This window comes from Opisthocomus hoazin, chromosome 1 (genome assembly GCF_030867145.1).
Source record: "Opisthocomus hoazin isolate bOpiHoa1 chromosome 1, bOpiHoa1.hap1, whole genome shotgun sequence".
Lineage (NCBI taxonomy): Eukaryota > Metazoa > Chordata > Aves > Opisthocomiformes > Opisthocomidae > Opisthocomus > Opisthocomus hoazin.
The window spans coordinates 77,872,854-78,017,032 of NC_134414.1; the positions used below are offsets into that span (position 1 = coordinate 77,872,854).

General features: G+C 41.8%; 2 protein-coding genes and 1 long non-coding RNA gene across 6 annotated transcripts; 2 read left to right on the forward strand and 1 right to left on the reverse strand.

Annotated features, from left to right (window-relative positions):
- Window positions 1-298: 298 nt before the first annotated feature.
- On the forward strand, window positions 299-77,535 carry VWA3B (von Willebrand factor A domain containing 3B). Its single transcript, XM_009943900.2, has 29 exons — window positions 299-377; window positions 1,792-1,876; window positions 3,499-3,717; window positions 5,619-5,713; window positions 8,091-8,341; window positions 10,446-10,605; window positions 15,706-15,875; window positions 17,779-17,903; window positions 25,340-25,456; window positions 28,365-28,561; window positions 29,185-29,339; window positions 31,196-31,334; window positions 32,709-32,840; window positions 36,088-36,186; window positions 38,432-38,614; window positions 40,066-40,193; window positions 41,568-41,743; window positions 42,417-42,581; window positions 43,666-43,705; window positions 43,826-43,982; window positions 50,435-50,553; window positions 54,002-54,052; window positions 56,928-57,147; window positions 64,005-64,125; window positions 64,911-65,035; window positions 66,199-66,336; window positions 66,871-66,968; window positions 71,851-72,065; window positions 77,285-77,535. The coding sequence occupies exons 2-29, from the start codon at window positions 1,837-1,839 to the stop codon at window positions 77,521-77,523; spliced, it is 4,074 nt and encodes a 1,357-aa protein (XP_009942202.2). The 5' UTR covers window positions 299-377; window positions 1,792-1,836; the 3' UTR covers window positions 77,524-77,535.
- Window positions 77,536-100,297: 22,762 nt separating this feature from the next.
- CNGA3 (cyclic nucleotide gated channel subunit alpha 3) lies at window positions 100,298-135,983 on the forward strand. Of its 4 annotated transcripts, none has more exons than XM_075427126.1 (9): window positions 100,298-100,468; window positions 112,325-112,456; window positions 119,440-119,556; window positions 122,240-122,419; window positions 124,047-124,100; window positions 128,577-128,696; window positions 130,834-130,941; window positions 131,991-132,097; window positions 134,476-135,983. In XM_075427126.1, exons 2-9 carry the CDS (start codon window positions 112,356-112,358, stop codon window positions 135,882-135,884), a joined length of 2,196 nt encoding a protein of 731 aa, XP_075283241.1. In that variant the 5' UTR covers window positions 100,298-100,468; window positions 112,325-112,355; the 3' UTR covers window positions 135,885-135,983. The 4 variants fall into 4 exon arrangements, with proteins under 4 accessions (XP_075283241.1, XP_075283235.1, XP_075283247.1 ...); XM_075427120.1 differs by lacking the exon at window positions 100,298-100,468 and adding an exon at window positions 100,913-101,052; XM_075427132.1 differs by lacking the exons at window positions 100,298-100,468; window positions 124,047-124,100 and adding an exon at window positions 100,913-101,052.
- A 1,241-nt stretch (window positions 135,984-137,224) lies between these two features.
- LOC142362042 (uncharacterized) lies at window positions 137,225-140,392 on the reverse strand. Its single transcript, XR_012764604.1, has 3 exons — window positions 138,115-140,392; window positions 137,853-138,022; window positions 137,225-137,307 (listed from the first exon to the last, which is right to left on the reverse strand). It is a non-coding gene; the product is annotated as an uncharacterized LOC142362042 (long non-coding RNA).
- Window positions 140,393-144,179: the final 3,787 nt, after the last annotated feature.

The following is a 144,179-nucleotide window of genomic DNA, read 5'->3' on the forward strand; positions in this document are numbered from 1 at the left end:
TCTGTGCACCTTTTCTGCAGCAGGCGGCCGCCCACCTCTGCCCTCCACGCACCTTTCCTCAGGGGCTCGGCGCCTCAGTTGGCGTGGGGCGGCAGCTCGGGCTGTGAGGCACGTGGGCTTGGCCGCGGTGTTGCCGTGTGTGGGGACAGGCTGGTCGCGGGGCCTTGGCAAACACTGCCGCGGCTGTTAAGAACTCTAAGCGCTTGGGGGGTGAAGGTTTTAGCAGATTGTTTGCACTGGCCGGAGTGGAAGGGTAGAGGTGCCCAGATGAACTCTCGTTCACCTTTTGAAAATAACCTGTTTTCATCCAAACTTTGGGCTGAAGGTTGTCCTGGCTGTCGTCGTTTTTGAACTCTCTTGCCTTTCCAAGACTTGAGGTAAACTCACTGTTTCAATTGGAAATTTCGTTTTTGCATTCTTTTTGTTTCCTTTCATATGCTCCTTTCCATACGGCACCAGCATTTCATCTCCGGCTGCTGCTCAAGCGGCTGGGGGTGGTGCGGGAGGCTAACGCAAGGGAAATCCTGTTGCCGCACCCCTGGGCATCTGGAACATGAGAGGGCACCTGGGATTTGTTCCCTGGTGCTGGCTGCTGCTTGAAATGTGTCTCAGCTATTACTGTGAGAGCATGTGGCACTCTTCTGCAGCCTGAGAGACAAAGGGCACGAGTCTGGGGGCTTGCTATGGCCGTTCACTACAGGCTCTGTCTGCCATGGCTCCCCTCTGGCAAGGGCTCCTTTTTACTCCGCTGACACCAAATCCAGGCTAGTCAGGGGTTGTGCTGCTGGGGGGCATCTTCTGCACAATGCCTCGGGTGTCAGGGTGTGGAACAGAGTCCTGTTTTGTTAAAGTCCTCCCTGCCCTTCACACTGTTCATGTCTTTCTTCGTGAGCAGGACAAAGACTGGAATGGCTTATATGTTTCCATATAGGTATTTAAACCCATATAAGAGGAATAAATAACATGTTCAGTTCTGCAGTGAAGAAAGAGGGAGGAGGCTAAGTCTTTGGGTTATTATTTTATCCCATTTTTGCTTTTCCCATAGGAAATTCTGCTTGATGACAATAGCTAGCAGCTGGCCTGCTAGTGATTCATAAATATCCCTCATTCATTCATCTTATTTATTAAAAGAAGTACCAGGTAAATGTCAAAACATGGTGTCTCAAAGCAATACACTCAGCCAATATATGCTACCTTGCTTCGTCTGGCGTTTTGTTTTCTATTCATATGCTGTGTCTTATTCACAATTGGGCCTTATACCACATACACTTACATGTATACATGCATAATTCTTTTTCTTTGTGAATCATCTTGTAGTCTAAGAGGCAAAGTTATGAATCTCTTCACAAAATTGCATGTCAGATACTCCCAGGTTTAGTCATAAATTGGATTATAGGAAAGCTAAGGTATAATGCAAAGCAGTAATAGAATATAATACAACTGACTGACAGCAGGCCAAAACACAGCACTGGTTTTTCTAGCATATCTGTGTGGAAACTTCCACACTGGCTCTTTTTTATGAAAATTTAGAGGGAAGGAAGGGAAACTGTATTACCAATTTCCCACTTTCCTATTGCTGAGTATGGGGCTCCTTGTCGAATCTGACTTCAGCCTTTCTTGACATGGGCAGTAGCTGTCCTTTTTCATTTATAATATTTTTTCCCTTGAGGAAAATCTTGATCTTAACGTTCTGCAGTATATTATTGCCTGGGCCTGTGGAGCTGGTCTCCAGTTCATATTGACCTGTGCATGGGAATTTTTAAATTTTTTTTAAACATAATAATTCCTCAGGTTTTTAAGAAGAAGTCAAAGAGGAGCTGCCAATCAAAATCTGCCATGACCGGCAATCTATCTAAGAGACTTGCCTGGAGCGACTGTGAGTATTTCAGGACTATTTTTTCATAGATTCCGTATTTTCCTGAATAACTTCCAGTTTTGTTTGCAGCATTGTGGTGTGCATGCTGCTAGCTGTGTGCAAGCCATCCTGAAGCAGTGCTTGTTTGACGTGTGCTGTATGTGGGGTGCTGTGCTGGACTTTCTGCGTTTTCGGAGGAAGAAACTGGGAATGACTGTTCAAGTGACTATAAACAGTACCTGACTACATACAAAGCTCAAACAGCTGCAAACCTTTACCTGCGCCTCTCTCTAGTTGACATCTGTCACTGTTGCTTCTGTACGGAACAGAGGAGGAGGACTGGTAAAATGCCAACCTTCTACAGGCATGCCAGCCTAGCACCCTGCTTGTAGGGCTGGTGGAGGAGCTAGTACCAGCCTGCACCAGGTAGAAGCCTACTTATCACTGAAAGATGACTTCTGAAGATAAAGTCTTCCTTTATGTATTACTGAGGAACAGTCTATCTAATGAACCTTTGTAACCAGGTCAGGTGTTGTAACATTTGATCTTAGCAGAGAGTTCTGATCATATTCCATATTAGACTGAAGGTTATTTTTTAGTCTATTATTTTTAGTCTACCTAGACTGTTTAGATAGAAGTACCCTTCTTGGTATTTTGGACCAGTTTGATCCGTGTGGTACATTTACAGCCAGCTTACAGTATATGAGCAATGGGGAACAGGGATACTCCAGATAATGTTGGTGCTGAGGAAAATGGACAGAAACATCAAAAGACCACAGAAAATAAACTTAGATACAGCTAGGGTATTTAATCAACTAGAGCCAGCTTAGCTCATGCAGAGTATTTTGGGAATGGACAGGAAATACCAAAGTCCTCCTAGAAACTCTATGCTGAGGAACAGAGGCATTGCTGTTGTCATCACTTCCATTTCTGCCTCAACCACTCTAGGCTCTGGGCTGTCTCTGCTACTAGCCCAGCCAACTATACATCGTTGCTGAGATATGTTCGTTGTTCTGTAGAACTTATTAAACTGGACTTTCGTGTGCATGGTTTCCTGTGCATGCACATAATCCATCACAGCCTCGACTAGGTACTGCCAGAACCATTGTTTACACTTCAGATAAATGATGTGAGGAGAGCGGGTTTCACCAGCCTTGCAATAAAGTCAGGATCTGCTGCTGATGCTGCTATTGCTTATGGTGGGAGTTCAACATATAATTGTTAAGAAATCTTTGATTTTTTGCGTAATGCTTCTAATATGTATGTAATGCTGGTCTGACAATCTCTGAGTGCCTATTATGAATTCTGATTCCGAAGATTTAGGAGGGATGTCTTAGGAGCTGGAAGAATTGCCATTTGGCAAACTGGACTTAGTTTTCAGGGCTTGGATTTCAGCATACAAGAGATATTACCTTTAACAAATTGAAGGTGTATGTATATGGATGAATAAAAGACGTAACAGTAGTAGATGTGTAGGACTGAGAGGAACTTTCTGGATTATGAACATTGTTCAGTACAACAAAAGAAAACAAGAGGCAAGCCCTATGTGTACAGAGCACCACGGAGTACAGGTAAAGAAAGGAGATAATTCAAGTGAATTGTTTGGTTAAAGTGTTTGTTTCCCTCATTTCTCTTTACAACAGCTGCCTTTGATTCAAAGCACAGACAAGATCCTGAAGATTGCCATGAGGCCCACAAGAGGAAATCAAACGAGAAGCAAAGGAGGCTGGCAGTCAGTCAGTGGGACACGGATATACAACCCCTCGTTTCATCTTCTAAATGGCTTGAAGTTCATGGGCTCAAAAGAAACAAATTGTCCCTATCCCAGATTTTGTCACAGATTGGATTCCAGCACAGGAAAGGTATAAGACAAATTAATAATAGAATAATTAAAAAACTCCAACTTTGAATTGAGGTCTGTAGTGTCACGCTGATTTTACACCCCAGCGTACACAGAGTTTTTCACATTGTCTCTTATCTTATGATAATGGCAGAAAGGGAAGCTCTATCTACAGTTGCTAACATTGCCAGTTCAGAGAACTGAGAAACTCCATCTCCTTTTGATCTGAGAAGGATTTAGGATCTGAGAAGGGCTTTCCTTACTCAACTGTACTGTTGCTTTACCCGAGGCTCCAGTTCAAATCCTCTCCAATTTAGCTATAGCTAACTATATAAATAATATAACTCATGCTGCTGAGGCTGTTAGTCTTTTTCCTGCAAACAGCATAGCATAAGATCTCTGTCTGTTTTTAGACAGCAAATATAATTTATGCTGTGCCATAATCTGCAATCTATTAGTTGATCATCAGGGTTAGCCAGCCTTCTTGGGAATAGTATATTATTTCCAGGGATCCAGCTTTAAGGAAGCAGTTAGATTTGATTAGAATTCAGGCTACTTTTCGTGCAAAGTCAGGCTATAGAAAAATGTTCCTTTGCGGTTATCTGACAGCTGGAGGGGAAGAGTTTGCTAATAATTATTAATCACTGCCATAATAATACTTTGCAGAGCATGGTAAAATATTCATTTCTTTGAAGAGCTTGCTGCCTGAGAAGCAGGAATTGTAATGTATTGCAATTGTTCTAGGTTGCATAATTTAAGATTTTGGCTGGCTTGTGTCCACGGGTCATTCAAAGATCAACAGCGCAGATCGTGAAATCCCGTATGCTGTAGATGAAGAAGAAGCTGTTAAGCAAGCTTAACGTTGTTACAGTGTAATTTTAGGAGCAGAATGTACTAGCTTAGCAGGGCAGCATGCTGTACAGAATAACTGCTTTGTGATGTTAAATATTCCCACCCCTGATGTTTTCTTGTCAATGGAGATCCTGTAGAAGTTTTCCAGCTACTGAAAGAGCACAGTGCAACCTTTTCCTTAGTTGCACCCACTTCTGCACGCATTTGGTTGTGTAAGAGAACAGCATTATCTGTACCAGATTTTGTATTTGGTTTGATGGACAAATATTTGCGAGTCCTGTTGTGAGGTAAATGGGTAATACCGAAGTTTAATTGCCTAAACCTTTCATTTATTAAAGTCCCATGTAGCTTTTTGGCCTAGAAATAATTAAATGTAGGGGTTTTCCCCACTTCTGGCTAAACTGGCAGGGAGCTGCAAGAGCGGGGCTGCTCCGTGGAAGAAAAATGAGCCAGGAGCCAAAGGGGACCACAGCCCAGGCAGAGCCCTCACTGCCCAGGTGCAGTCCTGCAGCGTCTACGCACCGCAAGCAGAGCAGGGTGCTGTTAACAGTGCCCACCGTCCGCCCCAGGGAAGGCGAGGTGATGAACCAGGTCTAGGGTCCAGCCAGGGAGTGCAGCCAGCAGCAGTGGGAGATGGAGCCAGAGACGAGACTGGAGACAAGGCCACAACACAGGTCGAAAAGCTACATCCAGGAGACAGAACTGGAGACAAGGCTGTGACATAGGGCTGAAGGTCTGTCCAGGAGAGAGGTCCACTGGCAGAACTTGAGACAGGTACACCTACAACACAGCTAAAGCAAAGACTGGGTGCGCAGGCCTGAGCGCCCTGGGTGGAAACCCCAGGTGAGGCAATCAAGGCCTGTTGGTGCCCTCAGGGCCCCAACATAAATACAGCCAGAAAAAAATGTAAAACAAAAATGTGATTAGAATTTCACTCAAGTTTCTTAACATCAAGAGTTCAATACAGATGTACGTGCCTCATGCTTGGATGGTGTTGACAACAACCTGAAAAACATCTGTTTGAAGTAATCCTTATGATTACCAACTTGATCTTTGTAACTTTTACTGTAGATTATGTGACGACCTTGGGGAAACTTGTGGCTTCTCGGTATGCAGATGGTCTGTTTCCTCAATACAAGAGAGCACACGATGGCAGCGTGTATAACGTAAGTGTGCCTGACCTGTGGTGACTTCCCTGTGCGCTTAGAAATTATTATCACTGTAGCATAATGATGTGACTAAAATGGCTACCTATGGCATGAAATACTTATAGTCTTTGTGTGAGAACTTTATCTCTTGATCTTTTTTTTCTCTGATTTGTGAAACTGTTAGTGACAATAATCAACAGTGGGGAAGCTAGATACCTTTTTCTTTTTTTTCCTTGCAAAGTCTTATGGTCTTGCCTTGGTGCGGCATTGCAGTAAATCTTTCCAGACAAGACTGCAGTTTCTAAGCAACATTTACCCTTTCTTGAAAGAAGGAACACTTAAAAAGAAGATGCTCAGCTGAGTTAAAAAAAATAAAATCGTAGTCAATAAAACAAATGGGGATGCTGAAATAAGAAGACATAATGTGCTGTCATTGCCGATGCAAAGTGCTGCTTTACTTAGTGCCAACGGGTCACAAAAGGCTCAGCCTACTCTATAGAGACAGCTAGCTGGATCTCTGCCCAGGCTTATGTTCTAAGGAATGTCTTAGCAACAGCTGCTGGCGGCCCCATTGTGAAGAGGATGGATTCTGATTGAAGAGATACGCGTGCGAGTGAGGAGGGGAGAGAGTTAATTCATACAGGATTTTACAGAAGCGAGTGGCTTGTCATTTTTGTCTGATAACCGAGTCACTTCTGAAGCACAAGGCCTAAAAATGAGAAAAGAACCATTTCAGGGGGCCTTTTCCCCTCATTTTTTTTTCCCCATTAGTTCCATATGAAATATCTACATACGGTGTTTTAATCTTAGAACGTGTTGGGAGCAGTAGGAAAGATATTTCTGGTAGCATTAAGGTAGCAATGCCACTATACAAGACCTGATGAAATCTCATTTAGAGTATTGTGTACAGTTAGCACAAGCTGAGAAGAAACAATTCAAATCAGAACAGGTACTGGGAAGAGCTAGTAGGATGAACTATGAAGTGCTGATCTTATAAGAGGGCTTGGTTGATGCTGACATGTGTAAGACATAAGAGAAGACTGACAAAGGGTAGCATTATTGCCTTTGAATGCCTACAGAAAGGCAAGTTGCAGGGATAGGGCAAAGCTATAGTTTTCCATGCTAAAAGGCATACTAGTCCAAGAATAAATGGGTATGAACTGCCATGAGTAAATTTAGGCTGGACAGTTAGAAGTTTTCCAGCCCTCAGAGAAATGGGAATCTGGACTGGCCAGCTACAAGTGAAGGGGTGGTGCAAGAAAACTACTTTATTCTAAGATGGAATTGGCTCAGTGTAGTGCAATAAGCTTCTTTGTGTGATTCTGACCATCATAGGAGGAAACTGGATTTTCTAAGTGCTCCTTCGCAGGCCTGCATTCCTTTGGCAGACAGCCTGAGACTCTGTATCTGGGAGGCACATTACAGGGCTCTAGCTGACATTAAAGAACAGAGAAAAATACAAATGAGAGGAAGAAGTGCGCAGACTGACACACGAAGTATGTTGCCCCTGAGAGATGTTCTTGTTTGAAAACATTCATATCTCCAAGATTTTGTACTTGGTCCTGAAAAAGTAGTTGGAGTTAGAAGGTAGCCAGTAAATTAGCTTACATGGGTCAGAGATACTGGGGGAATGTCTTTATTGGAACTTGCGTTGAATTTTTAAACCTACAAATCATTTTACATGGTGAACGTGTATACGTATATTCATAGGGAGGGGCTGCTTTTTTTAATACTGAATCTAATTTTTTCTTATTTTACTGATATAGCGTGGGAAGTTTTAGTTGTTGATTGCAGTTGCCTAAACTAAATTTGCCTAAGCACCTACCCACAAATAGTTAAGCTGTAATACTGGCCATTGTTAGTGAAATAATAGTACAAACAGGAAGCATTTTACATTTTCCTTTCAAATGCTGAAGACAAGGTGGAGATTGAAGTGGCCCGGAACCAAACTGTACGGTCTCTTGTATCGCTGTGCAAAATTTTAAGAGCCAGTCAAAATTCTGGTCTAAGAAGGTACAAAGTTTCTGTGTCGTTGTTTGTTCACCCATCTGCTCTGCAGCGCTTTCTACATCCTAGCCTGTGTTCAGCTCATTCTAATTGCTCCAGTCTTGAGACAGACAAGTCAGACAACCCACTGGCACTGTCCCATGCTTGTATAAAAAGATTGTGAAAAGCAATTAGGACAAAATGCAGTGTCTTTTCTTTTATAGCTTAGATGCATTTGTCAAGTATTTGCTCTTGAAATAGTGGAAAAAAAATGGGTTGTTTTCACTGCTACCTTGGCTGGCATATCTGGCACTTGGAAACCAGCTACTGCAGCTGTGCTAAGCTTGGGGCTGCATTTGTATTGTTTGTTTTGACGTTCAATTTCTTTTTCTCCCTTATTCAAATAAAGCTGACAGCCAAAAAAGAACTGATTCTTCATTTTGTGGATGGTCTAATGAGAGCTATTGAGCTATACAAGCAGCGAATGGAATGGCTAACCAGTGAGAGCCGGCAGATATTTGGAGTGATTCAAGAACGGTGCATTGTCATTGTTTTGGATTTTGGCAGTGTGGCTCCAGCTGAATTTGATCTGTGTCGGGATGCACTTTCTGTGGTACTTGTGGAACAAGTGACCCAAATTGCCAAATTCAACCTCATTCGGTAAGCAGAAAGAATCACAGAATCATGGAATCACAGAATGCTTTGGGTTGGAAGCGACCTTTAGAGGTCATCTAGCCCAACCCCCCTGCAGTGAGCAGGGACATCTGCAGTTAGATCAGGTTGCTCAGAGCCCCATCCAGCCTGGCCTCGAATGTTTCCAGGGATGGGGCCTCCACTGCCTCTCTGGGCAACCTGTTCCAGTGTTTCACCACCCTCAATGTGAAAAATTTCTTCCTTATATCTAGTCTGAATCTACCCTCTTTTAGTTCAAAACCATTACCCCTTATCCTATTGCTACAGGCCCAACTAAAAAGTCTGTCTCCATCTTTCTTGTAAGCCCTGTTTAAGTAGCGAAAGGCTGCAATAAGGTCTCCCTGGAACCTTCTCTGCTCCAGGCTGAACAAAGAAGTCCATGTCTGCCCATTGCTGGAGAATAAAAAGGAGCCTCATATTGTATAGACATGTGTTTGGCTAATATACTTTCTGTAGTGGAGATTGTCATGATTCATGTCATGGTAATATCTATAGATCTTCCACCACTTTTCACCCACAGTCATGCTGAGCTTGCTACTTCCAGTTAACAGAAGACCATTGTTACCCTGAGGAACAGAAAAAGATTAAGAGAACACAAATACTGGTATATGCCTTCTACAAATGTATCACAGAAAAACAGAAAGAGAAGATTACTTTGCAATAGCAGTAATGCTCTTCAGGCATCTTAAGTATTACAGAGTGAAACAGTGAGGTCCCATCTGACTGCCTAGGCATTCTTGTGTCTTTAGGCATTACAGATTTCTGCTTTACAGCTAAATGTACACTCCCCCAGGTGCCATAGGCACAGGCATAGTCATTTGTATTTCTATAGATTTCCATGGTCACAGAAATCAATAGCAGAACTAGGAAACAATACTAGATTTCCATAACAAAAGACAAGTGCTTGTTCGCTAACATGAGTAAATGAATTTGGGTTTAGTTTCAAATAGAAGAATAGAAGCAGCTCTTCATATTTATGTATGTCTGCACAAATTCTCATATATGCATAAAGGTTTGAATGGTAAAGCTTGGGTTTGGATAGATTAATGGCATTTTGTGAATATGAAAAAAATGATGCACAAATCAGGTCATATAATTTTAAAATTTGTTCCACAACGATAACGTACAACTACACTGTGATTCTTAAAGTTATTTTGCCTAAGCTTTATCCTACAGATTTTATTCTGATGCCTTTTCTTAATTCTCTATCTTGTGATACAACCGATATTTGAAAAGTAGAAGATAACTTCCATAGCTTTTGAGAAGCACAGAAAACCTTTTCTTTAAAAATGATCTGCAAAGCCAAGTCAAAATCGAGGTGCAATAACTGTATTCATCGATTTGTTTGTTTGTGCCGGAGGGAGACAAAGGACAATATGGCATATAAATCATTGCTTTAAAACAGTCTTGGAAAACATACTTGTCTTTCAGATTTGCAGGAAGCTCTTCAAATAGTGCTTGATGGAATGTCACAGATACTGGAGCCAGTTGTTTTGTTTTAATTTGCTTGCTGTCTTTTTATGTACAAATGCAAAGGCATATATGCTTATATACTTTGTGCTTCTGTACTGCCATTAAGACTAAGGCCTTTGATCAATTAAAATATCAGAAAGGTTAGCATCACAAATTTTGTTTTGATGGGTAGATAACGATCAGCCCTACCACAAAAAAAGCATCTCAGTTAACATTGTCTGACACAAAGGTCATGCAGCAAGTTGTGGAAAGAGACCTGTGGATGGCTGATTTTTTTTTCATACAGTTATTTTAAAAAAACTGATTGTGTTTTTGTGTTAAGGGGAGATATGCATTAGGTACTGTTTTTAAAGTACTTTAGCTCTCTTGACCTTACTTTGGAAACAGTTGTCTCAAAAAAATTCTTATAAATAACTATTTTTCTAAGGGTTTTGTTTTTGCTGTACTTCTTTTATTGCAAGTCTAGATTTAGTATCTGCAGTTTATTGTATTTATTACTTAAGAGTATAAAGGCATAGTAACAATAGCAGAGCTCGACTCTTTTGCTCTGCCAGCATTATTCTCACTACTTCTGATTTATCGTTAATGGCATTTTCAGGGCTGCTCAGGATCTTACGAAGTGGCAACAGAAATCTGCTCCTGTGTCTGAGCGTACTGTAAAGTCTGCTGTTACGTGGCTCTGGAAGCTGGACTATATGACAGCTGCCAGCCATACCAGCTCTGCTGAAGCCCTGCTGGAAGCCATGAGTGATGAGGCGGTAAGCTCATACATCTTTTCAGAAGCCTCGAGTAAATCCAAGAATACTCAGTGCCAGAGCCAGACTGGCTATTGTGATTTGCCCTGATGAATATTGCAAAGATAAATATTAATGACAGCATTTGGAAAGTATTTTTTTCCCCAAGTGTAGCTGCATACTATGTTTACTGATGGCTTGTTTATGTAAATATACTGTATTTTGAATGCAGAGACTTGTTTATTTTCTTTTCTAGAGTACACAGAACACATAACATATTCAGTCATTAAAGGAAAGAGAAAACATCTTCCCTTCCACTTTCTTTGCCATTTATGTTTTTCAGGGCTTCAACTTTATGAGAAAATTGCTAGTATCAGCATTTTTGAAAACAGGGAAACCATTTTTATTTTGTTATGTATTTAAAGTGTTCATGAAAAATGATATTTAAAATCCAAAATAGTATGTACACAGATTTATTTAAGCATTAACTCATGGTAGGGGTATGCAAGTCCTTTTTCAGCAGAGTCTCTTCCAGGACAAAAAGGCAAAGTATGCACAGGTTACCCTGCAATTAAATTCTCTCTGTTCCTAAAAGTACCATATTACTTTATTCGTTACAGCAGAGTCACAAGACATAAAACATATATGCCATCATTTGAGCTAGTCACTTAAAACTTGTGTTAGAGATATTTTATGAAATCTTATGATTGTATGAAAATTGCTTACAATCTACATTGTTTCAGTTCCCTAGCACCCAAATTTAATGGAAAATTTGGCCTACTCTGTGTGGACTAGAATAATTGGTTTTCACTGCCATTAAGATCCATCCCTGTGCACAGATCCAATCCTAACTCCTTTGTAAATCTCATTCTGGGACATTGTTTGAAGGAGAAGATAAGTTTGGCTTGAGTTTCCTTCTGGTTCCCTGTGCTGGTGAATTCTCATCCAGATGCACCTTGATGTTTGGAAACTGATATTAAAAATGAACTGGGTGAGGAACATATTGTGCAACAGTGAGATTTTTTATGACTGCTTTTTTAAATGCCTCCATAATTTTTATTAACATTTTCAATTTGCAGTATATTACTGATTTGCTGGTGGGAATCGAAAAAGATTGAATTTAGATTTCAGTGTTGTCTGGATGAATAAAAGGCTTGTTGGACCTGGTGGGTCTGCGTACGAATAAACAGAAATTAAAATCCATCCAACAGTGAGACATCCATTATTTTTTTCTGGGCATCGGTGGGCTAATGGGTAATCTGGCAGAATCAGTTGTGGCAGGTGCTCAGCGTAAAACTTCAATTACTCCTAAATACAGTCATTATCATTCATAACTGACAGTTCACTTGAGTGCAAGCTTCACTGTACTGCAGGCTGGGGCAGACCCCATTCAGTCCTAGGCAAAAGCTGCACAGTCACTGAACAGTCGTAAATGACTCATTCCTCAGAACTGGCTTCATCTACAGAAGTTGCTCCAAAACAATACCTATTTTTTTCCCTAGGCTTGGCTCTTCTTGTCATTCCTTTAGCTGAGCTTTTCTTTCCACGTGTAGTGACTCCCTAGATTTCCTTTCCTCATAACCTGTCAGGCCGAAGCTCAAGATCTCTCTCCTGTAAGGTTGCAGTCCTTTGAGTTCTACCTGCCACAGATGCAACCACAGTGTTTAACTTGCGGTTCTGTACAGGTGCCACTCCATAAAGTGTGGGTCACCCGTCCAAAACACACCTCCCCATCAAGGTAAAGACTGTGAGAAACTGTTCACGTTGTTCTCCTTCCTGTTCCTGTATGAAGTCTGCTTGCTTGTTTAGATGGCTGTATAAATTATAATTTTCAAAATACGAAGGACTAAATGGAAAGGTTTTAACCTTCCCCACTAATCTGTAAGAAACATTTCCTCTGTGGTATCGTATTGCTGGGTTTGTAGTTAAGTACAGTGAAACATCTGTGGTTAGCATTTTTTTAATTTTCTTGTGAGGAGTTGGTTTTGCATCAGCTATACTCAAGAAATGTCAGCATTTTGAAAGTTGCAGAGGCAGGCAGTAAATCCTTTGGAGGAAGTGTAAAAATTGATATCCTTATTGAATATCAAGTTTACCAATTATTGGCAGTCTCAGGAGGTACGGGGAGAAGATGTAAATCTGAAGGAACACAGGGAAAAGTGATTGTGCAATATTCATGCATTCTGCTAGGCCAGGAGCCTCTTCAGCAAAAGGAATAGGAATGAGGTGTTGTCCAAGGACTGGGTCTCAGCTGGGAGAGCTATGTGCATGCTTGGAGAGCTTTTTAGCTGGATGAAACAGAGAGGCAACCTTGTAAAACTGAAGTAAAGCACAGATAGGTGCAACAGTTTTTTCTCTGTGCACCATTTTCTAAAGCTAATAAGCATTTTGTTAATCTTGCACTTTAATGAAAAACATTCATTCTTCCCTTCAACCATGGTATTTGTCTAGCATTAACAGTGATACCAGGACAGCTGGCTGACCACAGACCTGGTTGCTCCCAAGCAAGTGTGGTCTGTAACTACGGGCTCTGCCACCCACATGGAGTGTCTCAACCCCTCTACAAGATCCAAGGGAAGCCCGAGATGGCAAGGTGCTGCTTCGTTAATTTGCTTGGTCTTAGCCTGAGATTGGGTTGCTGCTTGGGAGAGATGTCTTCCAGTGCTGAGGATTAGCCCAAGTATTTGTGGCAGAAGGTAGAGCAGGGAGAGAGCTTGAGATCCAGAAGTCTGTGTCAGTTTTTATCAGCATGTTTACGATGTGGGACAGTATAGGCATTCTACAGCCTGGAAGCTTTGAGTACAAACTGGACAAAAGATGTGCATGTGTCAGTGCATTGGCTCAGGGAGCTAAAATATAAATCAGTATCAAAGGCAGTGGTGGAAACGCATGAACACACTTACAAGTGATACTGAATTTGATTTGCTACTGCATGAAATTATGTGGGTGTAGAAATATTTCCTCAGTGCCATCCCAGACTGAAATAGTTATCTTCTCTTCTGTGGTGCGTGTCCGGGGATTCTTAATCATACTCGAGCATAGTTTTTCAGTTAATCAACTATTTATCAGGTATTTACCAGTTGGTATGTACTGTGCCGTAGGACTGATATGCTATACCTATTGTCTTGAACATCATCTTGTGATAGCTGTTGTTACATTTGTTTTTAATGACAGTGAAAATTCAAGAATCATAATTACTATGATGATTGTTAGCATGAATAAGTGCAGGTAACATAAAATCTCTCATAAGGTAATACTCAAGCAATAACTAAAGGACATTTCTTCAGCTTCCCTCTCTTCTTGCAATAACATTTTCAGAATATGAGTGTGTGTGGTCATAATAAACCTGCCAAGCTCCCTCTGCCTTTGGAAGTATAAAAAATATGAATTACCTATAAATACCAGCACTAGTATTCAAAAGAACGATGCATCTTTCCTACCCTCACTATACATGCTGCCGGTAAAAGCATGTCTAGTATTTAAGTTCCTACTGATTTTCAGCCCTGGCAAGGCACGAACATAGCATCTCTCTTCATAGAAGTGGAATGCGGTACAGAGCCTTCTTCTAACTGATAATACAGTTGTCCTTCCTTATACCTCTCTTTCATTTCAGTTCTGTGGAAAGGGACTTGCACTGGGCAGAATCAGACCTAGGGGCTGTGGGCCAGGTTCTCTTCTCACTTCAGCAATTTCTATGTGGACTTCATTTGAATTACTAACTGTCCTGGTTTGGGCTGGGACAGAGTTAATTTTCCTCCCAGGAGCTGCTGTGTTTCGGATTTAGTATGAGACGAATTTTGGTAATACACTGAAGTTTGTAGTTGTTGCTAAGAAATCAAGGACTTTTCCCAGTTTCCCATATTTGGCTAATGAGCAGGTGTACAGGAGCTGGGAGGGAGCAGAGCCAGGCAGCAAGCCCAAGCTGGCCAACAGAAATATTCCATATCATGGACGTCATGCTCAGTTTGTAAATGGGGGTTGGCGGGGGGCAGGAACACTATTATCCAGGAATTTGAACTTTTCTGTGTGTTTGAACTTTTCCATGAGTTCAGTCTTTTTTCCATGAGTTCGGTGAGTTTGGTAAAATCCATGAGTTCCATGAAAACTGTGAGCTCCGGCAAATCCGCGAGCTCTGGGAAATCCACAGGTTCATTACTCCAGGACTGGCTGCACAACTGGTCGTCAGGTGGTGAGAAAAAATTATATTGTGTATAGCTTGTTTTGCATATTCTTTATTATAATTATCATTATCATTATCATCACTATTATTACTATTTCCTTTGTTGTCTTATTAAACTGTCTTTATCTCAAAGCACAAGTTTTACTTGTTGTCCATTCTCCTCCCCACCCCACTGGGAGGAGGAGTGAATAAGTGGCTGCGTGATCCTAGTTGCCGGCTGCCGGCTTAAACCACAATAGTTCTTTTTGGCACCCTAAGTAGGGTGCATAAAGAATATGCAAAACAAGCTATACACAATACAATTTTTTCCTCATTGCCAGATGACCAATGGCACAGCCAGTCCCCGAGCAGCGATCACAGAACCCATGGATTTCCCGGAGCTTACAGTTTTTGCAGAACTCACAGATTTCACCAAACTTGCCAAACTCATGGAAAATCCAAGACCGAACATGGGAAAGTTTGAACTCAGGAAAAGATCAGACTCCCGGAAAAGAGCGTTCCTGCTCCCCGCCAGCCTTCATTTATAAATTGAACAAGATGTCCATGGCATGGAATATTTCCGTTGGCCAGCTTGGGCTCGCTGCCTGGCTCTGCTCCCTCCCACCTCTTGTACACCTGCTCATTAGTCAAACATTGGAAAACAGAAAAACTCCTTGATTTCTTAGCAATGACTAAAAACATCAGTGTATTATCAACATTCTTCTCATACTAAATCCGAAACACAGCAGCTCCTGGGAGGAAAATTAAATCTATCCCAGCCAAAGCCAGGACATTAGTATGAATGAGTGAGAACCAGAGATCTGAAAATCTCACAGCCCAAGCAGTGCATCAGTTCTACCAAATTTTCCTACCAGTACTCAGCACAGGATAGCGCTTGAATAACTACCAGGCATCTGTGTAAACAACGTGTTCCAATTCCCAATTTTTCTTCTGTTTAATAACAGGTTGAAGCTGTTTATTACTTTGCTGTGGGTGATGTTCCAGTGGACGCAAAGCAGCTGCTCCTTGAGAAGGTTTCTCATGGTCCCTGTCCAGTCAACACTGTATCTTTCAATGCTAGGGAAGATGAAACTATTATTTTTCTGAAAGAGTTGAGCCGTTTGGCCTCTGGCAGGTATGACAAAGAATAACAGTAATGATTTGAATACTTGTGAAGTGCTTTGCTGCTAGGTATGGTATCTGAAGATATCTGAATATAATCGCTGTTTTACTCACAAGGAAAATGAGACAAAGCAGTTCAGTAAGTGATCTGGGGAAATGGGGGAAGTAGTATACGAGATATGACTAAAATTTGGAACCTACTCGAACAGACCAGCATCAGTCCATATATGTACTCATTGGCTTGCAGAAAGGCCATTGCTTTTTTATACTCTAAATCATCTGTCATCTGCTCCTCTTTTGAAGTCTGAAATATTGTTCAGGGGCAAGGGTCACAACATAAACTGGAACAAGTTTTTATTGTATTGATTTGTACAGTGGTAATATCCACAGGCACCAGCAAAGGATCTAGAGTTGTGTTGGATCAAGTGCCATATAGACATGTATTGAAAAGGTAATGCCTGCCTTAAATGGGCAGTTCCTGGAACATCAGAAAATTGATGTGATGTTATCCATCAGGCCTGGCTGTGTGGAAAAGCGGTTCTGTACCATGTTCTCTAGCATCTATTTGGTGTACTTGGTGGAAACTGATATATTCCACATGGTTTGTTGGCTACTTTATCCTGGGAATCAGCCATGTGGTGAGAATCAGCCTTCAGTAGAAAGGGATAATAAAACTTTAATCTTGATTCTGATATCAAAATAAGAAAAACAAATGAACAAATGCAAAACCCCACAATACCAAACTTGTGCTGAACAGCAGGAGGGCAGTAGGAGTCAGTAGGTGTTTGTCTGCTTAGCGGAAGTCACCATACAATTACAGAGCTGTGAAATGGCTACTAGCTCTTTATGTTTCACCATTGTTGGTACAAGAGCGGGAAGACGTCCAACAGCAGAAATCTCCCAAATGACAACAGAGCAATTGGTAAGATGGCAGCTGCTTAGCTCTTTTATAGCCATCTGTGTTTAGAAGTAGCTTTTAAGAGATGGAGCATCTGCCAAAAAAAAAAAAAAGACTGGGAAAGTGTTATATTTGCTCTGGTCTGATTTGTTTCTAAAATGATTGCGGTCATTTAAAACTGGGGTACCTCCATGATACCAGGTACATTGTCAGTCACCATCCTTCATTTTCTTTTGGCAGTGTTTTTGCCTTCTTTATAATAGGAAAGTGAATGTTTCTTATGTGGTACAGAAAGAGACAAAAAGGGTTGTGGCAGGGAGCTGAGAGGAATTATTTTGTTTCACATGATTCGCACTGTCTTCTTTTTGCACAAGTCTGGCTTTGGCACAGAGACTTAGTGGGCCGATTGATATCTTGTTGGTGGGTATTTGCCCATTAACTGTCTATAAGTTTAGTCAACTTTCCCAGAGGAGTGGCCAAGTTCATGGACTTTTCATGGCTTGAGCCATGAGTGTATTTCTGTTTTAGAAATTTCTTGCTCTGAGAGCTTTTCAGTTTTGACAATGGGGGTAAATGAAATCTGCTTGGCTTCCTAATTTGTATGTTGATAATGAAATAAATGTTCCTGTTGGGCTTTCAACTGTGAGGATAATCTGATAAAAACGTGTTAGTGTCATCTCAGACATCTCAAATGACATGCTTGCTCAGCATGTTAAAAGCATTAATTAAGATTAGATTTCCAGGAAGTCTGAAAAGTAAGGTGCCTTGGAGTAAATGATACCAAGATGAAAGGATGTTCTTCATGAAAAGACTTCAGAATGTATAAAAATATACATATACACAGTTTGATACTATTCATAGTGTTACTGTAGTTGAAGGTTTGGGTATCTTGAATAGATAAGCAAATAATTCTGAAGCTGTACACCACTATGATCTTGCATGTGTGACATACATCTTGTTAAAATTAGCGAAGTAGTTGTGTAGTTTACGTACTGGTGAAAACTCATTTGTGTTACAGATTCCATGCTTTTGCTGAGAAGAATGACTATAGAGATGCTACTGGACCTGCACTGAAATGTGAAGAGGATGAAAAAGGTCTAATTGCCCTGAATTCCAGAAAAGTGAAAGGGCGAATGCCACTAGGTAGACAATATAAAACCCCATATGTTACTGATTTTCTCAGCAAGGTTTCAGAATAGAAATGTAATACAGGAACTTGCTAACGGTGGCAGAGAGGAACCTCATGAGGTTCAACAAAGGCAAATGCAGGGTCCTGCACCTGGGGAGGAACAACCCCATGCATCAGTACAGATTTGGAGTGGACCTGCTGGAGTGCAGCTCTGCAGAGAGGGACCTGGGTGTCCTGGTGGATGACAGGTTAACCATGAGCCAGCAGTGTGCCCCGGCTGCCAAGAAAGCCAATGGGATCCTGGGGTGCATCAAGAAGAGTGTGGCCAGCAGGACGAGGGAGGTTCTCCTTCCCCTCTACACTGCCCTAGTGAGGCCTCATCTGGAGTACTGTGTCCAGTTCTGGGCTCCCCAGTTCAAGAAAGATGAGGAACTACTGGAGAGAGTCCAGCGGAGGGCTACAAGGATGGTGAGGGGACTGGAACATCTCTCCTACGAGGAGAGGCTGAGGGAGCTGGGCTTGTTCAGCCTGAAGAAGAGAAGGCTGCGAGGGGACCTAATATATGCTTACAAGTATCTGAAGGGTGGGTGTCAGGAGGATGGGGCCAAGCTCTTTTCAGTAGTGCCCAGTGACAGGACAAGGGGCAATGGGCACAAAGTGAAGCACAGGAAGTTCCATCTGAACATGAGGAAGAACTTCTTCCCTCTGAGGGTGACGGAGCCCTGGAACAGGCTGCCCAGGGAGGTTGTGGAGTCTCCTTCTCTGGAGATATTCAAGACCCGCCTGGACAAGGTCCTGTGCAGCCTACTGTAGGTGACCCTGCTTCGGCAGGGGGGTTGGACTAGATGACCCACAGAGGTCCCTTCCAACGCCTACCATTCTGTGATTCTGTGAAGTGTAAAATCAAAAGAAGCCTTCTGTAGGCATGGGTGGGGTGAGAACAGGACTGGTCAAATGGAAATTCTCTGAGTGGGAAGGAGAGGGAAAGTAAAAGAGAGAAGTGAAGAGAATAGAGGATATGCATGTGAGAATGAGAGAGAAGTGAATAAAGGGAGAATAACATTTATTTACACAGATGAAGAATAGTACTGGTGTGGTTATGCCAGTGACCTTGTGGAAATGTATAGAGAAATGGCAGATAGGAAGAGGAACAGTGTGGAAAACTATCTGATACAACAGCCACATCAACACAGGCGAAGTTCATACATAACATAAGGGGATTAAATCCGCATGAGGTTGACTTGCTTCTCTCAAGATCTGAATATGTCATAAAGACAGGTAACAAGCGCAGTAAAATAACCGTAGACAAGAAGGTGCAAAGAGGAGGGGTAAACACTGATGAAAAAACCCCAAGAGTACATAAATAACAGAAAGAATGTTTTACTTGGGGGGTGGAGCTGGGCAGAAAGCTCTCAGTGTGTTTCTTATTAGTCACAGTGCTACTTCCTCTGCGATGTCAGCCTTCCTTTTCAGTGGGACTGGACTGGGGTTTCAGCCAGGTTGGGAGGAGACCGGTTTGTGATGTGAAGTGAGGCTCTGTATGTCAAGTCTGATGTCTTTATCAGCAGGAAATTAAATAAGTAAGAAATATTTCTTTTAAATATCTGGAGGCAGAAGACATCTTTATTCTCATGGCTCACATCCTCGTTATGCTGAGGGGCATTAGTGTTGCCCCAAAGGTAGAACAGCGTTATCCTCTTCTTACTGCTAGGGAATGTATGGCATAAGGTGGATTTAGTGAGTCACCTAAGGTCGTTTGCCAGTCTTGGACAAACTGGCCCATATTTCCTGGATTGTAGTCTAGTTCCATGTGTACTAGCCTATCCTTCCTGAGGACTGTGATTATAACAGCACGAGAGAACCATAGTGGGGGGGCCAGAATTAGCAGAGTGAGGTATCACCTGTTTTTTTGCTTTGTGAAGAGACACTCAAGCCTCACCCATGCAGGGTTTAGAAACCAAGAGCAGAGTATGCTTCAAAACCCTGTCTCTCATTCCGTACTCATTCAGAGCAGTATAATGATCGCCTTCACACTGCTACGAGTGCTTCCTTGCTGGACGCCATTTGGGGGTGTGCGTGGAGGAAGCTGGCTTCCTATTCCTCCTGGCAGCCAGCCTGTTTCAATAGATGGGCCTAGAGCTCCTGTATGACTGAAATTACTTCCTCACCACTGTTTCTAAAGCTGAAAGCTGAATAGTTTTAATCGCTCAAAAGGGCAGTAATCTCCTTGAAGTGCATTGTCTGTTGTGTCTTATTGCTATTATGGAGTAGGATTTACACATTAAAAAGGAACACAATTAGCTTTCTGCATTTATGGGGTATTATAAGCCCAGTCATGACATCACTGGCAGCCAATCGGAGCGTTTCAGTCATATGCAGAATCTGAAGTCCTTTCAGAAAAGAAAACACATTGGAGACATTATTCTGGTCTGTGTCTGATGTCTCTTATTTCAGAGACTTCTTCAAGGGTGTAGAAGGCAATAATAATAAAAGTGTCGACTACTCACTAATGGGCTCTGAAACTGGTTCTTGGATGTGTGGCACAAACTGTACAAGGAAATAAATAGAGAATGAACCAGAGATTCAATCTTCCAAATGTGGTGTTTCTTGAAAATAAGGGGAAGCACAGGAATATTTTGATTATGTTTCTTTTTGCACCATGAACACAACAGCTTTAAACTGAAACTCATCATTATGTTTTATGGACTGGAAAAACTGTTTTAAGGGCATCTGATAGTTTTCTGGGTATCCACTGAATAACAGCATTTTGCAAATACAAGATATCTTCATGTTCACTCTTTTTCAGCTGCTTAACCAAAACAAGTCGGAAGTGAACTATTTAAAACTTTAGATAAGAGCTCCATTCTCCCCTGTTTTGCATCTTGAGCAGTCATTTAGAAAATGAGCGTGAGAAACTGCCAAATTTGAATTTTTTTTTTACACTCATTTTGAATGGGTGCTTGAGATCAAAACAGGTGTAAGCTAGTGAAGAATTAAGATCCTTATTTTGGCAGACTCAAATTTACTTAAGGCAGAGAAATGCTTTTACATAAAGCCTAATTTCACCAATGCAGTGATATCTCCTCATCCAGCACAGATTTTCTTGTTATCACTTCTGCCTACATTCTTTGTGTAGCTTCTTAATCTGCAAAAAAGCTGCAGAATTAAGCAATCCTGTTATGTAGTTAAAATTACAAGTGGAAGGGAGGCGAAATTTAAGTTGGTACTCGAAGGCATAGAGGGCAAGAGATGGTGGAAGTTGTGGATAAGAAGGTTCTTGCTGAAAAGCAGCACAGTTGTGTCATCTGCTTGGAATGACAGCGAGATTAGTGCTAAACAGGGTTTGAAAAGCAATGGTGTTTTGAACTAGATCCTGAAATGAACAGTGGGTCCTCGCTGGCTGAAACGGAAACAACAGCAAATCTCTGTGCAATGTTTTTCTGTGTGGTGGAATAGATGAGCCGATATGTGTAAAGAAAATGCAAATGGACTGACAGGATTTGACTAGTGACAAATCCAAAGCGGGTCATGTCTGACCTTGGGAACAGTGTGAGGCTGTATTCTTAGGTGTGCTAGATTTTCCACATGTACCTGATAGTCCCAGGGAAAATTTCAGGTTGCTGTGTCTGAATGGGAAGCATAAGAGCTCCAGGCTCCTGTATGACACTGAAGTCAATGAACTCTGCACTGTTTATGTACACAGACATGGGAGAGACCGAAACCTCCCTTTGGAGAGCCAGAATCATGACTTAAGAGAAGCCACTTTGCCTACAAGCTGCAGCAAAGATTGTTGCCTCTGCTTTTTCCTTGCATGCGCTTTGTCGAATCTTAGCAGCCTAACCTTGGCCTGGCAAATCTCTTTGCTAATGTGTAGAGTGATGCAGATAGCCCCTCTATGATACCACATGGAATACAAAGTTCATTTGCTTTGTCCATTTGCCCAGTGGGAAAGGGACAGGACTGGGCTACAGTGAGCTTCAGCACTGCTTGACATGGCAGGCACGCAGGTAGAGCTGCGTACTCCCCCCCCTGCGCTCCTTTGTACCTCCATTCATCCCCCTCTAAGTGGGGATTCTAAAAATCAACGCTTGAGGGAATATTGCTATGTTCTGCTGCCACGTAGAGGCTGCGGAAGGGACCAGCAGTGAAAAAAGGAAATTGCCCGTCTTGCCTTGCAGGCAAATGAAGTTTAAAATAGATACTATTCCATTGTATTTGGATTTGCTTGCTTCCGCGGTCTAGGTCGGATAATGAGAGAAGTAAGAAATGCTTCTGTTTTCCATGAGTTGCTTTTGTGTTGGTATTTGCTTGATGTTTTACAGATACTGTAAATTTTCCAGGCTTTTTTTTTTTTTTTGTATGGGCTTTTTTTCTCAGCAGGTTTTATATCTTGAGTATGAAACCAAATGGGTTACAGTGACTTGTCAAACTGGATGAGTTTGTCTGCTGGGAGGTAGGTGTGGAAAAGCTGCTGCTTTTAAGATTGCCTGACAGTGTTAAATACCTGGGAAATGGAAATGAGGGCAGTTATGAATTTCCGTGTACATGTGCAAGTGTGTTTGTGTTTTTGCTTAGACCTACCATCTTGCCTCTCAATGTGCTGGTGTCAGCAAAACACTTCGGCCCCTCGCCGCAGGCTCTCCCCGCACCCTTCCCCATCCTCTTTCTCTTTCTCAGGGCCTCCCTCCTCCAGAGCAGAAATGGTGTTCAACCAAGGGCAGGGCACGGCTGAAACATTACCCAGCATGAGGTGCTCTGCAGGGTCGCGATGGCTGCAGAGAGAGCCCGGACCAACCGATGGCCCTTGGCACAAGCTGGGGGAAGGCAGAAGGGCGTGGAGGCCGGTTCTGTCGTGCATGTCCGGTGGCCGCCCTCTTTCCGTTGCCCTGTGGTGGTTTTTGAATCGGAACTGGGGGGTCCCCAGGGGTCTGGCCGTTAAACCGCCAGCCAGGGCGGCTGCGAGGAGCGCTTCACGGCGGGGGGATGGGGAGGGCCCTTTCCCTTGCGGGATAAAGTGATATTTTTAAGCCGAGGTCTTTCTTGGGACACGGGCGCCTGGAGGTGTGCAAGGGCCAGTGGGCCTGCAACAGTTGGGGACTGCACTCCCGGGGGGTGGCTTCCAGCTGCTTCTCGGTTGGTGGCCCCCAGAAATGTCACGGCTGAGTTGCGAGCGTGGGGAATTTAAACCGAAGAGAGGTTCATGCTTCCTTGGTCGTTTTTCCCTGATGTGCTTTGAGGGGCAGGCCGCAGGCTGAGAACCACACCTGGAAGATGGTGTGCATTGTATGTGTATGTGTCTTTTGAGTCTGGGGGCTCAGCATCGAAGGGCACAGCTTTTCCTTCCCACTCTTAGCTGCAGAGGAAGAGAGGCCAAGGTGGAGGTGGAGGTGAGCCTCCGCTGCAGAGAGAGAAACTTGCTTTGGTTGTGACTGCTTGCAACCTGCTCTCCCAGTGAATCAGAGAAAAACTCTTGCCAGATAAGAGGTTTTCTAAGCAACCTGACCTTCATAATGTGCAGTTGTTGATGCCTGCATTTGTCTTGTATTATAAGTGTCATCAAACACACTGGCTTTGAAAGTGCATGCAGTTTTTACTGTACTGTGCTGCAGCATAAATAAGGAAAAATTACCTTCTTGTGTAATACCAGTTCAACACACATAACTTACTGGGGACAGTACCAGTAATCCTGTACATCTGATGAGTCCACAGCATCAAATTAAAGGGAAATGAAGCAACACAATGCTATCATCAGTATGTTGTTAGTATATTGTTTTAAAGGTAGTTGAAACATGCATACTTCTTTCAGTATTTTTAAACATAACATTAAAAATGTTCATAAAATTATATCTGGATCCCAGCAGTTGATTGTTTATGGATGATACCCAGATTTAGCTGGAGACAGCTCCACTGGAATTGCATTCTCAACAGTCTTAAACTTAGAAATATGTGCATGTGTGGTATGAATGCATGTATCTTGTGGTTTTAACTGACAACCGATGTGTGTACATATATTCAATGGCTGACTACTCATCAAAAAATGTCTGGCTCTCTAATTGCTGGAATTTTGCCAGTGCTCAGATTTTGCATGTTCTGTGTTTCTGGGGAGGGGTTGTTTATAAAACAAAAGTCGACTTCTTTCTGAAGTGTTTGAACAGAATACTTTTCTTAAACTTCAGAGGTAATGATAACAGACTGGGGGTTTTTTCCCCTTTTGTGTTTGATGTTGTGGAATGATCTGCTTTATTAAAGCCTTTTGTGATTTAGGAGATGTTGATCTTTGTCCCAATAGCTTAAACAGATGTTTTTGAAATACAGGAAGGTCCCAGGAGATGGCAGTGTACAATAGCACATTTCAAAATATTTCTTGGAAACTAAAAGCATTTCACAATTAGAATTGAATTGTTATTTTGCAAAACTTTTGTATCATTATTTCAGGGAAGTTTATCAAAGAACAAAATGATCAGGTTTGTTTCTTTACTGATAGCCTACTTCAGTGGATAATTTTTCATGTCTTATCTTTTATACAGTGAACCACCACTGTATGTTAACTGAACCACTAGATAAGATATAGTTTGCCTTGTTCAGCATATTTATGTGCAATTCAGTAATAGGTTGTAGTCTGCATTTGTGGGTAGGATAGCTCATGATTCAACTTCTTTTATATTTTTACTGTAACACTACACACAGATTTTCTGTATTGTCCTATATTGTGATTTAAACTCTGAGACCAACCTAATTTCACACATTTTTTAGTAGTATTCATGCTGCTTGGGTATACATGGTGCCTCAATTTTAATAATTGTACATTACTAGATAAATACATATTAGTTTTTTTAATCAAGACAAATATATATCTAATATTAAGAAAACTTTGTATCAGCTCTAGCTTTGGATTTTTCCATTTTTTTTTGAGAATATAGCCTGATAGTAAAACTTTTTTTTTTTAGCATTTATTTATGACTGTTGAGAATTATTAGGATGAAGATTAACTTATCTTAGCAAAATTTTATCACATACTCTTTAGGAAGAGAAGATTTAAGTATAGATAATGGTATTTATGTACTTTAACGGAACTGAAAGAGTTGAAAATATCTTTGAGTCTAATATTTGGAGCCAGCTTTTACAAGGAAGTCCAGGGGAGAATATGTGAATTTCTTTGTGGAGTTTCCTTATTATTATCTAAGAGTGTTAAAAAGGATTTGCTTCTGTTGTGGGAACAATCTGTGGCCAACTCTGGAGGTTACTTCCACCATGCTAAGCACCTCTCATGTCCTGGTGCCAGCTTAGAGCCCTTTTTTTGAAGTCTATCAAAGAACAGCAATGGGACCTCAAGAAAACAAGGCTATATGGCAACATCTCACTAAACGCAATGACTTTGTGGTAATTGAGGACTTAAAAAAAGCAGAAATTGCCTGAAAATGTCAAGTTCTTTTTATGATTTCATTTGCAGTAGCTGGTGTCCGTGAAGATGTCTTTTTGATCTGGAAGGAGTTGGAGGAAGCCAGGAGTACAGTGAGGCAAATTCAGAAGATTTTATCAGAATCTGACCAGCCTGCTTCTCGAGATGGTATCATCTATGTTTCTTTCAACAGTTACCGTTATATTCATATCAAGATTTTATTTGTGAACAGTTTTGATTACACATCAATTTGGGGATGATTTTCTCAGAAATGTCTGTATACAGGTAACACCTATACTTGACGTGTAAACTTGGGGTTTCTTAAAACTTTCCATTACAAATCTCTGTTTACTATTGTTTAAACTTGCTGGATTTTAACAGCTCAGACTGAAATACACCATTTTTAGTTCACCAGTGACTAGGTTTAGAAACTGCCTTGATTTCAAGACATTGGAATTTTTTGTGATCTCTACCTCTCTGCCTGCGCCAGTAAATATTTGATTTTATTCTACACAGTGCTGTGGAAGTACCTCATCTCTCTCCATCACGGTCTTCTCAGGATAGCCTCCAACCTGGTAGCTAGTTCATTCCTCTAAAAAGGAAGAAGTGTGGGTTTGACTTAGTCAAAGGTAGAGGCTTGAAACCAATCTGGAAGAGTGCTCTGACAACTCATGTATTAAGAAACATGGAAGAGCACCCACATTTGTTCATTAAACTAATAATTCCCACCATTATGTTTGGCCTAGAACGTGATCCATTTGTTGTTCTGTGTATATTGATTGGATTGAGCCCTCCTGGAGACAGAAGCATAGCTGGTTTCTGAAGCTTTGGAAGGTTTAAACAGGGAATGGCAAGAAGCTACTCAGCCCTGCTAAGATGGAGGTGCTCTGGGCATGCTCCGAAGCAGAATGATCACACTGACAAGACTTAAATACTGAAAACTTAGAGTCTAGGCAGTTTCAGTGTTGGACTGCAAGTGAAGGGGTGGATTTTCAGGATCGTAGCTGTCATTGTCAGTGCTGATATTCTGGTTTTAAAATACTTACATGTTATTTGGTGGTATTTTTTTCATAAGTTGATGCAAGATTCAGGCTGAGTTAGCACAAGTCATCAGTGATTTTGTGTAGCTCCAGTATTGGTTTCGCAGTGCAATTGCTTTCTCTTTGGTTAGATGGAGGCTGGGGCTAGACGCGCTATTCTGGATCACCTGCTGAGGAATGCTTTGTACAGTCAGATGGTCAGTCACTTGAACTCTTGGTGTTGTGTTGAGATGTGTGACTAGGGTGGTGATGGTGAAGATTTGAATCTGGGAACTCTCTTTGCCTGCACTGGGTTTGAACATCTGTCAATAACATCACTCTGCAGGACTTAAACTTGAGTTTTTTCTTCTGTGAAGGCATAATATAGCTCTTTTATACTAATAATAGCATTTTCTGAGTTAGCAGGACTTCCCATATGAAGTTAAACAGGTATACTGTAATGCATAGGAACAAAAAGACCACAATAAACCTTCAAGGGCAGACCTAATTTGTATTCACTTATGTGTTCCTGACTATGCAGCTTTAATGTTCTTTTAGTGTTTGCCTTCATGCATAATCACTTCATAAATAAATTAAAAGAAATGAAATTAGTGTGATTTATTTTGTCAGTTCTTCAGCATTATTTCACTGTTGCGCATTGATCCAAATAGCTGCAGTCTTTCTGTTTGTCTGCATTTCTTGCCTTTTTTGCCTTCCTGATCTGTTTGAAATGCTCTACTGCAAAACGTAGTTTGTTCTAAAGATTGAAATGTTCTGCGGGACTAGAAACAGAGAAACAGGCACAATTTTGCTGCTGACTCTCCAGATAATGCACTAGTCACCTGAACTGAGAGATAGATTTTTACATAACACATGCGGAAGAAAGAAAACGACAAGTTTTCTTTTTAAAATTATGTGCGTGCATTTGTGACACTTGTCACACTGGCTGTCATAAGGACCGCAAGCAGTCAGAAAGCAAATCTTTCCACACGAACAGGCTCCAACCCTGCACCTGCCCTGATGCTGGCCGATCTCTGGTTGTTAAGGCAGTAGATGTCTCCACAGGCTTGTTTACATGCTCAGGATCCTAATATCATTTTCACTGTAGCTGCATCTAAACAGAGTAGACATTTATACCACCTAGGTCCACTGAAATTGAAGTGTGACAAAATAAATTCACCTTGCTATGAGACGCACCGCTGGTTTAGGTGTGGTTTATTCAGATGGTGATGAGTGAGTGTAGAGCCCTGTGTCCTATTACCAGTATCCAGAGATGTGCAGTACCCAAACTTAAGATGGTCCTTAGAAGATTTCTAAGACGATATGACATAAAAGGGTAAATATGAGAACAGTCATACCAGATCAGACAAAAAAAAAGAATCCTGTTTCTTTCAGTATCAGGTAAAAATTCTAGAAGGAGGGTGTAGAACTAGAGAAAATGTTAAGATGGTACACAAGTGATTTGTGGCTTGGGATACATGGTGCTATAATCAGCCTATAAAAAGGCAATATTGCAGAGAAACACAGTAAAATATCTTCCAAAGACATTGCAGTTTGCCTTTTACTTTAAATGGCCTTTAAAATACCAACGGCAACGTTAACCAATGTTCTTGACTGTATTTTCAATTATATCTTTTGTTATTTCATTTTCTCAAATGTTTCTCCTTGAAGAATACATGTTGTACAGTAATCTTTTCTGGCATTTTGTAATTCAACCAGTATGAAGATGAAGTCAACCTTCGTACTGCTAAGAATATTCCTTTAATATGTTGATCCTGCAGCTATTTATCGTCTTCACTTTCTGTCTTCTGATGGGTTTGTTCCAGTTACAAAGGAATTTGTTGCAAAGAATTGTCTGATAAGAAAAAAAAAACCCACTACTGAAGCAGAGAATATTAAAAATCAGTCAGAAATATCCACTCACTCCAGTGCTGTCAGTGCAAGCAGAACAAGTTTGAAAATTTTGACTCCAGAATCACAGCCTGTTTTTGAAAATAGTTCATCCAAAATCAACCGTGTTATACAGGAGATTTTGTTTGTTTTATTTTCTTTATTAGCAATCAAAACTGATCATCCATTAGAAAAGCATACATCTGACAAATATTTGAGTTCTGAGAAGTGGTTGCAGAAGTACGGCTTGAAAGCTCAGAAGCTCACACTGTACGATGCACTTGCCGATTGTACTTTTCGCCATGCAGATGGAATTGTTGGCATAAAAACTAAACCAAAGGATGAATCTTCACGAACTGATGCTGTGAGTGTTGTTAATTTTCCCTTACATCCTGTGAGTTGTTTGATTTTTCTTTTAAAGCTTGAAAACTTGACTGATAGATTACTCTAAAGTGTATGGTCTGTTGTTTTGTAGTTTTTGTTAAAATCAGCTTATTAGTGGAATGGGACGAAGATGGTCATAAATAAGATTGTTTCAAAGGGCAATTTGAAAATTACTATTTCAAGGACTCCTTCCTGGTCCACTTCTAATCTGCAAGAAAGAATCAGGACTGGCTTAAGCAATGCCTTGGTTTTCTATGTCTTTGTGTGGGGCAGGGTGAAGCTTGCTTGTCATCTTTATTTTTTCTTAGAAGAAGTGTTGGTCTCAGCTGCTCCAGTGTTTGCAGGTCCTTAAAGAAATTTAGATTCATTTGCCTTCTGTTTGTTTTTCTCAAACTCTACTCTTACGCTGTTTGGTAAGCTTCTGTTCTTGCTAGGTACAAGAATACAACCAGTTTCTATTGACTTCAGCTAGGAGCAAATTCTGTGACCACCCTATCCCATGTATATTTCTGCACCTGCTCATGTGCAACAAGCATGTACCTTTGAAGTTTGTTCGCCAAATATTAAAGGTGCTGCAAAATAATGTGTTTTTCTTGGCTGTAGGAGACAAAGAGGAAGGTAATTAATGCAAAATACTGTGACAAGTTTGTACATACCTTCTGGAAAGATGGATCTGTAGTTCACCTATATGTTAGTACAGAAAAGTATAAACAGTACGAAGAGAAAATGAGGACAGCTCTCAGACAAGTGGAAGGAAGGTTAGTGTTCTGTCACGTAAAATCAGTTTGTATTATTTTACATTGGCATAGAAATGTTTGACATTTACTGTCATAATAAGCTGAAGTGGTTGGTAAACTGACAGTAGCAGTACTAAGGTAGAAATCTATTTTAGATCAGAATCTTGTGTGTAGGATTTCTTAGTAGCCATGTAAGAAAACCGATGCATGGTTTTGTCCTTTGTTCTCCTTCTGGAACACAAATGTGAAAATCATTCTGCACATTATTGAAATATGTCTGAAAGTGCCAGAAAGCAGCAGGACATAAGGCAGCAGATAGCTATTCTAGAAAAAAGAGTACCATGTTCGTGGTAAACATTCATCCTGTGTGCCTAGGATCTCTTGTGATACTTCTGACACCAAGTAGCACAGCTTGACTTGTGCCCATACTGATACTAGTTATTTGCCCTTTTTGCAATATTATGTTGAAGACAAGTTTGAATAGTCTAGATCAGAGTCAGGCCATGAGCTATTAAGTAAAGTGTATGATCAGAAGTTCAGTGCTCAAGCTAGCTCCGTAGTTTGCTTTTCTGGAGCCATATAGATGCACTCTTAAATTTTGTAGTACATCTACAAAAAAATAAGCAATCTGAGGGTCTGATTAATCTGTCCTAAAGAAGCCCTAAAGCAAATTGGCTTTCATATCTACATTAGGAGAAGAAGGAAACTTTTAAAATGGATATTGTAGAATCAAGAGAAAGAATAAACGTTGCCCTGTGTTTTGTGTATTAGGACAGTGAGATGTCTCACTGAAAAAAGGATGTGAACTTTCATTTTATTGCTGCTTCTCTATCAAAAGTATAACAGCCTGCATATGTTTAGCAAGGTCAATCAGAGTTTTGTTATTCCTTTTAGTTTATCTTCAACTTACTGTATTTAGGGTAACATTAATGTACTGTGAAAGGAAAATTTGAGTTTAAAGGGTTTTTGGTGAGTTTATATGTTTGAAATCCAAGCCAAGATTACGGATTTGCTGTTTTGAATAGTTCATCTTTTCTTAAAAAAGTCTTGGTGAACCTCATCAGACACTTTGAGGGGAATAACTAATGGCAAAATAGCTATCAGTAGCAAATGTAATAGGATCCTTCCAGTTTCCATGATACCATTTTTTTAAAGCTCTGTGGAGATGAGTAATATTTTTCCCAGGGCCATTATATTCCGTCTGTTAAATGTCTCTGTTTCAGAGTAGACAAGTAGTTTATGACTTTCAAGGGAAATCAGATTTGGGCCTGCTGCAGCCATTACTGAAGAAATGTTCTTGTACACAGCAGTATGTATGCACGTATTTAACTGACAGGCATGCTTAAATCCTGTTTAAAATGTAAAACTAAATCTGTACGTAAGGCTCAAGGTCAGCAAAGCATAGAAGCATCTGTATTATATTAAGACTCTTCAAAGTGCTCAAGTTCCTTGCAGAATAGGTTCTCAAGTGGTTTCCTGAAAAGGGAGGCATATTAGCATATGCTGAAATGATTTCTTGAGTTCAGGCTGGACAACAGTTACAAGGGCAATAGTTATAATTACTTCCACATGAAATTTCCCAGCTCAAACTACCTGATAAATGACTTCATAAAGTGCTGTATTGCTTTGTCTGTTTTGTCTGTCTCCAGATTCCTACTGAAACTAGAAAATAAAAATGCCTTGTGTTGTTAGGTAGTGACAGAGGACTGGCTCATCAAGGCCAATATACCGCTTCTGACAGTGACTAGTAACAGGTGCTTGGGGAAAAAGAGAATGAGAAGTGCAGCAATGATAAAGAGGTCCTTCCTATTAGATTCTGATAGGCAAAGTCCCAAAGATCTTACAGACCAGGTTTGGATTTTTTTTTCCTCCCCCAGGATCAAGTGGCTTCAACAAGGAAGCAGAGGGCTCTTTGGGAATGTGTTTGAAGATGATGTCTATATTCTTATTGATACATCCCTGTCTATGAAGGACAAGCTACCACGGGTGAAGGAGAAAGTATTTCAGCTCATACAGGTAGGATAAAGTGATGATTCTGAAGACTGAGGAGCATTTTAAAGTAGGCTGACCTTTTGTAGATGGTTGTTACTCTAATTTTCATTTTTATGTTTTTAATGATTTTTAAAAAAATAACAGCTTTATTAAAAAATTTTTATTTTCCTTGGTGTGATCATTTTTCAGTTAAAAATTTATTTTTTTCCTCATGTGTACAAATATTTGAAAAAAAATTGGAGAAAATGTTAAAAAGTAAAAAGGCTTCAGTAGTTCTTCTTTCCCTGAAGCCACTTCCTTTCTAAAAAACAGAAAAGAAAAAAAAAGAAAAACCAAAAAAACCTATGCAATGAAACACCTTTTCGCATTTTCATTTTTATTTTTAAACAGTGTCATGCAGTTCCACTGGCATGTTGTGATGTGTAACGTGTGTTCTAGATTCACTTTCATACTTTTGCAATAGAGGGTGTAGAATGTTTTGAATTTGCTTGCATCTACAGTGACTTAGAACTTTGCAAAGGGACTTGCAAAGTGAAGAAGTACCTCAAAAGCAGTGAGTACTGGGAGAAACACCTAAGATAGGATTTGTCTCACCTGTTTTAGAAATCTACAATGAGGTCACCTAAGCTTACCTTACTGTCTGAGAGAAACAGGCACTGTTAAAGAATGATTAATCTGAACTTTTTTAGACCTGGGAGGAGTAGTTAACAAAAATTCCGTCAGTCTGGGTTTGACAGCAATCGTTAGTCGGGCTAGAAAATGTAAAACTGTAACAGGTTTTTGAGCTAAGTGCAGAAGTGATAGGATGTAGTATGATGTGGTTGTCTAGGCAGATCAGCCCTAGAAAATTATTAGATACTGTGCCAGAAGGTTTCACAGGCAGCTGCACAGAAATGGTGATGAAAGGGAGGCAAAGATTCCAGGCTCTGAAAGTTTGTACTAGCTTGCAGAAATCTTTCCTTCCTTCTAACTTCTGTCCAAAAGCAATTTCAGCAAATTCTTAACTTAATTCTCTCTTGCTGTCCTAGTTCCCCTTTCCAGTGCTCTACATTTGACTCTTGTTCTCATCCTCTAAATGATGTCTGTCTTTTTGACTTTGATTTAAATTTCCTTAGGTAAGCAGTCATAATCTCTTCCTTGTACCACTGTTCATACCCAGTTTCATCTCTCACTTTCTTGCCCTCCTAGACATTTGCTGTTCAAGTAGTTTTAGAAATATGAGTAAATGGACAGTTACATTGAGAGGTTCAAATAATCTCAATAATTGCAGGCAATAATTGTCTCTGTATGTCTCACTGTATACCATAACTGAATATTATCATAATTTATTGTAACCATTCAGGATACAAGTATTCTTTCTTTTAACACCAAGTAAAATTCTGATGCTGTCTCTTGCAGGAACAACTCAGACACAAAAAGAGGTTTAACTTTGTGAAATTTAGTGCCCAAGCAGTGGCGTGGCAAGAGAAACTTGCTGAAGTTAATGAGGAAAATTTGCAAGATGCTTGGCTTTGGATAAAAGGGCTTGAGGTAACATGGAAACTAATTACCATGAAGCATGTTTGTACAAAGTTAGATTTGTGTCTTCTCTTTCTGATGCTGTATAGACTTTAGTAAATCTCAGTGTAACGTATTAACTGAGTCAGGTATAATAATCTTTTAACGGTGGACCTGTTTATAAGACCGTATTAATTCAACTTGCAGCCTGCTATGTTTAGTAGCCACAATGAAAACATTGGCCTATTTGACTTCTGTAGGAACCATGTCAGTGCTCAGACCCTGTGTCTAAATTTCACTTAAAATGTCACTCTTGCTGCAGGGATGCTGCACGGATGAGGGCTGTTGCTGGCAGCCTTACAGCTCAGACATGACACGGGAAACTGGTGCCCGTGAGCTGGAGCAGCGTTTCTAGCCCCTTTTGGTGCATAGGTAGACAGCTGACTTTAGCCGTCGTAAGAACATGAGAGTAACCATACTCAGACCAAACATCTATCTATCTATCTACCCAATATCCTTTCTCTGACAGTGGCCAAAATCCAAGGATTTTTGCCTGAAACAGAGTAGAAATGCTTGTAGTCAGCCACAGGCAGCCACCAGACTGTAACTGTCATCAGCTTCAGGACCAGTTCATGTGTCAAACGTGGACAGCAATGTTATGTGCACAGGACTGAAAATCAGTCATACAGTCAGTATGTCGTCAGTCAGTACAGATATATGCCATGTTCTGTTTTCTAATACAAAAAATGTATAATAAAACTCCTCAGCATTATGACAGCTCTTCCTCACATTTAATCATGAAATTCTTGGGGATGAGGGAACTGGGGAAGCTACATAATACTTCTGAGACTACAAATCAAGATAAATAACTTGGTATTCTCAGAAAATCCTAACAGACAAACACACGGAGAAAGAAAGTATTAGTGTGGCCTGGTGAGTAGTCGATGAATAATTACAACTGGGGTTAGTAAACTTAATTTTACTGCGTTTCTTGAGACTTGAGAAGTTGGCTCTGTTTAAGCTGTATATGTGGTACAGCATCATGTGGATTTGATAATACTTGGAACTACTATGATTTTATATCATCTTGTATATGCATTTGGCCTTTTTCATCATTATTCATGAAGTTATAAATTGTTGATTAGAAATTTCCTTATAAGTACAGATCTAGATGTCTGAAATGGTACAGAGAACGGTAGGAGAACAGTCTACTTTTTTTTTGCGGATGACATCTGCTACTGACCTTTTAGTCTGTGTTTAAAGTAGTCACAAGCCTGAGATCAGAACACTGGCTTCACATGGAAGCTGAAATGAACAGAAGGTTGCTCTGGAATATTAATCAGAGTAGAGCCTTTGATCTCATTTTACATATTTTGGTCCCAGGATGTTGAATAAGGAAGCTGAGCTATAAACAGTAACTGTTTCTTAAAAATTGTTTAGAGGTGATAACATTTAAAATTTTGGGGATGATTATGCCATGCAGTTGAAGCATTTCAACTTTGTCTAAACACTGATAAAAACAGTGTTCCTTTTGTAACAGTAGCAACTGAGAAACCTAAAATTAACAGATTTTACCATAAGGTACATAGTTATCTCCCTCACATCATCAGCATCCACCATGATATAGTGGAAAAAGTTGTTTTGTTTCAAAGCAGATCAAAACCGTATACCACTATTGAAAAGAGCCAGCATGGCCAATTTACACATAAAAATGAGTAATATGTGCCTAAAACTTTGTAATGCCTACTAAAACATTAGAAAGATATATTTAATACAAAGAAAATGGCTTAGGCTAGTTATTTCTTATGAGTGGGTACTGGTAAGGATTGTTTGTGAATTAGAAGGTAGGATTATAAAGTATCTGAACTATCTTGTTGTCTGGCCCTCTTTCGGTTTAAAGCCATTATCCCTTGTCCTATCACTCCAGGCCCTTGTAAAAAGTCCCTTTCCACCTCTCTTGTAGGCCACCTTCAGGTACTGGAGGGCTGCAATAAGGTCTCTCTGCAGCCTTCTCTTCTCCAGGCTGAAAAGCCCCCACTCTCTCAGCCTTTCCTCACAAGAGAGGTGCTCCAGCCCTCAGATCATTTTTGTGGCCCTCCTCTGGACCCGCTCCAACAGCTCCATGTCTTTCCTGTGCTGAGGGCTCCAGAGCTGGACGCAGGACTCCAGGTGGGGTCTGACCAGAGTGGAGCAGAGGGGCAGAATCCCCTCCCTTGCCCTGCTGGCCATGCTGCTTGTGATGCAGCCCAGGATACGATTTATATTTACCTTCTGTAATGCATTACATACGTGGATCCTGCTCACTTACATCACTGCAATCCTCACTGCCATCCAGAGCAATACTCAGATGTTATACTAGCATAAAACAAACTCATCTTTTCAGGGATTTTGCTTTGGCCCCATTAAAAGATTAAGACTAAGACTTGACAAAACACTTTTCCATACTGATAAAACGTTACTTTTCCCTTAAGTTTGGAAGATTTTTTACACTGAATGTTTGAAAAGTGGAAATCTGAACATCTAAACTGTATTTCTTACATTCCTATAAGCCATGAAATGTATTTCATTGAGTTTAGAATTGCATGTAGTCTAAAACCAAAAAAGACAGATCATGATCACTAAGTATGTTAATGACACAGGTAAAGTGCTAGTATTACTCAAATGTGAATTTTTAGGGGGCACAGTATTACTTTACTGTGTATGTTTTGTTGTTATAACTAACTTTTCTACTAAAAATGAAATGATGTTCACACTGATATGCTGAGGAGAAAAATGGGAGATAGTCTGGAAAAAATATTGTTCAGGAAAACAGGAAGTCCCTTACCTATTTTTGAGAAATACATTTGTGCAACTCTTTTGTGGAGCATTTGAATTATTTGGATAAGTAAAATATATATTTCAAGGGAGTGTGATGAGTAGGCAATCAGGAGCAGCAGTGGGAAAATATCGTAGTTATGTATCTTTTATCTTACATCTTCCTATCTGTTTATAGTATTTTAGTGACTGTTTTTGCTTCTACAGCTCATATTTCTGTTGCCAACATTTTGCTTATGTGTGTTTGCATAAGTAGTGAATACCAATTTGGTGCAAATTTATGCTACTTTGACACTTGCTTTGATTTTTTTAGCTATTTGACATAAATATTTCACCAATTTATTACTCATTTCAGTTCCGTAGTATACCTTGAATCAGTACACTGTCATTATGAATTTAAGAACAGAGGCAAAGAACTGTTAGTATTTATAGCTGTTTCTTTGTCTTTTTCTTTTTGGTTTCTTAGGCTGGAAGTTCCACAAATACACTCAAAGCTCTCCAGATTGCTCTTGCTGATACTGACACTCAGGCTATTTATCTCTTGACTGATGGGAGACCTGACCAGGTCTGCAATGAGATAACAGAAAATGCAGTAGTGTGGTGTCAGAAGGCTGAAATATGAGACAAATATCATACCTGCAGAGCTCAGCCTCTTGGATGTTGTCATACTATTGAAAAATTGTATCTGAGAAATGTGCTGTTTGTGAAGGAGTTTTGATTAGAACTCTCTGTTCACAGTCCAGTCTTTGGTGCGTGATAACTCATGACATTTCTCATGAGTTGTTTTAAGGATCTGCTTTGGATTAAACATTAAAGCTGTATGTTATAGTCAAGGTTAGGATTTGCGTTAAATAAAATGTTTTCCTAACTTAGTACAAATATCTCATGAATTAAAAATCATAAAATAATTATGGACCTATGATGTGGTTGGATTTAAACATTAAAACCCTGCAGTCTTGCATGTTGGCTTGAAAACCTAAAAAGAAAATGATTGCTAGCAAAATAAAAAAACCCCCAAATTGGTGTTCAACATTTTTCCCCAAAGAACACATCAAATATACAAGTAAGTACCCGCTTACATTCTGTTGCAGAACTTACATAAAGACTATGCCATGTCTGAGGAGTAAGGGCCTAATTATTAATTTACATTATTTTCATATAAAGAAGTTATCGTTAATATTGTTCTGTTAGGTCTCCATATGATTCTATTTTTATCCCACTGAGTCAAATTTGATCTCATGTAGGTGCAGTTCTGGAGTAGCAGCAGTCTGGACTTTCTTTAAGTCTCATTTTAAGTGGATAACAAAATCAACAGTATGCTTTTATTTATTAATGTGTTGTTACTGTGACTTAAAATTATGCTACTTCATGTTATATCACATTATATAACACCAACTAAAAACTGGAAAACAAACCACTTTGCAGCTGCAATGCATAGTGAAAACGAGTCCATATGCTGAGAATGGCATTTTAAAAATACTTTATTTGCTCTTGAAAATTTAGCTTGATTGTAATGGCAGATATGCAGCAAAATCCTGACTTTACATAGCTAAATAGCTGGGCTGAAAGCCACATGAAATTAATTACTGAAGCATATTCAATAAATCTAGGATTTAGAAAGCATCATAGACTTGCAGAAATAATTTTTTTATAACTTGATAAGGAAGAAAAATGCTAAAGGCCTACTTTTCTTTTTGTTCTGTTTTCCTTGATAAAAGGAAAGTGGCCCAGAAGGAAAGGCTGCTTTTATATGCTTCAAAATTATTTGAATATCAAAATGTAAACCTGGTTTTAAATTAGCAGATGAGAAACTTTGAATCACATCTTTTAATGTTGTTTTTAATTTTAGTTTTAATCGATGATATTTTCTAAAGACAAGTTGATTTTTATTGCCTGTCACTCCTTAAAACTCAATTTAAAACTGATTAAAATCTTTGCATTGTTTCACAATTTTGCTAGCTAGGACATCTGTTAATATTTTATTAAAGAATAATTTGGCTTAATGTGCACTTATTCAGATTCTTTAATATTTTTATGAAGTTATAAATTGATGAATACTTTGTTTCTTTTTACCTAGTTAATAATGGCTTTGATGATTTATATTGTACTTTTATAGATGGAAAAGGGGAAATGACCAAGATTGCTTTTAACTGTTAAATTGCAACAAACAATTATATTGCAAATACCAGGAGAAAGCTAAATTTATCAAGATTTATGACATTATTCTGAACAACTGAAATGTTATCAGAAGTTAGAGAACTGAGTCAATAATTTTTTTCTACAAGATCCTTCAACATTTTTAGACATGGTAGATCTACTTCCTCACCTAATTTTTATTTCTTTATTGGAGGAGGAATACTAGCTGTCCTATTTTCTCAGCCTCTATTTTGTTTCCTGGTATTGAATCAACTTGTCATTGAGCTAATTTAGCTTAATAAAAATATCAACAATTATATACATCCCAAAATATTCAGTTATATACATCCAGTGATACTAAACACCAATGCAGTAGTTACTTTAGTACTTTCATTTAAGACTTCAGAAACAGAATACTGATTATACTGTAATTTTTATTTTATGTTATTAGGGTATCCCGTGCATTAATGCATCAACAGTGTTTCAAATTCAGTTTTAAATTAGCTGATTTTATATAATTATGAAATAGCAATCCATATAAAACTTATGCTTGTAACTGATCTATAACTGTCTCTAAGCAACAGTATGACTGATTAAATTTTTACAAATTCTCCATATTTTGATAATTACATTTCTAGATGCCACATGTTTAATACATATTTTTCGATTTTCAGCCCCCTCAAATAATTTTGGCTCAAGTCCAACTTCATCCTAAAATTCCCATCCATACTGTATCCTTCAACTGTGATGATATAGAAGCTAATAAATTTCTGTATGAGTTATCTACTGAAACAGAGGGACGGTTTCATTATTACAACATTTATTTGACTGATCCTGATGCTGGAGAGTTTATTGTTGTGAGTATCTGAACATAAATGTTTGTTTCTTCATGCTACTGAAGAAGCCACAGGACTCACATTACTGTGATTTCATATTACAATAGATTACTAAAAAGAGAGGGTTAATCCTAGTCAGATTTGAAGTGATGTGAAAGCAGTGAGTGTGACATTTTTTGCATATGAAATTTTATTAGACCACAACAAAAAAGCCCAAATGTCATGCAAAATACGTTTGTAGTGCTAATGTTCCAATAAAAACCCCTGAAAACCAAAACGCAAAAACCACATAGACCAAATTTGGCTCTGGAAGAAACACGTGATCTCTGCTGTCGCAGAAATAAATTACTGTTTAAAATTAAACTATGGTTTGTATCCTGTTAATAAATGAGGGAATGCAGAGTTGAATTTGAATGATGATGAATGAATGATTCTATGACTTTTGCTAAAAGTTTGCTCTACAATAGCCACTGGGGAGAGTTCTATAATGAGTAAAATAACTAGAATAACAGTCGCCTATCAAGTGTGACTAAGCAGCACAATCTAACAATCCCCGATAGGATATTTCTGAATAGGCTAACAGAAACACCCATTTAAAGCATATTCTTGTTTCTAATTAAAGTTAACACTCAGTTCATTAGTTCCACAAATTTTAGAAATGGTGGTAGTGGAACAATGAGGACAACCAGGAACAAGACAGTAGCAGGTAATTTAGAACTTCACAGACACTGATTAGAAGGAAGATGTGAAAATACTCCAGCTCTTGAAAGACAGCGGAGAGTGTAGTGGGCAATTTCAGTGATTCTGCTGATGTCTACTGTGTGACACTGCGTATGTTGGAAAGATGAGGGCCAGAGTCCATGCTGTCCATCTCCAGACTTCTGGCGCTGTGGGAGTTGTAAAGGGATCATCGTTGGAATTTCCTTCCTGTTTCCTCCTGTAGTCCAAATGATTCCCAGTCGGTTCCAGTGTTTACTTGAAGAGTATGGTTTTTACTTCCCATTTTTCAGGGACAGGATGTGATACAGCTGTGATCTGTAGAATGACAGGACAACAGTTGTAATGTACATATCTTGTATTATATTTTATTTATATACTTATTTATTTGCTTGCTTGGAATGAGGGGAGATACTGACCTCATTACATTATTCAGAAATATGGCTGTTCATATCTCAAGGGGTAAATGGCTTGTTAGGGAATGCTTCTCCTTTTCCTAAAAAGGAAGAATTTGAAAGGCTGCATTGCCAAGCACATTTTAATCTTGTTTTCTATAAGCTTGTTCATACACAAAGTGAACAAAACAAACTTTGATTTAGGAAACAGAGAGACTACCTAAAAAGTATACAAAATTATGCAGCTCTCCTAACCAAGTCATTACTCAGAATTATTATCAGAACTTGTGTAGTTTCAGTTCAGAAATGAAACATGTTTAGGAGTAATTGTAATAAAACACTTGATACTCTTTTCGTCAGAGTGAAGACATACATCTTTTGAAAAAAGAGATTGAACAAGGAGAAAGAGACCTAGAGAAAGTGAAGACTTTTCATGCTGAATGTCTGATGATGGATTGTTATAATGGAGAAAATGATCCGGAGAATAAGTATGTCCTCATACTGCTAGTATGTTAATAAGAGATAGGAGCTATCTGTTACATTTCTCCTTTTTCATTGTCTTGCATTTTTAACCTCTGATATTTTCCTCTCATAAAAAGAAAGGTTGTTGGTTATGTTTTTTGTTTTAAAACAGTAATGGAAAACAAAAATCTGGAAAAATACACCAACACTGTGATGCCTAAAACAAAATTATCTCAAATATCTCAATAGTCTGAAATTATTAGGAATAATTAAAGCAAATAGAAGAAACTATTTTTCTGGCTTCAGCCCATGGTAAAGTTACTCCCTCTGACCTAGAGAATTCACGATAATTATTGTCCTATTGGTAGAGCTGGCTTGGTGCTTCATAACTAAATTGCTACTTGTTGGGATATGCTGATTGAAACATAAATTACATACAAATGTATTTGTTCAAAAGGTGGCAAACACCACGAATGAAATTCAGCTTACTTCGTTTCACATTTTTGATTTTACAGTGTGTGTCTGTATGTTCATGCCAGATTTATCTTTGCTTCTTATAAAATGATATGTAATCTCATAATTAAAAATAGTTTCATGTTCAGCATCAGTTGAAAAACATGCTGAAAATCTCACAGTGCCAAGAATGACAGTTCAAACAGGCGTCCTTCCACAGCTTACTGGAGGCAGACTCCTGAGCCCTTGTGGAGAAGTTTTCTGCGTGCCTGGTTATACTGAGTTTCAGTCTGGGGAACAAACACAGACCTAACTTCAAGCATGAAGTTACTTGTAATCTCTACAGGAGCACAGCCTTAATAAAAAAAATAACTTGCCTGATGCCTTATTCATCTGTGCAAATTTCATATATATGGAAGGGCAGGTAGGATGTCCGGTATAAAAATGTAGATGAGTGTTTATTTCAGAATTTGCATATTTTATTTTTTGTTAATGCTGGGACATCAGTATATGCATACATATATAATATTATAAATTACATATAATTATATAGAATTTTAAGTATTCTATATAATTAATAATAATAATATACAAAATATTATTTTAATTGCTGATAGTAGGTTCACTCTTTCCCCCAGGATTCAAAGTGGCTATTACAGAACATTCTGACCTTGTTAAAGATATACAGGGGTGTTGCCTTAAAAGTAATGAACATCTTTTAAATAGACTAAAAAACAACTTTTAAATAGTTTAAATAACTAAGAATATTTTAACCTCCTTTGAACTCCCCTTTGAAATGCAGACTAGGATAACGGAGAAAATGCTTTGCACAACTGGAAGTATTTGAAAAGAGTATTTAAATTACCAGAAGACTTCAGATTAGCGTTTTTTAAACCAGTGATGTATGTTTGAAGTAATTTCTTGCTTGTTCTTTTTGTCACAAGCAGTGATCACAAGCAGACACATACTGTGTCTTCTGTAACCGACCTCACTGAAGAGCTGAGTAGTACTCTTAGCAGTAGGCCGTGCTGTGTTTCAGAAGAGCCAGCACCGACACCACATCAGCAAACTTGGCAAACCACTGCTGACAGTCCAGCCCGAAGGAAGAAAGCATTATACGCAGGTGAGACTAAAATGAACTGTAGTTGGTAGCAGAATTTATTCACTAACTTAAAAAGATTCTGTTAAAAATAGCAAAAAACAGCCCTCATTGTAGGAACAAATGAAGCCTTTGGTGATTAAAATAATCACCTTTCTGAAATTCTAACTTCTCTTCATTTTTACTTTTCAGCCATCTTACTCATTTGACCCACAGACAGACAAATGTCTGCTCATTTATGCTTCATCACAGGCCCTGTCATGAAGAATTAATCATTTTGACAGAATGTGTTGGAAGCTCTGTAAACAGTTTTTTAACAGTAGATATTAAACCCTTATCTCTTTTTAGTCTAATTAGGTACATCATTGGCAAGAATAAAGTGCTGATCTATGTTGCACTAATTACAGCATTACTTACACTAATATTTCCCCTTACTGCACCTGTAAGACTACGCTTCTCTTTGAAGTGTCCTTTGTGTGCAGTCTGAAACCAAGTTAACCCAGCTGATGTACAAGAAGCCTTCATCTCTGGGAAAGTACAAAGTCCAAATTAGCGCTAAAGTAATTTTGTGTTTGAGGTCTTTTGTAGGCAGTCCATTAAAAATTGGGACTGGATACCAAAGAGGAACTCAAAAATCCCAAACATGTATTTGAGGAGTAATTTATCTTTTCCTTTCTTTCCCTTTCAACACCTACAGAACAAACAAAGACAAGTCTGCTGCGAATCCTGAGCCATAGTGTGAAATCTAGGGAAGAGAGCCCAGAGGAGGGAATATCTCCTGAAAAAAAGAGTTTTTCTGTCAAAAACAATGTGAAATGTACAACCATTTTCAAAGGCAAGTTGACAGAACAAGAAACTCTGCGTGGGGCAGACCGTAACATTTCTCCTGCTGTGTTTGTGACTAATGGCGTGTCGTTCGAGGCAAAACTGTAGACCTGCAGCACAGAGGACTGGAACGCAGCAGAGATACAGAGAGCTGGTCACGCAGAGGAGATTGTAACAAGGTCCTTACAGCTGCGGCCAGAATCCTGCCAGTGCCTAAACTACTCAGTTTACAACAGCTTAGTTACGTCCACAGTATGTGGCAGCTGTGATACAGCTGTGCCTTAGACTGCTGAAAGGCTATCACAGTTGCTTCTTACCAACAGATTAAATAGATCTTGAGAATCTTGTTATACAGTAATAGATTGTTGTTGTGATACAGTAATTTGCAGTTATGTTCAATGTTGAAGTTAAAGCTGAGAGTAGTGGTTCTAAATCTGCGGTACCAGTATAAAAGGAGGTTGCACTACATTAGTATGATTAGACTTGCAAAAACCACAGTCTCTGGGACAGACACGTATGTAGACACAAAAGTATTTCCAATGGGGCGTGGATATGCATTCAGACAGTTTTCATTTCTCTCAGTAATTCATGCAACTCTGAACTTTATGATAGGTCCTCTAAGTTGTTCTAAAACCTCACTTATGGTACTTAAAGATATTTGACTTTTTTACATTTCACTTTCCTGTTTTTACACAGATTTTCATATCAGTATAACTTAAATTAGCCACTCCTCGCCATCTCATTAGTGGTAGCACTTGGTATCACATCTTGAATTGGGGAAAAAACTGGTTAATCTTTCTTTTTGGGTTATAAGAAATAAATACATACAAGGTTCATTTTTTTTTTAATTGAATAATTCACCAACTATTTTACAGATTTCCTCATGGATTAATTAGGGCTCATGAGGCATATAGTAACATTGCTTCTATTGATCAAGCATCAATAAGCACATAACTCTCACTGATTAATTTAGGTGCTGAAATAAAGATTATTGTGTAGTCTTTGTGACACTGCTAGCAGGCTAAAATTTAAAAATGATGTTATTATATGTCAGCTTATTTATGTATACTTTTGTGTGCACAAGAACTGTAAGATAATGAAATGCAAATGTTTTATTTTAGATCTGAAAATGCAGAAAACTGTGAAAATGACATCTAAAAGGTATGCGTGTGCATCTATAGATACATCATAAGAAATATAGTTTACACTTTTCTTCAGTCATTTCAGACTTCTCAAATGTATTTCTACCTTGTGCTACATCTTACAGTATCTTTTTTCTAGTTCTCTAGATATGTCTTCGTCTCTTTGGTTAAAGACTCATGGCTTGGTTGCTAGGCGACTCACCATCATGGATGCCTTAGCTCCTACAGCTGTCCCTCGTGGTACCAAATACATCCCAGTTCTGGACAAGCATGTAGTTTCTAAAGTATTTGATGAGGTAAAACTCTTACGCTGTTGCAAAGCAAACATAAAACTTGGTACTGTTTTCAAAAGGATTTTTTTATTCATTCTAGAAATGTCATAATTACATTCTCTGGTGTTCATTGTAGATGGTTGATGGGCACTGAATGTATAATGCATATCTGAATGTTCATTCATAGAATCATAGAAGGGAGGAGCCCAAAGATGAACATAGTACTCCAGGTGCGGCCTCACCAGTGCCGAGTACAGGGGCACGGTCACCTCCCTACTCCTGCTGGCCACACTGTTCCTGACACAAGCCAGGATGCCATTGGCCTTCTTGGCCACCTGGGCACACTCATCTGGCTCATGTTCAGCTGGCTGTCAACCAGCACCCCAAGGTCCTTTTCTGCCAGACAGCTTTCCAGCCACTCCTCCCCAAGCCTGTAGTGTTGCATGGGGTTGTTGTGACCCAGGTGCAGGACCCAGCTCTTGGCCTTGCTGAACCTCGTACAATTGACCTCAGCCCATCGATCCAGCCTGTCTCGATCTCTCTGCAGAGCCTTCCTACCCTCAAGCAGATCCACACTCCTGTCCAACTTGGTGTCATCTGCAAACTTACTGAGGATGCACTCGATCCCTTCGTCCAGAACGTTGATAAAGATGTTAAACAAGACTGGCCCCAATACTGAGCCCTGGGGAACACCACGTGTGACCGGCCTCCAGCTGGATTTAACTCCATTCACCACCACTCTTTGGGCTCGGCCATTCAGCCACTTTTTTACCCAGCAAAGAGTACACCCATCCAAGCCAGGAGCAGCAAGTTCCTTCAGGGGAATGCTGTGGGAAATGGTGTCGAAGGCTTTACTAAAGTCTAGGTAGACAAAATTCACAGCCTTTCCCTCATCCACTAAGTGGGTGGGTCATAGAAGGAGATCAGGTTAGTCAAGCTGGACCTGCCTTTCACGAACCCATGCTGGCTGGGCTTGATCCCCTGGTTATCCTATATGTGCCATGTGATGGCACTCAAGATATTTTGCTCCATAACCTTCCCTGGCACTGAGGTCAGACTGACAGGCCTGTAGTTCCCTGAATCCTCCTTGCAGCCCTTGTTGTAGATGGGCGTCACATTTCCAGCCAACTGTGACCTCCCCAGTTAGCCGGGACTGCTGATAGATGATGGAAAGTGGCTTGGTGAGCACTTCCACCAGCTCCCTCGGTGCCATTGAATGGATCCCATCTGGCCCCATAGACTTGGGTGTGTCTGTGTGGTGTGGCAGGTCACTAACCATTTCCCCTTCAATTATGGGGGCTTCATTCTTCTCCCCATCCCTGTCTTCCAGCTCAGGGGACTGGGTACCCAGAGAACAACTGGTCTTACTGTTAAAGACTGAGGCAAAGATGGCATTAAATACCTCAGCCATTTCCTCATCCTTTGTCACTACATTTCCCCCCACATCCGATAAAGAATGGAGCTTCTCTTTAGCCCTCCTTTCGTTGTTAATGTATTTATAGAAACATTTTTTTTCATCTTTTACAGCAGTAGCCAGATTAAGCTCTAGCTGGGCTTTGGCCTTTCTAATTTTCTCCCTGCATAACCTCACAATATCCTTGCAGTTCTCCTGAATTGTCCGCCCCTTCTTCCAAAGTACATAAACTCTGTTTTCTTTCCAGAGTACCATCCAAAGCTCTCTGTTCAGACAGGCTGGTCTTCTTCCCTGCCGATTCATCTTGTGGCACATGGGGCCAGCCTGCTCCTGTGCCTTTAAGACTTCCTCCTTGAAGAATGTCCAGCCTTCCTGGACCCCTTTGCCCTTCAGGACTGCCTCCCAAGGGACTCTGTCAACCAGGCTCCAAAATAGACCAAAGTCTGCCCTCTGAAAGTCCGAGGTAGCAGTTCTGCTCACCCCCTTCCTTACTTCTCCAAGAACTAAAAATCTATCATTTTGTGATCGCTATGCCCAAGATGACCTCCAACCATTACATCACCCACCAATCCTTCTCTGTTCATGAACAGCAGGTCCAGCAGGGCACCTTCCCTAGTTGGCTCCCTCACCAGCTGTGTCAGTAAGTTATCTTCCATACACTCCAGGAACTTCTTGGACTGCTTCCTCTCTGCTGTGTTGTATTTCCAGTAGACATCTGGTAAGTTGAAGTCCCCCATGAGAACAAGGGCTAGCTATTGCGAGACTTCTCCCAGCTGCTTATAGAATATTTCGTCTGGTTGGGTGGTCTATAACAGAGTCTCACCATGGTATCTGCCTTGTTGGCCTTCCCCCTGATTCTTACCCATAAATACTCAACTCTGTTGTCACCCTCATTAAGCTCTAGACAATGAAAACACTCCCTAACATACAGGGCTACCCCACTGCCTCTCTTTCCTTGCCTGTCCCTTCTGAAAATTCATGCATCAGTAAGAAGATAAAACTGATCGTTAATAGTATTTCTTGCAAACTTTACCCATTTGATGGCAGTGTGCAGCCATCAGGTATTCAGCAATTTCTTGAGCACCAAAGCCTCAACTGATGCATGTTTTTTTCACTGGAGTATGTATTTTAGGTCCATAAAGTCATCTGGAAAACTGTGCAGATGTACAGTTTGTGGATTTGTGTGTTCTAAAGGTTTACATGTGTCTGCTAAGACCTTTTGAAAAGTATTGGAATTCAGTAACTAAAATTTAATTCTGATAGTTGTATACAATTGTGAGATTCTGGAGATGCAAAATTAATGATGAATTGTGTATCATGAAGCATTAATTGCCATTCCATTTAAAGGAAGTCCATTTTTTGGCAAATTGCTCTAATTCTTCTTGTATGATGCATCCTATGAAAGTCCTATGAATATGTTTCAACTCATTTTAACTAATTAAAACTATTTCCTTAAACAATACTCAAAGAAAAAGCTAAACAGGGTCAATTTAAATAATAAGAGGTAAGCAAGGATTTTGGAATAGAATGTGATATACAGCTAAGGAAAATATTCATTATGAATTTACACATTTGTACATTTTAAAGTTTTCATGTTTTTTTTTAATTTAGGAATGGGATTTTTTTTAAAAACATGCAGATTATGGAAGCATAACCAGATCCTCTCTTTTAGTAAAAGCAAGTCAGAACCGAGATCCTTAAGATTTTTTTGAAGTGTTAGGTTTTTTTTTGTATGCAATAAAAATATGGCTTTTGTAGAAAAAGCATTAGAAATGTACATTTTAAGATTTCAAATATAAAATAGCCATTTTTCAAAAAAAAATCAGATAGTCAATGCTCACTAAACTGCACAAAACAATCTCCTGTAAGTGAAATGTCAAACAAGAGACATTGTGACTGTCACATAACTCTTAAGACTGATTTCTGAGCAGTCATTTCTTTTCCCACCTTCTTCTGAATACACCTACTAAGTAGAGCTCTTTCTGCCGTGTTTCTAAAAGAAGACTCCTTTGAGTCCTTTCCAGACAATCCTGAGCTGCACTTGAACAGCTATTTGAAAAAACAGTAGTCTGTAAAACATAAAGGTCTTTGAAAATAGTTAAAGGTGTGATTCAGCAAGTGATACAGGTAGCTTTTAATGGTAGGTCGTGGGAGCTTATGGTAGTCTATCTCAGGGGTGAATGAAGTTCAGTGTTCTTAGAATGAACAGCTGCTGCACAGAATCTAAACAGTGATCCATGATCAGAGATATAAACACAAAATAATATATCATTTTTACCACTTCTTTGTACCTGCTAATCCCCATTAGTTGTATAGACACTCAGTTTCTCAAGCAGTGGAGAATTATTATTCTATGTGTAGAGGCATGGAATTTTCTGGATCTGAAGCAGGGTATAGGAAGGAAAAAGAAGGTTGGGGGCTGCACACAAGGTGGAATCAGTAGAATATGAGCTGTGGAATCCGCTCTGCCTCAAGCCTTATGCCAGCATATCAAGGAAAAGCAGAAAATTGGTGCTGGGACTAGACATAGAGCTTGAATAGGAGACATTAACACATTGGTTAAGAATCTTGATTATTCCAGTACTTCAGAAGACTTAATTGAAGATAATAAATGTACAAACATTTTTTCATTCTTCCTTCTGAGATCTTAGTTTTCTTGGTGTAGAGTGCAGACATCCTTGTTCTCTTTCCTGGGGATAGTATAATTTTTATTTTCGGTCCTTGCTAGCAGTGATGGTGGAGTGACTATGAGCAGTTTTTTCACCTTGGAGAGGCAGCAAGCAAAAGGTTTCCATGACAACTGTTCATTAACAGGAGGCTGACCTGTTGTTTTCAGTTCTGTGTGACCTGTCAGTTTCACCTGAGTTATCTCAAAGAGGTTAATTCATTAAACTACCCATCAGATTCATATCCAGAAAAAAAAAAAAGGCTTGGGGGCTTGTCTAAATTACCCTATGGTAGTTCTGGAGCAAACCTCCCGTATAGAACCATGTGAGCATCTGTTGCAGATTGTAGCATCTTAAGCACAGCTTTGCAGGTCATGGAGTTTTGACTCAATGCTTTGCTCAGAAGAATCAAATTCAGATTCAGCCAACCAAAACATCATGTTCGGTCTAAAATAAGAAAGATTTTTCTAGGGTTATTGTGCTTTCATTTTGTCTTTAACAATTTGAAATTTTGGGTTTGAAATAAAAGCCATTGTGAAACAAGTGAATTCTTTTTATATGAGAGTCCAAGTATTTAATTTAGAAAATGACAAAACATTTTGGCACTAAAAAGCTTCCTTGTGATTTCTTTCAGCTGAATCTGTCAAATTTATCTCGTCTTCATGAGCAGTTTTCATTGCTCTCAAAGTATGCATAATATTTCAACTTTACTGTTTGCTAAGAACACATTCCATTCCATTCTTCAATACTGTAATAATGTGTTTATGTTTGTCTACCCCTCATATTCTGTTCAAAGGGTTTTAGAAACTGTATTAAATATTCATTTTGCAAATGATGCTGTTTGTACTTGGAGTTACTCTGGGAATTTGTAAGGGAATGTACAAGAGGGCTTCTACATGGTGAAGCCCTGCTGAACTTTTATAAACTTGGTTTGAGTAACATAGCAGACAACCATGACAGCATGGAACTGGGAGAGGGGTACTCTCAGTTCCTTGCCTTTCAGCTTTCAAACTCCCCCTGGAAATGACAGGTAGCCAGATTTCATGGTCCATAGTTTTGGGCAGAGATTTACCTCTTCTGTCTCTGGCACGATACTTCACTGACATGCTCCCATTAACTTTTGCTTCTAAATGATCTTAAGATTAATTTAATATGAGGAGCTTTGATGTGGTCTGGCACTGCTGTGACCCAGATTTATTAATCAGAGAGAAGATGTCCTCAGAAAGCAAGGGAATGTAAAGTCACACTCCTGCTCCTGAAAAAATGGCCATACAGCAGTAATTTGGAATCCAGCTAGGCTGTGATGATTCAAACACAAATAAAACACACTGAAAACTATGCTCAAAGAAGTCTTCTTGTTGTTTTATTTTCTGATTACTTGCCTTATTCTCCCAACAAGGGTAGTACTTTGATTTAAATTGAACCTTTTCCATCTTTTTGTCATTTATATCCTCATCTCAGAGAGACACTTGGAGAAGCTTCCCACTCAACCATATGTGCTGAAGACAGTTTTGGGGAGAGTAATATTCTCTGTCTTCTCCATTTGTTTATTGGATTTTTTTCTGTTTATAGTCATCATCAGGACACTGATTTATAAAATAGCTTTGCTTATATGAACTGCTGAGTAATTTAGGAGGCATCTTTGCTCTGTCATCCTTTTCTACCCTTTTCTCTGCCTTTTGGAGATCTACTTGTAAGTGTATCACTTTCTATTTTGTAATGAAGTTGACTTATGTAGATTCTGAATTGTGAGATTTGAAAGGTATTGAAATTCCTGATTCTGACCAACCTGGTTAGGTTCCTAAGCGTTATTGTCGTTAATAAAGACTAGTTTCATTGAGAAGTATCCACCTTGTTCACTTTTCTGTGGTCAGTGTGATGGTGAAAAATGTCTCTCTCCACCTTTAGTACTCTTAATTCCTTAGAAAATGTGGTCCTCCAGAATAAGAGTATTAAAAACACTTAAATAAGTAACTATCACATCTGTATGCTAGAATTAGATGCTAATAACTGTAAGACAGTGTTGTTTTAAAGCAATACAGTCTGGAGTATTGTCATGATCTAGACATGCTTGTCTCCCTTCTGACCTATCCTCCCATTATTAGAGTGAGTTTTTTGACAGTACTTATTTAGTTATAATTAACTAGTAGTTAAGAATCTTAATTTGCAGCTTCTGCACAAAGGAATTGTATAATTTCAGAAAATTTTATTAGCAGGCTGGAAAATATGTCTTAATTCTGACATTTCTTTGGGGTGCACAGATCTTTCTTTCTGCAGCCTCCCAGTATTCCTTCTGTCCGTTCTGATTCTTGGGCAAGGCGTCATGGGCATTCAGTTATTCTGGTGGAGGAGAAGTTGTATGATAAATGAAGTGTTTGTCTTTTGTTGTGTAATAGATGCTACAATTCACCCATGTTAGCAACGACAAGAAGCAGATCACGCTAATTAATCCTCAGGCAGTGAATCTTGATGCCTATAAAGAGAAGCTGGAACAAGCAATTAAGTCTTATGAAAGGCAAGTCTACTCATCAGAAATTTATCATGTTTGCAGTCTAATTTCAGATTTTTCTTATTTAGTGAGTATTTGCTCAGACATGCTGTGCTCAATACTGGTAATTCTGCACATTGGCACACTTGAATCCACCATCAACCTGTAGGCAAAATGTTTATTTTCCTCAAAAAAAAATGCAGAATGAAAAAACAGAGAATAGGCAAGGAGATAATAAAGAACATGTTGCTCATGTTATGTTTGTTCAATTAAAAAAAATATTCTTTTAGTTTCTGGGAATAAACCTGAAAGCAGTTATCCCTGGGGAGGAATCCTCCATAAACTTACAGCAGTAGCCAGACTTTTAACTTACAGTTAAGTTCCTAAATCCATAGACTGACATTTAAATGTGGCCTGCTTTTTTGCTGCCAGCTGCCTTGCACCTAACCATGGATGCAGAAGTGTAACTGAGGCACCTATAAGATACCGACAGTTTTAATTTTTTTTTTTTAAGAAAGATATGTGTTGTGCTTATTAATTAAATGTTGTTAAAAGCACATCAGAAGTAAACATAACAAGAACATTATATGTCTCAGCTATTTCTTTCCTTGATCTAACTTTGTGCATTTTTTTTTGAAGTAATGCAATTATTTGACTACTAATGTCATTCAGTAACCTTATGAGAACTTTGACTAGAATTGTTTTAATAAATGAGAGATCTTTTCAGGCTGTATGCTAATAGCATTTAGAGATGTAATTATTTTATATGACCAAAAACTCCTTGATGACAACTGTTTAGTCTTTGTGTTTTGTTGAATTCCATTGAGGCCCCGTAAGGTTTTTTTTCCTCTCTGTAGCTCTATGAACATACCAGTTCTTTTTTAGAGCATGTAATAGCTCTCTTTTTCTTTCCCATTTCCTATTTCTGAATTTATCCATCTTTTGTGGTAAAAATCAAGAATTATGGTTTGCAAATGCTGCTTGCTATGTCTACTATTAATGGAATTCTATTGATTTTGTGTGCTCTGTCACTGAGAAAATACTGTTATTATCAGACTGATGAAGAACTCCTAGAAATGTGGATTTGTCACTCGTTTTGAAAGAAGGTTCAAGTGCTATATTTTGATGGTGACTTCTGGAAAAACATTCACATTTTTCATTGCTGTGCCATATCATTGAATATTTTACATTTATTAGAAAAGCGTTTTCTGGTTAGACTGATGATCTTCTACTGACAGTCTCCCTAGAACTTTGGTGATTGGGGGTATGGTTTACTTATGTTTACCCATAGTAGTCCATGAATTGGTGTATTTACAATAGTAGGATTGAGTTCCCTACTTCTGTGAAAAGGATGTATAGAAGAGAGATCTGTCTGAAGATCCTTATAATTGAGAATGTAAAAGAGTTTTCACTGCTTTTCCTCTACATGTGAAACAGCAACCCAGTCAAATTTATTTTACCCTAAATGCCACAGTACTTTTCCAGTAATAGAATTTTACAAAGGCTGCAGTTCAGCTTTGTGAATAATGACTGGTCACAAATTTATTCTGACATCTGTAGATAAGATGATATATCTGGGCATGCAGCTTTCAGGAGCAGAAGCAAGCATGACAATATCTTCCCCATACATAGATTGACCTTAGCATCAGATTTAGAGGGAGAAAAGTGGTGAGGGCAGAAATTTTGTGCTCTGACAAAGACAATATCCAGTATTGAAGGAGAAAAACACTGGAAGCTTCAAAACGTGTCTGAGGCTTTTACAAATGAGTTTGTTATGAGTATGCACATTTAGAAGTATGAAATAGGCAGTGGAGCATGCTGAGACTGCAGACTGTGAATGAACTAAGTAATTTACATTCTAGAAATTCCGGGGTTTGGTTTCTAGCAGAGAAAATGAACCGTTAAGAAATTCATATTAAAAATGCGGTGTTAATGAGCTTTTTTGTGCACGCACCAGTAAATCTGGCAAGACTGTTAAAAGTCCAATGGTTACAATCTGAATTTTTCCTAACAAGGAGTTTATTCTTGTATTTCCAAAGGAAGTTTAGAAATTTTTCTAGAATTACAGCAATTAGGATCATCGGTAGAGGTTTGTTTCTATAGTAAGAAAGGAAGTAATTGAGTGATGGCTTAATTGTTTGAGATCACAGAATCACAGAATCACAGAATAGTAGGGGTTGGAAGGGACCTCTGTGGGTCATCTAGTCCACCCCCCCTGCCGAAGCAGGGTCACCTACAGCAGGCTGCACAGTATCTTGTCCAGGTGGGTCTTGAATATCTCCAGAGAAGCAGACTCCACAACCTCCCTGGGCAGCCTGTTCCAGTGCTCCGTCACCCTCAGAGTGAAGAAGTTCTTCCTCATGTTCAGACGGAACTTCCTGTGCCTCAGTTTGTGCCCATTGCCCCTTGTCCTGTCACTGGGCACCACTGAAAAGAGCTTGGCCCCATCCTCCTGACACCCACCCTTCAGATATTTGTAGGCATTTATTAGGTCCCCTCGCAGCCTTCTCTTCTTCAGGCTGAACAAGCCCAGCTCCCTCAACCTCTCCTCGTAGGGGAGATGCTCCAGTCCCCTCACCATCCTTGTAGCCCTCCGCTGGACTCTCTCCAGTAGCTCTTCATCTTTCTTGAACTGGGGAGCCCAGAACTGGACACAGTACTCCAGATGAGGCCTCACCAGGGCAGTGTAGAGGGGAAGCAGAACCTCCCTCGTCCTGCTGGCCACACTCTTCTTGATGCACCCCAGGATCCCATTGGCTTTCTTGGCAGCCAGGGCACACTGCTGGCTCATGGTTAACCTGTCGTCCACCAGGACACCCAGGTCCCTCTCCGCAGAGATGTTAATAGAGAAAACTGTAAGCTAGATGACCTAATGAGAGTTTATAACTTATGTCTAAAAAGCAAAAGCAGAAATTTCAGTGGTGCTTTTAAAAGATCTCAGAACTGCATTGCTTTGGGATAATCACTTCTGTTTTCTTGTGAGTAGTTTTTCTTCCTAGCCAGAGTTTAATAAAGTGGAAACATGTATGGCACAACTGAGGGGTTATCTTAGCAGGAAAAAAAAAAAAAGAATAGCATTGCTTTCCATGTGTCTTCAGGCTACAGTTTTCTGAAACTGTTTAGTTGGAGGAACTGTGCTTACCTTAACGGGCATTTAGTCAGTTTTGTTCTTTGATTTAGCTTGCTGGTGCGGAAGAGAACCATCCATAGAAAATCCTGGCAAGAAGAAGCAGTGATTGCCATTAATCCTTCTGTGACCCTGAAATAGTCATGTTGCTACTTGATGGAAGATGCTGTTTTCCCATCTTCTCTTGCAGTTGACAATTTCATAGCTGAATGATAAGGATGATGCAGTGCTCTTGGAATACAGATCAGTGCAGATATCTTAAGAAACTGTTTTTATTTGCTAGTTTTGATATGATCAGATGCACAAGGAACTGCATTCCCTCAAAAACTGCTTTGCTTTCTTTAATAGGCGCCTAAACCTAGTTGTTTGGAGAGCACTATCTCAGGAGGAAAGAGACAAGTAAGCCATCACCGTTTGGTTTTCTAACTTACCTCTGAAAGGCTGGTCATAAATATTTGATATCTTTTTATCAACATTTCTGTAACCAACTGGTTTTATTTTCAAGTATTTCATAACTATATGTTACTTTCAGAAATGTGTATGTAACATGGAGCAATATTAAATTCTGGACCTCCTTCTTGCAGTGCTGATTATTTTTAAAGGAAAGGACTTGCACTCCATTTGAATGGTGCTGGTCTATTCTTAATCAGTGCCAAGTGGCAGGGCCTTGGGAGGGCAGCACATTGTTGCCTTTGGCATCAAGGTAAAACTTCTCTCATCTGGTAAAGAGCACTTCAGTGGCTGGTTTGTAAAAGTATAACAAGCACCTTTACAGTATGTGCTGGAACTGTATATCACACTGGAAGTTTGTACTACTTAAACTAGCTTGTTTCGGTATATTGATTTTGAAAAGTAGCGACTGTATAAACAGGACAGACATCAGTAAAGTTAGTGTCTGTTTACTTCAGAGAATAAAGTTAAGATCAATTAATGAAAACTGAATTTGTGTGAAATATTTTAGGCAGAAAAATAGTAATGAAAAGTAGAATGCTTTTAAGAAGTCTTAAGCTAATGAGCAAAAAATACACAATCCTATCATCAGTAAGGAGAACTTAAACCCCATTCTGGTGCAGAGAGAAAGTGAAGGCTGTTAAACAAAAGAACAGCATATAATTAAAAGAAGGAAATAAAAGTCTGTTGATAGGGAATGAGTTATAGAGTATGCAAAGTTGACAAGGTGGTATCCAAGATATTTTATTGTTGGTAACATATGGCCAGTTATGTATATAAGGAAAAAAAAAAGTCCTCGCAATTGTACAGTCTGTTGCTAGAGGGACATATTAAAATTATTTATGTTGGTGCATAGAAATTGAAATAATTGATCTATTTCTTTTCTAAATTTACAATTTGAATGATCATGTTCATGTATTACAAAAGAATGACAACATACTTTCAAAATCATTAATCTGAAGGGAGAGGGTAATGAAGTCTACTAACTTGGTCACAGAAGCCCTGAAAGAGTTGGCTGAGGAGCTCTCTGGTTCACTAGTGTGTATTAAAAGACTATCACCTCAGATAACTAGGGAAATTCAGATTTACTAGAGAAGCATTAATATTTTGCTTGTGTTCAAAATGGTTGAGAGATCCAACTAAGGAGATAAGTTAACTTGACATAGATTATAGATGAATAATTGACTCAGAAAACAAATTCTAGGTAAATATACCAGTCAGTATAGTTTCAATACAAAGTAGTTCCTAGAGGAGAAGAGATACGAGCAGTGACAAAGAGTAGGGCAACCTGGTAGGCATCACTATGGTTGTATGTGTTGGTAAGGCAGACACTTAAATACTCCCTCCAGGTCTAGGTTTCATGTTTTTTAAATGCTGGCAAAGCTATAGAGAAGAGCCACAGGAATTATTTGCATACTAAAAAGAAGTATGTTACTTCCAACTGGAGATTTAAAGAATTCTGCCTGTTCTGGATTTGGGGGCTTTTAGTTTGGTTTTATCAACAAGATGACTGTATCCGATTCACCTTTCTGTGTATAGGTACCTTCAGTGTTGTTGTGGGTTTGCGTGGCAAGGTTTTGATAGCGGGGGAGCTACAAGGGAGTGGCTTCTGTGAGAAGCTGCTAGAAGCTTCCCCTGCCTCTGACAGAGCCAATGCCAGCCAGCTCTGTGCAGAGAGGACCTCACGCCGGAGCAGGTTTGCTGGCAGGACTTTTGACCCTGTGGGGGACCCACGCTGGAGCAGTCTGTTCATGAAGGCCTGCAGCCCGTGGGAAGGACCCATGTTGGAGAAGTTTGTGGAGAACTGTCTCCTGTGAGAGGGACCCCACGTTGGAGCAGGGGCAGAGTGTGAGGAGTCCTCCGCCTGGGGAGGAAGGAGCGGCAGAGACAACGTGTGATGAATTGACCATAACCCCCATTCCCCGTTCACTCCAGAAAGAATGGAGAGGTGGGGGGGAAAGGTGTTTCTAAGATTTGGTTTCATTTCTCATTATCCTACTCTGAGTTGATTGGTCATAAATTAAACTTTCTTTTTTTCCCCCAAGTTCGGTCTGTTTTGTCTGTGACAGTAATCGGTGAGTGATCTCTCCCTGTCCCTATCTCGACCCTCGAGCCTTTCATCATATTTTTTCTCCCCTGTCCAGCTGAGGAAGGGGTGTGATAAAGCAGCTTTGGTGGGCACCTGGCGTTCATACAGGCTAAACCATAACAAGTGCATAGGTTCAAGATGGCCCTTTAGTCCGGTGGACATTGACATAACCTGAACCATGGATGGAAGCAAACTCCTGATCACTGAGTGAAAATTAAGCAGTGCAGGAGTGACAGAATAAATAATAATAATAAAGAATCTAATCAATAATAATAAATAAATACTAAAGAGCAGGAGACTATCTTTTTTTATGTGATCAGTCGAGACAGATGTAGCAAATCAGGACTTCATAGACATCTAGATGCTTGCCGCTTCACCCTAGCTGCTGCTCCAGAAGGGCCAGGGATTTCCATAGCTTCTCAATCATATCTGCAAGTTCTGCATTGATGCCTCACATATTCTAGGACATCTAAAATGGCACCAGATATCTATGCTCAGCCACTTGAATTGCTCTGTGTATCTCTTTCTATAAGATATGGTTAAGCCAGATGTGATTGTTTGAGTAAACAGAATGGTAGCTGGATGAAACACAAGAACTTGTGGTATACAGAAGAAAGATTGGATGAAGCTGATGTACTATTCTGCTTTTAAGCTTTGTGAGTCTTTTTACAAAGTACTGCCAAAATTAAAATTTTTCCTACTCGTGATTACTATTCTTTTAATTTTTTTTTAAAGATTTAAAGAGGATCGACCAGTCCAATATATGCAGCATAAAGAAGCTTTGCTAGAGGCTTTAGAGAATTTGGGATGGCCAATTTCCTGTGAAGATGTAATATTGTTAGAAGATGAGATACTGACAGGATTAACATATGTACAACAAGCCTCTGATCTTCAGGAAGCTATCAAAAAGGAAACTGAGAAAAGCTCAGAAGCACATATAAGCAACAATAAAAAGGTAATAGATATTACAGATGTAGCTCTTCAATATGTGCTTCTGGAATAATTTTCTTTTGTGGTAATAGCTGATAAATTAGTTGTTTAGCATGGTGTTTTTATACAAATTATATGAAGTATAAAAAGAGAGCAAAATTTCAATGACTTTTTGGAGCTACTGGGGAAGCAGAAGTTCTGGAGCTGAGACCACAGAAACTGAGCCTCTTAGAAACAAATCTGAGCACAGTATCTTTACCTCCTCTGCAACAATAGCAGAGATATATATTAAAGAAGAGCTATGATGTAAGATTTGTGTTTGCGTCAATATCTGATAAACAGAACTAAAAGATCTTGTAATGTTGGATTAATTCACTGCAATCTTCTGTGGTATCTTTCTTCTAAGAGAAAAGATGAAAAGAAGGGGTGGGATTCAGCTTCATATTTGGGCACTGAAATTTAGCTATCCATAAAAGGTAGGCATACATAAAGCGGTGGCAAATCTCACAACATTGTGAACAGAGCCCTAGCTGGCAGTCAGTGGCATCTGGAAAGCTGTGTAGCTCATCTATTGGCGAGCCCAAGTGCTCTCTCCATTCCAGTAGTACGTTAGCAGAAAGTAGTCTAGCTCCTCTGCAACTGTGATTGAAGTTTGAGATTTTTGATTGAGATATATGTATATATATGTCCCCCAGATGAACCTCTGATTTTACCTGGAATGCTATTAGAGGTTTAGTGAAATGCCTATGGAAATACATGAAGCAAGAAGTACAAAAATAAGGCTAGTAAGTTATTTTAGGCTGCCCTATTGGAAGAGAGAATGCATTTTTTCATCTTAGTTTTTCCTGTGGTGATATATATGTTCAACAAACGTATCCTAGGTTACAATGTTGTATTCTTCTATTATTATTTTCACTCGTTCAGAACATTCTTGAAAATGAATTGATTGTACCTTAGTGTTTTTTTCTTCAAGTTATGAATATGATTTCTCAGGGAAATGAATAACAGATTTTTAAGTTTTAAAAAGCCATTTAACCTTCCCAAATGAAAAGATTTCTGTATACACTGATGATGTTTTAAAATTCAAAGTACTTACCTCTGAAAAAATCAAGCCATTTCTCTTATTTGGTTTCAAGTTTTTTCATGTAATAGATTCATCAAGCAGTACTTCACTGGGAGTACTGCTGCCTCTGCAGAACTGCTGTCTAGGTGCAGTTGTACTGTGATAATATTAAAATAAAGCTCTCTAGGAAATTAATAAGAATGCAAATCTTCTCTCAGGCCTCTAAGTTCTACTAGAGGATAATTAAAAACAAATAGAGAATTCATCATAACGCTCATATATTAATATATCCCTTCTCTTTTCCATTGTTTTGTGTGACTGAGTGAAAGAAACAACTCTTTGACTGATCTTGAAGGTGTGATTGGCCTAGTTGCAGTGAATGCTGAGGAAAGGCCTATACTTTGTATTATGTAGGAAACATAATAAAATTATCGTAATAGTTCTTTTTTGCCCTGACATAGGCATGTATACAAATATATGTATATACACACACACATATATCAGTTTGGAGGGCAAGCTAAGTGAATCTCAAATGAGCAAAGTGCAAACCTATACTGTGAGTTCTCAGCCATGAATGGGAATGTGCAATTGGAATTTACAATTCTAAATTATGCCAAGTATCCATATCCACTCAACCTAGCAGGTGATGCCTAGAAATGTGCCAGTATTCTTTAAAAAGTCAATCTTTTGTTTTATTTGACACTCCGTGACTGAGATATACCTCTCTATTCAGATCAAAAATAGTTTTCACGTTGAGCTATGGCATTTTACATAACATAAGTTATAAAAAAATATTTGTGCTAAATTGAATAGAATTATTATGATAACACAGGCTGTGCATGAAAATAAATTATTATGGGCAGGATCACATTCAGTTTTCTGTAATCTTAGAGAATTGGCTCCACTAAGAATGTGCATTTGAAAACATTTTAAGATCTTCAAAACAGATGATCTTGATTCATATTACACTAGTCTGAAAATATTACATTGCCCATGCAGCTGTTTCGATCACTGATTTACTGCTGCCATGTAAAGTCCCAATACAAGAGCAGCAGAAATGTGTTCGTGTTTCATTTGTTGACGGTAATAATTGCCTTGAAACAACCAATGTGTGCTCTCAGACATGATGTGATTAACATTGTGCAATCACTTATCCTGAGTCAACCTGCTTTAGGAGCCTAATCAGAGCACCATCTTTTCCTAATCTGCAGCTGAAAGGCTTTAAGGGTGAGAGGCAGAAATTCAGATGTAATTAGAGTTCTGTTTATGTGGCAGAAAAACAGTGAAAAAAATGGAAAAAAAATGGGGAGCCTTTTAAAAATGCTGATGGAGGTTTTTGCATCTGTGATTTCTGTCTACAAAATGAGCATAAAAAAATAAACTGCCAGCTGAAATACATTGCAGCAAGGAAATAGCTAATATGGCACCAAATTAAAATTGTCATTGTGAGATGGTAGAAAAATCACAATTATCCTGAGGGCCACTCAACAAAGCAAATTTTTAAATTTCCTGTTTTTTTTCTTTTCCACTAAATTCAAAGTAAAACACCTTAGTTTTTAGTTTTTAAGGGTTCCTTATTACCTTCAGGACTTCTTAAAAAAATGAATAATCCTTTTTGGATGTCCTTGCTATGGGAGCTTTCTGTTTAAGCCTGCAACTGAATTAATGGTCTGGTTATCCTCCCTCTGTGCTCTAGCCTTCTCTGGGAGTTGTGTTCATATCTGTGAAAGGTACAGTGTGCCGGTGCCTGACTGGAGGAGGATGGGGTAGGTATCCATCTCCACAGTCCTGTGAGATGACTGAAGATCTCTGGTGATGCAAGAAGTAAATGCTTTGGGAAATGAGCAAAAACACATTTAGTTGTTATCAGGCAAAATATAAAACACTGAATGTTGATGATTACTTAATTGTAGGCTGTATTTTACTCAGCTTAGTTCTTTTAGCTGTACAGGTTAAAGCATAGGTTGACAAAAATCTTCCTTTTCAGGCTGGCACTCAGCTTTCATCTAAAGATATTAAAAATGAGGAATGTATTGTTTACTTTGGTTTTTTTCTAATAAGTAACTGCTTTGTCTTAAAATATTTTATCTGTTTTCTACTTTGAACTTGTCAGATATAACAGTCAACCATCATTTCTTATTATGTTTTTTTTTCCTCACTAAATTACAAAGCTGTTTACAACATGAAGTCACCTAGTAAAAGGACTTTTTCAGGGTCTCCTACCCACTTCTCATTAGACCATCTCAGGTCTGCTGGGGTCATGGCACTACTATTCCCCAACCATGATAGCTTCCAGGACAGTTTGGTATGTTCCGTTAATGGCCATTACATTTTCACGTAAAGTATTTCTTTCACAAGTGTCGCAATCTGGCCTTTAAGAGTGATGGAGAATATTTCATCTCAGAGTGAATATTTCACTGTCTGCACATGAATCGATTTCAGATTGTGCAGAGATAAAGTTCATTCATTGCTAAGGATCCACTCTGGTTAAGAACATACTTTCTAAAGTACTGTGTTTCCCTTAGGATGAGCTCGAATGTGCAAGGCTTATGCTTGTTTGTGACCCTTTTGAATGGTCACCATGTGATAAAAATAAAATGGTTAATGAGCATAACAAATATTGTAAAGCATGTTTGTTTGGGTGGAAAGGGACCTCTAGTGGCTCATCGAGTCTGTTCATTCTGAAAAATATATTTCATATACAATGGATTTAATTATTCCTAATGAAAAACTTATAGCTGAGAGTTGGTTCTTTACAAGAATGAAAATCTGGATCTCCCTTGACAGTTTCCTCTATTTCCATGTGTCCTAATTCTTACACTCCTCGTTCCTCCGCACTGTTTAAGGATCACTAATCGCTGTCTGTTGATACCTTTTTTTGCATTCATATGTTTCCTAAACAGCTTGGCATCCCTTGCCTTTGCTCTTGTGTCTCTTTAGGGAGACAAGGCAAAACAAGCATCCCAAATAGCACAACAACAACAAAGTTACACCCACTTAGGAATGTTTGGTCAAATTTTCCATTGTTATCAATGAGGTAACTTGTTGGACAAACAGTGTGTAGCTACAAAATATTAGTCTCTGTCATAAAAATGAACTGTGGTCTACACAGAATGGGCTTGTTGCCCCTGACAGCCTGGGAAAAGCAGTGGTTGCTTGGCTCTGGAGGTGTCAGAATTGTGAAATGTCACAATTAGAGCAGAGATACATGGAGATCTGTGGATAGTCTTCCAATCTATTCTCACTTACAGTAGGAAAGTGCCAAAACTAACCTCTTTGAGAGGGAATTTTAAAATGCAGCAGGTACGGGCAGGGGGAAAGAAAGTCTCCTTCACCTCAAGCATTGCCTTCAACAGAAGCAGAGCTAAACAGGGTGAAAATCCTGAGAATCAGACCGCACTCTCGTAATAAAAATGCTGGACAACGCTAACCCTGAAATCGGCACTCTGACGGTGTCTGGGTCAATTGTGCTGAACACCTAAAGGCTATGTGAGAGGAAAGAGAGATGGATTTGAATTTAAACAGTATTTCTGAGCCACCTGAATTCTGCGGGACTCGGCGTCCTCATTGTGGATGCCTGCGCGGTCTTTAGTATTCGGATTAATGCAGAGTGCTGGAAGTTGCCCAAGTTATTAGTCAAGCATTACAAATTAGTTGATAATAAATATTCAGCAGCAGCTGCCTCTTTGGAGCCTGAGGAATTAAGTAAATGGTTTACCCAAATACCTTTTTGTGTCTGTGGAGCTGTAAGTCTTGGCACTCAAATCAGCCTTTGTTAGGTTGTACTTCAAAGACTGGAGTGCTATGAAGAGCCTCTGGTTTAGACTGAGTCTGAAAAACAGAAGTGTTGGTATAATTTATATTCTATAGCAGTAAAGAATAAACTAGAAAAACCCCGCATATCTCCCATTTAAAAGATCTCCTTATCTTTTTTTCTGTGTGTTCTGCTTATTTTTAAGCCTTTTTTTTAGTGTTGTTTCTGATTTTTGTGGGGGACATTGGAATAAAGGATTTGTGATAGTTATAGTGAAACTGAGAACAAACTATTTAGTCAAGATTATTCCCATCTTCTCTGTCATTGTTGCCTGTTAGGGAAAATACATCGTTTTAGGAAGAGAAATGCCATCAGACAAGGAAGCAGATCATACTCACCCTAGCAAGCATGAATTTTTAGGAGTCTATGAGTTATCGTTTTTCAGATGTGTGGAAAAGTTTGAGATTTCAGGCTGTGTGTTTCTGTGATTCAAAGCAACTGTATAAGAGATGGATGCTTGCAAATTGTTTATGATGTAAACTAATAAGTGTATGTTTTAAAAATTAATGGGGAAACAATAATTTATTTAACTTTGCATGCTTACCATTTATGTTTAGAAGCACTATAGTGAGCAGTATGGAGAAAATAATAGACTTTTTCAATAATTAATTTGCTATTGTAGCAAATACAAATTACATCATTATTCTAAAGGATTATTAAAATTTAGTTATAAAAATACTGGGTTTACAGACTTTTTAATATTAGAAAGAAAATGTTTTTATATCATCAGTTTTCTTAATTTTCTCAGAAAAGCAAAATATAAAGTGGTCTTTCACATTCTGATGTATACATATAATGCACTGAACCTCTCAAAACTTCCTGTAAGAGAGATGCCCTGAAAGGAAAAGAATTCTTTCTTCTAGAAAAACAGAGATTCAGGAACATAATTTACTTTCAAGTCAAACAACACTGAGATTGCATAAAATGTTAATGTGAGCTATAAAAGGCTTTAAGGTGAAAGAATGTGGTGACTGTAAAGTCAGGTACGCAGAAGCTTGGAAAGCCTGACAGTGTATTTTTACACAGAGCCATTTGTGATTAGTGAGTCTTTGACTCTTTTTCACATACCATGTTTCCCACAGCTCCCTGCCTCAATTATTGTTGGAGATCCGTTTTGCTCTTTGCATCCTTCATTCAGTTACTACTACTCAACTAGGAGTTGAGTCGATCCACAGCCAGCCAGCCCCATTAGTATTTCAGGTCTCACCATCCGGTGTGTGGTCCCCCAGGCTTATTTATGAGCGATTTAACAGTCAGCTCCGGTGTTCTGTGTGGCTGTGATACGTTACAGGAACTGTAGTCTGGGCAGTTGCCCCCCAAAGAGTAGAATTAGTGTGTGAAGAACCTAAACTATCAGGGCAAAATGATGGACAGTGGCAGCTCTGGAAAATATGGTTTAATATTTTGCTAAGCTGGAATGTTTTAAAAGTGCTGAAAATTTTAATTTTTACTTTATAGTATGTAAAGAAACATTTTTTGCTAGACTTTTTTTTTTAAATTTTGATTCTGTATTTGATTTTTTTAATCAGTCATTCCATACAGTGTAGTACTTTTCATGAAAATAAGATTATTGTGAAGACATACCTATCTGGACTAAATGAACATGTATAGCACCTTCACTTATTCGGCAAAATCAGTTGATTTTTCCTTACCTCATCCTTCAATATGAATTGTACAAGTCTGTAAATTTTTTTTTCTAGGAAAATGTTAGCCATAGCCATAATTCATCAAGGTAAATTTCTGCCTGAATTCTTGAAAATATTGGTATTGTTATGACCATGTAAAACAGGATTTAACAGTGAAAACTCTTAGATGATCTTATCCATGAGTAACACTGCTTCCTCTGTTTATAACCATTTCAAATGTTTAAAATAATTCCAGTTTACTGTGAATTATCTGCAGAGGTCATAACATTACGTTGACTAAATTTTTAATTAATTCTAAAGGGTAGATTGAGACTGACTTGCTTAGTTGTTGTGGAAAGAATAATTGTATCAAATTACAGAGACTTGAAGAAGAAACTGGGAAGTCAAAGTCTAAAAAAACACAAAAAGGCCATATATTTGTGATTCACAAAAGCCAAAAAGTCATTGCAAGATCAGATGTCACAGGATTTTATTATCCAGGTATATATTTTTGTCTACATTTTAAATATTTTTTAGAGTTTCTTAATACTGATAAAACATTAGTTTTGATCATAATTAACTGCTCCTGCCTTAAACAGACTTAATAATACATGTGCATGTTCATGAAAAATGAATATATATCTTGTGTGTGACATATATACATTTGTAAAAAACCGGACGTTTTCTAAAGTGAGAAAGCAATCATACGTTTATATAAGAAGAGTATGGAAGGTAATCTGAGTATCCGAGAGCATCAACCTATCCCTCTTTGATGTCTCCCTTGAATGTTTCTGTTGAGCATTTGGCAAAAGCTGAGCTTTTGCATGTGTTCAAACAATTCATTAAATGCTTCTATGTTTTTGTTGAGTTTTGAGCCAGAATGATTACTAGGTAAAATGGTGTTCTGTTGTTCGCTAAGAAAAATCATGTGTGTGTGTTTTTGCATTACCTTTATTGCTTGTTTTTTTTTTTTTTAAATTACATCTTTTTAACTATGATAATTGCTTCATTGTGTCAACAATCATCCGCCTGATCAGACTGCAAATTTCAGACCTGGGCTTAAAAATTATTCTTCTTTTTATGGCATATTAAGAATGGTTACTAAGATTCTATTTTTTTCTCTATTGCCCTAGCACAGCTTACCCTAGCTAAATGAAGATGAAGAACGTATAGTATAGATTACCTTTGACCGCAGTGATGTGTAACAGCTTATAGGGTTTTTAAAGCAAATTTTCACAAGGGGTAAAAGAAAAGCATTTGAATATTTTATGATGTTGGTTTTTTAGGAACTATAACAAAGAATATCAGTTCTACCTGTGCACTTGTTGACTTCAACAATGGGGAGACCTCGATTGTACCTGTGAAGTTCGCTATACCTGTGGGAGGTGCTATGCCATGCCCATATCTGCAGGTGAAAAATTGTGGGGTTTTTATGACAGCAAATACGTATTTTTAATTTTGTTTATTTGGTCACACGTAGAATAAAGGATAGATGATTTTTTTAGTCTTTTAAATACATCTGTTTATTTTAAGGAAGAATTTTTAGTGATAGTAATATCACGCAATTTTCAACATGCTATTTTTCATTTGTTTGGAGCTTGATTTCATTATAATCCTTTTCCTTTGTTTATTAGAATTCTTTATTATTTTCTTTATAAAACATGAATATTTGGACACCTATAGAAGAAAGTTGAGCTATTTACCAGCAGAATGATTGTTTCCTGGCACACAGATTATGAATGAAGGAAAGCCTTTTATATGCAGTGTAATGTACAGCAGGTTATAATCCTTTGTTTTTCACAGCATATTTTAAATCCAGCAGATACCCTTATACTAAGGCAAATAACAGTAAAAAAAAAATTTCTTATTCCATTTCTCATTTTATTTATCAGCCGACTATCTGTAATCACAGTTGTTTTTTCAGGTGATTCTTATTTTACACACAACAGTGATGATGGATACAGAAAGGATACAGAATGGATACAGCTGTTATGAATACAAAAAGCATTTTTATAACTATTTTGTTACACTTTAAACAAGAGATGTGCCTTATTTTCCCTTTGAAATGAAGGCAAATCTTGATCAGCTTGTTCCTGTTACTCTGTAAGGGGACCATCCAATTCTAGAGAAGTTCTACAGAATTTGATAGTAAATTGTGACTTCTGTGTTCATTTTTTAAATGATTTTGTATAGGTCAGTTGCATATGGAATTCTCTTAAATTCTCAAGGTTGCTTTAAAAGCTTGCTAAAAAAATATGAATTGGCACAAAGTTCAAGGGGCTGAAGAGTTGTAAGTTTCCTCATTCTGTTTAACTTGCTAGTTGAGCCTTGGTATATTTAGTAGGCCTCTGTGCTTTATTTTTGCTTTGTGTCCTCTCCTTGAATCAGTGGAAATTGGGAGTTATCAGTACATGCAAGGACCAAGTTCTTCTTTTCTTTTAAAGATCCATGTTGAAGCATGGTAACATGTTAGAATGATGATTCATGTAAAAATATCTTAATATTTACCTTTTATGTCTTGTAAAACATACAAGTTACACTGTTCTTGCAAACGGATGCTTTCGTGGCATGTAGGTTGGAGATTATGTGTTTGCCAGAACTGGGACACAGACAGGAAATGAATATTATGCACCTGCCATTGTCATAGCAACACCAAAGAGGGTGGAAATATGTGATAAACTCTACACAGTTCTGATGTACAACAGCAGAAAAGTAAGTAAACCTAGAAGACAATACAAATTTGGCAATGGAATTACCATTGTTCTGTTTCTGATGAGGCAGATATAACTTTCCAGGCTCATGAGCTCGCTGTCTCAATCCCTGTCTCCAGCTAACCAAAGTAAATCAGATTTCAGGGCTCAACAAAGTGCTCATGTAATAGACATGAATCAAGAAATCCTGTAGGGTAATTTATTCTTAAATCATACTCTGTGCTTTTCCTCTTTAATCCATTTGGTAGCTTTCACAAGCTCCATGCTGCTAAAATGCAAAACATACGGGGTTTTATCACAGTCAGTAGAGTCTTCAGTTCATTCAGTTATGTTTGTTTGTAAGCCATTATGAAAATTTTACTATATTTTTCATAGTGCATATTAAGAAAATTTACTTTGTACTTGAAACTTTTATCTTCGTTATTTAGAGGCTGATTACTGTTACACTAAAACAGTTGGCTTTTTATGTGTATGTATCTTCATTGTTTCTGACATTTAGATTTAAATTAGATGAATGTTCATTGTAATATTGCAGGAACACTGTGTAAGAAGTGGGCTTATTAAAATCAGCCAAATGAAGTATGCCTTTTCCTGTCGGTACATAAGAATGGTGCAGATGGTGGATTATATGGCGTGAGTATACTTGAACCTAAAAATATATGTTATTTTACGTGAATCCTAAATGTTGCACTTCAGATTCCACTACGCTGCCAGATTTCCATATGTAGCACTCTAACTGCAGTTGTTGTGAACTCGCTTGCTCTACGCGTGCAACCAAGTGATTTGACCCACAAATGCGTCAATCAGAAGAGCAGTAACTGTCTGTCCTACCATTTTATTATCTGGCAGTTTATTGCCCTATTTTCAGTTTAGACACATTGGTGGGATGTGATAGTTTGAAGCTTAGCCCCAGGAAGCTGTGAGAGGATTGCTGAAAGGTGATTCTATTTGCTGTAGACTTTATTTTTCTTTTAAGATATTTATTATGATACAAAGCTATGCATTAAATCGCAGGTTGCTTCCAAGATACTGAATCTTCTACTGGGCTTAAATCTGGGGAATGATCAGGAGAGAGTGTGTAGGATGAATATGAGCCCCTGCTTTAGTTCTGCAGAACTTATGTACAGCAGGGGTAACATTTTTCTGGTGTGAAGTGTGTGCTGAAGGTGCAGTGGTTCCACGTGATTGTGGATTCCTTTTTCGTATTGTATGAAGTTCTAGTTTAATCCATTTGAAATAGCATTGGATTGTGATAACCTTCAGAGCACAAACAATCTCTCACAGCAAACAACAACAGATCTGAGGAAGTAGACTAAGATCAGAAAAATAATCTAGGGCTGTTTCTCCATAATAGATTCCCAACCTCCAGCAATTTGTGATTTAAGAATTTTCTGAAGCAGAATAGGAGTCTCTTTATTAACAGCTGATGGATTTTTCTTCCACGAATTTTTGTGGTTACGTTTTTGAACCCATGTAAACCTTTATCATCCATAGCCTCTTCCCAGAAGGAGGTTTGCATTTTCACATTTTGTGGGAAGAAACATATACTTTTGTTTTGAATCTTCCATCTGCCTTGACATCCCATAGGGTTTCTAGACTGAAGGAGTTCCTCTTCCGTGTATGTCAACATAGTATGGGCACTGCTGCCAAAGAGTTGTATCATCTCTGTCACAGGAAATTTCTTCCCAAGAGGTTGCATGAACAGGACAAATCCCACCTTTAAAGGAAGTTTTAGAAGTTCTTCATTTTTATTGAAATATTCTAATATGATGGTCAGTGTTAAAAATTACATCTAAAAATTATGGGTGAGGGTTACAGGCATGGGCTGATCTATGGATTCCCTGAGAATGCTGGAACAAAAAAGCAACACTGATTCAAGACCTGTTTCCCACACATTTTCTAGTAGTGATTCTGGTGCAGTTTGAAACTTGCTCTCTGCCAGCTTGCAGCCACAGCACATAAAAAAATGAATACCCTCACTCTACTGAACAGAATTCCAAATCCGGAAATACATCAATGCCTCTTTCCAGGCCAGATCACCGACATGATGGTTGCCTCTCTTCACTGAAAAGCAAACCTGAAGACCATGATTTCCTACTTAATGCATACAACCAGTTGAAAAGAGGCAGGAATAAAACTGAGCTGAGTTCCAGCAAAATCAGTGGAAGTCTTTCCCTTCCTCTGAGTTATATTCTAAATGAGTTATCTTATTAAAAAAGATGTGAATAAATGCATAAGCAATAAGGGTGGCTTCAATTCTACATGCTTTGTTTCATGAGTGAGTGTTTTAATATCAGTTTTAATATTCATTCTCCAAACAGACTTTATTGGCAAGCTGACTTGCTGTTGTTATGTACAAATGATGATAAAATAGTGCTGAAATGATGATGACAAACAAAGGAATTCTTTGGAGAACTGACTGAAATGAATGCACTGAATTTTTGCAAATGAGAAATAAATGTACTCATTAGATCTAAATTTTAGATGAAGTGATATCAAATCTGGCAGATCTCTGGGTAAAATTGTATGTGAAACTACATATTCAAGTCATATTAATTGTGAATTTCTATATAGTGTTTCCAGCTAGTAAACACTGATTCAGTTGTAAATGCACTGGCCAGTTTGTATAGCAGATGATTGAAATTAAATTAATGAAATCTAAATAAAAACACAGAATCACAGAATCATGTAATGTTAGGGTTGGAAGGGACCTCTGGGGATCATCTAGTCCAACCCCCCTGCCAAAGCAGGGTCACCTACAGCGGGCTGCACAGGACCTTGTCCAGGCGGGTCTTGAATATCTCCAGAGAAGGAGACTCCACAACCTCCCTGGGCAGCCTGTTCCAGTGCTCCGTCACCCTCAGAGAGAAGAAGTTCTTCCTCATGTTCAGCTGGAACTTCCTCTGCTTCAGTTTGTGCCTGTTGCCCCTTGTGCTGTCGCTGGGCACCACTAAAAAGAGTTTGGACCCATCCTTTTGACGCCCACATCTGAGATATTTATAAGCATTTCTAAAAGATGCCTTCTCAGCCTTCTCTTCTTCAGGCTCAACAAGCCCAGCTCCCTCAGCCTCTCCTCATAGGAGGGATGCTCCAGTCCCCTCATCATCTTGGTAGTCCTCCCCTGGACTCTCTGCAGTAGTTTCAAAAAATATTGGTGCCACAGCGCAAAATAATGGATTCTCAGTTAAGGTATTTTATCCCCTTTAAACCAAACTAAGACAGTTTTTAGCCTGGCCTGGAATAGGGCATAAATTTTACAAGCATAATGATTGAGCACACCAATGTCTTACCATTGTTTTAAGGTCTGAAGTTTTCAACTTCATCGTTTCTGTTTTTTTCTCGCAGCAGTTGTAGATTTTAGAAACAAACAACCATACTGAGATGATAATATTTTACTGCCAAATGTGTCTATTTTTGAGGATAGCACTATTCAGATTGCCCTCAAATACCTCTGTTAAAGGAACACAAAAAGTACCTCCAAACAGTATTCTTTCAAATGCTATTACTTACATCTGATTGCTGGTGTTTTCAAGACACCAGGGCCTAGACACACAAAAGGATGTCATGGGACTCAGAGCAGAAACATTTGAGCATTTGGCAGCTGTGAGAGTGGACTTTAGGTACTGTGGCTCCATGGATGTATATTGAATGTTGAGATGTATAGCACAGAGTGTGGTGAAATGTATAAAGCAGCCAATAAGAGAGCTGAGCATCTGCAACTGGGATTCTCTTAACTTAGATACCCACTTACATCCCCGAACTAGACATATTTGAGCCTTTGGGATACCCAGGGACCTCTGTTGGCATTGGATAAACTACACAAACAGTAATTTTTAGCATGTAGGCAACATAGACCTAACCCCCAGGTACCCAGATGAAGTGCATTGGTGTGCCAATAAAAACCTCAGTGATCACTACTGATCCACAGTATTCCACGATTTGCTGCCAGAATCAGAGCACCTTCTTTTGTACATTCCCAACTTTATCATCTGCTGCAATATGTTTCTTTTAATCTTTTTCCACATTATGCATCATACCTGGTTCTGCTGAATTTTTAGTTTCTTTTCCAAGAATTAATGATAGAGGCCTGGTACGATAGAGCTTTTATGTTAAAAGTCTTTTAACTTTCCTACTTCTTGGATCTATAACTCTCTACAGTAAATTGCTTTGTAAGATTTGAGTAGGCAGTCCCTGACAATCTCACTAATTCAGAATGTTTGTTTTTTGCTTGTAACGTTTTCAGCTAGGTTTTGAGTTGTCTGTAAAGCCACATACTTGTAAAGTGAAACCTCGTTCCTTTCCTGCTGCTTAACATATCGCTTTAGTACCATATAGACATGCATAATGTCCTCTTCGGGCATTGACTATATTAACTCAGTGGCTGCATCATAAAAAGCTGTTATAGGCCATGATTTTACTTTATATTTGTTTCTTTGTGCAACTGTCATGCCCTGTTGAATGACTGTTTTCCTGTTATGAGGAGGCGTGCATTCAAAGCCATTAAACAACTGTGTTCCATTAGTTACACATTGATCAGTTACTAGTGTGAGCAATGCCACGGCAGTGCTCCAGCCCAGACTGAGACGGAGTTTCCATTGGAGCCCCTACCTTTTAGAGGGCACGGAAGTGTGCTTCCCACTGAAACTTATTATTCATTACATTCTAAAATAGATACCTACCTCCCATGTCATACTTATCAGAGGGGAACAGTGCCGCATATTGCTCATGGATACGCACAGATCTAATGAGAACATGCTGACATTGTTGACAGAAAACAATTAGAAGCATGATTTAATCAGAAAGCAAACAAAAAATTGAATGCAATACGATATGAAGCTCAAAAAGAGACAATCCTTGTGTGCTAAGTCCCATAGAAGTAAGAGGAAAAAATTAAAAGGGATAGCCCAGGATCCTCTGTCATCAAGGAGTCTGCAGTGCACATAGATGTATTACAACAGCTTGGGGAACTCTTCAGCTCTGGGTTCTTTGGGATTGTCTTCTGATATTTATGTGGTGTGTACTAGGGGTCATGCTTACTTTGCTAATCTTTAGAGGTACTAGTATAGCTCGTCGTTTTAATATCAGATGCTAGCATCTGTGTGGGGTGTTTTCCTGCCATCACAGTGGAGAGAAATAATTATGGCAGGACAAGCAGTCTGCAAACATAACTAACAAATTCCATATGCAAAGTAAAACACTATGTGCTCTGAGCCCACACCGTAAAAGACAATTATTGCCCAGATCCTTTTTGGAGTCATAAGAGAGAGACAGAATTAGGGGCCAGACCTAATTCTGTCTTAGGCTATTCTGTACTTATTTTGTAAATAAAAGGGAAACTGGATTGTAAGACATTTATAGCCCTGTCAAATGGTCAAGAATGCATTAAGTCCTTCTCTTGTCAGTACTGTGAGATGTGGGAAAAGGTGAAATCTATGATGTCATGTAAAAAAGGATTTGAAGTAGTATACAATATGCATGCTTTTAGCTTAGTAAATTTCCTTGTCTGATTTTCTAGCGTGGACAGAGACACCACAAAGCCCTATCCTCACTCATCTGTGGAAGATGCAGGAGAAGAAGCAAAGAAAAGTATTGTGAAAGAAGATAGGGGAAAAAAGAAAAAGAAGAGGAGAGCAGAAGACAAAAGACATCCCAGGAAGAGGATGTCGGACTCTGATGAGCTAAAACAGAGAGAAAGAAGTTCACTGCCTAGCAATGAAGAAGAATTTGAAGGTAAAGAAGTAGCTCTGAAAAATTATGAAGATTAGGGATTAAACAGATCTGATGGGCCTTCAGTTAATCCCCACACATGGAACCAATTTTCTGCATTTCTGGATGTTAGACCAGTCTGATTTCCCACGTCCTCTGTGACAAGTTTCTTCCACCTCCTTTGGAAACCGTTCTTCACACTGATCATTCTCAGCATGTGTTTCCACAGCGAAGGAAAAAACTAAATAAAGCATGTTCAGGCACATGCTACCTTAATTTCCCTAACATTTGTAGTAGCAGTGAAGATGCAATAACACCAACCTTGGTACCTGCTAAAAAGCAGAGTATATATTCCAGTCCCTCTACTGCTTGTTACTTGTTAGATTAAAGGTATGTCTATATTGCAGGCATTAAATTATTGCATATAGAGCGCAATGCTTCAAAGGTTGAATTGCTTTTAGTGTCTGAGCTAGCTTAGTTAAAGCTGACAGCAGTATCTATGCTCCATGTCACGCAGTAGAGACCTGGGCTAGTGTGGGTCTGCCATTACATGCCACAGTCAGCTCTTCATTTTAAAAATCCTACTGTCCATACCTGCTAGTTGTACCTCCTTGTACTAACACACTCATTAGTTATTTACTTGCAGAAATAGTGGATTATAGATTCACTCAATCATCATCTTGTCAATCAACTTGATTTGGCTGGTCTGAACTTTCCTTCTACATTCTCACTCATCTGTTAAAGATTGTCTGCAAATTTTATTTTTATTGCTTATAATGGGTATTATGGTGCCCACTGCATTTTAGGAGTGGCCTGGTTGGAATTATATGAGCGCAGAGGTGCTGGTCTTGTCCTGTAGCTCTGTGAGAGACCAGAGCTTCCACAGGTAGGACCAATTCACTGAAAACGCTCAGTTATCCCAGACTCCTCCCTCTTGGAAATCTTGAGATGCAGATGCTGAGTAAATGTGAAATAATGCTAATAAGATCAGCAAGTCCTGTTACTGATTCCATGCAGGTTGAAGGAAAGATTAAATGGGAGCAGTGGCTATCTACACATTTGAATCCTGCCTAGACTTACCAAATTATCTCATAGGAATCTATCAAGACTCTGACAAGACTTCAAGGTAGTATGCAGGCCAAACATGCTAAAGAGGGTACACTGTGTCCTTCTTATGACACCATGGACATTGGACATGCCTTTTTTTTTTAGCTTAAATGTATTTTCGTTTACATATCCTTCTGTGTTTTATCAGAAGGGAAAGTCAGAGAGCAGACAAAAATGTTAAATACGACTATGCGGTCATCCTCACAGGGTTTCATTAGATGTCTCTTTATCCAATCTCTGTACATGGTTGTGTATTTACCCTCTTTGGGTGTAGATATTTGTCCCATTTTTAAACTATGCTAATGATTTCATAGCATTTTGTGTATACAATTTTGTAAATTGTATCTAATGTGTTACTTAACCTCTGACTTACATGGCTATTTTAACTGTGTTTATGCTGAATTTAATTTTAAAGAGTGAAGAGAATAAAGCAAACAAATTTGCCTGGCATTGTTTTTTCCTTCCGCCCAAGGTTCAGGTCTAGTATGAACTATTAGTTTATACTCCATGTTTGGCAGTCCAGTATGTGCTGAGGATCAGATTTGTGAGATTCACCTACATACAGGTTAACACTTACCCTCTGAAGTAGTCATATTTAACTATACTGATATGAGTAAGTGTTGAATAACATGGGTGAGGTGTTGGAAAGCTCTATTGTTCTAATGAATAGATTGATTAGTCTCTGTGGACCCGATATTAAAAATACCAGGTATCTAGCAATGCACTTTCCCTTCATGGAGTTGTCATAATAAATAAGGCTGGATATTCAAGTCAGGAACCTAAACTCATGAAATACTTATGAGCTGAAACATCCTGTTTTCTTCTTTGGACACCTACATAACCCTGAAATCTCAGTTGTTGCCCTTATTACACCAGACACACCAATGTTCATCGGAGTGATGCCTTACCTGACTTTCCAAGTAGTTGTTTTCAATACTTCATTATTTCATGACTGTTTATAAAAAGGCAGAATTTTAAAAATAGAGTCAGAATCTCAGAGAAATGTTTTGAATACCTGAAAATATCATTAACAGTTAAAGCTAATAACTTTGGTAGCTAAATATCTTTTGCAGTAACTAGGTTATAATTTTTTTCAAGATTTCCAAAAGCAGCCTGTTAAACTGGGAACTGGTTTATCTGAAAGATGCATAATCCTCCCACATACTCTTTTTCCTGTAATATCAAATACCTGAATAATTTAGATTTCTTTCAACTTACAAAAAAGCTCAATAGTCCTGATCTGTTTGCCTGAAGTAAAGGCTTGTTTCTCGTATATATACACAACACTTTTCCCTATGTGAGTGATATGTTTAAAGCATTTAGTGCCTTCAGCAGTTCCTACATTTCCTTTCCAAAGGTTTGTCTTGTCACTTATTATGAACTCTCCAGATACACATACATATTTTTAATAATCTGATTGGGCTGTGTTTTGTAACTAGTCCATGTGTTAGTTAACACTTGTTCCTACGGTTCTGCTGACTTCATGTGTACATTCATGTGTTATATGAGGAAATGAGTTCTCCTGAACTTGAATGAGCATTGCCCAATATAGAGAAGGATTTTTCTGCTCTCCAAGATAATGTGGATTCAGCTAGATGGGTCTTGCATAGGTGGTTGACAAAGCCTTGTATTTCCATGAGGCCTTATATTGCCACAGAGCTGTAGGTCCTGAATTAATGGAGCATTTTGGGAATGTTTGTGGTTTGGTTTGTGCTCAGCTAAAATATTCCTGATTATTAGGAGGAATCAACAACCCATTCTGTCTGTTCCCAGTCAGGGAAACAGCGTTAACAGAATTGAATAAAGATTGAGTAATTTTGTTAGTTATTTAGTGTATTCATTAGTGTGTTGATGTGTAATTTTGTCTTATTTATTCCAGAACTATTCTTTTTAACACATTATTATTTTAATTTTTATGCTTGCTGCTGTTATTGTGTTAGTTAGCTCTATATGTTTATGAGAGAGTGAATGAAGTCCTGGAAAATTCCCACTGACTATTAGTGGGCTAATGAATCTTTATGTAGGTAATTCAGATAAAACTATTTGAATGAACAAGATCACAAATACTTAACTCTATCATTGGTTATTGCAATAATTGTATTTATACATACTTTAAAAAACATTTATTTGCTTCTGCAGAAAAATTCTTCTGTCTTTCTAGTCCTCTCTCTGTTCTGTAATGCCTAAAATCAATGTTCATTTCACCTCATTTCCTTGTTGGTTTTGCAGCATGGTGATCTAGTAAAAAACTAAATCAGAAAACAATGCAGAGTGAAGTACAGATATGATAGACAGTAACGGACTGCATTGCTTGATGCAGTAGCAAATCATAGCTAACAGAGCCCAAGTCTCCTTTTTAATTTATAATGAGATGTGACTTGAAGCAATTACACTGATAATTACTGTAACTGCCAATATGGGGTAGGTGGGAGATCTCTGGAAATGATAATTTTCTGTCCTTTTCTGTGGCAAATCTAGTTCCTCTGAATCAGGTTCAAGAGTGTAACAGCTGTGACACCTGGCAGTCTAGTGGATTGGTTGGCTGGATTTCCCACAGGAGGATTTCACATTTTTAGCACCCGTTTGTTTTCCAGTCTCATTTTCCAGATAGTTCATTCAGCGTTTGGAGAAGGCTATCATAACAAAGCAGTGTTCCCACCTGTTGGTCATGGCTTGTTTGATAAGCAGTCCATGTCAGTTCAGCTATGCTTGCGTCTGTTACTCACTGCAGCTGTGTGGTGTCAAGGGCTCCCCAACACCCTCCAGACTTAGCTTTTGGTTTTCTGTGGATAGCATGTTACCACCTGGCCAAAACGACTCTCTCTTCTGTCAGGGCAGTCCGCTCATCGGCAGAGGAAAGTGTGTTAAACTTTCCGTCTCTTTCCCCATAAAGAGTGAAACATGGAGATGTGCCAGGGAACAAAGTGCCGTTCCGTTGGTGTAGGAGGCAGGTGTTGGGGTGTCTGAGAGGGGAGAGGAAGGGCACTTCTGTCCAGATTCTGAGAGCAAGGCCAGCAAGGTTTCTTTCAACATCTCGGGAAGGTACACAGAGGGCACGTCCACTGGGTAAAGAAAACAAACAGTTTGTGAATTGTGTGTGATGGAGAACACTCACCTCACAGTGTGTCTTTCATTTTATTCGAGGTAGCAGTGTGGCTCAAGTACCCTTCAGTATTTTAGCCCAGCCATGTTTTTGTATTGCAGACAGATACTGTCAGCTTACAGAATACTGTCAAGAAATTTCTGAACCTCATTCAGGAGAACTCCACATTCTTGTCTCTTAGGTTGCCCGAGAACACCAGAAAGTTCCTTCCCTATATCCAAGTGCTGATGTTGTGCATGTAAAGACAATTTCCAAAGGCATGCTTTTGATTTGCAAACCCTCAGCTTCAGGGTTTTCAGTGGTAGCTGTGGATGATCAGCATTCCCAAAACTAATCATACTCCTGTCTCGTACTCTCTGCGTACTCAGCCTGTGCTGTTCCTTCCCCACCCCATGTATCATAAGTTTATTCTTCAGATGCCTCCCACAGTTTTGTGTTCTGCTACATGAGTGTTTATTATATGCTCATTTAAAACCCCAAAATCCTCCTTAAAGAAATATACAAAGTGAAAGAGAGCATGCGATTTTGTTTACTTTGTTTCTTCCTATTTTATTCTCTTTCATTTTTTCTTTGGCTTCCAAGTCTTTTGCCATTCATTCATTACAACTGTCATCATTTTGTGCCAGGAGGGTGCCTAGTAGTTGGTGGTCTTATTTGATATGGTGACTTTTCAGTGGCACAGTACTGGGTCAGACGAAGGTCCGTGTAGCCCGGACCCTGTCCCCTGCAGTGGCTAGAAGATGATTCCTGAGGAAGAGTAAGAACAACAGCTGACATGTGAATAACAACAGCTACAAACTTAGTAAATGTGAATACTTAAAAAGCAGACTGGTTTGATCTTCTGAGGATGAAAACAAAAAGGAAAGCAGTGAAAAGCCTCTTTATCCAAGACTATTGCTCTGCTGCCATAGTCATGGAGCCATTTGTTCCATGATAAATTTCAGGGTGTGTACTGGGGGGTGCTGAACTGTTATGTCCAAGCTCATGGTGGGTCAATATTTTCTTACACTAAAGAGTACCTGTTCTCTCCTAGCATCTTCATTCTCCATGTCATCATCCTGGCGTTCATCAAGGCATCAAACTCCGCAGTTGCCAAGCGCTTCAACTCCCAGCTCACCGAAGCACCCCTGTTTCTTGCACAGTCTGGCTGTAGGAGAGTCTCCAGAGCCTGGTAAAAGCAACATCACCAGAATTATCAGAGTCAACACGGAGCAGCAAGGATTGGCAAAGCCACCTCAGCACCACTGTGCCAAGCAAAGGAAGCCATGTTAAGGGTCCATGATGAAGGAGCTTGTGAGGAATGGATGAAGCTGCAGATAGGACAGATTTTTAGCACCTGTAACTGTGAAATTTTATTCTTCGAATCAAAAATAAACTGACTAGTTAAGGCTAAATTATTTATGACTTTGCAGACTTACTTTGGAGGTATGAAACAGTGTCAGAGATTCAGCTGTGCTGCTGAAAAGTATCAATATGAGAAGAGAGAATGGAAAATTGTGTTTGTCTGAGTATCCTTTGTTTGCAGTAGACCTGTTTGGTTTATTAACTGGGGGTCTTTCTTACAAAATGCATTTTTCCAAAACTCCTTTTTCACAGACTCAGTCTGTATGGCTTGTAGGAAGACCTGCTGCAGGGAGCTTACCCAGTTTTCCACTGGTGCTGATTTTACGTGTATCTGTCCTAAAGCTTTTCCACTGATGGGGACTGTCCCGTGAGAACACAGATGAGGTGCTCTGCCTTCAAAGGCTAGCCTCTTGGTAACACAGACTTAGACCGAGGGCTGAATTATTCTCTGTGACATTTGATATAAAACCAGTGCTATTCTGAAGGCGGAGGAATTGCTTCAGTGTTATGGCATTATAAGCGAAAGCAGGAATTGCACCCAGACACATTTAGGAGCATCTCTACTCTTAGCTCCTAAATAGTGGATAGGTGACTGAACCCAGTGAAAAAAAAATCCAAATAAAGATTCATTTTCTCAGTCTAACAAATGTAATGTGATATTCACTGTCCACGACATGACATTTGAAATGGCACACAGTCGGGGGGCTGTAGTGTGTTTAGCACTGAAGATCCTCACTGCAATCAAAGTGTGACTTGTAGAGATGCAGTGACACAAGTGTATGCTTGTCTAGGGCTTTCTGTTAGGGAGTTGAAGACTGATTCTTAGTACTTTGATGTATCAAAGTGAACAGACATTAAAGATTCTCACAAGCTTGATTTTAGATACCTGTGCAATTTCCAGGCAGATGTATGTATTCATCTTTACGTTTGAAGTGGAGTTGAAAAGATACACTTAACCAAACAGAAACAGAGGGCGCTCAATTAATGTATACACATGTATATGTTGTAACCCAGTGGTACATTTATGTTCAGTGAATTCCAGCTTTTATGGTAGCCAATTTAATCACAGCCCTTTTTTGTGTTCCAGATACATGACACATCTATTACCAGGCCTGACTGCTAGGATATTCTTCTGCTTTGATGTAGCAGTAATAATTTCAGATCTTTGTCTTTATTATCTCCTCTACACCTTGATTCTTTCCTTTTCAAATGTCTTTCTCAGATGAAGACTATTCTTACATTAATACTGCTTTATTATTACATTCCACATATCTTTCTGAACGAACTAGCGAATATTAAAGATTGCTGCCTGATTAAACAAAGAGTAACAGAGACAATTTCACCTTACAAGACTGCTAGTGCAGACTTGGCATGGCAGTGACGGGGGGGCTGTGATGGCTGTGCCCGGGGACTCCAAGGCCTGGACAGCTACAGTGCTGCGGCACGCCAGGGACAGCTCTGCAGCGGAGCACAGATTTCTGCATGTTCTTAAGGAGGCTTTTGCATAGCTATGTGGGGAAATAATATCCATCAGGGGCAAAATGAATGGGAGAGAAATACAGGAGACCTTTCCTCTGCTCAGGAAAGGTTGTTCTAAGCTGGGGCTGGCTGGAGCCCAGGCGTTTTACCATACGGCTTCTCGGATAGTCTAAGGGCCTTCTCTGGGCAAGGGGTCTCTACTTCATGCAGCCCACTCCTTCCAAGCACTAAATATTTCCCTTAGCACAATGTAACCATGGTAGCATGGTGAGAACCTTGACATTTAGGCCCTGAAATCTAAAAGAAACGAAGCAATGAACAGAAGACATCCCAAACACTATGAAATGCTCAAGCTCCCACTAAAGGTCTTTCTGTGTTGCTAGTAGTACCTTCCTCTTGTGAGGTAAATTCCCAGTATGATGGAGTGGACGAAATATTCTGGTTTGATTTTACAGATGCAGGAAGGTCACGTCTGGTTTATGGCAAAGCTGGTAGAGTCTCCCTTGAGGCCAGTGTGGGGACAACACCTGGAGCTGCTTGTGGTGCTTGTTACCAAATCTCAAGGAGCCACTCAAAGAAGGAGAAGGTGCCACATTATTTTCAGATGAATGGGTGTCCCCTGCCGTAGGAGAACTGAAAGTACTGTGCCTAATACCCTGCTTCTCTTGGGCTCAATTTACTGGCTGTGCTTCTGCATACAAACAAGATGAAAATCTCAAGCCCCACTCTGTCTGTGCTTCACATTTTTAACAGCCATTAATCTGAAATGAGAATAGCCTGATGCCATCGTTGAGGAGAGAGTATAAAAAAAATTACATTTCTATCGTCAATGGAGGAAAACAGAGTCTTTGAAGATACATTTTAGACCTCTCCTCTCAGATGCTTCCTTTAGGCATATCGCTATTGCCTACTCTAGCCAGCTACTTCAGGTCTACACTTGGCCTGGAAAATCCTATCCACTTCTGTGCAGATAACTCCTACCCAGGAGATCACTGAGCTATCAGTTTTGGGAAATTGCTGAGGTTTTGATAGATGTTTCTGTCTCAGTGTGGAGCAACAAAAGGCATACAGATATTTTTATTTAGTAAAGGAGAATTACTGAGTTTTTGTAGCTGGAATGACCTTGCAGGCAGGATACTTCAATGGGATGTGAGAGAGAGTGTTGAAATTTTTGCCTAGCCTGATTCGGGAAAGACTCAAACCTGGGAAAAACTGTAATTCTGAAATAGTCTGTCTTGGGAGTTGCCATTTGGATAGTTCATGCTACCTTCTGTTCTGCAGCTCAGGCTCCTTACTTATGCCATGACGTTCTGGAGTTTTCTCTTGTAGAATGGAGCTGGGCACACACACGGACCCCCTGGTTATAGGAAGTCACTGTGGATCTGTTCTAGCTAGAGGAAAAGTTGGAACTGATATCATTATACCACAGCATCCATGAAATTTTAGGCCAGGATAGCTGGGAAGAAATATATCATGGACATGAGCATTTTGGTTTTCTGGAAGAAATGGCACTACCAGTGAATGGAAGAGCCCTATACATTTCGGTACAGAAGGTATCTTGAGGAAAAGTTTGTTGAACAGAAAATCTACTTTTCCCCCAAGAATGTCTTTCAACCACATCGACTTTGGAGTCTACAAGCTCATGTTTTTAGCAGAAGAAGATGCATCTCAGTCAGACTAGTTCAGCATTGACATGATCATCTCACCTCTGTCTCTTGTGACTACTGTGTATTTGATGCTGTACATGTGCACACGAACAACATGAAGTGTGGGTCAATTCTGCATGCACATATTGTTAAGTATGCGCAGATGGACTGTATGCCACCCCACAGTGACAGAGATGGTGATGCCCCTGAAAAAATGGCTGAAGAAAACTTACCTTAGTATTCCACTGGGTGCAATGCAAATTTGGGAGAAATGTGAATGGGAATGTTAACGAAGCACAGGATCAAAACTGGCAGCACAGGTAGTCTGAATGGCGAATTCCTCTTCTGCATAAAGGGTGACCATCAATCACTGTAGATCCTGTAGACAAGCTACATTTAAAGATTGATTTATTGTAGAGATGTGGGTGGTGATGGACGAGTTCCCTTTTCACTCGTTATTACGGATCCATTTCACTGTTCGTTTCTGGGTGTGCAGTCTGACCACAAGAAGCACCTGTCATGGGACAGCATTTATTAATTTTCCCTGCTGCGGCCCACAAGACTTTTTTCCCACCTGAGTTCGTTAAACGTTTTGTTGCATTGCTTTGTATCAAGCCTGGGAATTGTCAGGATGATTTATTCTTTTCATTTGAATGTTGGTCCGTCTGTACAACATGAGGTCTGTCCCGAGTTCCACACCATGCTGCAGCGGTGCAGGAGGTGATGTTTTCATATGCTCTCTTCTTGCCACGGATCTGTTTTAAAGAGGCGACTATTATTACGGTGGTCTGTCAACAAGATGAATTTTTCAATTAGACTTGCCAGATGGCTGAGCTTGACCAGTATGGCCTAATTTCAGGTTCTGTCAATAGAGCATAATCAGATCACCGAAAATCCAGGTTGCCGGTTCCATGCACTGCCACATACAAAGTTGGCAGTGGTGGGCTTTGGGCCTGGGCAAGGCCATGCTCAGACTTCTTTCCTGTGATTCTTTTCCAGCCACTGAGATGGTACTTGCCCTATTCACTTACACTCACGTTTCTGTTTCTTTTTGAAAAAGAAAGATAGCCTACAAAACAAAAACAAAAAGAAAAAAGTCATATTCACCCCCACCTGTATTTGTCATCCTGAATCAAACTGTGCACCCCAGGGGTTGGGACTTGGCCCTGGCATTCAGCATGACATGCATTCAGTGGTAAGAAGGTAAAAAAGATACTTTATACTGGACTGCTCAGCTGAGCAAGAGGAAGGCCTAAGAACAGAACACCTGCCAGTTAGCTGTCACATTGGTCGTGTGGCCATGAAACTTCTGAGGTCCAAGGGAAGCAAGGACGAAAGGGGAAATGAGTGTACAGGCTTTTATGAGACCAGCGGATAGAACTGGAGGAAGTGGAAAAGCTTTTGAGATTGAATTCCTTTAGAAAGTCATCAGTAACCTCCTACTCAATTGTGGAACCATGAAATCAGATCAATGTCCTATCTTCCATGTGAAAGGGCAGCTTCATGGAAAAAGTTTGTAGAGGAAACTTTGACTCAGCCTGCACAGGTCTGCATAGGATCTTCTCCTCCATGGCTGTTTCCTTATGGTTGGACTTGATGATCTTAAAGGTCTTTTCCGACCTAAATGATTCTATGATTCTGTGATTCCTCTCTTGTCTAGTAAGCACACTGCTGGCTTGACCGCTGCATAAATACAGCTGAGCTTCAAAGGGCTTGGTCCTCTGATAAACGACACCGAGAGAGATCATGTAGCTGCTCTTAACCACATGTTCACATGGCTCCAAGTGCATCTGGGGCCACCTGTACCACCTCCTGCTGACAAATGGGAGAGTATGAGCATCAAAGCTGAGGTTTGCTGACGAAGCCTTGCTACTTCTGCAGAGACGCACCTCAAACCGGTGCAGTAGTACCCAGGTTCCAATTTAACAGAAAACACACTGAAGGGCAAAACTGTGCCAAGGTTGATTTCAGCACATCATAAGCTCAGTCTTCTAATTGCAGGGCTGCAAGAAAGGGCTAGCAGCAAACAAATACAAACACATCTGTGGCCTAAAGTGACCACCAGCTCTACCTGCCCAGTTCATCTTCTACTCCAACCAGCTTTTAGAGTTGGGGCCTCAGCAGTGACAGTGCCACCCCTTCCTCTGAAAGCTGCCCTGCCCTGCCTGTAGCAGGTTTAGAAGGTGCAATCATCCATCTGCTGTGACATTCCCTGCTCCAGACAGCTTCCTCTGCAGGTAATTCAGATCCGAGCACTGTGGCATCCTTGCAGCTGCCTCTCTGCCTCCCTGTTTTCCGCATGACCTTCAGCTGCCGGAGGCTTTTGTGGAAAAGATGTGCGGAAATTCAGGACACGGGCTGCAACATGCGACAGCATGTACTGGTCTTGAGCCCAGTCTCATGATTGTAAGCTGAGTTTTCTCTGTGTCAGACAGTGATTTGGAGGCTGGAGATCCCTGCACACCTTGTCTTTGTTTTAAGTCCTGTGTCTCCAGCAGAGAGGAAAGAAGGTCGAAGCGGGATGGAGATTTAGGACAGAGGATGCCATAGTTTTCAGGGAAGCTGCAGAGACAGGGATATTTTAGAACTCTTCCTCAGACTGCTCTTGTCTTTTTCCTCTGGATATAGCCTTTTGTCTGGAGAGAAATGGCTAGGGACAGGTATACAAGATTTTCCAGGCAACTATTGCATGGCTCAGCATAAAAAGAACCATGGTGATGTGTTACAGGGCCTCATTTGCCAAGGTGGTCTTTTTTTATGCCTAGAGCTTGCCTTTGATCTCATTGACACATTTATTCCCCAGCATCTGAGTGGTTGTTCTCTGACATTGCATTGGGACTATTGTCCTTCGTTTCAGTAGTTTAAAAAATAATCACTGTTCTTGAATTTCGCAGGAATGGTTAAGACAGGATTAGATGGAAGGCTTTTGGTTTTAGGCCTGTGGCTAATTCCAACACCTTTAGTTTCCCTGAGGTAAGCCATGAGTTTCAGGCTCAGCTGAGCTCTAAAACTCAATGCTACCCTGAACAGTCTGGCAGATCTTCCCTGGTTTTGCTGTAAAGACACAGAATTGGCCAGACTTCTTCAAATCTGCACCAAGCTTTGTTCCCAGGAGTTCACAAGCTCCAGACAAGCTCTCCCTAACCTGGAATGTAGTTTGAGTTCACGGCATGGCACCATGACTTCACCTATACGTTACATTTTTTTTGCTTCTCCCCCTTATCTTTCTAATCTTTCCAGTCAGATTTCTTCTGCAAACAGCTTTGCCACTGCCCAGGTCGGGCAGAAGCCACACGAAGGTGGCTGTTGGCAGCACTGAGCCTGCATTGATCAGCCCCAGCAATGCGCAGCCTGTGTTGGTTAAGGACCCACCCACGCTACTGGAGCCACAGAGCTGGTCGTAGGCTGGGAGTTTGAGCAGAGCTTGGCTGCCTGTGCTTGGAAACAAAACCCGGCTCAGCTGTGAGTGATAAATACTTGTGGACGCTGACTTGTGGAGCTCAGTGTCCTCCTCAGAGTAAATCACTGACAGCGTGTCCTCCTCGGATTGTCCTGTTAGCACCTACTCGGAGCTGCAGGTGGCACAGTGCGTGGTACTGGGCTGGCCGGAGCTACTGCCTGGCTCTGCGGTGCGGGGCCCTGCTGTCTTTGGGACGTTGGTGTCCCGGCTTGCTGAGGCGAAGGGAGACTGTGTTTAATAGGAACAGGATGGGGGATTTCAGGGGGAGAATGGTCTCATGACATACTGGCAATTCGTAGAACTGCCATCTCCCCATGCGCTTTCTGATACAACGTACTGTGAATCTACTCACTTTTCACGGCTAAAATGGAAAACCAAACCTTTTACCAGGAAACGTGTGTGGAGAGTGAATTCAGGCAATATGTGGTGAATACAGATGGGAAATACAGCTGAAAATGTTTTGCCTTGTTTCTACCATTCTTCTTCTTCTTATCTGCCTGTCTGCAGAGCCTGGCTTTGCTCTGAAAGCCTTTTCACATACACTGCATTCATTCACCACCCACAGGTGCTGCCTGTTTATTCTTTCCTGTTGTATTCATTGATCTAACATGAAAGTCACCTTGAACCAAAAGAGCTGTGCCCTTGCTAGGCATGCAAAGTATTAAAAAATATAAATATAAAAATAAGCATACAAAATACAGAGACTAGGCAAGTTTTTGTAGGGCTTGCTGTTGTAGGAGGTCATGGATACTGAATCTGAGTTGTCCATGAAAAGGCAAGATGCCATTGGGTTGAACAGGTAACTCCTAGCAAGGTTGCAGACTAGAGACCAAGGCAGGGTGTGTTGTATCTTTCAGTATGTATTTTGGTATCCATTTTTTTCTGAGCAGAAGCATATTTGGGTACTTACTGGCCAGTTTTTCATTCACATCAAGGTGGGAGACATGGGGCCAGTACACAGTTTGCCTGTGAATAGATTATCAGAGGTTTATCACCAGAGAAAGAAACTTCTTGCAAGAAAGTTCCTGCCAAGGTTTACCATCAATCTTTCTTTTATGCAGCCGCTTTACAAACGAAGGGAACTCAGCCCGTTCCCTGCCAAACAAGAGACAGGACTGCAACTTAACAGCTCAGTGTTGAGTGTTTAAAGATTTTTTGGCACATGAATTAGAAAATATGTTTCCAGACAATTACATTGTGAACATTCCTGAAGTGTTGGCAGCTGAGTGTTGGTCTGTTTGTTCTCCTAATTAAATCTATGGCTAAATGCATTTAGCCACGCTAGCGCTGGCTGGTAGGAGTGGTGCTGCGCTTGGTAGTCCAATGCAGCTCTGCCAGCCCCTGTGGCCAAGGAGCAGCTTCACGCTGTCACTGTGTGCTTTCATCCCCAGCAAAAAGCTACTCAGAGACTTCCTGCATGTCTTGCTGGACAAAATTAATTTTTTTTCCTCTTTCTCCTTTTCATGGCATGGATCTTCTGCTTAATTCTGGCTGTAAGAGCACCAGGAGATTGCATATTTTACTGCCACAGGGAAATGGGTTACACTCAAGGGAAAAGCTTAAGAGGATGTGCTTTTTAAATGGCACAAAAGAGCAAAGCCCCATCATTTTCCATAGCTGGTGGGCATCTTGGGCATCCTTTCTCCTGTAAATGTGTGACACTTCGTGCAGGGTGGAATCTGGTCCACTGGGAAGAACTTTGCTAGGGACAAGCTGGTGGCTGACTGGTAAGTCGTGGTCCATTTTTGTCCCTTTTCCAAGCCTGCCCACCATGTATTGCTTAAAAAGAGATCAATGCATTCAAATAATGGTCTGACCAGTTTTAACCACAACCTTCACAATTTGACTGCAAAAGCCTTGAAGTTCACAGCATGCCAAAGCACTGACCACAATATTCCTCACCTCCCACCATCGACTGTCTCTCCCACAGAAACTTTTGCTCCTGCATCTGTGTGGACTTGTATGTGTGCGGTTTGCATGTGCTTTGGTGAGCGCTTTTTCACTTCAGAGGAGTCACAGAGAAGCTGAGAGGTCAGGTCCACCCCTTCACGGAAACTGGCAAAGACAAATGTGAGAATAGCTATGCAGTAGCTCAGGTGGAGTAGGTGATCAGAAAGAAAGTTTTCTGTTATTATACATGGTATGTGCATGCACATCTATTGCTGGTTTGCCTTTTTTTCTTGAATGAGATTATGAGTGCTTCTGCAGGGGCTTAGGTCTCCTTGTAAGCTATACCATACTGAGTTCAATGGCACCGCAGTTTTGATCTTTCCAGCAGTGGCCCCAGATAACTTCCAGGGGTTGTTGTTACGGGCACTCTCAATGCACATGTGCATGATTTCAGCTGATTCCCATAATATTCACCTGGGACTTATGACTATACAGTACTTTAAAAATGTGTCTCATTTGTGACCTAAATGGGTTTTTATGAACTAAAATGTACAAAAGAAAGTTAGCCAAGTCAGTGGCAAGATCCACGCTTGACAATTTTCATCTGAGAGTTGAAACCTAAATGGAAGTGCTTGGTGAGGAGTGCGTGTGTGTCTGGGATACAGATTTAGCATCTGAGCTGAGCAGGGGGAAAATCCAGTGATTCAGGATGTAGATGTGGTGCTCGTGAATACTGTAGCCACAAATACACTTCCTGAGGAAGTCTAAATAAATTAAGGAACTTTAAAAATCTCTCTCTGTTCTTCTGTCTTCAGAGATACAAAATTGAAACGAATAGGATGAAGTGCAGTTGCCCAGACACATCTTTCCAGTGCTATCCGAGATGCCTAAGGGTCTCTGGGACATCTGGTTCAGGCAGGCATACATGACATAAGGCTTAGGGAAGACTCATTTGGTCTGGCTGCTAGATGCTGGGTGAGATAATCCAGAGCACCTAAAATAGCACTGAGCCCTATCAGTGAAGTCATTCCCGCTGGTGAATATTGCAGGAGAGGCTTAGGTTTGTCTGTTTATATCCATTGCCATTTATATCTGCTTGGTTATGTGAGGAGTGGAAGGAATAGTTTTGCCCATACAAAGCATTATAAAACAAAGGCACACCTACTGATACCAAGGCATGCCACAAAAAATATCACTAAAAAATTTTTCTGAGCTGCTGCCCATAAAGTCATCGAAGGAACATTTATGCATCCTGCAAGGCACATTGAAAAATCATCCGAGCCTCAAAAATACCCATAAATGGCATAAAAACATTAACAGAACTACTATTTTGGAACTTGTTGATGGCAAAGCTGGGTTCTTTAGCTGGGCAACAGAGAGAAACGCTTCCTGGCTGCGGAAATTGCACCTTTTTGAATCTGTTGCAACCCACAGGTGGGTTCAGCTGTGCAGGGAGTTTCAGGCCCCGTCAGCGCCTTTCTCCTGCGCTGGCCTGTTTCTGTGCGTGACACATTCGCGCTTTGTGCTTGTTCAAACAGTACGTTGTCGCTAGCAGAAGAAAAAAGCCCCCCATGGCTCTTTTCTCCTATCAGCGTGGCAAAGCAGATGAGAATGGGAGATCCTCTCTCTTGTACGAGAGCACTGGGGCTGTCTGCATGGAGCTCAGCCCTGCCAGGGGCCAAACACTCCCGCAACGTGGCTCAGGGGCAGTGCAATTGCATGCCCTGGGGTGCATCGGGGTGCCTAAAGGGACAGGCACTTCTAGAGACGTTCAAAAATACTTATGTCTTGTTGATTTAAGTGGCTGCTGCTCCTGCAAATCCCACAAAATGTGTAAGTAATGCTAAAACTCTGGCCCAGGGCTTGCAATTCTTTTATTTCTTTACTTTAGTCTTGAAGCAGCAGACGGGCAGGTGCCCCAGCGCCATTTACAGAGCCACAGCTGTGCTTCCCAGCGCCTGTTTTTTCGTCGTGAGCTGCATCAAACAGGACATATTCCACACACTGAACTCCAGTTTCCCTTTCAGCCAACACCCTCTACTGTTCGCTCCTGTATATTCTGCATAAACAAAAGGTAGCCACGACTGAATTGACTACTGCCTTCTGTGTGGTACAGTGATTTCTAGAGTACTGTCCTAATTTTGTCTTTGTTATTCTTTGAAACTGGCACAGCAGTGATTTGGTCACCTGACCTACCTTGTACGTCTTTCAGAAAAAATAACGCGCAGCGATGTCACTTTTCAATAGTTTCAATATAGTATATGACTTTGGGATTTATTTTTGAAAATAACTCCAGTTCCCACAGCGCCAAGAATGGCCAGATCTCACGTCGACGCTGTTGAATGTTAGGGCCTTAGTTCAGCAACCAGAAGTTTGTGAAGCTGATTTTCTTATTTTTTATGCTGTGTTTTTATTCGATGTAGTTGTGAAAGTTGAATGGAGTTTTGTTGTGAATAGTTCAGAAGGTTTGATTTTGGAGGAGACACTGCTCTTTCCTGTGTTTAAAGAGTCCATGTGAGTGAGTTCTCAGCCTCTGAATTACCACCTAAAACAGACACCTGGGCTTGCCTACCTCTGAATTACAGGCACGCGCCATTCACCAGCTACTTACGCAGTAGTGTCACCAGACTGATCAGCTCATACCTCAAGGATAAGGCCAAGGCAAATGAAATATCCCTAGAATACAATATTATCTGTTACTGGAAGAGGGGTGCTAAAACCAAAAGGACTTGTTTTCTCTCTTTGAAAGACAGCTACATGGCAGTGGAAGATGCAGGAGAAACTGCTGAGCTCTCCTCCCCAGCCCCTCAGTGGCTCTCTGTAACACGACAGAAGTGTCTGAAGCTCAGTTTCAGTCTCCTTATTTCTGCAGAAGAACACCTAGCACATCATGCTTTCTAGCAATCCCCATCTCCCTCAGCAAGAAAAGGGTTTAAGGATAACCTAAATTTAGGAGTACTATTTTCTAGGGGCATGAAACTTGTCCTTCCATGATATGGAAGGCAATAAACGGGGAGCTAATCTTTAGGAATACAATCTGCCAAAACGCTCCTGTCACTCTCACCATTACCAGTCCCAAATCCGCCTGTGTTTGTTGTTCGGTGCACAAGCAGGTGCAAGCATGGTTAATTCTTACCAGCCATGCCGGATTTTAGTGGGATTAATCCCACGAGTTCTTCTGTCTTACTGCCAGCCTCTGAAGCTGGGTCTGCCTCCAGCTCTCAGGTTTACTGAGCACCCAGAGTTTTCCCTGAGTTTCCTCTCTGCTGAAAAAAGAGGCACCGTCCTGGGAAATCCCTTTTCCCAGTGGCAGCTGTGCTGCTGTTTCTCACTTGACTTTCCAAGAGGCATCAGAAGCTTAGCTGCAATCCTTCTGCCAGCTGCTAATCCAGAGCGCCGTGTTACAGTGCCTTGCTGTCCCTCTGAATATGACATGAAGTACACAATAAACAGAATAAGTTTATAGGTGCTACAGTCATATTAGCAAAGATTTATCAGTACCTCTGCCTCAGGTACCGCCAACATAGCCATAACAGTCCCCAGGCAGTTCCACAGGCCTGCTCAGGCGGAGGCACGGGGCGATGCGCAGCCCTCCTCATTTTTTACACACGGGCAGCACCAAATTTCAGACTTATGTTTTGCTGATAGGTCTTTGGCCAATGTGTAGGATTTTAAAGCATGTGATTAGTTGGCTGAAACAAAACTCCCATTGTGCAGAACTAGGAGAAGCTGGCCCAAAAGGAGGATGATTTCAGTGCCTTGACAAATCCGCGCATCCTGACAAGATGTGACAGGCTGTGCCAGTCCACGATGAGCTGTCCTGCCTTCACCGTGGGGGTGGGTGAGTTACAAGCAGCCAGGGCATGGGTAGCCTGGTGTTCATACTACAGAAGAAGACATCTCCTCCAGAGACAAGGACCTGTCTCTCCCACCAAGAGCGCAGTGAGAGCCAGTAACTTGCTCAGTTCAGGTAAATTGGCAAGGGAGGGCATTAATTAACTAATTAAACCCTAGCTCTCAGGCAGCTCATCTGTTTACGCAAAGTTGCCATACGGTACGTTCTCCGCGGCAAAGATTTCTGGTGTCTTTGCCTTTGGTGTCTGTGGTCATCTTGATATCATAATGCAATTCCCACCTGCCCCAGCCAGTGATATTTGCTCTTCAAAAGCATTTCTCACTTTCTTCGGGATTTCAGCTTTGCCCCCTGATCTGTGGGAGCTGGGCTGGCCACACCCGCGGGCGATGCCGTAGGGCGAGCGCTGCAGGTCTGGCTGCGGGCTGTTCGCACGGAGCCGTGCTGGGCTGCAGCCGCCCTGCTTTGCTCTCTGGGCCGTGGGAAGTCACATAAAGACATGTAACGGTGCCAGATACAGGAAGGCTCACCAGCACGTGGCCCTCTTTGCTGAAATGTTGAACTTTCTGTCGCATTTTCAAATGCTTGCTTTTCATGGCTATTATTAATACCAGTACTAGCGAGGCAGACTTTACAGCTTGAGCCTTGCATGCAGTAAACGGAAATACATGGTGTTGGCTCAAATGACTCCAAAGCAAAGCAAAGAGGATAGGATTTTTCCTTCTCCTCTTTGCTGCATGGTTGAGGTAAGCCACTGCTTTCTGACCGGAGGCACCCGACTGCTCGAGGCGCTGTTGAACTGAGGGGCAGCACACGGGCGCTTGGAGCCGTCAGCCCCCGGTAGCTTTCCCACTCACTTGCTCTAGCTCTTTAGTTTCTTCAGTTCTCAGTTCACAGCTTGGCACAGCACTTGGAGGAAGCAGTTGGAGACCTACCACTCCCCATTCGCCTTGTGTTTCTCGGGACACAGTCCATCTCAGAGGCTGGGCAGAGAGTCTTTAGACCCAAGTAATGACATTTATGAGATCGTGAGAGAGATGGCTTTAATCTGTGATTGCCAACACTTGGCTGCAGACTGTCAGCCGACTTTCCTCAGCCTCATTAGTGAGGCCCAGCAATGGCAGTAACTGCCTTCATAAAGCACGATGAGGAAAGCTTTTAAGCCCTATTTTATATTTCAAATAAGTGTCTCTCTTTCCTTGTGCTTGCTGCTAATGGACCACCATTACGTGACCAAAAATGCCAATTTATTCTGTTTAGCAGAGTTGGGCTGCATCCTTGTCAGTGCCTCGAGCCTGACTAGTGTTTTGCTGAAATTCCCCTAGAGACAGTGGGATAGTTTTATTTTCACTAGGACTGTCCTGAGAAGCGATGTAAAACATAAGTGTTCTTTTGTATACTTATTATCCCAAGCTAGTCACCTGGGAAACATTAACAAGGCTGCATTTGCAACCATGATTAAACAGAGCAGCACAAAAATTCGCAGAGAAATCTGCACAGCTCCCTGCGCATCGGCAGTGCTCCGGCACGGCTCGCCGGGCCTGTGTCTCCGGGCAGTTTGACTCACACAAGAAGGTGAGCGAATTCGCAGGCAGCTCGCAGTCAGCAGGCGTTCCCACGCCTCTCCCAGGCCACCGGCCGCGTCCCCGCTGTGCAGCGACCCTGTGCTCCCCATCCCTCGGGGATCTCTTCTGGCAGAGCAGCGGCCACGGGCACCTACTCGCTTTTCTGCGAGACGCTCTGCGAGCCGGCCGTGCAACACGGATGGTGCAGCTGAGTGCTCACTGGGGCAGCCGTGGGAAGGCCCCTCACCTGTCTACGCGTTGCTCTGCTCCAACGCAGACGCCTCTGTTTGCCCAACACCAAAGCACATCGGAGGCTTACCGTTCGTCCTTCGGAAAGATTACCCTGGAATGGCTTGTGTTGTGGTTTCACTTGCAAAAATGACTGGCTCCAGGCAGGTGCTAAGGCTTTCGTTTATATGTCCAGGATCAAATCCCGTTACACCAAATTGCCTGGGACGCTTTCCACTGATTTCAGTGGGACACAGTGCCAGTGGCTGTGCATTCAGCAGTTACTTTTATGCAAACCAAGGAAGAGTTCATTCTCCTTGGGTAAAAAAGAAGTGCACACAGTTCTAGCCTTCTCCCTTACTGTACCTCACCCCGCTACTGCAGAATAAGTTAAAATAAAAAGAGTTTATTCACTTACGGAGTGGAACACAAAACAGGTCTGCGCACCCTTTTGCCGTTCTTTATCCAGACGTCTCTCGCTCCAGTGGGGCTAGTTTCCGCAAACGGCTTGGCCGAGCCCAGCTTTCTACAGAGGTCAGTGCCTCACAGGACCAGGCTGTTTCAGAGCTGTGAAAATGCCCGTGATGTGGATTTCACGTGCCCCATTTGAACATTTCCGTTCCTGGTTTCTGTTTTTTTTCTGTCCTTTGAATCTTTTTGGTTTGCGTTTGCCCACGTGAACTGCAAGGTTTTGTTCAGCTGAGCTCCCACTCCGCAGCTCGGCTCCAAATCATAACTCAAGCTGTTTAAATGCGAGTGGCTTTTTAAGGCAGATCTAATCAGTGTTTCCCTTGGGAACGAAACCTAATGAGCTTTCCTCAGGTTTGCAATTCAGTCCAATTATTTCACAGATCTTTGTTCATTTAATTCCTCTGAAGTGGAACAATCAGAAGAAATGGGTCAGAACTACAGTGCAAACAGGAAATGATGATTTCTCAACCTGAAGAAAATGAGATTTTAAAACACTTTTATTAATTTATTCATTCATTCATTTACTGATTTATTTTTAAAGCCTTATTCTTTTGTCGTGCATCCTGGTGGTGCTTTATTGCAGAGTAGCATAGTAGTCTGGAGAGAACTATTAGAATGATGTCAGTGCCCCTCACAACAGAACCACATAGCCAAAGCCTCAGGTACTACAAATAAGCTCATGACTGTTCGCTGCCCTTTAGAGCAGCTGAGAACTTGAAGTTCACTGTAGCGAAAGGATGAGGTATCGCTTCTTGGATAGTATCACTACCTACGTTATCATTAATCACCTAACAGATTCAGAAGGAGACACCTAGCAGTGCCACTAAGCACTTACTCCTTTTTGGCAACAACAGGTGATGATGCACCAGAATTTCTATTTTGGCTGCTGACCATCTTCATCACAGGGCCCGACTCTCTCTGTGTTTCAGCTGTTCATTACAGCAGCGCAGGGTGTGAGGTGTGCCACCTCCTCAGGCTCAGCAGCCAGGGTCTGTGCTCGCATGATGAACGCCAGGAACCGGCCTCGAAGCGTGGAAGGGCAGCTCTGACATCATGTCTGCTTCCAGCTCTGGCCTCACCCGACTCGGTGAAATCAGTGAAACTGAGATCCGCGCCGACGCTTGGAGCCCAGGCTAGCAGAGAGCAGGGCGGATTGACAGAACTCAGGGCGCAAGTCTCAGCTGGCTGGAACCTCTTCTCAGATCTACTTTTTGCCTCACAGACTAGACATTCCTCAAAACGCTGTTGTGCTGCTGGATGCAGGAGGACACTGCAGTGTCCCTTCCAGCAAACGGTGAGTCCCGAACGCTTCTGGTCTATCCCAGGCTCAGGATTTCGTTATGCCATGGACTAAGTCAGGGCTCTGAAAACTCCTGCAGTTAACTCCTGTTAGCTCCTGTTCTTCTGGTGCGTTTGAGAGAAGTTACCGCCGCATCATCTGTCGTCTTTTTTTTTTTCTTTCTTTCTCAGAAGGTACTGGTGGTTAATCTGAACACTCACAGGCCAGCTGGTTGTGGCGGTAAAAGGAGCTTCAACTTGACAGACTAACTCTGGAGAAATGTAAAGCAGCTGGAGAAAGATATCTGTGCAAAATTCTTTCTTTCTCAGAAGATTTTCAAAGTACTTGTTAGAAAAAAGTGCACTTTAGGGACTCAATGATTGTGATTTTTTTCCCCCAGTTTTGTTCTTTTTTCCCATTTTAAAGAAAATCCCTCAAGACTACGCATAATTTTTATGGTCATTTAGCCATTGTGTTATTGGCAGTATTTCGCTAACTCACAGACAACTAATGAATGCAGTAAAATGGACCAATTTAAAGAGCACAGCATGATATGAGAGGCAATTTCATTATATGCAAGTAAAGGCAAATAACCATTCTGGACAGGCAGTGTCACGAAACACAGAAAAAGGGGAAGGCTGTTTCCCCAGTGCTGCTTTTAGAAACATTTCCTCTCCCAAAACCAGAGTATAAGCCATGCACAACAACAAACTTACTGAAGACAAACATTTCCTAAAAAGTATTGTTTGAAAAAGAGATTGAAAGAAAATCAATCTCTTGATTGAGACTTCCCCTCGCCAGCCATTTTGTAGCAGTGACAGCATTTTTGAAGCACAGATATTCACTCTGAACTGGTGTTGGAGAGATTGTTCTTTGTGTGTTATGCTCAGAAGGAAGGAAGGAAGGGATGCTGCAAAACTGGAAGGGGAGAGCTCTAAGAAGCAAATCTTTTCAGGAGAAGCCAAGGGAATGTCATACCCCTCAGGCTGGTGCAGAATGTTCCTGCAGCATTTGCTGTGCTGACTGGCGAGAGGATATGAACATTGCATCTTGGCAAGTCCTTTTGACCAGAGGCTGCTAGCAAGGAAAGGCCCTGTTTTCAGGACACATGGACAGATACTGCAGTTATCTGTAGAAATACATGTGCAGTCGGAGGAAATTTTTCTTAGTTCTCCAACTGAACAGGCAACTGGTTGGAAAAGTGGGTGGAATAAGAACAAATTGAAAAGTTATTGGGCTGCACTGTCACTGAAGGACACGAGATGCCTGCCACTCCTGAGGGAGCCATTGCTAGCCCCATGCTCCTCAGGTCTCTGCTGGAAGAGCCTGAGAAGTGCTTCGTTTTGGGGTGGACTGCTGAGAAACCCCACATGCAGCAGAAAGCACCCGGATGTCAGCCAGGTTTAGGAGGGAGCATTGGTTTGATACTGTCTTCCCAGTGACAGCTGGATGCCTGATCCTTTCTTCTTCTCAGTCACCTACACCTGTGTTCAGTAATTGGTGGGTCCCTGTGGAAATTAATCTTATCACCGGTGGTATGCGTGACTGCACCTGAACTATTTTTCTTCATTTTGCTAACCTGGCTGTTAAACTCTCAGATGTTTTCTGGTTTATTTTTCTCTTGTGCAGCAAACTCCTTTCCTCACTGGCTTTTTTAACAGCAATCCAAGTGCTATAATTTTCCTGCCTCTTAATTCTTCTGCTACCGGATATGGTACTATTTAATGGAACTTCCATACTTTAATTATAGATGTGAAAAAGAATTTCTTTTCCATCCTGTATAGTCACTACACCAGTGCAGGCTTGCAGTGATGCTTTACAGTTTTGATGCCCACTCAGATTCTGTTAACTGCTTTTTCTGCCCAGCTACATTTATAAAGTCCATCTCATGGAAATTTAAGCCCTACCTCAAACTGTCTGGAACAGTACAAATTCTAAGCTAAAAAGTATCAAGGATTTTTTCTGTTGGTCCTGAGTGGCGTGGGAAGGCAGAGGGCAGGCAGCATATATAAGATCACAGAAGAAATGTGGTCGAAGGCAGTAACTCTGAATGGAGCAAAGAGACTTGAAAAATTAATGACAGGGCGAGGAAGGGAGGACTGAATGGCACGGTGGAAATGAGTTGCCTCCATGAAGGAACACCCTTCTTAACCAATGTCTCCTGTGGGTACTTAAGAGTTAGAGGGTTAGAGCCACAGAGGTATTTGATTTCCAGAGGAGCTCAACGCCCACATATTTGATTCTGAAGACAGACCTGAGTGATTTGCCATAGGTCACAAGAATTTTCCGACAGAGGAAGAAACTGAAGTCATTCCTCTTGGGAGCAAAGTGTGCACCTAACCACCAGGCTATGTTGTTGCCTGTGCTCAGTAGCTGAAGCATTATTCCTAGCAACTAATAAGATATTACTAGAGCTACTCTGGTAATATTTCTAAGGTGGCAAATGATTCTCACTTGAAAAACAGTACCTGAGGCACAGAAAGATTTGTGAAAAGGCAGAGAACCAGAATTCGGATCTTCCAACTGGTGCCTTACTCAAAAGACTCTTCTTCCTCCAAGGTATCCAGGAAGCAAATCCCGAGTGGCAGCAGGCATCAGCTGCAGAGGCCTAGTGTCTAATGAAACGAGTTTCTAGACAGAAGGGCACTGATTAAGTATTAATTAAACTTTAGCTTTTTCCTGGACTTCAAAATACAGTAGGAAAGTCTAAAAGTGGGTATTGGCAGCTATGTTCTAATTTTATTAAAGTGAAGATAAAGCTAGATATGCTGTGAATTCAGACTAAAAATCTAGAAAACAGAATACTTGGCACAACAACAAAACAAGAAAACATGAAGGAGAGGAGCAGATGGGCACAGCTGAACAGCGCCTTGAGGGTAAGTATGAGAAGTTCATGACATGAAAGATGAAAGAAAGCAAGAGGAAGAGTTTGGAGAGTGGACTGACAGCTGAGGAGTTTCACTTGCAAGCTGTGAACAAGCTGGAAAAGAATAAAATGAGAAAGTAAGCTATGAGGGAGAAGACTGTGTTTAATAATCAGGTAGCTGAGGACCAAGGCGTGGAAGACTGTGACATAACGGGTTGCTTTTCCTTTCTTTTTTCCCCCCTCTCTTTTCTATTTTGAGGTGCTGGAACATCAGATTTTCCCTTTCTTATTAATTATAATTTCCAGCTGCAAACTATCACTGATGCTTGGCTTAATTGCAGACAGAACGGAACATAATGGATATTTAATTTGCATATAAAACTACAAAACGCTTTGTCAAAATTAGACATGGTAATTCATGGCTGTGTTTTCAAGAGGTGGCTGTCAGAGACCAATAATTTCAGGTCACTGAGTTAAATCATCAGTAGTGCCTTGCTGAACATAACTGTTTGGATGGATGATGCCTTGCAGCTGTCAGCATGTTGAACCTACTTGTTGATGGCTCTCACAGGACTGGTTTAATGATAGTACAAATGAAGCAAGCACCAGCTCAGCCTGGAAAGAAAATGTCCTGGAAATCAGGAAAATGTTGGAAAGAAGGAATATTTGTTCCCTGAATAAGTATGTTTGCACTTATATCTAACTAATCAGAAAATGGAAAAGTGAGAAGGTATTTCTTTTTTCCTGTCATCTTCGATACCTTGGCAACTGGCAAAACTCCGCCACTAGTAGGTTGGAACCTGCTAGTAAGTTTGAGAAAAACTTAATTAGACGAGAACTGGAAAGTGTTGCCAAATGTAACTGCAGGTCTCTGGATGGTTTTCTGCCTCAGTACCCACCACTTTGACAGTGAATGATGACTGTAAACAGCAATTCAACCTTTTTGTCAGTTTGCCGTGTGCTCTTCATGCTATTAGCCAAGTGTGGTCAGAGTGTTAGTGGTTCCATATCAACACTTCATTTTGTTTGTGTAGCTCTACATTTAAAATGCGTTTGTCCAATCTCTTTGGGGGATTGTTCAGCAGAATTAAATCTGGGAGCTTTGCAACAGATTGCATTTCATTTCGGACCTCATTTCAAATGTAATTACCAGCCACATCACTGAGGCTGCCTTTGCAGAGGTATAGTCCCCACACCAATGTCTGGAACAGTCGGGGACATTTAGAAAAGCAGTATAGTTAGCAAACCAGATTTTCTTTTGGGTAGATTTACTCCAACCAAGAGCCTGTTCCAGCATCCTTAGTGAATTACCTGAACATTGTGGCACTCAGGAGTTGCACAAAGCCCTTGGCAGCACTTGGGCCTCAGAAGCAGATGATGCCAGAGGACCAGAAGGAGGGGCTGACGGTCCAGCAGCTCCCCACCATACGCTGACCACACCACGCTGGAGCACGGAGAGCACTGGAGCCATTTTGGTCCGCTCTTGCCTTGTGCGTGTCCCCAGCACATGCTTTGTATGTATGGTGGGAAGTGGCTCTTTCCTTTGACTTGACATGTAATGGGCGCATGTGTAATAGGCCTTCTTAAAATTGCAGCAAGTTTAAACCTTCTGTTGCCCTTTTTGGGGGTTTTTCAATGCCTGAACGATGCCTACATCCTTTGTAACAGTGTTTGTTTCTTGCTGTAAGGAGCTTTGTGACTGCTTTGCCCTTCTCTTCATAAACTCCCAACTAATCCCACCTTCCCTGATTTTCTTCCCCTTCTCTTCCTCGCCATTCCCGAAGCTCTCCAACACCTTTGTCCCCCCTTTGCTCCATGTTCACCCCTGTTACGGTTGTGCTGCTCCAGTGAGGCATGCCTTGCTGTTGGGACATCAGATGGGTTTGTGGCATATTTTTCTGGGAGGTGGGGTACGTAGCACCCTGTCCGAGCTATCCTGCGCTGGCAACAGGGATCACCCTGAGCAGCTTCTCCTCCCCAATTGTTGCTTCAGTGGGAGAGCAGGCGGACTCCCCCAGCGATATTTAGTGCTCTGTGAAGACATACCCTGTTCCCCAGGGGAGTATTTAAACGCTGCCCAGTCATTCCTGTGCATGTGGCCACAGATGGTCACTGGCCGATAAGAAGTCAGCGAGCTATTGGGAGCTTAACCAAGGCTCTGTGAGTACAAGCAACAGGAACAGCTGAGATGGCATCTGTGACTGGAGGACCTCTGGCTTCTTTTGCAGCGAGGAACACGCAGCTGGAAGTAGGAGCTGGTGAAGCACAGTCACATTCTGAGGGGCGGGAAGGTGTGGGCTGACGGGGAATCTGTGGTTGGATTTGGTGCCAACAACCTCTCTGTTGTTCCAGGTATTGCCCTGCCTGAAGGGGGACACACGCAGTGTCTCTCAGGGAATGCAGCTTCCTGAAGAGGACAGAAGGGCTCCACATGGATTAGAAGGGCGGGTACTCTTTTCCCTGGTACTACTACAAATTACATTTTCTGGATTTTTTAAAATGTATTTTCTATGCAAAAGCTTTCCATGTGGAAAGGGCCATTTTCCCTAATGCAGCAGGGAAGACCAGAATGAGGTAGCACACTTACTGGAGAATGCTTAACGTTGCTTATGTCTTTGGTATGTATTTTAACAACTGACATAAAATGAAGACTAGTGGTGTTGAATTTCAGGCTTTAATTAAGGCTTCTACCCCTCTACAGAACTGCAAGTGTAGGTTTGGTATTTCTACAGAGAATGACGACTCCAGGAAGAACCCAGGAGAGAGAAAGGAAAACACTCAGTGCAGGCTGTGTATTCATACACTGAGAAATCAACTAACTATTCTAAAGTTTATGTCATTCAGCTTCACCTAAATATTCAGAAACAATTCTGTATTCTTATAAAAAGCTGTTATACTGACAATGCATTATTTCCTTGAATAGAAAATAGCATTTTCAAGAAAACATGCATGTTATGATAAATGCTTAGATAACTTAGTTCACTTTTTTCCCTTTATGAAACATTTTTTCACTCAGAGATTGAATTCTGTGATATAAACGCTTTGAAGAGACTTAACTTTGTTTAAGGGAAGTAAACTGAGGTATGGCGCAGGTGTCTTATAAATTTAACATAGTATTTTCTCTAAATTTTCTCACACCTATACCACTGAACATCATGACAGACTTTGGAAAGTGATGCATTCCAGACGCGGACATTCGTTTTTGTGGATTCAGCCTGATCTCCTTACTGCCCAGGTCTGGGACCTTTTGGAAACCTCCACACCTTGTCACCAGATCCCCTGGCCAGGCTTCCTTGGCAGAACCACCAGAGCGTGGGGGCAAGGTGTGCTGCCCAGACCTTCTCGTAGCAGGAACCCAGGACCTCCACAGGCTCCGAATCTCCACGTAGCACCAGGAAAGTGCAACAAACAGCAGCTGAGCCTTTTTCCAGCTGAAGACTCATTTTTCCGGAGCTCTCACGCACCGCCTTTGTTTCTGGGCCCTGCAAAAAACATAATCGGAACCGAACCGGTGAAGTCCACGGGAGTGCCAAGGCCTCCGGGGAGCCGCGGCAGCAGGAGCTGGGGGCAGCGCCTTGCCCGGCGCAGGCGGGGAGACAGCGCGGCCGCGGAGCTCCCCGGGCAGCGGGCCAGGGGGGCAGCGGGCCGAAGCGCCGGGGAAAAAAACCGTCCGGGGGCAGGCCGAGGAGGAACGTCTCCTCGCCGGGGGGAAGGCGCCGGTCCCAAGGGCAGCGCGGTGAGGCGTCACCCCCTCACGGCACCCCTCGGGCAGGACGAGCCGGGGGGGGCGATCCAGGGGGCACCCGCTCCCTCACGGCTGCCGGGGCGGAGTGGGGCGGGCACACGCTTCCAGCCGGCAGCGCAGACCCCGGTCCCCGCCCGGCCGCACCCGCTCCCGCCGGCCCCGCTCCGCCCCGCCAGCCCCCGCCTCTGAGGGCGGCGGGCAGCCCGCCGGGCCCGGCCCCTCCGCGCCCGCCGCCGGCGGCAGATGAAGGCGGTGGGGGGACTGCGTGTGCGAGGACGCGGAGGCAGGGAAGGGCGGCCCGGGGCCCTCCTCCCGAGCGGCGGCCGGCCCCTCCGGCAGCATGGATCGCGGGGCGGCGGCTGAGGCAGCCGCGGAGGCACCGGTGGGAGCGGTGAGCGCGGCCGGGGGCCGGGTGGCGTCGGGGGACTGAGGCGGGCTGCGCCCCGCAGGCGGGGAGGGGACGGGACGAGCGGCCGCCCCGCAGGCAGTGACCGCCGGGGGGTCGGGGGCAGCCGCCTCGCAGGGTCCGGTCGCTTTCGGTGCGAGGGGCGGCCCTGCCAGCAGCCCCGGTCCTGCCCGCCGTGGGCTCCCAACTTCACTCGGCGCGGCCGAGAAACGTGCCGGGGCGCCGCCGGGCTGCTTTGACGTCCTGATCCTCATCGAGAACTTAACGGGATCGCAGAGCCCCTCCGAGCGGCTTTGCCTGCTGAGCCGGGCTTAGGCGCGCCGGCTTCGGCTGTAATCCGCCGGCGGAGGGGTGGCCGCCGCGGGCCCTGCCCCGCCGCCCCCGCCGGGCCGGGCCGCGCTGGGCCGGGCCGGGCCGGGCTGCCCCGCCGCGGGCCGGGAGCGGGGTCCGGACCGACGCCGCGACGGGGACGGGCAGCGCTGCTGAAGGATAACGGCCCCGAAGCGCCGGCGGACAGACGGGCGGACGGAGTTTCTGAGCTGGGATGCTGTGGAGGAAGGCGCGGAGAGGTGAGTCCGGGGGAGCGGGCTGTCAGCCCTGCGCCTGCCTCCGACTCTAAACCCTAGCTCAGAAGCTTGAAGTGGAAACGTGACTTACAAGCGCCTTCTTATTTTCCCTTTTTTTTTAATAAAAAAAAGTGTTAATTTTATTAATTGGCGCGAAGATCCGCAATTAAATTGGATTCAGGACACGAACCCGCGCAGGAGAGGGGCCGAGGGGGATTACCCTGCTCCTGCTGACTGAGGCTTTGCTTTGCAGGTTTCGTCCCTCCGACCCTGACTTCTCGGCCGTCCGGTGCCAGTGGCACAAGCGTGGGGTTGTCAGACCCTGCGTAAAGAAAATGCTAGCAAATGCTGCAAGCACAGGGAAAGCAAATCACTTTCCTGGGGTTCCTGGCACTCCCGCTAAATTGACCTTGTTCTCAGCAGTGTGGCATCTTTTGCAAAAACTTGTGTGGTGTAAACCCGGGCCATAGTGTGCATAATGTGCAAGATACAGTGATGGCTGTGATCAGTGTCACTCTCTAATGCGGGGTCCGCTCACTTGCTAAAACGAAGAAGCCAAAAGAAGACATGGAAAAATGACAAGAACATTACTTTAAATCTCTGAAGAAATGATGTTAAATGTAAACGTTGGTACTGGTTAGTAGCGGACACTTTTTACTATATTTTGTTTTCCAGATTCAGAGTTGTTGGAGCAAGTAGTCAGAGGACCATTGTATTTAAAATCTGTAATTTTTGTGGTTACAAGTGGGTAGATTGTAGTTTCAGATGTTTCAGTTTTTGAAATAGCGTAACTTTGCCTTCAGTCGGCACAGTGATTTTTTTTCTCTGATGTTTTTTATGTCGTTTTCTTTGAGTGTGCATGCTAAAACCATCTGATTAGAAAAATACACGGTGCAGATGATAATGGGACTGTCAGGATGTCTAATCAGCAAGGGTAATCATGGTAAACAAGCAGCGAATGACTTGAGGAAAGAGCACATCTGCTTTAAAAAATCATACACCATCCTTCGGTGTCAGCATCTCTCAGCTCTGCCTTCCATATGCCTCTGCCCATCCCAGCCTTTGTCATCCGGTTTGCTCCCAAGCTCTGTCATTTCGGTTCGGCACGTTAGCCTGCAGCCCTCTCCAGCTGCCATCTCTTCTCATTAGCATCTCTTCAATCCTCTTCTCTCGAATGCCTTGTTACTGCATGTGAGATGTGTCACAAATTCCCTGTCATGTCTGCCTTCCCTAGCCGAACGGGATGGCTCTGAGACTTTATGTAAAGTGGGCAGGGAGTGAATCTGAATGGGTAACATTCACGTGTATGCATGTGGATGCATGTAGACATGTATATATTTTATAGATACTTGTTCAGAAGTGTAAACCTGCTGTGTTATAGTGGTATTTATGCCCTTTTTATGTTCACTTTTAAGAGTTACCGTGGCAAATGAATGCCCTGGCAGAGATCTAGACAGAACTGGTAGATTTTAGGCAGTGGTTACAGAAACCTTGCCCAGAGCTTATTTTCTGCATAGAAACATGGATACCTGCGTCGTGTTAACCTGTTCTAGCAACAGAAACAACACGATGCAACCCAGTTGTCCAGTCAGCTCTAATTTGTAATTTACTGTGGTTTAATTTACAATGTGACGTTCCGTATACACAGCTAGTTTCTCCTGAACAGGTTCCAGTCGAAAAAAATAATGCATTTCTAGAAAACGGTCTGCAAAAAAATTTAGTAGATCTTAGAAAATTGAACTGTATTACTAATAATTCATAGATCTAGAAGGGAAACACAGTCCAGATAAGTCAATTTATTTGAAAGATTATTTTGCTACTGCAAGGTGGCAGGGACACAACAATCAAATGGATCAAGGATAATCATATGCATTTCATTATAAAACTATGAATTCTTCATATATGAATATGCAGTGTTGTGTGTAGTAGACGAACATTCTGAAGTACTTGTGAGAGGTGGTGTGTTTGTTTGACAGATCTTTAGTACGGAGGTTACTAGGCCATGCAGATAGGTTGTGTGCGTTTTCAGGCCTTACCAGTGCACACAGACTATGGAAAATGCAATATGATGTAGCAGAGAGTAATAAAATTTGAAAAGTGTTCTTTTAGAAGAGGTCATAGGATTTAAGAACTTGATTTAAACTGTTACGTGTAATGATTCACGAGCGTAAGGTGGTGCAGCCTGCTTATTATTTTTTCAACCCCTTGGGCTTGATCCAGTAGCCTTTATACAGAGCTGATTTCCATGAGAGTGTGCCAGAGTTAAATATACAGGTTTGTTTAAAAAACCTCCAAATCACTGAAGAAAAAAGTTGCACCGTGTCTTTGAATCACATAGGTGCTTAAAGGTCCAGTGTCCAGTCCTCGATGTGCATGTCCAGCCTGTACTGGTTGATGCACTGGAACTGCAGACTGTCACACAGAACGTACACAACATACGTACCGCACAGCTGAACTACAACTATCGCGAAGTGATGTAACAAGGATCATGTAGGTGGAGGTCAAATCCCGAAATAAATACCAAAGACTTACCAGGGTTGAGCCTGAGAGGCTGTGTGAGGATTTGGAACTTGTCTTAACTAAAATGATGTAAGTGATCCTATGCAGCTTACCACTGCTTCCACAGCAATAAGTAAAATGTTTTTGAAAACCTCAAGAACAACAGTATGTTACCAACTAGACAAATATGTAAGATCCATCATAAAATCATATATAAAGTCGCCTTTTACTTTGTGACAGTGATACATTTTTGACCCTGTGAAGCTATTTTTTTAATTCTGCCATGATTTCTGTCTGTAATCTTTTTAATATAAGTAAATAAACTTTAAGAATATTAAGTGGTGGTATGAACAGCTTGATCTGCCATCATTACTTGATAAACAACTATGTTTACTTCATATCAGAAGTATTAATATTTGTTTGGGTAACAATTTTGAATTAAGTTAGAGTGAGTTAACATATTCTGCCCAAAAGGCGAACTGCTGGAGTAGCCTAACTGTGAACTCTAAATGCTCTTGAGAGGGAGACTATAGTCATGCAAGCTTCTTTCATCACTGTTTAAACTAACATGTATCACTGGGCAATTTTGACAGGCCACACAGAGTTCATTTTAGCGGCTTAGCTGATAACCAGCAACTTCTTACATTTGATATAATTTGTAATATTTAAATGTGTGCTGGTATGTTGGGTTTTTTTTTGCTACTGAGCATGTGCAAAATTGTCTGAAACCTAGGCCACGAAGCTGCTTGGGGGCCTTGGCTGTGTCCTGATTGCAGCGGGTGCTGGGAACAGGCTTTCCCGCAGCTGCTCTGATCTGTGTTCTTGGAGCACTGCAAACCCATGAGAGAGTATGTGCGAGTGCATCCCATCATATATTGGGAGGAGGCTCCGGAGAAAGGGGGGAAACGGAATTCGGCTTGCTTAATTTGAAGCAGACTTGGAAAGTTTGTCATTCCTGAGGTGCAGCTCCTAAAGAGAATGCAGTGTGCTGCAAATGGGTGAATAGTCTTGAGGAGGGGGGAGTTACGGCTGTGAACTGGGTGCCACCTTCTTCTGCCTGGCGCTGGATGCCCAGTTGTTTTCAGTCTCCCGTTCCAGCTTCAGCCGTCTCGTATTGGCTAGGATATGTAGCGTCCTTCTCAGTGTCTTGTTCCTGGGGGCCTGATTTTCTGCATGCCTTCTGTAGGAAACCGCTGCATGGCAGAGCTCCTAAAATTTGAATACTGCAGCCTTCACACCTCTAGTTCTAAGTCTTCATGTTATAAAGACACAAGTAGAACCTGATTTTCAAAATTAGGAAATGCTTGTGTGAATCTGATGTTTTCATATGTTGCTTGAACTCTTATTTGTTGTCAGACAACTGGCTGTCTTGATAAAAGAGGTCTTTTATACCAGACAGTGCGTATAAAATAATTTGACACGAACCGTCAGTTGCTGTTAAATCTAAAAGGAAGAAGATAAAATAATACATGAACTTTTTGCATTTGGGCTAGGGAGAGCCATCAGCATGAACTGTTTGCATTGGGAGTAGGGAGGGCCATCACGGGTGTATAATTTTTTGTCTTTTTAGTAGGATAATACATCTTTTTCATTTAGCTCTACTTTCGGTCGCAGTGATTTATGCACAGAAAAGCAATATTCTAGAGTGTGGAATTATTATTCATCTCTTTCAGGTTAGTACAATTGGTAGCAAGGAAAGAAATAGTAAGTGAGAAAGTATGTTAAAATTCTGCTTAAGTCGTTGGTAAAGCTGTCTGTCTTTCAACAGCTAGGACTGTTTCAGGACAGTTCTATTTTGCCGTCTGGCGCTGGAAAATTCTTCAACCTGAGGCAGTGTTTGTTTTCCACGGTTTGACTTGGTGTACTTAGAGATAAGTCACTGAGTTCTGGAAAATTAAAAATTAGAAGGATCCTTTAAGGATCCAGTTGTCCAATTTGGTTGCCTAAAATTGTGTAACTGGATTCAGGCTCAGAGGACTGCCTGCCTGCCTGCCTGCCTGTCGCTCTCTCGTTAAATTGTTTGTGAGCTAAATACCTGTTTGAAGTGCCGAAACACAGGTTCATCAGACTTGTCAGCCTTTCGTTACCCTCAGTGTAATTACTAGCTTTAAATATTCAGAGCAGAGGGTGTACCTCAAAGGTAAGAGAGGTTTTATAGAAGGCAGATACCTGCGTGCCATGGGGGCCGCAGGGGTCTCTGCGAGCAGCGGCCGGGGCTGCCCATGTGGGACCTGCTGCCGGGCACAGCCGAGCCCCTTGGCCAGGCTGGTTGCATCTCGGGGAAAATGTAGTTGATAAATGGTAAAATGCTGCACGGGCAGTGTGGGGGGTGGGGGTGGGGGGTGTGTGGAAATGTGTGAGAAACAGCTCTGCAGACACCAAGGTCAGAGAAGAAGGAAGAAGGAAGGGAGGTGGTGTTCCAGGCGCCGGAGCAAGAGATTCGCCTGCAGCCCGTGGAGAGGACCATGCTGGAGCAGATACCCGCTGTGGAGGACCCCACGGTAGAGCAGGTGGATATTTCTTGAAGGAAACTGCAGCCAGTGCAGAAGAGCCCATGGAGGAGCAGGTTCTCCTGACAGCAACTGTGGCCCATGGAGGACCCATGCTGGATCAGGTTTATCCTGATAGACTGCAGCCCATGGAGTGGACACACGCTGGAGCACTTCATTAAGGACTGCAGCGTGTGGGAAGGACCCACGCTGGAGCAGGGGAATGGTGTGAGGAGGAAGGAACGGAAGAGAGAAACCATTGTGGACTGACCGCAGGCCCCCATTCCCCACCCCCTGCGCTGCTGGGTGCGGTGGAGGAGGTGGAGGAGTTGGCAGTGTAGGAGTGAAGTCGAATCTGGGGACAAAAAGAGGGGAGGAAGTGTTTTTGTCTTTGTTTCTCACCATCCAACTCTATTTCAATTGGCAATAAATTGATTTAATTTTCCCCAGTTTGAGTCCGTTTTGCCTGTGATGATAACTGGTAAGTGATCTTCCTGTCCTTATCTCGACCCATGAGCTTTCTCATCTTACTTTCTCCTGCTGGGCTGCTGAGGAGGGGGAGTGAGAGAGTGGTTGGGTGGGTGTCCGGCAGCCAGCCAGGGCCAACCCACTACCCCACTGTAACACCTGTGTTTTTAAATACAAAGCTAAGCTCTGGGCAGTCCTGAGAACTGTCTTGTGAGCACCAGCTTTTGGTGGCAGTTTTCGGGGTGTAGACCCCAGCTAGCTGGAGCTGTCTCTCTGCAGCCCTGCAGAAGGTGTTTGCACAGTCTTGTGCCTCTGCAGCGTTTTCCTGCTGGCTGACTCCAGGTAGCTCAGGGCTCACTGTGAGCTGCTCCCTACTCAGTCCCTTGCCAGCTTTTGGATGCAGTATTGAAATGCTGACACCCTCCCTAGACCGTTAAACACCTGTATCTTCAGGAACCTTGGAGGCCTAGAAAGAACAAGTTTTTACCCTTTATCGGATAGCCGGTAATTTGTCAGAATTTTGTGTGCTTCAGGGCCAAACCATGTTGGTTCAGGAGGTCTCACCCCCTGCGCTGTACCCAAATTACTGCATTATTTACTTCTAGCAGTCCTGTGTTCTGTTGCTCTCTACCACAGCTGGGCACGCATGGTACAATTTAATAATGAACCTTCATTCACTCTCTCTGCCTCCTTCCAAAATATATTAGTGTATTTTATTGATTAATATTAGGTTTGTATTTCTGTGAATTTTTTTCCTCCTCCTTTCCTACAGAACAAGTTCAGACCACACTGTATACTGAATTTGGATTTTACGGCTGAAATCATTGTAGTGGCTCTGAAATGAGATTCAATTTTGCCTACATACTCTTATTTTATAGCTTCTTATTCTTTGACTTTCTAGGGTGAGGAAGCCCCGTTTTTCTCTCTCTCCTTTTTATATGTCCTTTATCGTTCTTGCCATGCTTTTATTCTGCAGTATCTTTCTGTTGAAGAGGAGGACTAATCGTGTTCCAGATGAGTCCTCGCTGTTGCTCCGTGGAGCAGTTTTAGTGTTCTTTGTGTCATTAACATTTTCCATGTATACATGGTTAGCTGTTGTGTCAGCAAGCCTGCCCTGCACTGAGCAGGGCATTTCACTGAGCTGTGCATACATAGTGTTCGTGTTCCCTTTCTGAGAGCATATGGTTGGTTTGGAAGCAGATAAGGTAGTAGTTTACGTGCTTTTCACCGCTATTCATTGATTTGCATTTGCCAACACTGCATGTCACTAGCCATCAAACTGAGAAATCGATCTGGTTGCTGTGGGTCACCCTGAAGTTCCTTGCACTCCGCTTTTGTTTCTCCTGCCCACAGTACTTTTTGCCATCCTGAGATCTTCTTGGCTCACTGCTGCTTGTTTTCATCAGCATCGTTAATGAGAGCTTTTCCTGTGCAACCCTGAGGAATATTGTTCTTAAACTTTTGCAGGGGTGAAGGTTACTGTTTAAGTCCGTTCTTGCTTTCTGTCTTCGAAGAAGCTAGTTTTTCATCCAAGATAGTATTTGGTTTCATATCCTATGACTCGTTTTGTTTCTTGGAATAGATTTTGGAAGTCTAAATAAACTATACAACTGTTTCCTGTATTCAGTGCTCCAGTGGCATACTCAAACCATTCCAGCAGATTAGGAATATCTAATTCCAGTATCTGATAGTAGTGTCTAATTCCAGACTAGTAATGTTTAATTTCAGGAGATTAGTAACATCTGGAGAACCTGTGTCAGTTTGAAGTTTAAAGAAATACTGTACTTAATGTTTTTTAACCAAATTTTCAGGAACTGATGTAGAAATGACAGGTCTGGAAATCCACCTGTGGCATTTGAAATATAGAAAGGCATTGTTCGCTGCTCTCCAGGTTCAGAAGCAATGTGTCTTGTCAGTGAGATACTACATGTTGTTGGTAGCAAATGATCTACATCATCCCTAGACTTCCATCATGTTTTTATTATCTCATACTTTTATTGTTTTAGCAGAGTTATTTATTTTGTTGGAGATTACAAACCAGGTGCCCCTTGTTTCAGAACGGCTGTAGATAGACATCCAGCTGGTTGTGAATCACCAGAACTAACGACAGGGCTATTGTTGTGTTAGGTGGCAGAGCTAGTCAAGGTCTTAACTCAGTACTAACTTTGTGTTGGAAATACGTGCTTAGAAAAAAGTCAATGCTTTGTTACTTATCTTACGAATCATTCTGTTTTTCCCACCATCAAGCTTTTAAAACCTTGAACTGAAATAAAGTGGAAGTTTAATGTGGGTGGGGAATATATGACGCTGTTCAGTGGAAAAGTGACAACTCCTCCCTCCTTCCTGCAATGCGATAGAGAGTTCTAGTTTGATTTTAAAAACCAGGAAAATTATTTGGCTGAGGTTTAAGGGAGAGCAGGGTCTATACAAAGCAGTAAAATCCAAGCAGCCCGTGCCATTTTACTCTTAAAAGTTAGCTTTCGTGAGACTTGGTATAGCTCAAAGCAGTGGAAATGAAATGGGCAGCAAGAGCAACTGTTGGTAGGAAGATGCAATTTGCTGCTGTGCCTTACTTTCTGTCTGTGCGTAGCAATTTGTCAGCAGGAAGCATGCTGCTCTGTTTTTAAATGAAGCGGCTGTGACACCTGGCGACTGCCTTGTAGCCTCCCCTTGTAACTTCAGGTCCTGGAACCTGAGTGGTGAGACAGAATGTAGATTGTAGGCTACTTTTGGAGATTTTGGTAAGCTGAACTTCGAAGAAATCGGTAAAAACAGAAGGAAAAACATGTTTTCTTCTTACCGTGAATTATGTTCAAATTAATATATGAGAAGTGGGAATTACTTCAGTGCTCACTGTTACGGCAAAATAAATGTTCTAATCACCAAAGCACTATTGTGTGTCATCTATCTAATTCTGTGTTACAAAGTGTGTAATAGAAGCAGTAATTATAACTAAAAAATGATTTATCAGAATTTTTCCTGGAGATGAGACATTTTTGGCATCATACCTATTTTGAAACCTATTCATTTGGCTGGTTAAGTTATTAATAACAATGTTTCTCTTGAAGGCTGAATAATTTTAAAAGAAATTATATTCATTGATATTTAGAATGGATATACATTAACATATATGTAAATAATTTGACAGATGTTTTTTGAACAGATAAAATTGATTCCTTTTGTGAGACTGTTCCAGTCAATATTTTTATATATAGCTATGTTTTTAGCATAAATTATCTGCACTTTAGGAATTAATTTTTCTGAGTGAACATTCAAATCTGAGACCGAGTTGGAAGATCCCTTTTTATTTTTTTTATATCAATGTGTGGTAGAAATGCTTATTTTTTCCCTAGTAAAGTTTAAGCTAACTGGTACGTACAGGGCTCAGTTTAAAGTGAGACACAGTTATGCATCAATTGACCTGCACTGAGGTAAAATTAGTAATGGGAAATACCAGATTTTTCAGGTGTTAAATGATGCACAAGGGCTATTCCTGGACTCATTTCGTTATTTCTGGATGAAAAAATGAAGTTAATCTATTTTATATTTTGAAATATATTAAATGATTTAAAAAGTTGTTTATGATTCCCTTTAGTTGTCTGGGAGTTGAGTATAAGTAAAGTATCTGTTTTTTAAGAAACTGGCTGTGTAGCATAGACCTAATCATGGATTGTGAGCTTTGCTTCAGGAATAACTCAGGACGGAATGTTAGTTTCTGTAAGATCTGTATTTCATTTGCTGCTGAAGCTGAATGTTGTATGGTCAGTGAGACAGAGGATTACAGGTGAAAAAGGGACAGTAGATGGTCTGAAGTAGTTGAATGATCCCAAGAGAATTTCATTCTAGTCATATCTGAAACCAAAATAGTTCTTGAATGGAGTTTCAAAACTTAAAAAAAAAAATTCAAAATTCAAAGCCTTCACTGAAAGTCCCTCGTTTAAGACACTTGTCTTGAGTCTTAAAACCTGTTTTGCAGGTGATAGATGTGATATGAATTTAGTAAGGCATCAAAGGCCAAATCTGGAAAGGTTTTTAGGTCAATTTCCTAAATCTTGTAGGAGCTGGGCTGCTAAATAGCTTAACAGAGCTTGTCTTGAAGCAGCGTAATAAAAATGACATACGGAAATATTTGGGGGAAAAAACCTAGTATGTGTTTAGTGCAGAGTTTAGATAATATAGAATTAGTGCATGGCATGTATTAAACTGAGGAATACATTTCATTAATTACCTGCTTGGTTAGTATGCATTTTCAGAATAAAAAACTTCGGTGATTTGACCCTGGATAAATGCCAGGTGCCCACCAAAGCCACTCTATCAGTCCCCCTCCTCTGCTGGACAGGGGAGAGGAAATATGATGAAAGGCTCGAGGGTTGAGATAAGGACAGGGAGAGATCACTCACCAGTTACTGCGACAGGCACAACAGACTGAACTTGGGGACAGTTAATTTAATGTATTACCAACCAAATCAGAGTAGGATAATGAGAAATAAATCCAAATCTTAAAACACCCTCCCCTCACTTCTCCCTTCTTCCTGGACTCCACTCCCATTTCTCTACCTCCACCCCGCCCCGAGCGGCGCAGGGGGACAGGGAATGGGGGTTACGGTCAGTTCATCACACATTGTCTCTGCTGCTCCTTCCTCCTCAGGGGCAGGACTCCTCACACTCTGCTCCTGCTCCAGCACCACATGGGATACAGTCCTCCATGAACTCTTCACAAGCTCTTCACAAATTGCCCCAGCATGGGTCGCTTCCACGGGGTGCAGTCCTTCAGGAACAGGCTGCTCCAGCGTGGGTCCCCCACGGGGTCACAAGCCTTGCCAGCAAACCTGCTCCAGCGTAGGCTCCTCTCTCCATGGGTCCACAGGTCCTGGCAGAAGCCTGCTCCAGCACGGGCTCCCCACAGGGTCACAGTCTCCTTCAGGCATCCACCTGCTCCGGTGTGGGGTCCTCCACAGGCTACAGATGGAGATCTGCTCCACCGTGGACCTCCATGGGCCGCAGGGGCACAGCCTGCCTCACCATGGTCTTCTCCACGGGCTGCAGGGGAAAATCTCTGCTCTGGTGTCTGGAGCATTTCCTCCCCCTCCTTGCTCACTGACCTTGGTGTCTGTGGAGTTGTTTCTCTCACACAGCCTCACTCCTCTCTGCTGCTGCAGTTGCTGTTGTGCAGGTTTTTCCCCCTTCTTACATACGTTATCCCAGAGGCGCTACCGCTGTCGCTGATGGGCTCGGCCTCGGCCAGCAGCCGGTCTGTCTTGGAGCCGGCTGGCTTTGGCTCTGTCAGACACAGGGGAAGCTTCTAGCAGCTTCTTACAGAAGCCACCCCTGTACCCCTGAACTACCAAAAGCTTGCCATGCAAACCCAGTACAAAAACTTATTCATAAACCAGATAAAATTAGCACAGGGGGATCAACTTAATTGGTTGTCCTAGAACGTGTATTACCTAGCATTTTGCAGTTGGCTTTCTAACTGTAACCTCCTTTTAATGAGATTTTAAATGAAATTTCACTATGGATAGTAGATGTGACAGTGTAGATATTCAGAAAGCCCGGAGACTAAAAAGAATATAGTGTCATGTAACTCTTTTCTTTGGTCATGATGAATATTCTTTGTTATGCCTTTACTAGCATTTTTTTCTGTCTAGTGCAAATAAATCAAGAAACGGGTGTCATAGCATGTGTGTAAATATCAGTGGCTATTCTTCAAGTGGTTGAATTTGCTTTTTGCTGTTCCATTGTTTTAATAAATTGCTCTTTCTAAGTACGGAGCACATTTCTGCAGCCTCACAAAATGTGTTTTCTTTTTCCTGTTTCAGCTTTCATTTAGATGTTGATATGTAAAGCAAAATGGCAAAAATCAACACCCAGCACTCCTACCCTGGTATGCACAGACTATCTGTCAGAACTACTGTTGAAGATATTGAAAGGATTGAAAATGGCTGTATCAGGTAACATATTCCTTTTGTCACAGTGAAAAGGACAGATTGCTGCATAATTTGTGGCACTCCTCTAGCTCTGCATTATGGGAGTGCGATGTCATGATACGGTTGACCCGGTGCACTTAACTGACTTAACGGTGTATATCCAAAGTGCAGAAGAGACATCAACAGGAGGGTTGTCGTGGCTTGCAGGTTTGGAACCAGAATCTGTATTACCTCAGGAATAAACCACATTTTCACGTCAGTGGGAACTACACCAACTCAATAAGGAGAAACCTCTTTCTCCAGTCACCATGCAGACAGCAGAATCTGTGAGGTTTGGAGAAAAAGGGATCCTCCCAGTGCCATGCAGTGAAAATCCTCGGGAAGGTTTTTTTTTTTTAAAAAGTAGCGCCTCCAAATCACCTAATTCCTGTGATAGGGAACATTTGTAGTGTGTAAAACACATCAGCATTTTTGTACAGGCTTTTCAGAGCCTCTCACTGCGCAGTGGAACTGTAACAGTTGCTTTACATTCACCTTTCTCTGTTTTGATAGTTTTAAAGCGGCTGTTTAAAATGTGCCAGTGAGTTTTTCCACAGTACCCATCATTTGCCTCTGCTGGGTCTGCAGGAAAGCGTCTGATGATCCACAGCACCAGTACCGGCTGGAAAAAGTGTTCTGCTTATGGCCTGTTATGGCCAACCATCTCTGCTGTGTGGTCCTGGTCAGACTGTCTCTTGCTGTTCAAATGTGTACCCAGACTAGAGCACTCAGAATCCTGCTGGGCTGATAGGACCGCCTGCGTTACAATAATTTTGGATTGCATGCTCCTGGCATCTAGTATGGATGTGATCCCTGTCCTGTTTGATTTGGTCCTTTTTTTCCTTTCTGCTTTGCTTACATGATACCTGCTGTCGTGTAGGCGTACCTACACTACTGAAAATGGAGCTGCTTTTATTCTGCACGGTATGGCTTGCTTGATTTGGTTATGCTACCCCATGGTCTCCTTAAGGGGATTTGCAAGAGCCCTGTTGTTTTGTCTCCATTTATAGTGGTATCTCAGAAACAGAGAAAACACAGATCAAAATGAGCCTCTTCCTTCCCTTTTTTAATGTTGTTTTTGTAGAGGATATCAGTGATTGGCATCTCACAGAATGGAATTACTGGCAGGGATGTTGAGAGTGTGATTATAAAGGTTTAAATGTAGAATTAAATCACTGCAGTCATCTGCAGTTTCAGAGGCAAGGACTTGCTTATGACAGACAGAGGGACTGAAAGATGAATTTCATTTTACCATGATGATGATGGTCTGGAAGAGACATTTATTTAAAAGAAAGTTTGCTGTTATCAGCATTAATTAGAGGAGTTCATAGAAGAGTAAAAAGGTACAATCTCACTCTCTAAAAGAGATCTCATATTTCAGGTTTTTGAATTGCTAAAGTGGTTGCTAGTAAGTATATACAATACCTTTGTAATACCACTCGAAGAATTCTGATACACATTTTTAAAATTCAGATTTGATTTAGAATATGTCTGTACCAAAAGATAGATTCCATCCCAAATTTTAGCCCTTCTTTGTCTTGTAGCAAAATATACAGCTATAGACATTGGAAAAAACCACAGGTTTTCTAGAGTAGCAGCATTTCTTGTTTGCCTTTGCCTTGCTCCAGCTCCTGTTGGCTATAGTTCAGCAAAGCAATTAAGCACATTACTTAGTTCTTATTAAAGTCAGTGGGTGTTAAATTTATGCTTAATGCTAAGGATGTGCTTAAGTGCTTTTCTGCTGTGGAATGAGGTATTATCAAGGAAAAGCGTTCACTGAAACAGTTAACAGAAAGCTGCTGGTGATCTTTAAACTGTCATTTGCTGTTATGCTGGAGTAGGTGATTCATAGTGAGGTCTCATCTGGAGTACTGTGTCCAGTTCTGGGCTCCCCAGTTCAAGAAAGATGAGGAGCTACTGGAGAGAGTCCAGCGGAGGGCTACAAGGATGGTGAGGGGACTGGAGCATCTCTCCTACAAGGAGAGGCTGAGGGAGCTGGGCTTGTTCAGCCTGAAGAAGAGAAGGCTGCGAGGGGACCTAATATATACTTACAAATACCTGAAGGGTGGGTGTCAGGAGGATGGGGCCAAGCTCTTTTCAGTAGTGCCCAGTGACAGGACAAGGGGCAATGGGCACAAACTGAAGCAGAGGAAGTTCCGTCTGAACATGAGGAAGAACTTCTTCCCTCTGAGGGTGATGGAGCACTCGAACAGGCTGCGCAGAGGGGTTGTGGAGTCTCCTTCTCTGGAGATATCCAAGACCCGCCTGGACAAGGTCCTGTGCAGCCTGCTGTAGGTGACCCTGCTTTGGCAGGAGGATTGGGCTAGATGACCCACAGAGGTCCCTTCCAACCCCTACCATTCTGTGTGTGTGTGATATTCTTATAGTGCAGTGTGCTACAAAGTTGGTCCATTTTGTTAAAACAAAAATCAACAAAACAAAAAATAACAAATGAGGCTTAATTTTTAAAATACAGCCTCTGTATAGAAACAGCTTGAATAGGACAGGCAGCACATTAGCTTATGGACACAGTTTGGCTGTCTAAAAGTTGGAAGCAGGATTCGGCTGTACCTTGCAGACATCTGGATTTCTGTGTCTTTCTGATAGTAGGTGTCTAAGTTCCTGCTGTCATTGGTGGAGATGTAGTCAGTGCTAACAGTGGAGCCTAGGGAACCGTTCAGCTTCCCCTGAAGTTGAGTAGCTCTTCAGGCTCATTTGGCTGTGCTGATTACGAGAGGTATTTAGTTGCCTAAAATAGGCATCTAAAGCTATTTGGGATACCACAGAGTGTCTGAAGCATTTAGCTGGAGCTAGTGGATATGAGGTGAGACCTGTGTGCTTGGGAGAGGTCAGATAAAGTATTCTGAAGTATTCCGAATGGTACTAGACTCCTGTGCTGAGGCAACTGAATCAAGCCCTAAGATGGCAGTTGACTACAATGGGAACTTAGATACTCAGCTTATATTAGACACCCCAATTTAAGTCACTGCCCTCTGGAGCCAAATCCTGCCCTTGAAGTCTGGCTCATAGTGAGCACTCAGAAGGGCTTCAGCAATTCTTGTTTAGCTGATCAGAACTTCAAAACAATTACTACTAAATGAAAATTCTGGATTACTTACATGCATTTTCGTTGAAAATGGTCTTCTACAGTTTACTTGAAGATCTTTGTGCAAATTTAGTGCCAAATTAAGGCAAGGGACAGGTTCACAGCAGCTGCTGATGCAGTATCCTTCCCAGAGCTTCCTCCGCTAGAGACCTTGAAAGCATGGGAGTAAACTGGCCTTTAAACAGCTGAAAAGCCATGCAGCAGAAACCTCAGTGTCAGTCAGTTTTCTCTAAAACATAGTCACGTTGCTACCCCTGTGGAAATACAGTATTTTTCAGCATAAGCTGAGGAGGCACAATCATCTGCTGATGTTTCTGCTCTGTAACTTGCTGTCTGTTTCTTGGCACGCTACATATTCTTTTCTCATGGTGATTTCAGACCGTGTTACACCTTTGGATAGTAGGGGCAGTGGTTATTGTTTTGCTGCAGATACCAAGCAAGCTGATGGAGTCCCTATGGGAATAAGTCTGTCTTTTTAAAAATAAAGTAAAAATTATACCACGTGCATTGAAGCTGTTACATCAAAAGCTCCATCTGTCACTGTCCCTCTGCATCAGTATAAAGCCAGCTGACAAATAGGGCATCTTGTATTATATGAACAGGGTTGCGGAAGGTCAAGAATCAGTATATTAGTTTTATAATAGGGAGTTATAATAGGGGGTTATATTAATAATAGAGGGAAGAGTTCATTTTAGTTTTACTTTTTGATTTGCATTTGTGTGAATTAAAGTGGAATATGGGATTGCTATGTAGTATCAGACAGGTGCTTTCACAGAAGTTGCCTGGCGGAGTCCTTTGTGTGTTCTTTTCTGATCCTGTTACAGATATACATAAGCTGTATTTGTAAAAGTGAAATGCAAGCACTTTAGTACTGTTTCAACAAAATGATTTTGACTTTCCTGAGTTGTCTACACGTTATATCTGTAATTTTTTTGTAAGGTAAGCCTGAATTTATTTACAAATTGTTACATTTAGTTATAACATAAACTAGTTGTAGGAATTCTGGATGCACATATAATCAGAAAATTGTCTTTTAATAACAGTCAGGGAACCAAAATAAAAATACAGACTTTGAAATTTCGCTAGTTGATTCCATAACGCACCCGATTTGATTCCAGCAATTGAATCTGAGCATTTTGCCTTTTTTTCCTACAAAATACAAATTTTTCCGTGAGTGTGTCTGATCACTTATCAAGATCCGGTAAGAATCTGACCAGAGAGTAACTGAAATATTTTGAAATTTTTTATTTGTTCCATGGGACTCTGGATCAGATTGAAAGGTGTTCAGATCAGGTGACATTATGCATGCTGTTTCTTTCACCTAGATTAAAACATTTCGTCAACGTATTTCTGGCTCCAGACACCAAAAGCCATGCCCTGGATTGAAAACATTGGGTTTTAGAGGGTGCCATTAGTGCTCTGTAGTTACTGCTAGCAAGAGGACAGACAGCTGGTAAAACTCTTGATGTTACAGACACACAAAATACGATGAGCCTGTGTAGGGACAGCAGAGCGCAGCTTTCCACACTGCTGAGGGGTGTGAAGGGGATGATCATGCCCATGAAGCACTTAGCAGATGATGTACTTGGCAGGCATGACTCTGCTGCTAAGCGGAGCTAGTAGGACAGTGTTGCTTTTGGTACCTGATGTAGCTTGTTTGGAGCTTACTCAGCTATCTCTGCACTATTCTGCATTGTCTTCCTAGGCTTTTACTCAAAATAAAGCTGAGCTCTTCATTCTGAGCCTTTTATTTATTATCATCAAAATAGAACAGCACATGGTGTTCATTCTATTTCAGTATGCTTATAGAGGCTAATAAAATTGAAGTAGATTTCCCTCTGAGACTTCAGAAAAAGTCTGATTTGTTTGATTTCCTGGGCCCAACCTCGTGTGTAGGGTTTTCTTAGACTGACAAAGAATGCACTCTGATGATCTTTTTTTTTTTTTCTAGTTGGAAGGATACTTGAAGTATTTTAATCCATGTTTACTTTGTTTTCTGTATTATTATTCACTATTTTGTTTTGTGACCCTTACATTTAATTACCTATATTTAGAGCAAATATAACAACTTACTGTACAGTCACTAAAAGCAGTTGAGTTACTGCATCTTAGTGAGATACTCCTCATTATCTGAGTCACTAATTGAACACAAACTTCTAATCCATCCAGATGTGAAATAAAAGATAATGGCTTAACCCTTCATGAAAGGCTATCTATTTCTGCAAAATCGGATTTTTTTTTTCACATGTGAATTGTGACACTTAAAATTATTTTCTAAGAACTCCCACTGTCTTCTTTTAAAGTATTTTCAGGACTCAAAAATAGCAATAATTGGTAAGTAAGAACAGAAGTAGCAATATTAGAATTTATTGTGGTCTAAGATCACACAAAATACATTTTTTCTGTGTAGAAAGGAATAAAAGGACTGAAAAAGAGCTGTAGCAGTACAGTCTAAAAGACTGACTAGTACACTGTCCTTTCTCCATCAGGACTGTAGGCAGATGCTCCAGGAAGAAGAAAAAATCACAGGTCAGCTACTAGTATCTGTAACATACTTTCCTCTGATACTCTCCCAGCATCCAGTCAAGGAGATTCCTTGAGCTGAGTGCGGGCTCTGTGAATCTGGTAATCCCTAATGGATTTCTCTTCCATGACTTTTTTCATTCTCCCCTAGAATTCTGGGAGTGGCAGGACGTAGCATTTTTAGGTTTCTTTAGGTTGTTTGTGAAGAAATACTGAAGTTTTAATGTTCTGTTTGTCAGTTTCTCAGCTGTGAGTACACACGAAATTGAGTTGCTAATTAGCCTTTTGTGGGCATTCAAAATGCTGTTGCCAGTTCTTGGAAGATGCTGCAAGTATCATTATCGGCAGTGTTTTCCTGGCAATACAGATTAACAGAGTCAGGTGGGAGTTCTTGTTTGCCTTACAGAGGGGGGGAAGCAATCCTTAATGGATGTGACAAACTCTTGTAAAAGTGAATATGACAGAAGCAAAAACAGAGAGAAGGCCCTAGGAGTCTTATAAAAAAATCCAGGGTGAGGCCTGGTAAAGTCTGGGTTCCAGTGAAGTCAGTTTCAAAACTCCGTTACTGAAAGAAGGGGCTAAAATTTAATCTGTTTTTCTCCAGTGCTTATTATTTCACTGCAAGTAGCCTTACAACGACGGGAAGGCCTGCGGGTAGCGTCGCGGTCTGCAGTCGGGTGTGACTGGGCGGTTGCGCCGTGCCCCGTGTGCGGCGGCAGTGGCCTGCGGTCCCTCATCCCGTCGCTGCCGGGGCAGCCCTGCAGACCCGCAGCCTGTTTCGCTGTGCGACAGGGGAAGTTTCGGTTACAAGTGAGCAACATCAGGCCTGCATCTTATAAGTCACCGTTTTCCTTTTCAGTCCAAGCAAGAGTGACAGTGAGAAGAGATGCGTATTTGCTTGGAGTCATAAAAAGGAACCGTACTGGTGGAAATTCCAGACTGGAGAACAACACTGAAAAAAGCGGTGGGCGGTTGCTTTAAAGCCCCCTGGGGATGAACTCTGTTCAGGAAAGCTGCTGATGCCTCACTGGAGGTGTTAGAGTAGAAAATACGCTTTCCGTAATTGCGTATCTGCGCACCAGAATAGTAGTGACCAGTAAGGAATCAACTTCTGAGCTTGCTGGAATGGATGGCAGAGCCTCCACTGACTTCATTTCGTGTTGGATGGCTGCAGATAAGTAGGAATATAGGCTTAGCTCGGTGTTTATCAAATGTATGCCGTATTACGAGGAAGAACACAGTTTGCTGCCTTGTTTCCTGGTGTAGCGGTGGAAAGAATCAGACAGGGGAAAGTCTGCTGGAGGCTGTGGGGAATTCTTAAAAAAAATTGCTTTTGCAGGACCCATTCACTGTGTGAGGATGCGTCTTCAGAACTGCAGAGAGTCATTTCTGTGGAGGGAAGACATCTATCTGAATCCCAGACGAGCTCATTCACAGGCAGGGGAGCAATGGCAAGGTAAAGTGCTAACTAATACCATTTTCAGTATTAAGTTTAACTTGTTGGATGAGACTGATCATAATTGGGAGGCAAAGTAAGAAGAACCATCACTTTCCAAAGAAATGGATGGAGTCCAGCTGAAGAAAGCCTGTGAAAAGTAACAGAAGCCGCTTTTGACATTGATTCCGAACTCAACGCTTACTCATTGCTAATAAAAACCTTATAATCCTAGAGATATTGAATGAGCTCACACAAATTAGTCTGAATTAAAAAAAATATTTTTACATGATCAAATCTAAAAATATATTGAACACTGAGGAAATGCATGAAGCGAGGCCAGACTCTAAAGTAAATGGATAAGTGTTTGGTTCTGGCTGACAGCCGATGTATTTGTTTTCTATCAAAGAAGGCATAATGATTATTCACTTGTTGGTAGATGGCTCTGGCAAGGGAGGAGGCGGGGGCTCTTGTGTTGGGACTGCAAGAGTTTCTCTCTGATTTTAGAACCCAGTTATGTTTATAATGGTCTGGGAGCCTTAGTCAGCAAAATTCAAGTCAACCATTTGCTTAAGTAATTTACTTTGCTGGGACTTAAACGTAAACCTGAAGTGGAGCTTCAGAGACTTCATGTGTCTGGTTTAAAGATTTCCAGCTGAGATTACAGAGCTCTGTCTTCAGATACCATTGTTACACACAATACAGGCCATACTCAGTTTAAGCATAGTGTATTTCAAAGAGCAAAGAAAGAAATGATTATAAAACTAGAGTAATTTAAACAGTGTCATTTGCACTTCAACCTTTTGCATGGTGGAGAATAAACTTGTGTTTCCCTGTTTGGTTGTCAGATAATGACAGCACTGCATGTAGGTTACAAAGTCTGCAAGAAGTTGTTTTTAGATGCAAAACATTTATAGGTGTGTGTTTTGTGTAAAGTACATGAATATGTAAACCAATATTGAGAATTTCCTTCTTAATCTCTGTTTATATTGTTCTTTACCCTTTTTCAGCATAGTTTGAATTACACATGCGTGTAGCTACAGTTACTTATGGTCTGAATATAGAAGGAAGCCTGTGATGAAAACATGAATGCTTGGCAATTTAAATATGGTCACATAACATGCCTCTTGAATGCAAATTCTCAAGGACCTAAGACAACAGCATCTGATGGACTTCACTGAGTATCTTGCTTCAAGATGGAAAGGACAAAAAAGTAAAATAATATAGCGTGGAAGAGATCAGAAAATTCTAATTCTTTGTTCAAATATTTGGTAAAATTTGTTTGCTCCTTAACTAACAGGCCTCACCAAAATGCTTTGTTTTCTAATGTAGATAAGAACATCTATATTACAAGTTCTCCATACCACTCCTTATGTGAAAGCTGAGTTCTGCTCAGGCAAAGAGAAAAATTCTGTAGCTTAATTTTATGAAGTGTTTTTTGAATACAGTGAGGAATCTGTGTAAATAATCTCAGAACTTTATTGAAGCTTTTCTTTTCTTTTGCATTCTTGGTAGGCTTTGAATTCTCTTAATGGTTGGAAATTGTAGGTGACTTATATGATGCTATCATGGTATAGTGCTAAAGAACTAGAGATATCTTTTTCTAATTTCTGATATGTGATACTATTCCTGCCTTTTTTGTCCTTTTTATTTCAGGGTAAGAGAACCTGGGCAAGATCTATGAGGAGGTGTAGTTAGGCCCTTCAAAACTGCAACCAAGAGGCAAATGTACTTTACCATAAGATTTAAATTGTTCACATCAACCTCTTTGTGGATTCTGAGCATATGTAATACTAACCGATGCAGAGAGAGTGTAAAGAGCTTTCCTTGAGTAGCCCAAGGTCTCTGTAAGAAGTTGAGTGTTGTTCAGGGTTTAATTACGCTGTTTTCGAGATCAAGTTGGGAAACCTGAATTAACACTACTTTTGTCCAAACTATACTACTGGTAGGAAATAATACAATGTATTGTGTAGATAATAAATATAATCACTTGTGTAGATTTCAGTCTCTATTATTTTCAATTTTTCAGATACATGTTTCCTTTTGAACTTTGACAGAAAACATTGTAAGGATTCGTAATGTGATTTACATTGTCATAATTTTTTGCTTATTTCAGTGGTCTGCTAGAAATTTAGGATGAAGAAATAGTGCCTTCTATGCAGCAGGCAGGTTTACATACGATAGGCAATTAATATGTCTGCAGACAGACGCTTTAAAATCATGGGGAAAGTGGGTAAATTTTTATTTTTCCTTGTTTGGAAGTCGATCCTCCCTCCCTCACTGTTCAGCTTTTGTTTCCACTGTGTGTTCTAGCCCTTGAGCATGTGATCCTGTCAGTATTTTGTATCTCCTAATTCTGTCAGTCGAGGATTCCACCGTTATCACATAATGTCATAAGTTTGTCAGAAGTCCACTGCGCTACCCCAACCACTTGGTTTGCCCCTACTTGGCAAGAATATCGTGCTATTGCTCCTGTGGTGCTGGTGCAGTGGACTAGGAACTGATGTGCAATAGTTTCCTGATCCACTGCAAAAAAGTGATGTATGACATTGTGGGAAGTGACTGGGTTCACACAGTTAATCCATCAAGTTTAATTTTGAGGCAGGTGAAGAAAAATCCTCCTGAGCTGCTCTTTGTGGGGATGATTTAAGCCATCTGATGTTCTTGTCTGGTTCAGTCAACATTGTATGTCTGTTCCATGCAGGCTATCACGATTTGTCGTGTCTGTGAGGTCATGGGCCACAAGACATTTGCACCATGAAGACCAAAGACCTGATTCTTTCTTAGAGCGTATCCGAGGGCCAGAGCTCGTAGAGGTGTCCAGTAGGCAAAGCAACATCCGCTCCTTTCTTGGTATCCGTGAGCGGCCTGGGGGAGTGAACAGGTAAGAAGAAGTGTTTATAGTTTAAAGGAAGACAAATGAGGTTATGGTATTTTCTTTGTAACTAGGATGTAAGTTTTATTTTAAGAAGAGAGTAAGGAGCTTAGCATGGGAGATGAACAGAGTATCTAATGCTGCCCAGGAATCTTCACATAACTGAAGTGTTACACCTTTCAGTAGACTTCCTCTTTCCCCCTCAAACACACTGTGGCAAAGAGCTTGAAGTAAAGGATTTTGATCATGCAGCTTCAGGCAGAATGGTTTCTCAGAACTGGAATTTTATCGTATACTACCTGTGCAACTTGATATTGCTAAACTCCTCTCCACTGAGGATGAATGCAATTTCTATTTCAAGAATGTAGGATGCGGCTAGTTGTGGCTCTTCAGGACATTCATGTTACGCACATTATCTGCGAGTGTTAGGAAACTCCAAACAAGCAGTCGTGCAAAATGTGTCATTGATACTCAGGAGTTCAGCTGCTAACATTACATAAAGCTTCTGATGCAGAAATGAGAAAATCTTTTGGCTGCTGACTTCTTTTATTAGCACATACTCAGTCTTCGGTATAGAAGGCAGGTTCCGTCTTATCTTAAAATGTTTCTGATAAAACTACGGAGGCCTGCAAGAGAAGCCTTTATGCCTTTATGTGTTTACAGTCTTTTGACTTGATGAATTATTATTACTTTACAAATAGATGATGTAGTGTTTTAAATGTAACTCCAGCTAACAGAGGAAAATGAAGTTCCAAGACAGAAGTTGAACTTCTGTTTGGCGTTATGCTTTGCCAAGACAGAATTTGAATTTCTCCCGTATTTTTTTGCATAGTTAAAGATTGGTAGGTAAGCAAGTAATAAATTGATTTATTTCAAAATCTCAGCTAGCAATTCAGATTAAAGCAAGAACCTTTGAAGGGCTGTGCATGATACAGGTTACCTTGATTTGTTGTGTGCCAGCACAATCTTATTATCTTCACTTGATCTGCTCCTTAGAAATTCAGCTCAAAAGCACGTTTTGCTGAATTAGCGAGACTGCTGTCTGATTTTTCAGACATCTGGATCAGTAGCAGCTGCAGATTTGAAGTAGTTAGAGAGGCCAACATTGATGCTGGGCCAACAAACCTCTATACAAAGCTATTAGAAGAAGTAAATTTGGAAGTATCCATCCTTGCCTTCTCAGTTTTACACGGTTGCCGTGTGACAGTGACTCCCAGTTACTCTATCATGAAGGCTTAATTCTGCAGCAGTGGTAGGTACGCTTGTTACTTATCAAAGAGCCTTGGCACTGCATCTGTGAAAAAGACTTGAAAGGATTGAAGAAAGCTGAAAATAGTAGCCAAATGAGTACAGGGCTAAAAATAGCGAGATGCATATTGCCATGCATTAATACACCTGAGAACAAGCTTCAGACATCAGATGTGGTCACAAATGTGTATGCCAAGCACACGATAAAAGGAAACTGGTGCCTTGAAATAGTTATGCAAAGGGCTTATCACTGCAGTCAAAATTGACCTTCCTAATCTTATCAGTGCATATGTGAGAAGCTAGTAAGCCAGTCCATCATGTTGGTAAACACGTGTATGAAATGCCAACAGTCTTTACACTCTAATGTGTTTTATTTAACTTGCTGCAGTCACTGGCCCTTGGCCAAGTTTAATGTCAACTATAGCAACAACACCAATGAAGAGTAAGTACTAATAACTTCCAAACACCTTTCTATTACTAGCTCCTTCTCTTTTTCCCTTTTCAGCCTAGTAACTTTTGTAGTATTAACTCCTTATCTCTTCCTAAGCCTTTTCTAAGAATATAGTTTAATTATGAAGAAAGATCTAGTTTTCTTAGTATTAAAAGCATCCTTCGTGCTCCCTGTGAACTTCTTTTTGTCTGAAGTTACCCTTGCCTCTCGAGTGAATTTGATTAAGCATTTAGTCCCTAGCTCCTCTAATTCAGCTGGCTGATTTTACTGCATTGTCAATTGATTTATTAATTCTTCAGTTCTTGAAATGAGATTCATATATTGATGTTCTAATAGTGATTTTCCTCTTTTAAGACACCGGTCTCAAACAATTTCAAAAAATTTTGGTACCCCAAAATTTGAGGTTGTCAAATGAGAAGTGGATACTGATCAGAGTACCAAGAAAACACCTATGTGTGCAGTCGAAATGAAAACTAACCGTCTTTTTTTTTTTTTTTTCAAATGTGTGTTTCAGTTCAGCAGATATTGTTGGTATAGATGCAGAGAGAGTGACAGGCAACATCATAAGGCTTGCATTGCAACGGAAGCTCTGACAGAAGCTGTCATTTTGAGTCTATTTTATATATTTGATAAGATATTTCACAGTGTTACACCAAAGAGAAATGTCTTGAAAAGGTGAAGAGCTCCTGTAATTTGAAATCACCCAACACCAATGTTTGTTGCATGTTTTAGACCACAGCTATCTGAGGACATACCTGCTGTGTAGCATCCAGCAGCAGATCTGTTCTCACGTGTGATGATAGTTAATTTTTTCATGGCTTTCTAGACAAAAACAAAAATTAAAAATAATCAAGACAGTTTCTGATTATGCCAGAAATACTTTCAGGGAATTCTTGTTTTTTTCTCCAAATAGCTCCCTCATGGGCTGTCTCAAACTGTACATTTTAAATGATGCTGCAAAACCTTTGTGCGCGTACCTGAAAAAGAGGTCTTCCTGCTCCTCAAGCAACTTTGTGGCTTGGTTTGCATAACTTTTATTAAAAAGGAAAATCAGTGTGCAGTGAACAGTGACAGAAATGTGCAGAATTTTATTTAGACTGGTATAAAAAAGCGCTAAAAGCCTGGAGCCTAGCCTGCTGGTCAGAGCCCAAAGGACCGATTAGGATGGAAATACTGCTTTTTTTACTCTGTTTCTGACAATGACTCATGTACCCTGGGCAAAACTTTCATCCTTCCTATGTTTCATTATCTTTAAATGAAGACAACACCTGTCTGTCTACCTGCCTGCCTGTCTGAAACATACTTGATTTGAAAAGTACTTGACAGATGAGAAATGCAAATATTTGACTCATTCAGAGATTATGACTGTTTTTATAGGGGCTGATACAGCCGTGTTTTGTAAGTCTGAAGATGCACGCTCCTTTTAATGCACTGGAAACACAGAATGGATGCCACTGTATTGCTGTCAAAGAGGACAGGCACAAACAACTGTTTTATTAGTTACTGGATTTCATTTTACTCAGTAGCACAGATAAATTAAAAAAGATGCAGGTCTTTTCGAAGCTTTGGGGTTTTCCTTCTGTTAAAGATCTAAGAGTGCCTGCTCTTGGGGAACTGTAGGTGATGCTTTCAAGTCTTTTGATTATGGCTAGGCTTTTCTTCTGAGTGACTTCCACTTCCAAACTCCAAGTAGGTGGGAGTATGATAAGTTGGGAGTTACCACAGTAGAAAGATGGACAGAGGCCACAGAAGTGGAAGAATCTCACTTTTGAAAGATACCTGTAGTTGACAGATGAGTTTGTAGGCTATCTTAGGCCAGAGAAAAAGAAGTATTGGCATTAGATGCTGTGTGAAATAATGTTTTTTTCTCTTTTTTAAAACGAAACGTGGGAGGAACTTGGAATTGTCAACATATTCCCTCCAAAGTTCAGCGCCACTGAGACTTTTTGATTGATTCTCTATCTCAACCTACTTTTCCCTGCATAACAACATCCACAAATGTACAGTGGCCCTACACTTTGAAAGTTATGTTCACTTGTAATGCTTCATTTCTGGTAAGAATGCCAGACATTTGAAGTATGGAGGAGCAATGTTAACACTAACAGCAACAACTGTGAATTGGCCTTTAGATCAGGCATCCATGCATAGCAATGTGGAGTGAAATCATGACGTGTTTTAGATGGGAAGGAGTTTTCAGCACAGATTTGAAAGAGAAGCCATAGAACTCCAGGGAAATTAATGGCAAAGAAATACCTACTCTCACTGTGGTTCCTACTGCCATGTAGAAACCAGCCTTGGTAAATGAAAAACTGTTTCTGTGAGTTGAGACGTATGTGTAAATAGAAGATCAGTCAGCCCAAAGGTCTTTTCTCCTCCAGTTATGCTCCATTGCAGTGTGTTTAAAGGTTTCAGTGGTGCTGGTCAGTTTGGTGGTATTTCCCTGGATGTGGAGGAGTGTAGGATTCTCAGCATTTTTTCACAGATGAGTCTGGGTTTTTCCAAATTACACGGTTGTGCTGCATCAGTATGGAAATTGTAAGAATTGGAACAGATGCTCATTGCTGATAGATGACAGCTATTACTAGACCTATTATACTTATCTTAAAATTGGTGACTATTGTCTTCCCCCTCGGAGTGCTTCTTTGTCCCTGTAACAAGCACATTCATAGACAGGACTGCCATGCACAGCCTAGACTTTTTCTGATCTGAGTGATACGAGCAAGTATACATGCAAAGCACAAGCGAGCTCACTAAACTTCTTGCCTGTTGGTTCAAATCCTGTAAGCAGCACTTTTTCAACTGTTACTACGTATTCTGTCTTTGCTGCAGGATGTTGCTGTCACTGAACTTTCTCATTTATTGACAGTATAAGGGGAGAATTGGACCCACTCTTGGCAGTTCAGAGGAGAACTCGTAGCTCCCATGGAAGCAGGAGTCTGTGGCTTTCATCCAAACCAGACCTTATGAGTGGAGAGTTGTGTTTATATATGCGTTATCCACATACACTGTAGTGTCAGGAACACATAGGCTTTTCTGTCGAACCAATGGGGACACCTTCTGCTTCAAGGAGTAACGAAATTTCAAATACAAAACATGGGTATCTCAGGTGATGGATTTTTTGCTTGTGCAAATGAGTGCAGTTCTTCAGCTTACGTGATTCTTGACCAACGCATGTGGCAGATTTAGCTGTAGGATTAAGTATTGACAGAATCTTAGGGAAAACATTAACTTTCTGCAGTTTTGAAGAGGATGCTTGGGCCTATCTGCGTAAGTTAACATAGCTCAAGACTGTTCTGTTCAGACAAACCTAAGAATGGGGAAAGTCAGATCCATCTTTATATCTGGCATATCACATTCTAATGAGCTAAAGGCTGTACATACTTTAAAAGTATGAAAATCCATATCTGGAATTAAATCTTGCTGCTTGGGTCTGTGCTGGATACTATGGAATAGTAGGATAGAATTCTGTTAAATGGTCCATTTTTACTTTATTTCAGGGAAAGCAATTAATAAACATAGGGACAATCATGATTCCATTGAGTCTAGGCAGAATTCACATTGATTTTAGCAAGGATGGAACTTCATGCTTAATGTTCAGCCGTTGAATACAGTGGCAGTCGAATACAGGCAGAGCACCTTGGGCATGGCTCCTCTGATCATACACAGAGACCTGCATCTGAACTAGGCAATCCATTCTTCCTTTACAGTTGATGGAAAGAAAAACATCCTTTTATGGCACAAGTCATCTTGTAGATACAGACTATGAGATATGGACTATCTCGTAGATACAGTTCATCCCTACTGTAGAGGTCTAAAATTGGTTGGCTTCATCATGTTGAGTATAAAGCATTTATAAAATGACTACTATGTAGTTAAATAAGACACACCTCTCTTCTCTGCGTTTGCTGCTTCTGTTCAGACATTGACTGGGATTCTTCTCCAAGGCAATTGCTGAAGCCAGAGTAATCAATTAATTATAGCTATGTTGGTTTTAAAGAACTGTGAGAGGAAATTCAGCCTCGTTTCATTTAATTACCATTAAAGCTTCAGGCAGTCACTGTGCAGTTTTGCATATGCAAAGAATGTTGACAAATTGTTAAGCCATTTCAAGTTCTGTTATCATTTGATGAGTTTATTTTTAGAGGCCTGAGTTCTAAATAATGAAGCAAACTGGAAGCATTTAATTAAAATCAGCCTGGTACACTGATGTCTGAAAAGGTCAAGCAAGCGTGGGTGACTAATGCACAGAATCAGCCAGCTGGTTACCTGATATAATAGTGTGGTGGTGTCGACTTGAGAGGCCTCAACCCATAAACCCTTTCTACCAGTTGGATAAATGGTTCCACTGAGAAACCCTGTCCTGCTCTGTCCGGAATCTAGTCTAGTTTCCTGTACCTCAGCATCCACCCTCTCCCTTAACTGCTAGAGTATCGGTAATATTGCTAAGCCTTGCATTATGTTGTACAGCAAAAAGGAAGAAAAGAAAGAGGTTAAAGAGGAGAAAAAAGAGGAAAAGAAGGAGGAAAAGAAGGAGGAAAAGAAAGATGACAAAAAAGATGGCAAAAAAGATGATAAAAAAAAAGAAGAGTAAGTATAAAGAATGAATGTGTGCTTGTAACACACCTCCTACACTACTACAAAACATGATATAGCATTTCATCATAGCGCTTCCATGACTATTATTGTTCTGCAGGCGGCAGATTGTTGGCCTGTCAAATCTTTAATCTTTCCTCTTTGGAAAGGTTCAGCTGTTCAATGAACTTGTTGCATCTTTCAGACCTGTGTTTAGACCTGTCATGAACAGCTTCCTTGCTCAGTAAAAGGGAATTCATCTGCCTCTGCTCACTTTGTTTTGCTGTTGGAGATCACTTTTTGACTCTGAGGACGTTTTAGGGTAACAGCCTGCTTTGGAGATCTGTACAGGCTTCTTATTGTTCCACAATGTCCATGATGATTCAGAGCAGATGAACCAAAAGTCTGGTTTGGACAAAGAGCAAAAAATCTTACATGTAGAAAATTCCAGCTTTACTAACAAGTTTAGTTACTACACTGACTAGCATATTTAATTATGTAATATGGTGAAGTTAATTTCTAGTGATTACTAAAGTTTGTTTCGTCTGATTAGGAGATGCTGTATTTCTGCAACAAAATGAGATCATTTGGATGCTTTTGACAGAAAAGGATCCTGTTTCATTCCCCTAAAGCTGACCCAAACATAGTACAATTTAGTATTGCTAGTCATTAAAAATAACAATGGTAGCAGATAAGAAGAGAATGTGTTTGAGTGGACTTCACAGTTAAGGAGTATGTTAGAGTAATATACTGCAAGTTATATGTATGTATATGGTGGCATGTCCTGTGCAGGCACAGGGACGTGTAGTTAGGAATCACTTACAAGTGGAGTCTCCTTGATCTCAAGATCTTGACTTTCTTAGTCAAAGCTTTGTTTGATTAGAAAGCCTTTGTTCTAAGGATTCTCTTTCGGCTTCAATTACTATGTAGTAAGAACCTGAGCTCTGCAGTAGCCTAAAGTGTTTAAAAATATTTCAGCAAAGAAAATAAATGTCTAGAAGGTAGTGTACTCTGTCATATGAAGACCATATTTCATTGTCACCAGTTTTGAGGTGGTGATGTTTTTTTAGAAGAAATGGCTCAAAACCTGTTGTGAAGATGGCAGAGTAAATACTTTTTAGATTAAACCTGCTTCCTTTACTAAGGTTATCATCAGGTCATTCAGCTGATGGCAGGGATAATGCCAGAAATACACACAAATACGAAAGAAATTGTCATTACATTTTAATACATTTACATTTGTGGAAATTGGGAAAAGTCACACAAATGCGTATCCAAGCATTGCCCAGTCGCATATTCCCCACACTACTACACAGTTCATAGATCACACTATCGCATGTTACTGTTGGAATAACTTCTGCAGCTGTGGACCTCACGATCCACTAATATGTATTTCCTCTGATTACATACAACATGCCTAATTGCTGTCTATTCCATATCAGCCTTCCTCATGCTGAGTAAGGGCACTTCCGAGCATACTCTACATGTGCCATTAGCCGTGCTGTTCTTTAAATCTTCTTTAAATTCCAGGCCCGTACACTTTGTTCAGCATCCCTCGTTGCTGTGAGGCCTAGGGAGCCAGGACTCTCAATGTGTGAGATTTGCTTTCTCATAATAATACCTGTTGAAGTTCTAGGCACACGCTGTATGTGTGTATGCACACACAGAGCCTTACTTGTGTAAACATGTATTTGAATACATACATGTTTTCCTTGTTCAAATGCATGCTCACACAGTCGTTTCCATAATAGGATTTGCCAAAACCATCAAAATTAATCTGCAAAGGAAGGCTCTTTCTCTCGCAATGGACCATAGCCATCTAGCTGCAATGATAATAAGAAACATTTAACGTTTTACTTTTTTTCAGTGGGGGTTATATGGAGAAAAGCGGTGGGTTTCAGCCCGGGCAATGCGAGTGTCTGGGGTTTTCTTTGCACTCTTACTTTTTTCCAAAGTTGGGTCAAGCAAACAAATAGAGCACGTCAGATGGGATGAAGCTGGTATTTGGTATCTCATCTGGATCTGCCTGCGTGGATATGTCCTCTTAGGCAGCTGTGAGTTCATCGTGAGGTGAGCAGCCTCCCGAAGAGGGAGATCCGTCAGGGTCACTTCATTACCGTTCTGGGGTAAATCTCCACGTTTTACTTTCCAGGAAGAAAAAAGAGATCTTTGTGATAGATCCTTCAAGCAATATTTACTACAACTGGCTGACCATAATTGCAGCACCCGTGTTCTATAACTGGTGTATGCTCGTGTGCAGGTATGGATTTAATAGCAATTTTAGGTTTCAAATTTAGAGTCTTGTTACATTTCCTGTGTAAATCATCCTCTTACCTCCCTGTGGCATTTCCTGGGTGACTTACCGAGATGCACAGCTCACATACCCTCAGGGATATACGGTGTACACACTGCTGGGGACAGGTGGCCAATGTTTCTTTTCATCTTTTTGGTCTAAGAATGATTTGTAGCAATTCCCAGTGAGCACTGGCTGTGGCCTTGTGTGCTACCTTCCGGCGGGTGGCACGGCCAGCCCCTGCCCACCGCCCCGTCCCAACTGCTGCAGGCTCCCAACTGCCGCCAACCCATCCCAACGGCCACCGCCCCATCCCAACAGCTGCAGCCCAATCCCAATGGCCGGAGCCCCATCCCAACGGCTGCTGCCTGATCCCAAACGCTGCCGCCCGGTCCCAACCACCGCCCCATCCCAGCCACCACTGCCACCGGGGACAGGGCTTCTCCTCACCCAGTTGGGAGCAGGGGCGGGGCATGGGCAGCGTTGGGGCACCTTAACTGAATGTCGTGCATCTCTAGGTGCTTGGAGGGCAGGAGGGTTTTACTCGAGTGTTTGTTTTCTGCTTGTGAGATGTGGAAATCTGTTTGGATCCAAGTAAGGGAGTGCCGTGGAAATGGGTTGCCTAGGCTGCGTCAGATGGCAGGGAGAGACGAGGATGGCTTGCCGCTTGGAAATGTATATTTTATTTGGGGATTATCTTAATGGAGATTTCATGTATCCCATGAAATTTGATGCATGTTTAGTTGTAGGGATATATGTGTTCCTCCATAAGTGCACTTGTGTGGCGTGTATGTGTTTTCAGTTTTGCTCCTGGCCTGAACACCTTTGAATTCTGGGAGATCCTCATGTCTGTTTAGACATAGCTCCAGTGGGCAGATATCTAGGCGTGGATATATGCTGCCCTTAATTTTTTAGTGCCGGTAGTGTTCACTAACATGCTACTGGGACACATATTGCCAGTATTCTGCTTATGCAGTTGGTGTAATTTTTTTTTTTTAATATCTTTGTTTCTTTAGAGCCTGCTTTGATGAGCTGCAAGTTGACCATATTAAATTATGGCTGTTCTTGGATTATGGCTCGGATATCATCTATGTTCTTGACATGTTTGTCAGATTCAGGACAGGTGAGTCTTTCTGCAGTTTTACAGTGTTTTCAGACACAGCATAGACATAAAGGCTGGAAGCAGAAATTCCCCTGTGGCGTCTGATCAATGTAGTTTCCTGTCTCCAGCAGAACCCAGCAGCGGAGGCTTTGGGAAGATGAAGTCTCTGACCAGCTTGGACTGTTTTAAGGCTGGACATCCCAACACTTGCGCTTCGCTTGGCTCTAAATTCAGTTCTGTCAGTGCTTAATAGGCATGCCAGGCGCTGACTGCATAGCCACTGTGACCGGCTGCGTGGGGAAGGGGGAGTAAGGCCCTTTGCACGTCATGGTCGCTCTGTGCGTGATATATTGCTTGTGCTCATTAGATTGGGCAAGAAACCAGCTGCACCCAAGTGCTGCTGTCTTCGCCAAGTTGTGCAGCCTCCCGCTCAGAAGTGATTGCTGAGTTGGTAAAGCGTGGACGTGGCATCCATGTCAGCCTCCGGTCTGCAGCCCTCTGCCTGGAACCAGCGGTGCTGCCCCTCCTGCTGCCTCTGGGGAGTCCTGGCTTGGTCTCCCGCTGCCAGCCAGTGGTACTGGGTTAACCCAGGAGTGGGAGGGTGGTGGTGTGAGATTAACCTCACCTCCGCTCAGGTCCTGCCTTCCTGAGGGAAGTGTGAACCTAAAGGATCTGTGAGGACCGTGCCATGCCATGCGTGAAGTGGCTTTCTTCAGCTGCCCGTGCCTGTTTCGCTAGTTCAGACAGGCTGTGAAGATTTCATATCTGAGCGTGCCCGGCTGATACAGATTCTAGCCTTAAAGGAATATCTGCTTTGAACTAAACAAGGTCATAACATAGGCCTAAGCCATGACACACAGTGATCCACGCCATTAAATTGCTTGAATAGTCCTTGATGTACTTTGGTGCAGGCACTTTGGTCTGTGCCAGCTAGCATGCTCTCAGGCAGTGTCTGGGCACAGCTGGAAGGACAGCAGAGGTTGGGTGTTGTTGATGGTGTCATTTTTGGAGGGGGCTGGCAGAACTTACATGTGAATAGAAGCTGTTACGGTAGCTACCAGAAAATGTTTCCTGGCTCATTCTATCTACTGGTACGGATGCACCCCAAAAATGTCTCTTGAAAGGGTCCAAAACCACAGGGATCTTTGTGAAAATGAGAGTTCTTTTAAATCTTTGATTTTTACATGTTCTCGTTTCTTTTATTTTTTTTTTTAAACATGCTGACAGCTTGACATTAATTATGGCTTGTGACAAGTTGTAAACATAATTGCAAGACAGAGGTGAAAAATGCTGTCACATGAGGAAGCACACAACTCATGGCAAGCCAGATTCTTAGCAAGTACCTTGTTCAACAGGAAAGCCTGTTTCAGGTAGCAGCCTAAATCACAGGAGTGTTGTATTTGGGGTGGAGCAGGGGGGCTTCATGGCAATCCCTGATACACAGGGAATGCTTTGCTTTTCTCTCAGTGGACTTTTTCTCCGGCTGGCCTAGTGGGCCCACGGTTGGACATCCCCACTTGCAACTGCAGCAAGTGTTTTGCAGTGCGTTGTCTGTTCTCTCTGGAACATTTTCAGTGCTTTGAGCTTTCAGAGGTACAAAACAGCACTGCAGCTGTACTGCTCGGGCAGCCTGTCCGTGAGAACTCTTACACAGATGCACTTTAAGGTCTCTTACCGCAGTTTATGTCTTCTCATGATTTTTAAAATCTTGTAAAAATCATAAATTTCAAAATACTTTCCAAAATCTTTTGAACAAAGAAATACTAGTCCACAAAATTCTGCTTAATAGTTCTCTCACTAGAAACCCACAAAAAGTGCAAACTGCTTTCCCCAAATGAAAAGGAAAATCCTGTCAGCTTTAACATCGGACACAAGAGGAGAAACATGGCTCGCAGGGGGAAAATCTGTATCTCGTTATCTCAGGCGTATCTGTGTTGTTCTGAAAAAGTTTCCAGTGATCCATTATATCTACTTACTCTTGGCATTTATTTAAAAATATTCCACTCTGATTTTATACACAATTGCTTAACACTTGCTTAGCTCTAGTTATGACTCGTGCCAATGATTCATGGAAAATGAGTCATTTGAATCTCCCCTTTCCTTTTGCAAGGATACCTAAAAGAAAAAGATACAGCTGTCCCAGAATAGAGCAGAAAACTGCAGGGAGCACTGTGGTAATAACAGAGTCATTGCACTACATCATTCCGTACCAGCTTTGAATCGAAATATTTAAATTTGCAATTAAATATCTTTCATTAAATTAACTCATAGTGTATCAATGTCTGTATGCATAGTAGTACAAATTTTAATGCTCTCGGTTATCTGAAATGTAAGTCACTCAGTACTGTTGATGGTATTTTTATTCTAACAAGTAAAATACCTATTTTTATTCTTTGCAGGCTTCCTTGAACAAGGCTTGCTAGTTCAGGATGAAAAGAAGTTACGAGATCATTATACCAGAACTGTACAGTTCAAACTGGATGTGCTGTCTCTTCTGCCAACAGACCTGGCATATGTGAAGCTTGGTTTGAACTACCCCGAACTGCGATTTAACCGCTTGCTGAGGATTTCTCGGCTGTTTGAGTTTTTTGACCGTACTGAAACCAGGACAAATTATCCAAACATGTTTCGTATTGGAAATCTTGTCTTATACATTCTTATCATCATCCACTGGAACGCCTGTATATACTTTGCAATTTCGAAGCTCATCGGATTTGGAACCGACTCTTGGGTCTACCCCAACGTGTCCACTCCAGAGTACGGGCGCCTGTCTAGAAAGTACATTTACAGTCTGTACTGGTCAACGCTCACGCTGACAACCATCGGCGAGACGCCTCCCCCGGTGAAAGACGAAGAGTATCTCTTTGTGGTCATTGACTTCCTGGTGGGTGTGCTGATCTTCGCCACCATTGTCGGCAACGTGGGCTCCATGATTTCCAACATGAACGCCTCCAGGGCGGAGTTCCAGGCCAAAGTGGATTCCATTAAACAGTACATGCATTTCCGAAAAGTGACTAAGGATTTGGAAGCCAGGGTCATTAAGTGGTTTGACTACCTCTGGACCAACAAGAAAACAGTGGATGAGAAGGAAGTTCTCAAAAATCTGCCCGACAAGTTGAAAGCTGAAATTGCCATCAACGTCCATTTGGACACACTGAAGAAAGTGCGTATATTCCAGGACTGTGAAGCTGGGCTTCTGATTGAGCTGGTGCTGAAACTGAAACCTACGGTCTTCAGTCCTGGGGACTACATTTGCAAAAAGGGAGATATTGGGAGGGAAATGTACATTATTAAAGAGGGAAAATTGGCTGTGGTGGCGGACGATGGCGTAACCCAATTTGTAGTCCTAAGCGATGGCAGCTACTTTGGTGAAATCAGCATCCTGAACATCAAAGGTAGCAAATCTGGCAACAGAAGGACAGCCAACATCAGGAGTATTGGTTATTCTGATTTGTTCTGCTTGTCTAAAGATGACTTAATGGAAGCCCTCACAGAATATCCGGAAGCCAAAAAGGCTCTGGAAGAGAAAGGGCGACAAATTCTGATGAAAGACAATTTAATAGATGAGGAAGCAGCAAAAGCAGGAGCTGACCCAAAAGACTTGGAAGAAAAAGTAGAAAGACTTGAAACAGCTCTGGATACGCTGCAGACTAGGTTTGCTAGACTCTTGGCAGAATACAACTCATCTCAACAAAAGGTGAAGCAGAGACTGGCCAGAGTGGAAACCCGAGTGAAAAAATACGGTAGTGGCACCTTATCGGTTGGAGAAACAGAGGTTGAAAAACCTGAGGAGGAAAAAAAGCAGTAATTGAGCATTTATATTTCCTCATTTATTGGAGAAGGTTGAAGCATGTGAGAGCCATAAATGTATGTAAATATGTCTGTGCATACACAGACATGGTTATTTTTATATGAACTTGAGAGAATTGTTTTTAGCATTTTTAACTGAAGCAGTATTTTCTTGTAAACAGAACATTGTCACTTTCTTAGGGGGAGATTTGGTCTGGCATTTGGTACTTTTTTGTACTGGGAGTGGGTTTCTTACAAGTCACGCTCAGAACGTCTGTTGTGTGTGGTAGGTGTAGGTCTTGACACACTGTCTCTTCCCACGCATGGTGCGTTAAGAAGGCATTGCACTTAAACGGATTGGGGTTTTTTAAGGGCTTAAAAATATTTGTAGGGTACATGTTCTACCTTGCTACCTTAGTAGCCGATTAAACACACGGACGCACATCTGGGCTTCTCAGAAAACGTTTGTTCTTTCGCAGTGACGCGCCGGCGCGCAGTCAGGCTGCAGCTAAGCAGCAGCCCGTAGCTGGCCGATGCGGTGGGAGGCACCCATGGCAATGTGGCTTCACTGGACTGGGGAAAAGAAAAGAGGCCCCTGGTGTGTGCAGCTCCTGTGTGTGGGGACTGAACTCCCGCCCAGCAAGCGGGCAGTCCCGCAGGAGGCCACCAGGAACCCGCAGGGGCTGGCAGGCAGGGGCAGCCCCTTGCCCCCAGCTCTCCCGCCCAGTGGGGTGCCTGCGAGGCAGGGAGAACAAGCCCGGTGTTGCAAAGTCTTTCCTGCTGCCAGGCCTACGTTTTCTTCCTCTTTAGTTTATTTAATGGTGCCTACTCCACCTCCTTCCGCTGTTTAGTGCCGGCTTTTCTCCGAAGTGGTCGTCGCATCGCCACGTCTCCATTAGTTAGGGAGAGCGAAGGCCACATTTACTCTGCTCCTCTGGCAGGAGCCTGGCTGTGCTGGGTGCTTTTCCACTCGCTGCAGAGTGGCTGTCTCTGCCAGCAGGCTGGCTCTGAGGTGAATACACAGGTCTGGTCCACCCAGCCTGCCATGGCAGTGAGTGCCGAACGGTAACGAGGAAGTTTCTTGCTCTGTCACGCTGCAGCCTCAGCATTTGCCTCTTGCGCACCCCTCAGCCTCCTCCAGCCTGCTGCTGCCAGTGTCTTTCCAGGCTCCTCTCCCTCCCACTGAGGGGATTTCTTTAATATTCTCCCACTGGGAAGATACTAGTTTTCATGTTTTGCCGTACAGTATTTTTGTGTTGTGTAGCTTTCCCTTTGTTACGTTTATCCCCTGGTACCTCCCCGACTTCAGAAGAGCATGGAGGAGCAGAAGCTGTTCAGCCTCTATGGCACGGGGGCTGGAGCCTCCGGTGGCGTTAGGCGTTGCCACAGGCAGTGCGCTGCCTTTTAGTTGTCCTCAGCTCTGATAGCACATGGGAACAGACCTGTTGGAAAATCAGTGAGAAACACACTGAGAGCAGTTTACCGAGCAGCGGTCGCCTTGCTAAACGGCGTGCAGGCGCTGAGAGCAAGCGCTGCTCTCTGGGCAGGCAGCTGCCCCCCTTCTCCTGGCACCGGTGAGCCGCAGAGATGAATCTCGCAGCCACGAAGGAGTGGGGCTTGGCCAGCCGTACGGGCAGAGGGACCACCAGGCACTAGATGCCCACACACCATCAGCCTAGAAGCTAACTAGGCTTGGGTACCTACTGTAGGCTGGGCTTAACCTGTGCTATCAAGATCTCCACTGGCTAAACAAGGGCTTTGGAAAGTAGCTGAGACTTTAGTAGCTGAGAGTTTAGTCCTTCAGCTGCATCTTGTCCTTATCCTTGTCCAAGGGCTGGAGACAACTGGGTGCGGCAAGAGAGGCTTCTTTTGGTGCGGGCCCAGTGCCCTCACTCTGAGGAGGGCAGGTTGTGGTGGAGCTGGCTGCTGCGCACCACCGTAGGCACCGACAGTGCGGTCACAGGGCTGCCGAACTGGGAACCCTCACCTTGGTAACCGAGGCAGGAACTGCGCTCGTCCGGGGCTGGCGTTCGCTGTGGTGTGATTCAAACACCCTATCTAGTATAGGGTTCATATTTATCGTTGTGTTCTACGTCAGTCATCGTTCTCTGTAAATATCCAGCTATCTACCCGACAGAGTACAGCTGCTCCGGCCCCCTAGGCACATACAAATAGAACTGTGTGAAGTGTTAGTTACACCAAATCTATACCTGTTAAAAAACCCCACAAACACAGGAATGCTTCTTTACCTGGTGGATCAGAACAGCTCCATCTATCAGTTAAATCCATGTCTGCTCTCCCCTTTTCCATGCCTCTTGGTCTGGTTTTCACGTGCCAGAAAAAGGAGCTGTTTTGATGCTATTGGCTTCAGTCACTTTGACATATATAGCTTTTGGCACAATGGTGTCACATCCTTTGATGTCTTTCTTTCATCTCTGTAAGATGCTTTTCCTCCTTCTTTAATGTGGCTACAGCATGTCCATTAAAATATTCTGAGGAACATTCAAGTAACTCTGTGTTTTCTCTTACCCCTAGCCCTCTGGATTTTAGCATTGCGTGACAGGCTTTGTTAAAGCCGATATTGCATGGCCCAGAAAATCGCTAGCTGAACCGAGAGCCGAGGGGACAGAAATCCCAGTGGGAAGGGCGGTGTTGTCCCATCACCACGGGGCAGCTGGCACACGGCCGTGGTCACCGTTGCTGTGCTTGGAGATGCCACAGAGGCTGGCAAGCCCGACGACCACCCCGCTTGCCCGGAGTGCGAGGCCTCGTGGGGCGCAGAGCCTGCCGGGCTCCCCTTCCCTGGCTCCACGCGGGGTGGCACAGCAGGGACGGTGCCATCTCCAGCAGAAACAGAAGCGTTCGCAGCTTTCTGCTCCTTGCCCACATGCTTCACCTACCAAAAAGCCCCCTCCCCGAAGCATCAGGCAGTACCTGGCGTGGGCTGGGCTGGTCCTTCAGCCCCACCACACGAGGATGCGAGGAACGGGACGGCTCTCGGGGAGCGTTTGAATGTACGCCCCGAGTCTGCAGCCGGGGCGAAGGGCTTCAGCGCCCGCTTCGCACAGGCACAGGAGCCGGCCGGCGGCGAAGCGGGTGGCACTGCTGCCCCAAGCTGCCTGCGCTGGGCGAGACGCCCGAGGGCCAGGGTGTCCAAACGTCCGCTGCAGTGCAAAAGGAGGGTAAAGCTGGTGGGGCTCCAGGTGCTGCGTGGAGTGAGGGTTTCCAGGGAAAGGGCCCTGCTCCCCCAAAGCAAGTGATTAAAGTCTTGCTGCTTTCCTTTTCCTCTCATCCCCTGCTATTATTTTACTTAAAACAGTTTTCACAGTAGAAAGTTCTGCTCTGGAAACTTCAGGCAGCTGAATCTGGACGAGGGAAAGGGCAAAGCAGCCTCTGTGTGTGCGCACAGACCCCTCACCTACAGCCGAGGGCTGGGGCCAGCTCCACTGCGCAGCTCTTCTGCAGAAACAACCCTGCATTCAATTCTTTTTTTTCTCAGGCATCTGCTTTACAGTTGTATTCCTGCTGAATATTTATTAACCTACAAGCAAAGAGGGCTCTGCTTTATATTAAGCAACAAACTGATCATTTTCCTTTCCCCTACCAAAGCAGCAGTGCTTTCTCTGAGCTGGTCCGTGTGTGGCTGATTTGGAAGACCCATTTGCTGCTGTTTGGCTGCTGATGACGAGGATGAGAGAGGGTTTCACCAGCCAGACCTCGTCCAGGCCGTCCAACCAGCTAATGCAGTCAGGCTGACTGACGGAGAGCTGCTCTTCATCCAGAAGATCTGCGAGATGACAGCATTTGTACTTGGCTTGAGTCCCCCGGCTCCTCCATTGTTTCCATCCTAGAACAGACAGAAATAATCAAACCCCTGTTTACAGAATTTCACATTCATAAAAACCCTTTGTGTATTCCCGAGAGCGAAATGAATTATGCACTAAATGGATCTGGCAACGCACAGGCAGCTAAAGCACAAGATTTCAGCTGTGGCAGCTTTCCCGAGGGAAGCCATCCGTCCGGGAATGCCCCTCTCCCCCCAGCCCCATCCACAGCCTGGAGCCCGGGGAGGATGTTGCCTGCAGAGCCCTTGAAGGTGGGGAAGCCCCGCTCCCTTCCACTGCCCCTTGGGTGGAAGGGGAGGGAAACACATGCAAGTCCTGGGTCTAAAAATGGTCAGGCCTTCTGTTCCGGACGTTCAGATTTTGCCACCTTTCCAGCTCACAAATCAAGGGCCAAGATTTGCCGCTGCCAACTGCCCGCGCAGCTTCACCCTGGAAGATAAAATTCTGCCGTTCTGCGTTTGCAGTCCTCCCTGCTCCCCACCCTAAGAGCAGAGTGAGGAGGGAAGATTTGCATTATTTAAGCAAAACTGTTTTCTGCAACCTCCAGCGCAGGACAGCAGGGTGCCCTCAGCTTCAAGGACGAAGGTACTGACCTTGCTGCAACTGGGCAACTGAAGAACAGCAACACGGAAAACGGGGAAAGCACGACCGTATTCCGCAGTGATGGGCAGTCTGATGAACAGCAATTAATTTCTCAGCTTTTTGTCAGTTTTGACATGTAACTTCTGACAGTTTTCTGAACCCCCTCCCCCCCAACACTGTTCTTATATCAGCATTTTCCCCCTTCCCCCTGGGAGCTACGCCACAGCAGTCACCACAGCCGAGCAGCCCCTCGCGGTGGGCAGCACAGCAAGGCCACCGACCGCCCTTCCAGGGAAGCAGACAGAGAAGACAAAAGGATTTTTTCTGTCCCAGCTTGCCTCTGGGGCTGGTGAATCAAATTGACCGCGCTGCAAAGATCTGCTCTTTTGAGGAGAACCTATTGCCAGTTCCTCGCTGAAGTGCAAAGGCTTTACTTGCAGAACGGTGCAGGTGATTCATCCAACAAGCTCGACTGGGATTCCCGCTATTTTAAAGGCTCCCAGCTCTCAGGTAGATGGACAGAGGAGCTGCCCCAAGCAGAACACTTTCAGTGCAGGGTTTCAGGGCTGACTGCTTTGGGAGGGTTTCACCTGCTGTTACCTAACTACAAGCGCTGGCAGCTGGAGAAGGATGAGCCTGAGGAGGAAGGTGAGAGAACTGGGGTTGTTCAGTCTGGAGGAGGCTGAGGGGAGACCTTATTGCTCTCTACAACTACCTGAAAGGAGGTTGTAGTGAGGCAGGTGTTGGTCACTTCTCCCAAGTAACTAGCAATAGGATGAGAGGCCATGGCCTCAAGTTGCATCAGGGGAGGTTTAGATTGGACATTAGGAAAACTTTCTTTACTGAAAGAGTGGTCAGGCATTGGAACAGGCTGCCCAGGGAGGTGGTGGAGTCACCATCCCTGGAGGTGTTCAAAAAACGTGTAGACGTGGCACTTCAGGACATGGTTAACAGGCATGGTGGTGATGGGTTGATGGTTGGACTTGATGATCTTAGAGGTCTTTTCCAACCTTAATAATTCTATGCTTCTATGAAAGAGCCACCCAGCACCTTGGGGCAGGCAGCGGTAGTTTGAGGGCAGGGGCAACAGCCGCGTCCTGGGCAAGGGAGAAGCCCCAAGGGGCTCAGCTTGCCATTGCCAGGGAAGAGAGGCTGTTGCAGGAGAGACACCGGGACCTGGAGCCTGGCTGCTGGAGGCTCTTGCCTTGCAGACCCTGTGAAGAAACTGCCGAAACAGCCCATTTTCACCAGCCCCAGCCCCACAGCACGAGGCCCAGGGGCAGCAGGCACATCACCCTTGTTTCTGCACCTCCAGCTTCCCTGACTGCAGCCGCTCCAGGCCGTCCGCTGTCCCCTCGGCAGAAACCAAGAGCACGAAAGTGAGAGAAGGGGCTAAACCCATCCTCTGAAGGTGGCAACAGCAGCAGCGGGTGGTCCCAGGAACGGAGTCCCAGATCCAGCAAACCCTCCTTATGGTGGAAACGCCAAGAAGGCTTCTCTTCTCCAAAAGCAAAGCCAGCAAGCAGACTGGCTTGGATGAGAAGGTCAAAGTGCTCACCCACAAAGCTGCAGGTTGGGAGCAGGATTGCCACTGCAGGCTGAGGATTGCCGACTGGAACGAGGGCTGGCGCCGGAGCGATGCTCGCCAGGGCTGGCTGCAGGGCGTGCGGGATACCCACCTGGGGAGTGTAGTTCAGGAATATGAGACCCACCCCAGAGAGACGTGAAAGAAACTGGGCAAAGAGCAACCCTGGTCAGATCATCATAAAGAAGCGTGTGTTGTGTTTTGGAAAGAAAGCAGCAGTGTCAGTGAGGCCAGAATGTCACCTGCTTTATTTTGGGTGCCTTGCTACAAAATTCATAGGCTTCTTCACGAACAGATGACACCTGATTAAAAAAATTAATTTAAAAAAATCATCATACATAGCATAACGCAGATTATTATTTAGAAAAGCGTGCTTTCACCTAGGAAACATGCCAGTGCTGAGTTTCTCATTTATTAAAATCAATTACATTAGAAAATAATAAAACACCCTTAACCGTTTCATATTAGCTCACCTGATCTTTACTCCTTGCTGCTCAAACACCGAGTGCTCGCAATGGGAAAGACCTAAATCAAACGTAGCAGCATAATGTACGGCTGCTCAAAAACCAGAACAGAAACGTTCACCTAGTTGCCATGTTACTTGTGAGCACCGCTGCTTGCACCGCTGTACTGCACGGGTCTGAAAGCAAAAGGATGCAGTAGGAAGACAGATCTATGGGATTTTCTCCGTACACGAACCTACTGGCACAGTAGAAACATTTCGGTGACACTGAGAAGAAAGGCTTCACGCCAGCTTTGCGTGCGACAACAGTTCAGTCGCAAATCTTTGCACTGCTGCAGTTTTTACCTTCACTTGGCGTTGCTCAGTATGGGTGGTTTCATTTTTAGGTGTCAAAACTATGCACAAACCTACCCAGGAATATAATGCAGCAGTTCCTAATGCCGTTTTATTATCCTAAATTAGAATAACGATTCCCGCTCTCTATTTGTACCTCTGATGTCCTCATTTCTTAGAAATTTCGCCACACAGAAATCCCGAGGCGGGATGCATACTGACCACCAGACACCCATAAACATAAACATACGAGGTAGACTTCAATTATTTATCAGGACCACTCTCTGGATGTATCCTACAAATACTGCAGAACGGAACAAAACCACACTTGCGTATTGCAAAGTGGCACATGCGCAACAGAAACCACCTTCCCACCGTCCCTCGCCTTCCCAAGACCCTTTACAAACCTCCTTTCAACTGAAAAAATAAAACCAAACCACACCTCCACGTCCTTCATCCTCCCTCGTCTCTTGCTCAGTTGAAATCCATTTTCCAGCTGCCTCCCTTCCACCTCATCACTCTGCTCTGCCAGCCCATCCCCTCCCTCCTCGCCCCACAGCCGACGCCAGCGACTTCTCCAGCCAGGCCCAGCTTCCGCCCAGGACCCGTCCCGTCAACTGGCTATTGCAAAATGTTTCACGCAGGCTTCGGAGAAATAGGAAGCTGCATCCAAGTAAAAGCAGGAATACATTTCTCAGAGACTGATTGTGGCTTTCAGAGATCACAAGGCTTTTCTGCTTGCAGTCTTAGGGCTGTGAAATTCCCCCCTTCCATTCAAGGAGAAAGTGGGATCCCATACAAACACATGCCCCCCCCCCCCCCCCCCCTTTCTGCTCCTTGGAGAGCAAAGCTCGCAGGAGGCACAATCTGTGGATATGCCAGGTTTTCCCGCTCCACGCGGATTCTGCGACAGCGGCTTGCGGAAGGCTGGGCAGTGCCTGGTCCGCCTGGCCCGCAGTGCCCGCTTCAGGCTTGGCCGCGCCGCCACTTACCAGAAACTCCAGGAAAGACGCAGTGGAAGCTCCTGGGACCACGGGAGGAGGGAGATTCCCACGTTCAGCGCCAAGGTGGTGCACGGGGCCGCGGTGCCAGCGGCAGGAGAGCCCTCCGACTGCCCCTCCCTTGGAGACCTAGCAACAGCAAAGCTAGGGAGACAGAAACCGTACAGCTGCGCAGCATACAGCCAGAGTCACCTAGCAAATAACTTTTATGAGTAATTCCTTAGAGAAATCCAGCAGCCAGACGCCCTTTTCAATTTTGTTAATGAAAAACAGTAAAAATCAACAGCTGAAGACATCTTTAGATCAAGCACTGGAGAAAAACACAGGCCATTACTTCACGGGTTTTCCAGATGAATTGATCTGGGTTAAGAAGTGACCTGTCCAGAGGCAAACGCCACTATCAACTCTATTTCCAAAGCAGCATCCCTCCTACGATGTGGTATAAAAGTGGATTTCTTAAGAGAACTGAAGTCCCTGACGGTCTTACGAGTTCGGTGACAACCAC

Bases quoted from the DNA above. Each gene is read 5' to 3' on its own strand.
- VWA3B (XM_009943900.2), top strand. From the start codon at position 1,837: ATGACCGGCAATCTATCTAAGAGACTTGCCTGGAGCGACT. The intron at 5,714-8,090 runs GTAAGTGTGCCT...ATTCAAATAAAG, and splicing joins ACGATGGCAGCGTGTATAAC to CTGACAGCCAAAAAAGAACT. The intron at 36,187-38,431 runs GTCTGCAATGAG...TTCGATTTTCAG, and splicing joins CTGATGGGAGACCTGACCAG to CCCCCTCAAATAATTTTGGC.
- CNGA3 (XM_075427126.1), top strand. From the start codon at position 112,356: ATGGCAAAAATCAACACCCAGCACTCCTACCCTGGTATGCACAGACTA. The intron at 112,457-119,439 runs GTAACATATTCC...TTGCTTTTGCAG, and splicing joins ATTGAAAATGGCTGTATCAG to GACCCATTCACTGTGTGAGG. The intron at 130,942-131,990 runs GTATGGATTTAA...TTGTTTCTTTAG, and splicing joins TGGTGTATGCTCGTGTGCAG to AGCCTGCTTTGATGAGCTGC.